Source organism: Dipteris shenzhenensis, chromosome 26 (genome assembly GCF_047967505.1).
Source record: "Dipteris shenzhenensis isolate YYH24624 ecotype China chromosome 26, Dip_SZ_1.0, whole genome shotgun sequence".
NCBI lineage: Eukaryota > Viridiplantae > Streptophyta > Polypodiopsida > Gleicheniales > Dipteridaceae > Dipteris > Dipteris shenzhenensis.
The window spans coordinates 49,082,225-49,226,403 of NC_141621.1; the positions used below are offsets into that span (position 1 = coordinate 49,082,225).

The window sequence follows — 144,179 nt, forward strand, 5'->3', positions numbered from 1 at the left end:
CGAAACATGTGTTGTATTCTTGCAATGATGGGAAAGTGTCTCAAGACCTTTACCGGTATCTGCTCACCTTGCAAGTCATCTCCATATCGTTGTTCCCCACACTTTGGACAACTAGCCAAATCTCCATGCTCATGACGAAAGAGAATACAGTCATTACGGCAAGCATGAACGGTATCATAATCCATACCCACCATTGTTAGCATCTTCTTCGCTTCATCTCTTGATGCGGGCATGGTATTTGGTGCAGGTAACATCTTTTAGAGCAACCTATCACAATTCAAACATACATAGGCTTCAAATAATGATGATTCGGTGCACTAATCCTATAGCTTAGAATACCTATAAGACATTGAGCAAGCTTAGAATCCTACAACCTGACATTGAGCAAACATTTACAGACTCTTGCATTCTTTGAATTAGAGTGACAAAAGTGTGTATTTGTTTGCTCAATAGTAGGCTATTGAAGCTTCACGTGGGAGGAAAGAGAGGAAAAGATAGGAGGAAAGCGAGGAGAAAAGAGAGGAAAAGAGAAGAGGAAAGAGAGGAGAAAAGAGAGGAGAAAAAGAAGAAAACAGAGGAGATAAGAGAGAAAAAGAGAGGAGATAAGAGAGAAAAAGAGAGAAAGTGAAAAGAGAAAAAGTGGGATAAAAGAGAGAAAAGTGGGGATACAAAGGCTTCAAATAATGATGATTCTCAAACATACATGATGATTCTCAAAACAAACAATATCCAAATAATGAGTCAAATTAATACAGGAGCTAACCTCATTAAGGCCGAGACACTTGTATCCAACCACCCATACTTTGCTTGTAGATTCAAGATTGAGAGACAAGCCTATAGTTTAGACATCTTAGCACCCTCGTACAACTGTGTTGATACTCTTGCATTTTGACCTTAGACTCTGACATCACATGTTCATGTGATGTGGTGCCCCTAAAAATAGAATCCATCATGTCCACCATACCCTCGTCATCATCTTCTAGACTATAGTCTTGCTCAAAGTGTGAAGGTATATGCACACCGTCGTCACTCTCCTCATCCTGTTTCAAGGTTTCGTGTAAATATAAGATCTTGTCTCAAGGTTTTGTCATAATGGTATCCAATATTAACCACGAACTCAAATAGCATTGACTTATCGATGATTCATCACCACGTCAAACACCAACGGTGGGTACTGGTTCGGGCTCCTCCCCATACTTCCATAAGTGGCACATGATAATACGACATTGATGTCGTACTTCTCGCTTGCAATGAGTACAATGACAATACAACCTCTCTGTAAGACACTCTGTGCTCTCGGGCATTGGCGCATCATCTGATGAGCTTCCACTCATCCCTTCCATCTGCACACTTCTAAAATCACATCATGAGCTGCAAGGAAATCTATTAAGATCCAAAAAATAGCCACCCATGAGCTCCTTTTCTCTCTTCTCACAATAAGTTCCTTGAACCGTTGCTATATAGCGACACTTTGCTCTATTTCATCACTATATAGTGATGCTTTTGGATATAAGCATCGTTATATAGTGACTGACCAGCATCGCTATATAGCGACGCTGGGGGCTTAAACCTAAAATCCCACGCGATGTTTTCTTTAGCATCTCTATTGCAAGAAAAGCAAAAATCTGTCCTTCCACCTTATATTCACGACCTCCCTTTCCTTCTCTCTATTCTCCACTCCTCACCCCTACCCAGCCCCTCTCCTAACACTTATGCTCCCTCTCCACCCTTCTCCCTCTTTGCTTGTGTGAAAAGAAGTTTTTCAAGAAGGTGAGTCTCTTTAAGCAATGTAGGCTCGTTTTTTGTGAGATTTCAGTTTGTAAGTGTTGAAGCATGTTTCTCCTTGTATTGCTAAGGTTGTGTGCTAGTTTTCATGCTTGATTTTTAGAGGTTAAGGACAAAAAACGAAATTTTGTGAAAGAAAGAAGACTCACCTCTTCTCTTTTTTGTATTTCTCTTCCTCCTCTTTCTCCTTGTTTGTAGGCTTATGCTTTCTCCTTGTTTGTAGGCTTGTGCTTGTCTCCTCAATCCAATCCCTTTGAGAAGTTGCTTCTCTAAACTCCTCCTTCCTCTAACTAGTTATTTGAAAAATGGTATGTTTCCTCTCTTTTGTAGGGCCAGTCCACAAAACACCGAGCGGGACTATTCTAGGCAAGAAAGTGCTTCCTCTTTTTTCCTTTTGTTATTTTTGTTATTTGCATTGGCCTGCAGCTAGCGCTTAAGGAGCTAGCTGCAGTGATGGGCGTAGGAACCTTCTCTTCCCCTCTCTTCCCCTATTCCCTCTTCTTTCCCTCTCTTCCCCTCTTCCTTCTCTTCTTTTTCCCCTCTTTCAATCCCTTTTCCCCTCTTCTTTTTCCCCCTCTTTCAATCATTTTTTCCCTCCTTTACTCCTCTTCTTTTTCCCCTCTTCTTTTTTCCCCTCTTTCAATCTCTTTTTCTCTCCTTTCCTTCTCTTCTTTTCCCCCTCTTTCAATCTCTTTTCCCCTCTTCCTTCTCTTATGTTTATGCTCTTTTTCCCTCTTCTTTTTCACCTCTTTCATCCCCTCTTTCAATCTCTTTTCCCCTCTTCCGATCTCTTTTCCCCTCTTTGCCTATGCTTATTCTCCTTTCCTTCTCTTCTTTTTCCCCTCTTTCAATCTCTTCTTTTTCCCCTCTTTCAATCCCTTTTCCCCTCTTCTTTTTCCCCCTCTTTCAATCATTTTTTCCCTCCTTTACTCCTCTTCTTTTTCCCCTCTTCTTTTTTCCCCTCTTTCAATCTCTTTTTCTCTCCTTTCCTTCTCTTCTTTTCCCCCTCTTTCAATCTCTTTTCCCCTCTTCCTTCTCTTATGTTTATGCTCTTTTTCCCTCTTCTTTTTCACCTCTTTCATCCCCTCTTTCAATCTCTTTTCCCCTCTTCCGATCTCTTTTCCCCTCTTCCGATCTCTTTTCCCCTCTTTGCCTATGCTTATTCTCCTTTCCTTCTCTTCTTTTTCCCCTCTTTCAATCTCTTTTCCTCTCTTCCTTCTCTTATGTTTATGCTCTTTTCCCCTCTTCTTTTTCCCCTCTTTCATCCTCTCTTTCAATCTCTTTTCCCCTCTTCCAATCGCTTTTCCCCTCTTTGTCTATGCTTATGCTTATGCATGAGCATATGCTCATATGCTCATGCGTAAGCACAAGCTTATGCTTTCTCTCTTCTTCTTTTATGCTCATATGCTCATGCATAAGCATAAGCATATGCTTTCTTTCCTTTTCTCTTATGCTTATGCTCTTTTTCCCTTTTCCTTCTCTTATGCTTATGCTTATGCATGAGCATATGTCTCCTTCTCCTTCTCCTTCTCCTCTTTTCCTCTTTTCCTCTCTCTTTCCCCCCTCTTTCCCCTCTTTCAATCTCTTTTCATAAGCATATGTATTTGCCTATGCTTAAGCTTTCTCTCTTTTTCTATTATGCTCATATGCTCATGCATAAGCATAAGCATATGCTTTCTTATCTGTTATGCTTATGCTCTTTTTCCCTCTTCCTTCTCGTATGCTTATGCTTATGCATGAGCATATGTCTCCTTCTCCTTCTCCTTCTCCTTCTCCTATGCTTATGCATGTCCTTCTCCTTCTCCTTCTCCTTTCCCTCTCTTCTTTTTCCCTCTCTTTTTCTCTTCTTTTCATAAGCATATGCCTATGCCTATGCCTATACTTATGCTTATGCTCATATGCTTATGCATAAGCATAAGCATTATGCTTTCTCAATGTATTCTCTTATGCTCTGTCAATGTATTCTCATATGCTCTCTCAATGTATTCTCTCGTTTTTTATTTTTTGTTTTCGTGTTTTTGTCTATGTTAGACATGGGATCACGTCGTACGTCTGATGAATACAAAAACTCTCATAGGAGGAGACATCATGATCTCTATTCTCTAGAGGACTTTGATTCCCCTCAGGTGACAACTCAGGGACCTACCCCTATGACTACCCCTAGCCTGACTCCTCTCGGATGTAGCACTGCGACTACCCCTTGGGTAACTCCTTTGCTAGCAACCCATGGCTTTGTCGGGAGTCCCGACGAGTTTGTGGCACAAATGACCGATGAGGAGGTAGCGAGATTCTTCTCTCTACTATCCCAGAGGACCTCATCAATTCCCTCTCCTATACCGACGGCTGGACCTACTGCCCAGCCATCCCCTCTAGCCCCTTCGACTGAGAGGTCATCACCTGGGCATGCCCATAATAAGGAAAGGAAGAGTATGAGGGGTCGCTTATGTTGTGCTGACTCGGGAGATGTAGACAAGTCAGCACACTCACATCCCTATAGGTCTCCACTTGGTCCGGAGACCCAATACCAATCAGGTCCCTTGCCCTCTCCTACTTTCACTGCTACTTCTCGCTCCGGAAGCGCTCACATAAACACCACTCACTCTGACTCTGCCACTACCATGAGTCCTCCTTACTCGGTCGAGGACCTATCCTATCAAATCACGGCTAATGGAGAGATAATAGAAGATAAAAAGGGTGCAGCAGTGATGGCCACCATGAGGTGGTTGCTGAGCCACCACTTCAGGAGTAGCATAGCTACTGATTGGCGGTATCAAGATGACCAAAAGAAGAAGGTGGTCATCGATGAATTGAAAGCAAAATACCCTAACCCCCCAAATTGGGAGTTCAATGAGAATTACATGCGAGAGTGCATGTGTTTGATCTTGAAGAATCATAGATCAACCTTACGTAATTTCATCGCAAAGGGGAGGGCTAAACCCAGCTAGGCAGATAAAGCTGATTGGAAGTTTTTCAAGAAGCAAAATAGGGACCATCCCGAAATGTTCGAGGGTCAGAGGAGGGTTGCGGGGAGACGGCTGGACGCCGTAGGTACTTTGCACTTTGGTGCAGGTAGACGATTGGCATTCGAGGCAACTGTGGTAAGTCTACTTCTTCTCATTTAATGTATTGTTCTATTTGTTTTACTACCTATTGCATGCACTTTATCTAACTCTCGTAAATTGGATCCACAGCAAGCTGTGATGGGTCGCCTTCCTATAGACACAGAGACGAGACGCACATTTTGCATAGGAACAAAGCCATGGTTTATTGAGCAGGAGGTAATGGGAGCAATGGTTGATTGGGCCGAGGTGGCTCCTCGCACGGTATAAGTCTACTCCTACTTGTAATGTCACTTTTTAAATTGTTTTATTCTTTAAGTTCCAATCTAATTTCCAATTAATATGGTTCCACTCTTAGAATCAAAGCTCGAGTGTCCCATCAGCGGAGGTGAGCGATGACGAGGGCCAAGGATCAGGCACAGCTCATGAGGGCCAAGGATCAGGCGTAGCTCACGAGGGCCAAGGATCAGGCCAGCAGGACGAGGATGAGGATGATGATGACGATTTGAACGAGTAGCAGCAGTAGTAGTAGTAGTAGCATGCATATGCTTCACCACGTATATCCTTTTGTATATCGGCTCATTTGAGCGATTTTGTATCACCCTTTTTGAAAGGGTAATTTTGTAACAACAATGTTGTATATCTTTGACATATAAATGCTTTTGTCGCTCGATCGGTTCATTTGAGCGATTCTGTATCACCCTTTCCACAAGGGAAATTTTGTAATAATTTTTTTTTTTGTAATTACTTTAAAAAAAACATTAGTGGGGCAAAACAGGGCTTGCTATGGCCCTATTTAGCCCCACTAATATATTTTTTAAAGTTCTGTTAATCGATGCTATATAGCGACATTTACTAGTGTCACTATATAGCGACGTTTGATAGCGTCGCTATATAGCGACGCTTATATAGCGATCGTTCTTTTCCGACACTTATAGTGACATAAATAACGACCTTTGCACTCGTTTAAAAAAAAAATTAATGTAAAAAACATCGGTATTTTCATCGAAAAAGGGCCTATGCCTTGTAGTGATTACAAGTTTCAATAAGGTTTACAATAATTGGAAAGGAATTCCTCCAACAGAGGTGTTTCCCAAATATAAACTACAACTTCTGAAACTAATTTACAACTGTTTTCATCTACAATGAATGTTGGAATGTTGGGGAATCCTATTCACTCACATAAGCAATGAAATGAATGTAGCATAGCAAACTACAATCATGTCAAACTCAGTCAAAATAGAAAGAAACAAAGCGACCAACTTCAGAAAAGTAAAACTGGCTTCAAAAGGTGTACATTATTAACTCATCATAGTCATTGTACATGGAGAAGTACAAAACTAAAAAAGACAAAGTATAAAGCGAGTACATAAATACATCAATGTTTTTCACACTTTATTGAAGACAGAAGGAATGAATCAAAGAGAAACGGCATTGCTAAGCTACAATAAGCAATGGAGATATGAGAACATGCACATGTGAAGGAAAAGCTCTCTTTGCTACACTCAGACGTAGGACGAAAGATGAAAGATGATAGAAAGCACTCATGCAACAGTGAAAAGAATAAGTAGACCTTCACAATCGGCCATCTCGACGTCGGAAGCAAAGGGAACAGAGGCAGCAAAACTCATAAGCAGAGAGCAAATCTGATCAACAGCTCACATGAAAGCATGCTTAAATAGACACTTACATTTAATACAACGAGACTCGCATGCAAATGGCATGAAGCATGCACTAACATATCGTTTCGGTATAGCTATAGGCGCGTTGCCCGAAACGATAAGCCCCCATTAATTTAGAATAAAATCCCCATAATCACCTAACACAGCATAAAAATGCTAGTCAGATGTGGGAAATGAAATCCTACACTAAAACATATATGATAGCGGCCATCTGTGGATACATTCTATTTCACAATGTGGTTTCAGAGCTCGCAGACCTGCAAACAAAAACTGAAAGAGCCCAATGATTATGTACACTTCAAAAGCGTTTAAAAACGCTGTACAATAAAACACTCAGAAAAATGTTCGCTTGACAACATTATTTGAAACGTATATTTTCTACACTAATGAAGAAATGAGGAGTCAGCCGTCCCCCACCGCTAGCAACCACTTAGAGGTCTGCTCCCATAACGAATGTAAAGACCAGAGAGTGAAAGGGTCCACCAAACAGTCCAACTTGCATGTAGGCACAGAGAGGCCCACTGGCATGCACACAGTGCCGAGATCTTAACGGAACAGAGAGGGCAGACCAGAGAGGGAAAGCGTGAACAAAACAAACGGACGGTGCCTGCAGTCGAACGACGCATGCAGACATAGAGAGACCCGCTGCCATTTACTCAATGAAACAGAGGGCAGCGTAGCTAGGCCACCAACAGTCGATAAAAATGCCACTAGATAGTAGGTGCAATGCATGGAAGCATCGAAAATGCATTGGAACATGAAGCCCCTCGTTGACGAGAAGCTGCAAGAAATGCTGACGAGAAGCTATAGGAAATGCACGAAAGCTATAGGAAACGAAGGTCTCTCTCTCTCCAAACACCACCGGTGACCAAAAAACAAAGCACCACCGACGGACAGAAACGAGAAGAGCGAAGGCAACAAGCAGAAGCACCACCAGTGGCTAGGAGAGAAGAAGAAAATGACGAGCACCAAGAAGGAGATGCAAAAATAGGACAAATGGGAAACTAACATATTAACAAATCCTAAAATGTCCTAACCCGAATATTTTCACTTAAACTAGACCTAAACCAAACTAAAACCACAATTAGGGGTGGTTAACTTGACCAAAACAACTATACCTCAAAAGTGTGGCTCTGATTACCAAAATAAAACACCACCACCCCATAGGACCCTTGCAGGGCCAAAAAAGCACACCCAAATTTGAAAGACCTGCTCTAAAGTCAACACACCAACCAATCAAAGAATTTGCAAAAAAAACACGTGTAGAAAATGCTAGAAATTATTTTTGGTTTCTGAAAGTTCAAACTTCACTAAAGCTACCTAAAGGCAGGGCAAAAAAGAGGTAGTTTACAAAAGTTTTTAACAAATTCCTTATCTATTAAGGCCTTCAACTTTCCATTTATTACGTTCAAGCAGCTTTGCTCTCCCCACTCGACTAGAAGATAAGGAAATTTTGCAACCTGCCTAGTCCATAAGAGCCCGTGCCTCATGGCTAGATGAGTTCACGAAAATGCCAACGCCTGAGCTTGACCACCTGTGCACCCCACCGAAATCAAGCGCTCAAGCATTGGAGACGGAATTTTGCTCTCTCTAGCCGGGCATTTTGAGGCTGGCTGATGTTTCTTTTGCATTTTTCAAAGTTTGTAGGTTTACGACTTGTTTAGTAGGTCCCCTCAGTCCGACGTTTGGGAATTGCAACCGAGAAGAACACAGGTGGGAATGGAATGAGACGGATGCCCTAACTTGCCTTTGCTCGCTCAATTTTGTTACGTGGGTTCTGACTGCGAACGCCCTGTAAGCATAAAGTTAAGACATTGCTTTTTGGAGAACCAAAGGCTGTAGCAAAATAATGGATCACAAAAATGGGCATTCTGCAAAAACGGTAAGCCAAAAAGCAAGGCAGCTGTGACAGGCTGCTCACAGAGAAGGATCATGGATGCATGCAATTGCAAGTTGCGAGGCTCGAGCATGCAGATGCAATCCCGTCAGCATTCAGCAGGCGCAGGGCGCAAATCTAAACAATTGCAGAGCCAAAGCTGTAGTCATGGCCCATGGGCCCATTGCGCCGATGATTCACTGCCCAGCGCATTTATATAGGTGATGGATCGTGGGTTGAGCTTGCAACGTCTACCATAAGGGACCCCAGATTGACTTTGAGCTTGGAGTGCTTCACCTTTTAGATTTGATCTCAGATTACAGTGTACACCGTCAGACTGGGGTCTACGTCAGGGTGGGGGCTTCCATGTGATAGACTGCGGGTGATGATATAATGTAAATTAATGTACATCTTTTGACGTAAGTCTTTTGACACGGTCCCGCTGAGATCAACTTTCAAGGGCGACAAGGCTTTGGACTACCAAAGTTCTGCTCCAAAGCGTCCTTGGCCTTAGTCCTTCAAATTTAACATCAAGTGTTATGGAAAACTAAAAGGTTGTAACCGGCAATATAATTAAAATATCAAAAATTAATTCAAACCCACTTGGCCTAGAATGAAATTAGCTTGGTTTTAGCTACCATAGGCTGGACTATGGCTGCATTCCATTGTGCCAATTCATGTTAGCACCTCCTATCACAATAATTTTGAGAGTTACATCCTTTAGCTTGCAGGCTCTCTCCCTTTCTCTACTTTCCTTCCCTTTCATTTCTTCATCTTCTTCCTTGCTTGCTATGCGCCCCTTTTCATCTACCTCCACCCAATCGCTACCCTCTAATCATATGTAACACACCTCACATTTAGCGCTTGATCTTATCAATAAAGAGTACGCTTACCCTCTTGGGTGGAGATGCTCGAGACATTCCTTTAGCTCACACCAACCTTTGGTTTTCTTTATTACTCTAGAATGGTTCCAAAATTTTGGCCTTTCTTGAGTACTAAAATATAGGAACCAACCCCTATAATCTTGAAGTGGTTACAACTCACCAACTTGACTTTAATATGGATAATCTCAATGGTGATATTATAGTGCATATAATATAGAGCATTTTAAATGAATTCTAGATTAATTCAAATGATAGCTCTAATGTTTGCTAAAATTAATTGACTAGTCGCCATATGTGGACCTATCATAAGTTGGGCTATGGAGATAATGATATAGTTTACATATTAATGAGATAATAATCAACCACAACCAAGTGTCTAATAGGTGAGTACAATTATGTTCCATCCATGTCATGACAATACATCTTCATCCATAATGGCTCCATGTTATCTTTGTCAATTGTAAGCACAACTCGAATGCTTTCAGTGAAGATGAAATATTGAATGATCCAATGAAAGCCCTAGGGATCGTGTATAGTCCTAAAATTCTAGCTCTATCCTTTTGGGTATCCACTTGTCTTCTATATGGATCATTATGCATTGCTCTACCTTATAAATAAAGTGATCATGAAGCCACGATTGATCTAGTGGTGGATAGTATTGTTCCAATAATTTATCTTCAAGATCATCCACAAATCAGGTTCATCCCATTATGGAGCTAGTTGCTTATCTCGCACCAAAGATAAGAAATGCAAAGAAGGGATTCATGCTAGTCTCTGTGGCACTATCCTTTTTGCAAAGTCAATGTAAGAAGACAAATACAAAGACATCTAATTCATCCAATACCTCTCACAATAGCAACCTTTTTCGATGCTAGTAACGATAAATTGTGAAGGATTGCCCTCAAATCTTGAAATAATTTATTGATTGGTAGAGCTACATGGTCCTTTAGTGATAAATGTATTAAGTGGTTAAGACTAAAATTCACTAAATTGTTCTCGACTTCATAAGTTTTCATCCATTGTGTTTATTCTAGTATTTCATTTAGGGTTCATCTACAAAATAGAGAATTAGCTCTAGAGGACATCTCTACTACAAGACAACTTTCTCCCACAAAATAGCTTCTCTTACATCAAGTTGGTATTGGGCTAGAATATCTACAAACTTAAGAAGGGGAAATGGAGGTTTAGTTGTACTCTATATATACTTTTTTCCTACACTCTATGCACTAATATGAATCTTCTTTGTTATCAACTTTGTTGCCCTAATGCACCATATTTATTATTTATCATTACTGTTGCCATAATGCAAAATTTTTGTTTGATAAAATCCAAACATATTTTTATAAAGCATCTTTTAGTGCAAATTAAGAGGCGTACTAAAAGTAAAGTAAACTATACCTATCCATAGAGGATAAGATAAGGTTCAAGGGAAAAACCCTAGCCCTAACCCTAAAGGTAAAGTTGTGTATATCCCTCATTTTCTTCATTATAATGAATTACAAAATTAGTCATCTTTTGCCCCCCCCCCCAATCCCCCATCTCTCTCTCTCTCTCTCTCTCTCTCTCTCTCTCTCTCTCTCTCTCTCATCTCCACAGCCACCTAGCTTCCTCGCCCCTAGCTATTTAGCTCCTTACCCTTACCTTAGCCATGTGGCTATTGCCACCCCACACACTTTTCCAAAGTAGTAGTTCGTTCATTGCATCACAACAACATGCCATTTGATAGGTCATGTCATCAAAGTAGCTTGTCAAAGTAGTTCATCAAAGTAGCAATTTGTTTGCACCATATTGATGTTGCAAAGCTCCAATGGTTAAGTTACAACAAGTGGGAAGCCACAAATAGCCAAGGCTACTACAGAGAACCAATATGTCATCTCAACTCCCTTGACTCCTATAGAAAAGAAACCCTCTTACTCTGCCATTTCTTTAGCCCCAATACCCCCCATGCTCCCCCCCCCCCCCCCTTTGCCTTGACTTTCCTCAAATATTAGTGCAAGCTTTTGTTGAACTGAAAGTTGAAAAGATGCTAGAGATAAAAAAGGCATGTGAGGAGTAAAGAGTTGAAAAAGTTATGCAAAGAGCAAGAGAAAGGGAAATGGCAAGCATGCACATGAGTGCGGATGCCATATCCACAAAAGAGAGTCCAAGGTGGAGACAAGGGCAAGGGTTTAGAAGGAACAGCTTGTAGCAATTGAGTCATGAGGCCAAATTTCGAGAGCAATTGCAACAATAACATGCTGCCCATTCCAGCCCTCATGTTCCATGCATTGAGTAGCATCAGGAGGAATCTCAAAAAATAAAAGGGCCTTTATTCAGTTTCAAGATATATGGTAGAAAATTGGGGCAACTAAACCAAGAGGACACCAACCTTGTAGCACTCCCTAACACAATGTAGTCATGGGATTCTTTAGAAGTGTGGCATCATTGGTTCGGCCATAAATCCCTTGTAATGTGACTTTTTTGTTACATGAGATACCTTGCTTAGACATGTAATGTTATACACAAGAATCTTATTGGATCCAAAAAAGAAAAGTGGGTCTTCAAGTGCAAGCAAGATCATGCTTTAACAAATTGGGTTGCATCAAAGTTGCAAGTATTTGTGATGCAAGGTAGATATAGTTTCCAATCAAACATTTATGCACTTGGTTGTATTATCAATGAAATGGTGCAAGTTTTTATTTCATAGCTACAAATATTTGAAGAGTAATGTATGTGCGCCTAACCATTCACTTTTGAAGTCCCTTGTGATGAAATATCAGTTGAGAAGATAATAGCAACCAACCTTGTGGAGAAGAAAACAACTCAATTGTAATGGAGAGGAAAACAACTAAATTTTAAATGGAAGATTTTAGGAAGTTTGGTTATGATGGGGAGCTACCACGTGGCCCATAAAAAGGATGGACATTTTGCTAGATCTTGTTGACCAGTGTAATTGCTTGTAAATTGAAGGAACTTAATGTACCAAACGTTCTTTAGAATATAATACAAATTTGTACATACATTTATAATGACATTGTAGTATAATCCATGTTTTTTCTACATAAGTACCACAATTGAAGAAAATATTGAGTGTTGAGGATTGCATAAAATTTCATGTACAAAAGTCATCATATCTATTGCATCCTACCACACATTATAGCATGTTGTATCATATCATGTCTCAATGTATCATGAATAATAACATGTGACATGTTGCATTATATTACACATCACATCATGTTCCTTTTCCCCTTCATGATGCTTTGATGTTCCTTGATCCTTGCTAGAACCATGGATTTAATCTAAGAATATACCTCCACTTTAGTCATGGAAGATCATGTACTATGTAAAGCTATCCATTGACCTGTTTTTCCTTTCTTCTACTTTGAATAATTTTTTTTCAGAGTTTTGTTTTTCTTCTTGTACTTTGAATGTAACATATACTTTGATTTTGGAGTTTTAACTATGCATCTTCTCTTGTGTTGCATAGCATAATAACATGAATTTTCCAGGATGAAGTACTTGCTTAGATATTTATTGTATGTTGTGGGGAATTCCATGCTATGAGTGGCTAAAAATCATACTTTCTCTATCACAATAAGCAAAATCGTGCCATTTTATAAATCTATGCCATAACCCTCTTGTATCTCAATCTTAATGATTTATCCTTATGGGGAAAATGACTTGAACTCTGTTAAGTCTAGTGGTTTGAAAATTTAGGATGGAAACTAGCAACATAATAAACCCATTGTCGATGCAATCTTGGGCATTATAGACTCTTGTTCTAATGTAGCATATTAATATTTTAGGATCATACATAGCTGGCACTTAGATCTAGATTGATGTTGATTGAGTTGTAGAATCTAGTATTCTTACTTTTTCGTGGTTTTAATTTTTATATAAGGATATTTTTAATAAGACTAATTTTTTATGCATGATTAAAAATTTTGAAAAATACCTAAGACAATACATTTGGATGAAAGCCATGTTTTTTCACCCAATGCTTGCCCATCATCCTAGTAGCAAAACTTAAGATATAATGTAAACTAACTAATGTAAATTAATGTTTTCAAAAAGTCAACCTTTTTGCTATTTCCAAATTAATTCTATTTCTTATCATTTTCATTTTATTTGTAAATTAATCTATTGAGGTAATTTCTGGATAAGTTAGGCTTTTTTAACTCAAGGAGGCCTCCATACATTTTTTTCTCTTGATTGGTTGAGTGCCTTGTAGGTAACTGTTACTTTTTGTTGATTGATTAAACCCCCTTTGTAACCATCACTTTTAATTTGTTAGACTCTAGAAATATATTTAGTCTTTTTTGCTTTAAAATATAATTCCTTGTTTTTTTGCTTAAATTCCTTTAAAGTTCCTTTTTCTCTTACAAATCCCAAACGGTTGTTCAAGCTTTTTGGTAAAGCGATAACAAGCCCGAGGATACAGGCATTACCTGTCTACCCAAATTCAACTTCATTGTTCTAACAACTGGTTGGTTTGGATGGTGGCAGGTAAGTAGACCTTGACCTCAGAGCTTGGACTACCTGATGGGTTCGACACCTTTGTACTATTTCTTTGTTTAAATTTGCAACCTCAATATAATAAAAAATTCTATTGTGGATCCTGTTACTCAGGTCAAAGTTATGTCAATTTTATTTTCTTAAAAATTTCAATCCATTTATTGTTTTCAACTTTTAATTATTATCCAAATGATTGAATTAATTGTATGGTTCATTTATTGATGGGATTATTAAATCTAAACACACACACACAGACATAATCGAGCGATTCACAAACATTGGAGGGCTTTTTAGAATTGTGTGCTCAATTGGGATGGTGTACCCTCAGATAGCATTTGTATTGGACCATTAGAGCATTTCAGTTTTGAAAGAGAAGTGATGAAGAATTTCTTTGGGACCTTGGACCACCGCATTCCATGAGGAGTTAAATGCAAGCGAGTGGTTTGATGAGTGCAAAGGGGAGTACATATCCTCATGAAACATGAAGAGATTAATGAGAAAGGGCCAGTAAAGTCGTGAGGGCTTATAAAGGGTAGTTTGGTTGTCCCTCTGGGAACATTTTGAGATAAATCCCTATCATAGACTTCAAGAGGGTATGGAGCTCAACTCTCAAAAGTTCAAGTCATGAGCTTGCTCACTATCTGCTAAAGTACAATTCTTGCTTTCAACTCTTGCATTCTGCTAAGGAGTATTTGCACAAGTGAATTGTCTTTCTATGCCATTACTTCTACAAAAGTTCATGAATACTGAAGACATGTATTCACCTCCTCTGTCTGATCTCATGACTTTGATCTTTCTACCTTTTTGGTTGTCAACCATGGCTTTGAATTCTTGAAATCTGGAAAAGACTTCATATTTCTCTTTCAAAAAGTAGACCCAACAATATCTATTGTAGTAATTGATGAAAGCCAAGCAGTAAAGTGAATCATTGATGTTGCAAGTTTGGGCATAACCCCATACATCTGTATGAATCAAATCAAGAATACCTCATGCTCAAGAGTGCTTCTGCCAAATTTGTTTCTCTTTTGTTTACCAAAGCAACATGCTTCGCAAACTTTTCCAAGAAATTATAGCTTAGGAATTCTAATTGCCATATTTTGATTTCTGAGCTCTATCAAGCTTTTGAAATTGACATGTCCATATCTCTTGTGCCATATTGCGGAAAGTGACATCTATTGCGATTGAGCTAATATGGCATGCAAATCTCGTACTGAAGCTACCTTGGAGAAGAGTAGAATTCTTATGATGGATATCTCTAAAGCACTTAGCCTAAAAACAAATTGTACAAGAACCAAGTTGTACCAAGTCTCAGTGGGCTCACTCCGCTCCTTCACGAGCATGGACTTCAATGGTCTTTTGTCCTTATCGTTGGCAAAGTAGCGCATGAGCATGTCCCCATTTACCATGCCAAATGTTTGCATCATCAAGATGTCATGTGCTATTGTGTGTGGGACACATGTAGACGGGCAAGATTGCACGCAAAGATGCAATGGGTGAGATAGATACAAAAATACAAAGCACAACACTCACAAGCAAGTGAAATGATACTTGTTTATCTTGGCAAGTGCAAGCAGCACCTCTCACTCTTGTGAGGGATTGAGCTACCAAAACTTGTAGCCACTGGCTGTGTCATGTCGATGTGGCGAGTTTGTATATATTGATGTGTGTGTGTGTGTGTGTGTGTGTCTCTCTCTCTCTCTCTCTCTCTCTCTCTCTCTCTCTCCCCTCCCTCCCTCCCTCTCTCTCTCTCTCTCTCTCTCTCTCTCTCTCTCTCTCTCTCTCTCCCTCTCCCTCTCTCTCTTGCTCTCTGTCTCTCTCTCTCCCTCTCTCTCTCTCTCTCTCTCTCTCTCTCTCCCTCTCCCTCTCCCTCTCTCTCTCTCTCTTTCTCTCTCTAATTATAAATATATTTATATTTATATTTATGTATATTTATATCAAAACTAAAGCTGATGAGACAGGGCCACACTCTCTCGTATTATAAATAACTGGAGAGGAAGTGTGGCGATTCTCCCCATACATCATGTAAGAATTTGTATTCTTGTTTTTACACATTCTTATTTTATAAAATCTTTATTTTTTTTGCTCTTTTAATTTTTAAATTTTCATTAGCTTGCGTTTTTAGAAAGGGGAAGAGCTTCCTATTCACCAATTGAACATGCAGAGTTCCATTTTTATAGCACATTCATACTTAAGTCCTATAAACTTATGATTATACTTAATTAGTCCTCTCCTTTTTAGCATTGCCTCCTTACAGGTACTACTATAATGGAGGATTGTAACTCCTTTTGAGAATTTCCATGTGTAATTACAAAAAAGGAGTTAAAGAGAGTTGTGTTTTTCAAATTGCCATTTTATGAAGATCATCCTACAAAAATAGCCTTTTAGTAGCCCAATGTCCTTTAAAAATTTGTTTGCTTTCTCTTCTACATCCAAAAGTGCTTGCTTTACCATTATACTAAGAGGCAGTGCCCATGTTAATGCATGTTCTTGGTGGTGAGTGAGAGCTAGGGAATTGAAAGAAATGACCATGGAGCCTTCAACACCACCCATTGGTGCTAAGAAACTCTCCAATGGTACCAAGAAGCTGCCAAGAAACCACCAAGAATGCAAGATAACACCCATATGCATGTGATCATAGTCGAGCTCATGATATCTTAAAGGTGAAAGTGAGGACTCAGAAGCTAATGCGAGCAATCCCTTATTCACGGATTTATCCATGACGAATAATACAAGCACTACGCTTGATGGAGTATTACCTTGTGTCTCATCTCCCAAATTTTCCTACTTTTTCCTTAAGAAATACAAAAGTTATTAAAGTGAGATTATATTTCAAATTTAAGTAATAATAAGCTTAAATCTTGTTGAATTCATGTATTGATAGAATTAGGTTTCTATTGTTTTATTTTGTCATGGACGATATAATCATTGATGTGTTTCTCATTTACATGCTCCACAAGATTCCACGCCAGGAGCCGGCACGGCTGGTCATGCGCTACTAGTGCTCGAGTGGTAAGAAATTCTTCCATTTCTCTTCAATGGCTTAAATCGTGCCAATTTTTGCAACTGGAATCCGTCAGTAATGAGATTCCGATTTTGCGTGAGGGTTTTTCAGATTTTGAGAATGCTTGAACTGGAAAGCTTGATTGATGCAATATGATTTGGACGCTAGGTCAAGGTTTGGGATTTGGGAGGTTAATCGCGCAGGTGCTTGAGTCGAGCGGTGCGATCTGCAATTCTTTCAATTGCTCTTTTGTTTCACTGAGGTTTACGGGTTTGCTTCATCAACTAGCTTTGTTTCCAGAGTCCGCTGGAAGCTTTATAACTTATTGGTCTTTTGCAGCAATCTCTGCAAATAAACTTCGAACACGAAAATTTTGAGCTCGGTAGCCATGGCTGCATCGCTTGTGACCCCCTCTTTGAGGAGGTTGGCTACCTCTGCATCTAGGCGCTCCCCTTCATGCCTCTACAAGAGAGCCTACCAAACTTATGCTTTACTCGACCTGCCCTACGACTACGGTGCGTTGGAGCCCTACATCAGTGCTGAGATAATGCAGCTGCACCACAGCAAGCATCACAAGACCTACATTACGAATTTCAATGCCGCCTTGGAGAAGTTGCAAGTCGCGAAAGATCCAGAAACGATCGTGGCGCTGGAGAGTGCACTCAAGTTCAACGGAGGAGGTCTGGTCGAGATGCTTCTATTTTCCATTCTGGTTTCTGTTTTCAACTTTTTCTCGGCCTTCTTTTCAAAGCCTTGATCCTTGACACTGCTTCACATAATGATTCTCTTCTCTTCTGCAGGTCACATCAACCACACTATTTTCTGGAAAAATTTAGCACCTCCAAAGGTGAGTGGATCTGTCGTACGTGCTGCATTTGAGATGGGCAATTTTGTTATCATTGTCTGCTCTGGACCGTGTTTCGCTTGGTTTTAAAATTATGCTTTAGCTTGAATGATTGCCTTGTTTTTCGATAGGAAGGAGGGGGTGAGGAACCTAAAGGTCCTCTAGCAGCACAGATAGTAACTCAGTTTGGCTCTGTAGACAATTTAATATCAAGGATGAGCACAGTAGGTGCCGCCCTTCAGGGATCTGGCTGGGTGGTAAGTTAGTCATTCTTATTAACAGCAAACTCTGTTGGAGCCTGGATGTTTTATTTCCGAGCTTGTTCTGTTCTGAATGTGACGTACCTGGTAATTGTTTTTGGCAGTGGCTGGGACTGAATAAAGAATTGAAGCGCCTTGTAGTGGAGACTACAGCCAATCAAGTATTATCTCATTCTTTGTCCTATTGATCTACGTAGCCTTGACAAGGACAAATATTATGACTAAAAGGCTGATGTTGCTGTAGGATCCATTGCTCACCAAAGGATTGACACCATTGTTGGGAGTGGACGTATGGGAGCATGCATATTATTTGCAGGTACTTTGAATTCTTCTTTATTAATTCAGATTCTGGAGCTGTACGAACGTTCCCTTGAATAAGAAATTAAAATCCCTTGAGTAATCTCCAGCTCATGAATAAGTTTTTGTTCACAGTACAAGAATGTGCGCCCAGATTACCTGAAAAATATCTGGAAGGTAGTGAACTGGAAGGATGTGGCTTCACGTTATGAGGGAGCCATATAGTGCATTGCGGCCGTTGACACAGTGGCAGAAAATGAGTTTTGGATCTGTAATTGGAGGAGTAACTGTCATCTAGAAATGTCATTCTTAAACTTGGAAATTTGTGTGCATGTGGGGCTTGCTTTTTCAGAAAGCATTAAATTTAGATTTATATGCATTTGAAAAAGGTTTGAAGTTTTTGTGAAAGCTCTCTCAGGATATTCAAAATTTGAACTTCTTCAAGGCTCACTGCATTTTATGATCGTTGCATTGGGAAAGAATTGTAATGGCAGAAGAACTACAAGTACTCAAGTCTACAATTATGCTACAAATGCATGCCATTTAAAATATAATTGGACCTGGCAGTGGCATGGTGAACTTTGATTACATAATTGTGTCCGACTGAGAAGCAAAATTATGCAGCCACATTTTAACACGCCACAGTTTCAAGGCATAACAATAATTGGGCCTGGCAGTGGCATGGCTTCTATCCTGATGCCTGTGACTGGCAATAAGATATTTTGGAGATTTACTTGGTACTGCGTTTGAAACCTTATTATTTTGGCCATTGATCTTTACCAAATTTAATCTTTAGGTCAAGAAATGAGTCATTGCTTGCTCCTTTGACTAGCGTTTCTTTTTTTAACCTATAGCGCGATTCCCCATAGGTTGAGATCCCAGCAGTCAAAACGCAAGTGTTCAGAAAAGAGAACAGGAGCCTTAGGATTTGCAGCACTCTCCTGCATATGAATATTTTGGTCACCTATTTTTTATGACTGATACGTTGAAGAATTGGATTTGGCGAACCTTAATTCTATGTTCAAGGGAATGTACAGAACATCAATTTGAAACTAGGCTATTACTTCAAGTTTCATAGAATATGGAGCTAAAAGATAAATCTCGTGTTGCATGTGGGGTTGCCCTTTGGGTGACGTGGGAAAGGCCTTCTATTAGTACGTCAATTAATGCCATGCCGCTTGCCGCTTGTACAAGCCTTTTGGTTTACAGTGTCAGCCACAATTATACCATGTATTCTCAAAAGAAAACCTGTTTCCGAGGCAGGATTCTGTTGAATCTGCTGCAGCATTGTTTGGGCATTTGGATTTTGATCGCTATGATCAACCAAGGTAGTCCAAAAATACTTGAATACATGGTGATTGTTGAATATCCATATAATAAATTTGGCATTCTATATGCTTCCTAACCTTTGGTGCATGCACAACGTCCATCAATCCCTTTTTGGCGTAGATTACACTTAAGAAGCAATTAGATTGCTATTCTTCACAAACCATGGATCTATCGTATTGTATAGCTTTGGCATCATTTCCATTATAAATGGCTTATGTGAATCTACTAGGAATAAAATGGACACACTAGTCTAACTAGATAAGTTAGAGTTTGGATACTTCGCTTATCTCATCAATCCATGAGGTTGATCAACTTGTCTTTCCTTCTTGCTTGAGTTAACGGGTTAACAATTAGCATAATTATTGAGGAGTTTGCATTCTTCTTTATATGCACTCCACGATGTCCACTTCATGGATGAAATAAATCTTAATCTTGCTATAACATGCCTAAGGGTCTTGCTTAAGAACATAAGTGGGCTTTTCAATGGTATATTAAGCTCTTAAATCCTTTCTTTATAAACCCTAAAGGCTCCATTTGATGCAAATTGTAAAGCAAGAGAGGGTATTAGGTGAAAGGTTTTCATCCTCATTACCAATGCCAATGTTTATGCCATCATGTAGAGCTTTCCTTTTGCTCTTCTTTAAATAGAGCCCAAATTTGTTTGTAATTGATTTAAAAATTCTTTTAACGTTGAAAAAATTATAGAGCCCATACTTTAAGTTTAAACATTTGAATTGTAAATTGGTAAGACCACGTGCACACATCCATAATTTTCCATGCACATATGGCCAATAATTTTTTATTCGTTGATAATGGATTTCTTGGATTGAATGTTAACAAGTATTTTTCTTTGTTAACAAGAATACAATGGACACACCCGTATAACTGGATAATTTAGAGTTTGGGAACTTTTTTCTATCTCATCAATCCATGAGATTGATCAAGTTGGCTTTCCTTGTGGCTTGAGTTAATGGGACAACAAGTAGCATAATTACTGAGCATTTGCATTCTTCTTGATGTATAGTCCATGATGTAGTTCATTTCTTGTTGACCCTTGCTATATGAAATAAGTCTTAATCTTGCTATAACAGGCCTATGGTCCTTGCTTGAGATCATAAGTGGCTTTTTCAAATGGTATATTGAGTGCTTAGATCCTCTTGCAATACATCCTAAAGGCTACTTCATATTCACCTTTTCTATAACTCTTCAATAAGGAAAGAAGAGGTGATATCCATTTTGATGCAAGAGTAAATCCATATCAGAGGTGAGGTTTTCATCATCATGACCAGTGTGAATATATGCCCTCTTATTGAGTATACTTTTTGCTCTTCTTTAAATATGCCCAAAATCATCTGTAATTGATTTTAAAGAGCTTTAACATTGAAAACTTCATAGAGCCTTGTATTTGCTTAAACCATAGAGTACAAGAGAATACGACATGATCTCCTCAAATTATGGCACAATTCAACTACCACATTCATCTATTTCAACTTTAAACATTTGAGATGTATATTTGTGTCATTGGTGAGACCATGTGCACACATCCATGAAACAAACTACCAATTTGAAGATGTAACCTTTAATATCTAGTTGAGATGTTTGAAAAAGATGAAATTAAAATTATTTACAATGGTATTGCAATTCCTTAAGGATAAATGATGAACAATGAGAACATAAGGGTTCTAAAAACTCTTTAAATTATGAAAATCTTACGGGGGCGGGCATGCGTGTGTGTGTACACACACGCGCGCACACAAATCATTAAACACTTTTGCAAAAAAAGAGGGGGGTGTGCAAACTTTATGACCTTAGCAAAGCTTTTGAAGAAGTTGGATGTGCCAAGGTATGAAATTTGGGAAAGTTTAACTATGCTCAACAAAGAAGCCATGGAAATCATTGCCTAAGGGATTTGCATGTAATACGAAACCAAAAAATACATGGCAGAATTGACACCAAGTGGGGATGTCAATTCCCAATAATGGAACAAAATCTCGGAAGTGTAGTGGATAAAAATTCCCGCTAAATAAGGGTGGGAAGGTTGGACATATGGATGTCAAAAAATGAGACGGCATACAAAATTTCCTATATGCTTGCTCTCCCCTCACGATTTGCACTTGTCTTTGTGCTTTGTGGAACATGAGAAACGCTAACTACATCACTTATGGTAGGAGAACCCTAGGATGTGAATTAAACCTTGTTGAGTGTTTTGATCCCATAACCTTAACAACATTTAGAGAATATTAAAGCAAGCAACTAAGATACATGGGACTTGGTAAGAGCTTGTGGAAGGTAACCACACAAGCTTTCAGGTTTGGACTTTAGGCCGCGAAATGCTAGTAAGTTGCAAAAGTTTGTAAATCAAAGCATCCCTCATCATAGTTCTATGCATTAGAAAACTAAGAATCCTGAATTTGTAGTGGAATCATTTTTATAAACTCACATTTGCTATTTAGCCTAGGAATGACAAGGAATTTTTCTTCATTAATAGGGATTTCTTGGACTAAATGTGAAATCATCTTGCTAGTTGATTCGTTAACCTCATTCCTTATTGAGAATCGGCAAAGTTATAGAGAATAGGAGGTTGGGTATATAATCCGTTACTAAAGATAGTCTTATCCTGTTGCACATGACAAAGTAGATTTATGCATTTACCCATTGTTGAAGTTGGGCTTTATCATTTGGATTGGAAGGGTGGCACATAGGGAAAATCCGAGTTCCTATCCTAGGGAATCAAGTTCGTTTCTATCATTGATTCGTTTCAATCATTGATTTGGAAATTGCCAACACATTGCCCATGCATATGCTATCTCACGATTGTGCATGCTTCAAAGCAAATATAGACTACATTATTAGAAGGAAGGCCATGGCTATTTGTCCACATCATTTTGTTAGCAGACATTATTTTTGTAGCTAAATTTGATGGCGGATAATTTTGTAGCCCTTTACGAGGAGAAAAATTTGTACATTAAGATTAGGTTGTCTAAGACAAACATGTATGGTGACACTATTTTGGGACTTCAAGGCTGATGCATATGATTGCCATTTTGGTGTTTGTTGTTAAATAGTCTGTTTGACAATTCTCTAATATTCCTTTGTTGGCTCTGGTACCGAATTTCACCTGAAACAGGAGAAACACTAACTATATAACTATATAACTTGTTGCAGGAGAACCTTAGGGTGTGAATTACTATAGAGAAACCTTGCTGAGTGTTTTGTCATGCCCCCCTCAGCACTGCATAGAGAATACACAAGCAAATAGCTAAGGTATGTGGGTTTTTGTATGAGCTTAGAAGGCAACCATACAAGCTTTTAGATTTAATCTTTAGTCCTCATAAGTTTCCTAAGTTGCAAAGGTTTGTTTCATGTAAATAAAAGCATCTGTGATGATAATTCTCTACATTAGAGATCTAAGGATCCCAAATCAGTTGTGAGCAAATTTATGTATTTGCCCATTGTTGAAGTTATGGGTTATGGTTTCAAGGCTAGATAGAAAGCATAATGTAGGTGAGGGTGGTGCATCAAGTCAAGTTTGAGTGCTTATCTTGGTGGAATAAGGCTCATTTTTATCAATGGTTGGCAAACTATCAACACATATTGTACATGCATGTGCTATCTCATGCATGATTGTACATGTAGCGAAGCAAATATAGTTTACACCATCAGAAGGAAGCTCATGATTGGTCCACATCATTTTGTTAATAGAGCATATTTTTTTGTTGCTAAACTTGATGGATAATTTGTAGCTCTTTATCAAGACAAAAATTTGTAGCTAAGTCATATCTGCATTTCTTAGCCTCCCCACGTTTTATGGTAGGCTATCTAAGATAGACATGCACGCGACACTATTTTGGGACTTCAAGGCTAATGCAGATGGTGGTTGTTTTGATTAGTCTTTTTCTAATATTCATTTTTTGGGGACATGGTACCTAGTTTTACATGAATATTTCTCATGGATGATGTAGAAAACGGATACTACTGTTTGAAAATGATGGAGAAAATAGATACTAATGTTTGAAATTTTAGATCTGCATGAGAGAATGACCTTGAGATTGAGATTACAATCAAGCTTTGTACTTAGATTGTACATCTTGTTGTTAGCTATTGATTATAAACAGTTGTGAAGATCTACTGATGAAATTGATTAAACATATTATTCTTAGCTATTTATTACAAAGAGTAAGGTCAAGACTTGTGAAGGGTTACTAATCAATGAGCTATTGATCATAAAGTATAAGGTCAAAACATGATCGTAAAGAGGAAGGTCAAAAATTGTGAAGGTTACTAATCAAACTACTTTAAAACCAGCACCATTAATTCATGGTTGATGGATGGCAAAGTTGATGTTGATGGATGGCAAAGTTGATTTTGCTAGATTGGGGCATAAAAATGGTATGTTTGTGTTTGTATTGGTGTAAATACATATGCAATATTGTTATAGTTATTATTAGTGTCCTTTTGTTTCAAGATTGTTTTGTTATTGTCATCATTATTGCTATTATTGTCCTTTTGTTTGAAGTTATTGCTAAGTACACGTGCTATGATTTTTATCAATTTATTAAGGACTAAATGATCTCCATAAGGCCAAAGTCATGCTTAGAAAGTAGAACTGGCCTCTTGGGAAGATGGTTTGAAGCATCATGGAAGCATCTAGCCTTGTTTTCAATGTGACACTATACATGGACATGGCAACTGCCATGTCCACTATAGAGATTCTCAAACTTTTGATTGAGCCATGAATGGTGGTTTTACAATAATAAATCAAGCTATTGCTCTCTTTCTATGGCATATATCACATTCAAACAACAAGAATCATGAGTATCATGTTGCTTTGGAAACATATGATCCTATATTTATAATTTTATAGGATTAAAATTGTACTCACATGGGTAGCATTTCTTGCTACCACCTTTACTAGAGCACATGCACTCACCATCCTAGAATTCTACTAGTGGATGGGTTCTACTTTCTTCATCGATATGTCTCACCATTCTCATGAGAAAACGTAGTGATCGTGCTCTAAGAGGAATTTGGCTATAGACCCTGATCTTGCCAATGTGCCACCCCAAGCAACTGCTCCTTGTGTCGAACAACCTCATGGATGAATGCTACCAATGCTACCAAGCATCCTTGATCTAGGTAGGACAGGAGACTAGATAGGGATATGAAATCATCCTGTAAGAGGCAATGATAGCAATCTATGATCTCATAATACATGGGGCATTTGAAAGTGAAGTGCTCCTCTGGCTTAATATCCTAGTAATCATATAGGGTGCAAATACGACACTCTCTAGGTATGCCCTCCACCCGACCACTCTCAATACAGAGTCAGTGTGATGACACATAGAACTATCCAATCAAAATCCTCAAGGAGTGGGGGAGGTGGATCCATGAGTATCCTAGCGGATCAATGAAGCCCTTTGCTGAAATCCATAAGCATTGGTCTCAGCAAAAATTGAGCTTCACAAGAAGCTCCCAAGGTGCCATCAAAGTCCTAATGTGTGTAACTGTAAGAGATCCATGTGTATCCTAGCGGATCGATGAAGCCCTTTGCTGAAATCCATAAGCAGTGGTCTTTGTAAAAGTTGAGCTTCACACGGAGCTCCCAACGTGCCATCGAAGTCCTAAATGTGTGTAACTGTAAGAGATCCTCTCAAATAACCTCGTTCAGCTCGTAATATGTAAGCTAAATAGAGGGGGGCCCGATGCTATATTAGGAGGAGGAAACCTATCTATGTGGAGCCCCATGCTCTCAAACCATTTGCCTTTGCATGCATACCAAGACCTCTGGTCACCCTCTACTGCTAATTCCATGGAAGTGAACAAAGGTAACCTACATCGCCCTATGCTGTAAGAGCCATACTATTTAATATATAGAAATTCTTAATAGCTTGAAACCCTGCATCGTGGGTGCTCTGAACTCAGCCCAAGACTATCTAATGTGAGACTAAGGGCTCTAAAATTCATGTATGAAAGCATGAAAACTTGAAGCCTCTCAACTCGAGCGTAGTCTGTCTCTAGTAGGTCTAGGCCCCAACAAGGGCTACCATACATACGTGCTAGTCAAACCAAAGAGTCGAAGAGAAGGGTTTTGGTCCGAGGGTCCTAGAAGTAAGAATGAAAGCACTATCACTCGAGTCTGGCTAGTGTGGCATACCCTTGCTCAGTCAAGTTTGTAATGTTAGTCACATCATGAAGAATGAAAGCATGTAACAACCTTCGGCAACCCACCCAAGGTGAAATGCTCTCTATGCATGGCTACCAACGATGTATTGAAGATCATGACCTTGGTACCTTCAAGTCATGTGTCTCATAGAAGGTATGAAGTGCATGTTAGTGTCATTGGAGACCCTCTGTTGAGGAAGAGAGTAAGACCACGTCATCTCTGTACTGGTGAATGTGGATCAAGGATAGAGAACAACCAACCCCTCCTAGGATCCTAATAAAGGTCTCAAGATCATCTATGTAGAGGCCAAACAAGGTTGGTGATGATGGACAAACAAGGTTGGTGATAATGGACAACCTTGTTTGACCCCAATGGTCCTCAAGATATCCTCTATCCACCCTCAATCTATCTGAACCCTACTGAGACTCTCTCATAAAGTGCCATGATAGACTACCTAGGTGACCTCTTGATCGTATCCCAACTCCTGTAGGCATCTGATGAGTTGGGTTCTTGGTACTATGTCAAACACCTTGCAGAAATCCAAAAAGCAAAAATATACCCTCTATCTCCATGGTCTATAAGTATATGATCCATAGTCCCGTGATTTATTCAAAATCCTGCATGTCCCATAGCTCTAAATCCCTAAAGATCTATAGCTAGTCTAACCTTTATTGCAATTACTGCTGCATAGATCTTGGACAAGACATGTCCAATCATAATGGTCCTATAGTTTTTTGAGCTCATGGCATCTCTTGACTTGTGAATGGGGGTGATGGTATTAAGGGTCCAAGTGTGTGGGAAGCCTGTGCAAACCACTTCATTGAAGAACTTCGCAAAGATCGAGGCCATGATATTTATTCCAGATGCAATGAATTCAATATGTAGGCCCTCATGATCTTTTGTTGGACCGCTATAAAGCTTCAGGGCTACGTATTTGACACCAGCAGCAGCTGTGAAAAGTATGCATGAAGCAGGTCAGGATACATGTAAGAGATCAGGTGTTTGCTGATTAGGAACATCATATAGTGTGCGTGCATAGGAGTGCCATGTTTTGGTGTTTGTGAGAGGGGATGGGGCTCGCCGCTGAAGGAACCCCTACCAGAATTCTTTAGAGTTGTTACTAAAAAAAATCTTTGTTAACTCCTCCTCATTATAGAGAATGAAAGCCTTCTTCTTTTGGTGAATCAGAAGGCAATACTTGTGTATGGTCTCTGCCTCACTTGGAAGGTGATGCTTCATTTCAAGTCAGAGTTGTTAGCATAAAGCCTTACACTCATGATTGTACCAATTGCTATTACAAGGTACTAAGCTAAGAGGTGGGGGGTGTATGGAATGAGAGGTGTGTGACAAAGTGTGTAGGGCTACCTCATGGAGAGAGTGTGTGATCAGGGAGGCTGGATCCTCTAGAAGTGGTATGAGGTCAATGTCTTTGAGTAGATTGGACAGACGGGTGGAGTACTCAGGTTTTAACTTGTGATAAGAGTGTATCTCATGGTAAAAAGTATGTGTGGATAGTGTCATCATGTGTGATGTAGGCAATGGTATGGAAACAAATAGGTGTGGTATGCTCCTAGGGATTGTGTTGAGATTGAAAAGCTAGCAATATGTGAAGTGAAGGTAGGAGATCCCACAAGATAATCAACTACATTGAAGCCCCTCTCATGTGGGAAACACGTGAACCCATCTGAGGAGGGAAGCGTTCCAGGACATTGTAGATGATTCTTCCCTCCAGGCCATTGTAGATGATAAATGATGTATGTCTAGTAGTGTATGCCCATAGGATGTGACTGGAGCCAGTCTATCTACGGAGCCCATAGGATGTAACTGGAGCCAGTCTATCTATGGAGACTTGAGGCATCCGAGCCTTGTCTATATCAAGATTTGGTAATAAGATAGAAGCATCAAGAAAATCCAAAAGTGATACCTGACATCTAACTATGCTCGTGTTGGAGTCCCTAACAAGTACAAATTCCCTATGGCTCAAAAGCTCCATGATGTCTAGGTAGAGAGCTGCTTACGGTGAGGTCTCAACCTCAGCATGAAGGGCGCTGCTAAAATGTGAGGTCTTCAGAGGGAAATAGTAGACTATGATGAAGAATTTCTCTTAAAGGGCCATGGGATTTAAACTCATAAAAATCTGGCATGTGTATCTCATCTCTCAATGGAGATCATCCTAGTGAGGGATGATTGATATAGTACTTCCACTCCTCCCAATCCTCAAACTCTACTTGTCCTCGGGTCTCATCTTGGTATGCTTCCACCCATGTATATCCACTTACTATATCGACAAAGTGTGCTTTGGACTCCAAGAAATTCCAAACATTACACCTCAACGTCAGTGTGCCCCAACTGCCCACTTCTCCTCCTTGCAAGCAACATCCCACTGCTATATGAGGGTTTCCCTCTCCTCCACCTATAGGGGTGTATGGTCCACATCTATGTAGATCTCTGAGTCAGCACACAAGTTAGTCTACTATGGAGTGCCACAATGGAGTGCGCAAGAAAGACCTAGGCATCTCTGAAGCAAATGCTGAGAGGCTGCTCTCATTTGGGATCTTGTCCTATGTGCCAGGCCCGCTCAATCCCATGCTCTTGAACTCCCAGGGTGGATGTCACGAGGCCAAATGCATCATCTAGCTATGTGAGGAATGCCATGTACTTAGATATTGAGAGCCTTACTTCTCCCTAGATATTGCTCCAAAATGGTGGCTGGACCATGGCCTTTGTAGGCTCCTATTTCACGACATCCACTCATAGGAAGTCTCTGCAATGGTGGCTGACTGCATAGTGGCTATTTGTGCCTAGACTGTTGGCCAACTGCATGAGGCTGCCACCTCCTTATAGAGCTATGATATCTCCTAGCTCACGCTATGCATGAGACAATTCTACTCTGCCTCGCATGTGCAAAGGTGGTGGATCTCCAGACAATCATCATCCCAGAAGCACGATGGGATCATGCGACAATGAAGTGGGTATGGGTATGGTGTGAATGGGGCTAGATCGGGGATAGAGAATGATGGGGGGGCATTTGGAGTGCGAGCATGGTGACTGCCTAAGGGAAAGGTGATTAGCTAAGGGGTAATGATGAGAGGAAAGAGGCAAACTGTGGTGGGGGCATAGCGAGTTGGACTAAGAGGAGCTACCCCCCACACAGACTATTATGACGACGATGCTACAAAAACTAGTGATGCCCCTGGTACTGTCACACCCAAGGATACTGGTGTTGTCACCTCCATGGGGGTGTAAAGGATGTTAGTGATGAGAAGGTGATGTTGAGGATGATCATGACAATGTAGAGGCTGATGTGGAGTCTAAAACTTTTTGTATAGAGGTCTTTTTGACTGCATTCTGTGTGGAAGTGCTATCAACTATAAACCACTACGATTGCGGTGCTCACATCCTTGATTGTGAGTTGTTTTGTTGCTTCTCCTCCTTGAGTTTCTCTTTCTCCTTATCTCCTTTCTTCATTTTCCTTTCTTTCCCCTTTTTTTGCTTGGTAGAATATATTTCTTTGTTGAGATTTATGGAGGGGGAGAGGACGTAAAGCCCTTCGTACCTTGTATTGACTGAGTGGAATCACTCAAAGAGTGTCACAAAGCCCAAGAATGCAATTACTTATAATAACTTGGGAGGAGGTAGATTTGTGTTATCCAGATGTAGTAAGTCACTTTTTGGGTGTATGTACTTTGTCTCATAGACCTGTGAGGTCTTCTCTAGAGATCAATAGATCTCTCTCTCTCTCTCTCTCTCTCTCTCTCTCTCTCTCTCTCTCTCTCTAGGGCGAGATGGGGGAGGGGGCGACTCTTATTCTCTCTTTATCTCTCTCTCTCTCTCTCTTCCATCTTCTTGTTCACCTGCTACACCATCCTGCCTCCATCTTGCTGCTCCCCCCACCTCCATATTGCCTGCTCATCCCACCTTCACCCTACTACTCAACCTGCCCTCCACCCTTCTGCCCCATTGTGCCATTGTGTTGCTCCTTCTTGCCTCACCTTGCTGCCTCATTGTACCACTCCCTCTCTCTCTCTCTCTCTCCACGTGCCTCAACCCTCAACACGCCTAAGCATCATAGCCTCAGCATCAGTCGAGTACTTCAAGAGCTGCAGCTATAAATTGATATCCCTAGTGCCAAAAGCTATTCAAGAAAACATATCATGACTACTCCAAGTCCTCCCACTTCTCCAAAATTTGTTTGTGAGAGAGAGAGAGGGAGAGAGATGTGGAAGGCTGAGAGCAAGAGCAACAATGTCACTTAGCCTACAGCAAGAAGAGTGGAGCTCCTGTGCTCCCTAGCTTGCTGCTCCTTTAAAATCTTCTTTCCAATGAGTAGTTTTCATCTATTGCTTTCAACCAAGAGAGCGCCGTAATACTACAAATTATATTGTATTTTGAATGTATAAGTAAAGCTTCCCCTTGAGCTAGACATCTATGACAAATAGAACTGAATATATGCCATCAAAATAGATTGAACAATTCGTAGTCTGACATGCAATGGCCAAGTTGCTAACTTTCAATATTCAATCTTTTTCTTCAATTTTGCAAGTATCCAATAAGACTGTTGGCCGCTAGTAATCATCCAACCCAAGAGATAACCAAGATGGCAAACAGCTAAGTAGATTGGATAAATTTTTCCAACCATAAAAGAGTATGTCAGTCTTTGGAATGCAACGACAACGACAAAGTTTTCTCAAAATTCGCATGAAGACCAACAGCCAGACCACATAAAGATAAAGCATGCATTGAGAGATCCCGCTCCGTATTCTGAGTAGTAAAAAATGAATCATTAGTATAAGCTTGAGCAACCAAAGTATGAATCTCCAACCCATGTTGCATGTCTGTTGCCACCAGATGATCCATGTATTGAAGCATGGGATTGCATCGGGGTACTTCTATCCTATGTGCATGTCTCCTATGGGTAGATGCTTTTTAGAAGTGCACTAAGTGGACAGCTCTGACGAACCAAACAACGAAGAGTCCACGCTTCATAAATATTCCCACATAGTATGCAAGCAACATTACTGTCACTGTAGAGCCAATAAATAACATGCTGCAATTTCTGACCAAAACCCAATGCATGCATAGTCTGCGATATAAAATCCCATTAAATTGTGTCAAATGCCTTGGCAATGTCAACTTGCAATTTGCAATAATAAGACATCCTGCTCTGTGTATTTGGCATATTCTATTCCAACATAGGCATTTGCAATATTATCAATGATATACCTACGGGAAACAAAACCATATTGTGCGAGATGAAGGCCATCATGTAAATACCCTTCGATACGATCAACCACCATTTTAGTGATGATCTTATGAATAACAGGCATGAGAGTGATAGGCCTTCAATCAGCCAAGGATTCACATATTTCCTTCTTGGGAAGAAATTTTTACAAGCTACTACTACTACTACTACAACACACACACACACACACATATCCTTGTTAGAGTTTTTAAATAAAAGAAGTACTCTCCCGCAACCCGAAATTGAAATAAAACACCAGACATGAGTTGTGCTCATTTGAATAGAGATTCTTGGAGACAGAGTGTGAAAAAGAACTTGTAATGCTCTATACATCTTTTCCATGATATATGCCGCATGTTCCAACTCTATTTCCTTTCCATGCATACAGATGATGGAATTTCTTAGAATGTTCAAGTCCTTTTTGAGCATACACAAACACATTGACAGAAACACGTTATACTTTCTCCCAAAAGATGTTCCAATCCTCTTGTATGCTGTTTACAGTGCAAGACCTTTTCACAAAGGAAATAGGTTTGCTTAAGAGCTTGTGTACCAAAAAGCATGTGTTTGAAGAAAGAGAGAATCCTTATACTTTCTTCCTGCACCAACTCGCACTCCTCCTTCTGTCCAGTCCTCGCGCTGTACCCAAGTGTCTCGAGCGAAGTCCAAAATTCCCAATATCTTAACAAAGAAAGTCATGAGTCAGTCATGAGATAATTTGAAGTGGTCAAGCAAGAATATTGTATTCATCTAGTATTTGAAATAATAAAAACCCTGAAAAGTTGTGCTTCAAGTACCATTCTTTTTGTTGGAAGTCCAGAGGTTGTAATTTATAGCTAGGGGAAAAGAGGCTAACATATTCGAAACTTCAGGCCAGGACTCTAATCCATAGGACGGAGCACAAAACTTAAGTAATTAAGTTACTTTATACCAGGTTTACAAATAGCCTCCCATAAATAAGAGTGATATCATATTAGGAACACTTTCTACTTTGGAATTAACAGCTTTTCTATGTAAGACTTCTAGTCTGAAACTATTTTTTCCATGAATTTAGTCCGAAATATTGATATTCTATATTTCATTTGTAGTCCATTTTTCAAGACTAATAGTTAAGGTCAGATCAAGGGCATACAAAAACTTTAGTTTAAAAAAGGGCATATTCAAAGTAATCGTTTCAAGCTTACCGCTCCTCCCTTCCACGCAATAATGCTTGTTTCAATTCGAGGTGGCAATACCTTCAAAAGGAAAAATCAGTCACAAAGTGGTACAAAACAAACTGTCAGCAAGTTCCATACAAAGTTGCTGAAATTAACACCACAAACAAAAACTCATATGGCTTTCGGCATTCATCCACTCCCCAAAAGATGATATTGTACGAAAAGTTACCTATGAGAGCAAGGCAAAGGTCATGTGGAACTGCTCTAATGTAGATATGGATGCATTCCAATTGAGCAAGGGACAAAATGATGCCAAGTTGCAATTAATACTGTGAACACTTGGGGATCGGCACCAAAGCCTATAATATGCAGGATACGATATTTTGTCTTCTGCGGGCAGCCTCAAAGGGAGGTTTTCAAATTTTCTCACAAGGTGAAAGCGTTACAGAACACTTGTGGATGAGATACTCTGGGCACATCCAAAACTCAGAGATGGGAAGACCTGGGGCTCTTGAGATGGCAGCAAGTCTGCCCCCTCCCTTTCGAGGAGGCATGGGGTTGTTTGGACTGAGACTTGGACTAGCCCTGAGGCACGTGACCATGGTAGACACCCTAGTTGTAGACATGAAATTGCTTGGCCTTATTTCTATATCAGAAACACCCCACCAAAGCAGTTTCCCTCATTTCCCAAGGTCTTTTTTGGGATGGAAAAAGATGCCAAGGGAGAGTAGAATATGCCAACTATGTGATCAAGGTATGGTTGAAACAGAAGAACACATGGTAATGATATGCCCTCACTATGCACACATTAGGGAAGAGTTCAATCACCTCCTTGAGGGACATAACAAACTGGCTGATTTGCTGCATAAAGGGTCACCTTCAGCTTTAGGAACATTTGTGTATAAGCTCTTCAAGCATAGGAATCCACCTGAATCCTAGAAGGTGGTTTCTCTTTCCACCCTCCCATCTTCGGGAGGAGCTTTCATGTACTTGTGATATTGTAATGATCAGGTCCCATAGGCCGGTTTTGGTCTTCAGAGGACGATAATATATTCTTCTTCTTCTCTCTCTTTGTAAAAAGAAGCACTCCATTAAGAACAATGTACATTTGTAGCTGTCCCAAAGTTGGAACAGCCACTACTGAGAAACTAAAAGCAACAATAAAACACTTCCAGCTAGGCTAGAGGTGGTGGTCTCCAAGAGAGTACGCATCTTGGAGAGACCGAAGCAAGGAGGAACAGACTAAGTGATAACCATGAACGCGATAGAAGGACCAAAGAGCCCAATAGTGGCACCAGGTAAAGAACTGAGCATAGTCAGGCATAGAGGCATATCTGGCAAACAACCAAAGCTGCCTACCAAAAGAAATCCTGGGAAAGCGAACATGCAGAGCAGTCCTCATCCTGAGAAGAAAATCACGAGTGGTAGGAAAGGTCGCAATGTCTCCCTTGGATGTGAACAAGTAGGGCATGCCAAAGAAGCTATACGCCTAGCAGCCATCAAAGATCCCATTGGTAATGCCCCTACCAAACAACGCCACAACAAAACCCCCTGCCTGACAGGAAGCTTACTACCCCAGATGCGCCAAAGACAAACCAACCTTCCACCAAGTGAAAGACTTGTTGAGATGCCAAAAGTGATTCCCATGCGATCCATGGCTGTGGAAGTAAGAGATGATATATACCTTCTTGGTAGAAAGATCAGCACACAAAAAAGGAAGTAACCCCGAGTGCACGATCCAACTTCCAATCCAATAGAGGAAGACCAGTAAACAGATGAGGTTAAGGCTGAAAGGGTTGCAGCATAGTAGAGAGAATGCACTAAATAGACATGTGATGCAAACCCAAACAAAAATGTCTCCTAGCCTGTGGAAAAGAAAGGGTGCAGCCCCGACCATCTACCACATCATCCACTATAGAAAGACCCACGAGATGCAAAAAGTATGCCTTTCGAAGCTGAAGATGGGCTAAACGGGGAGAAAGAATGCCTTTCGAGGCTGAAGATAGCCTAAACACTCGACTCCAATGAAGGCTCTGCAGACGGAGAGTGTTGCCAGGGTCTGGAGGCCGACCTGACCAATGCAAATAAGCCAGAAGGTGTTGCCCATCATGAATCAGTTGAGTTGAAAAGGGACAGCCAGGAATACGACCATGGAATTACCCAAAAAAAACATCAGAGATAGCCGGAATCCAATGGCTGAAAGCATCCATACAGAGAGAGCCAACCATACAAGAAAGCATGAGAGCCCATGGCTGATGGTGTTTCAAAAAGGAGATCAAGAGCGTGGAATTGTAAGTGCGAATATTGAGAATGTTCAAACCCCCATGCATCCTGGGCAAACAAACACAGCGCCTTACGATCACGTCTGGTGCGCCAAAGGCATTCCATGACCTTGGTAATATATTTTTGAATGTCAAGAGAAGACCAGGAAATAAGCAGCAAATAAAACTGTACATACGCCATAAGAATGGACTGCACAATCTGGAGGCAAACATGCAATGTCACACAAAATCGATTCACATTGCCAATAGAATGTGCGGGACACCACTTTCCCCAATGCTTCAGCCAGGTAAGGCAATGCATGCCTACAATATAAAGGCAAGTCTACCGCCCATACCAGGCATCTGTGACGAATAAGACATTGATAATCCTTAGTAGGCATCCATGGATTTTCATGCACCAACAGATTGCCCAAAAAGAGAGGAGATTTTTGCAGCTGCTGCTTATATTGCTCATCCTGTGAAAATAACCTCATAGAATCCTCTATCTGCCTTATAACGCTCTCAACAAAACATCCCTTAAGCAGCAATTTTAACCATTGTGCCACATCCCCTGGATCAGGCATACGTCCCGTAAAGAATTAATACCGCTGCTCTCTGAGCCAAACTCATGACAGGTGTGTACAAAACCTGACCCGGAACAGAAACCCGAAAATCTGGGATAGTTCATCACCCCAAGCATGATTAATTTCTGAAAAAACTTGCTGCAAAGTATCAGCAAATGGTTGCAGCTCTAGATTGGTAAAAGGCTTTGAGGTCACTTCTCCAGTACAGAACAAATTCCATTTGGAGTGGATAAAAGACCCAAACTAGGAGGCAAAAACCAGGGTATGAGGATGCTGGGACAAACTGGGGTGTTTAGAACAAAAAAAAGAGAAGAACATGGTGTTCAAAACAAAAGGGGCCCATATACACACACACACCCCGTGGGCGGCAGCAGAAACCAGGCGGAGAAGAGGGCAGATAGGAGCAGCAAGGGAAGGGACAGCCTGACGAAGTTCGTGACAGCAAACAGGGCCCAAAAGGGGCTGCGCACAGAAATGTCGCTCTCCCAAAGGGTCACAAAGTGTGACGCAGCCAGAGCGGGATGCTCTACTAGCTGCGCAATTGAGACAGGAACCCAGCTGGAGGGTTAACAAGACCCCAAACAGGGCTGGATGGGGGGCTGCACGCAAGGAGGGCTGGCTGGGGGCTCCTCAGCTCTCTTGCACACACACACATACTACAATTACAGAATCCTGTTTGCAAATACCTTGTCTGTTCATGAGATTGTGTCACACTATTTTAGAGATGCAACTCTATAACTCAAGATAGTGTTGTGTATCTCTACAAACCAAAGCAGGAAGCCTTTCCAAGATGGCAACTGACTCAATCCAAAGTCAAACTAACAATTTATCCTTTATTTATCTCAGAATAGCGCATGCAAGCAGGTGGAAGTTCAGATTACCTCAACTGTATCTATGGACTCATGCACTGGGATAGCTTGCAATACTCTGCATTGGAAAAAAATAGTTTGAGAAACACAACCACCTTGATTCTAAACAGACTCCTCTATGGACATGAAACAAATTTACGCCACAAATCCAAGAACAAACATTTGGCAAACATTTACTAGCCCTTCATTAACACAAGACAAAACTTTGACCTTCACGGTTATAATACATATGTCCATATAGTATAGGCCAGCAGCCCTCCTAGACTTCCATGTTCAGTAATTCTTTGTCTTGGTGTCCTTATCAATCTTGGCTTGCAAAACGGCAAGCTTGCTGTCAGGTTCTACCTAATGGCCTTGTGATGTCACCTCTATACCCAACTTGAAGACCTTTGTCAAAATTGTACCTATTATATTATACATAGATGCTTGCTGGACAACTAAAATTGACAATAAATAATCTGAACCAACTAACATCAAATGAGTACTCCACGCATGTGATCATCCTGGCGATGATCAAGCAAATCTATTCTTATGAATCTGCTGATTCGGTTTGTTGCCCTACCTGAAGAGGATAGTCCCTATCTCAAATACATTCAATGGACACTAGTGGTTCTTTACATGCACTCTTACCTTTCTTCCACTGCATCAATGAGACCTGGTATAGAGGCTGCTCCTCCTGCCTGGAAAGAAAACAAGGCAAGAGGAAAATGAAAGAGTGTGTTCAGTTAAAAATCATAATGCAGCATGCAGTCATTTTCAGAATTCTCTCAGAATAACTAGCTTTAAAAAATATGCGTATTATAAAGGGTCTGTTTGCAGGTCTACAATTTGAAGCACATTGCAGTGTAGACTCTAAGAATTTGACTTCTTTAGCATACCAGCTGTATACTGGAGAAGAGCTTCTTCTGAAGATCCATCCGACCTGAAATTTCAAAAGAAATATTAATTGAAAAGGCTTTAAATAATAAAAACATATGCAAAGCTAGCTAGCAAGAGCTTGCCCCTTGCTTGAATGCTATATACAGTAACATGGTTACAAACTTTGCTGCAACATGTAAAAAACAATATGCTTAGCAAGGCTTGGCAAAAGAGCTTTGAAAGGAATACAGAGCAGCTAGCATGAGCATGAGCATGCTGCTTCCCTCTTATTTCAAAAGATGTTGCAATTGGAAGTAGATAAAAAAAGCCAAAATCTAGCATTTGGGTCTAAATGAGAAAGACAAATAAATATGAAATTTCAAGGGCCCTCATTTCCTACGACATATGAAATAAATGTGTATATTCACAACAACAATAAAGTTTCTGGAAAACACACGATGGACTCAAATTTGTAAATCTAGTAAGGTCCCCTAGGTGATGATGAAGCTTAGACTGCCCTAGTGTCCAAACAAAGACTGATCAACAACAAAAAGAGCACGACAATAGATCAATAATATGTTTGTTTGCTTTTAGGGGGAAAGGATATCTGCCAGACCATTAGGGTCGAATCCCCTAACCAATCCCCTTTGCTTGTAGGAGTTTTCTTACAACCGCAACTAGCCTAGGAGATAACATTCTTCCCCACTTCACAAACATTTATGTCACCATGAATGAAAGGTAGGATCCTCTTTCATCTTTCATTTGGAGCAGATCCTCATTAGAGACTAAGATGTCGTGCTCACTTGAGACGAATTATGTGGAATACAGGATAAACCCTAGTTTATAAGTTGCATCACTTAAAACGAATTATGTGGTATACAGGATAAACCCTAGTTTATAAAGCTCACCACGTCCTGATGACAGCTTATAATATTTGCCGATGCTCATAGTCTTCGAGGCCTTTTGGTCTCTCAAGAAAAACCCATATGCCTTTTTATAATAAACAAGTTTATAAAGCTCATCCATCCTAATGGCAGCTTATAATATTTGCTAGTGCTCATAGTCTTCGCGGCCTTTCGTTCTATCGACAAAAACCCATATGCCTTCTTGTCGAATCTGAGGTGATTTACAAAGAATACGATAGTATCATGCTCAGACTTGAGCACCCTTGATACACGCTTTAGCTTCTTGACAGTTGGTAGTGATTTGTTAACTTGCTATCCAAGTTCTTGCAAATGACCTTTGGCATACTTTGTTTGTGGCATGCAAACATCACTTAGTGCTTGCCAAAACTTAAAGCACCAACAATAGTGCAATAAGCACAAAATTTTAGGATTAAATCCTATAAGAGCCTCATACAAAAACATGAAAAAAGAAATGAGGCTGTCGTGACAAATCTAGGAAGTGAAAATTCCACGAAGACGTGTGGTTATATATGTGAGAATAGACCATGGTCTCATTCTCTCATGAATGAAGCTATCCTAGCCACTATGGTGCGTGAGGATCCCTGAATCCTGCCCCAACCATGAGAGTGTAAACCATGTCATGCGAGGTAACTAAGAGTGGTTGTGAGGTATGCATACGTCTAAGTCCCTCTATGCAAATATGCCCCAACCATGAGAGTGTAAACCATGTCCTGCGAGGTAACTAAGAGTGGTTGTGAGGCCATACATCTAATTCCCTCTATGCAAATATGCCACATGGATAAGACTAGCAATGATCTCCCAAGACTAGTCTACAGAAGGAGGATGAGTTCTATGCAAAGATATTGGTACTACATCTACAGTGATAAGATCAGGGACTCCTCTTTGGATCAACCTGGGCCTATCCAAATCTACTTCTTCCTAAGATATCTTAGGACTAGATTGTGTAATCCATGCCATACAACCCATTAATTGATGTAGCAAGTACCTCTCCTCATTCCACGAAGCTAGTGTGCAATCCCTGGCCAAATCCTCTAGGCCTCTCTGCAACCCCAAATGCAATGTTGCACGGATTCTCAACTAGCATTTGCACTAAAGGCCTGTATCTATGTGTTGATCAGAAGTTCATCAAGATGAAAGGCCTAAAAAACATGGAAATCCATCTCTTCAAGTGTGATTTCTTCAAAAGTGAGTCTACAAGCATACCTTGCAACAAGAAATCTGTAACTACCTTTATCTTGACATTTTGCAAGCTAATGGCAATATAGGTGATCTTGGTTGATACCTATACATAAGCATGAAGGGGTTGAACCCAATGATTGAATGCTTATTGCTGTTATATAGTTGAAACATTGATTGCCAAAATTATGAGGCTTGGCCATTCTACACCTGAATTTGGAGCGTATGAGAACAGCAGCAGCAGTCTCATCAGTGAACCTTCTTGGAGGCCCCCCTCACAAGGAAGGGATAACCATTGATGAGGAGCTTACATAGGGTTTGGCAGCGCTTGTATGCGGTACTCGTCCAAGCCAACTCGCGGTGTCATGAGGAGTTTGATTTTCAGTCCCTTCTCTAGCATCCGGAGGTCCAAGATCAGGAGGATTACCTGTTGGGGCAACCGACACATATTGGTTGGGCACAGTGGGACAGTAGCCTTGCTGGTTCCTTTGGAGCATTGGCTCGGCTGCCCTGCAAGAGCCCTTGCTCACCTAATAGGGGCGGGTATGAGGATGCTGGAGATAAATGCCGCCACCCTTGAGTCCTGGAGGGCTGGTCTACACAGAGCCTCATCTTCCCCAAGTTGGTATAGGAAGTACTAGGACTTGGGTGCCCCTCAGGATACTTTATATCCTCCTAGCGCTTAGTGCCTTCTGCCCCATGCATTACAGAGTGAGTCCAAGGGGATTTCTCCAACCAGAGTTAAAAGGGGACCCGGAGCTGGATGGGGCCGTGAAAATGCTTGAGTGGCAACGGATCACAGTTGTGGGTCATATTGGCACCAGTCACTTTGGGGCCGGTCGTGATGGAAGCTTTGGTTATGAAAGGGCCTCCCCCTCCAAGAGGCACAGTGGGATCGGGCCGAATGGTTTTGGCCTTCTAGGGTAGGGCACTCGGGTTTTGGTTGCAGCTGTGGCTAGCTGCTTCCCCCAAAGATTACATCGTTTTTTTGGGCTCCCTTAAGGTAATATATGTATTTCAAGATGGCCTGACAGAAGCGATGGATCATTATAAGATGGATTCGCTTCCATTTGACTCTTCTCCACCTTGATTGGAGACTTAAAGAAGCTTTTGTAACTGTATTGATGAAAGCTCACCTATAGGATCACAACCCTTCAAGCTACTGCTCTTCTCATTAAAAGAGATGCCTTAGTTTCAGCACACTGACTCTATCAGCATCACTAGACCAATTGTAAGAGCCTCAAAGTAAATGGAAGTAGTGCCTTGCTTAGACGGCCCCATATTTATATATGATAATCTTACAGACCCGAAAACAATACCATAAACCTGATTCAGGATGACATGCTCATCCTTTATATTCAGATTTTCCTGAAACTCTCTGAAAAGGAATACAAATACGTTTAAGGACAACACATAACCATTTCAAGCACTAACAAATTCAATCTTATTTTGAGGTAGATTGTGACAGTAACCACCTCAAAATAAAAATTGCAGTGTCTTTCTTTTAAACCATCTTGAGCTTTAAACCTTTTATGATGGATCCCTTAGTTTAAGCAATTATCCAGTTCAGGTTTCACATGCTGATGTAGACACAATTTCAATCAGTCCACGAAATTTCTACCTGCCTTGATACTATTACAAGATGGTCCTTCATAACAGTACTCCCTCATGGGAGTTGCTCCTGTATTTCCTTCTGAGCCTGCCCCCTTCTTGTCCATTGTGTGATCGCTTCTCTTGTGTGATCATTTTAGGTTTCCCTCTTGTTTCCTGATTTTTACTTGTAAACACTTACTGAGGTACTTCTTATTCAGTTTTAATATTGTCAGTTCTTTATGTTCTGTCTGCTTTTGCTTGAGTGAAATTTTTGCTGCTGAGTTAGAAAGTGTATTTGTTTGAGCCCTTTTCTATTTTTTGCTATGTGTTTGTTCCTTCTGTGTGAACACAATTGCGAACTACATTGCTCAGATAACCCTAATATTGATTTTATCCACATTAGCTATCACTACTGTCCAGAGGCATTGCCATTGATTTAAAATCATGGTTATTTTCTTTGTCGATGCGTTCATACTTTTTGTCTATATATGAACATAATAAAAAATACATCTCAACTTTTGCTATGGATTGTCACATACTACTGATGCATTATGTTGTAAACCCATGCATGCACATATCAAGTGGACACGCCTTCGCATTCCCTTAACTACCAAACACATGCATCATGGAGATGAGTACATGCATGTAGGGGGGAACCACCTTCAAGTTATTTGAATACATGAGCACATTAACATACATAATGCTGCACCTTTGCACACCCTCTTATTCAGATCACAAAAAAATATTATATTCTGCTAGCAAAATTTGCAAGCTTTGCCAGAATTCGAGAGCTACACGCTTGAAGGAATTAGAATGTACATCTAAATGAATCCAGGAACATGCCCAAACTCATCCTCTGAAAACACAACACATACTGCAGTTTCAATCTCATGATAGTCACTCATAAGGTTGAAAATCATAAGGTTGAAGGAATTAGAATGTACCCACTGAAAGAATGCTGTTCACAATAGCTTGAGAGATTCCCACAATACGTTCTTCGTTTCTGCCCCTTAATTCACCAGGTGCACTATATGTAGAATTATCCATACTGTCAGTAAGAAGAGTGGATCCCGGGTGTCCAACCAGCAAACCTGTTTCCAATGCTTCTGATCTCCTTCCAGTATCTAGATGAACAGCATCATCTAACATGATTTCTTCACTGTCTGTATGGTACCTGAGCACACCAGACATGACCGATTATTACATCCAGATATAGCTAATCCTAATGAAATGGCATTCTAGTAGCTGCCATCAGCAGTCATCACTTACCATGGCCTGCATAATGGTACATATTCCTCAGGAGTGAGCAGTGCTGGATAAAATAGCCCCATAGGTGGAACCTGCAGCAAGCCACTTACAATTAGGTACAAAGCATTGAGAAACGGCTTTCAGAAGTGATTGAAGACAGAACGCTGCAAAGGTACTGTGAAAGTGTGCAGCCAACACAGATAGAATTTGCCAATTGAACATAGCAAATCAATTGGATCTTTCAATAAATCAAAACCTTATAAAAGTCCAATTAGCAGAAAAGCTTGTACCCCAAACAGCGTGGAGGATTTTGATATCTAGACTGAAGTCCTCTACTCTGATCTGACTCAGTCAATGCTGTATGACCTTCTATGCCTTTTAAAAGTCACTTCTTTTCAAAAGTTAACATCAGAGGTGGTCCATCCCAAACCTCCACAAAAAAAACACCCAGAATACAGGTCCGCCCTCCTCAAAATAAAACCACTTCAACAGAGGTGGGAGATGCAAATCTCAATCCCTAGCCTCTAAAAGCCTGCTGTTGACGTGGGAGATGAAGGTCTATCCCAATCCTCAGTAAAGACCATCAACTGACAAAAAATCTATCATAACATGCCCAACTACTGAAAGTTTTTGCAGAACCTCTAGATAAGGAGTAAGGCAGTTGTTGCCCTGCCAGGCCACCCAAGGAACCCAATATCGTCTATATTGTGGTCCAACATGAAATACAAGTGCCAAAAACTGTATCGAATGAGAAAGCAGTGGTGCCGTGCTCAAGAGAAGGAGAGGCCTCTCACTTTCTCCCTTGATGTAAAGACATCTTTCAACTAGAGAAGAGGAAGCCTGAAATCCATCCTCACCCTGGCCTACGGTGCAATGTTGTAGAACAAGGTGTTGCCAACCTCACAGGAAGAAATAAAGTTCGACGTGGAAGTTGGGGCCGAAGAAGCTCAGGCAAAAAACCTGCAACATACGATGTTGCTGATTGTAGATAGTGTAACCGGCCTTCAGTTTCCTAAAGGGCAGTAGACCATAACTATCATTGCATATTCATTATTCACAGCCACATTGCATTGTTTCCAACCACTTAACTTTAAACAATACCACTTAGAAACAATTTGAGAAATAACTGGATGGAGGCTAGAGTGCCCCTGCTCAATGAAACCAAGTACAAGACACCACACTGGCCCCAAACACTTGGCGCCCCTTCCGGTATTTATTTATTTCTTTAGGAATGAAATTGGTACATACAACAAGGGGTCACCCTTGTGCTCTACCCCACTGGCAGTTCCACTATCCAAGCCAAACTTTGGCTACGACCTGCATTCCATCCTAGTGCACACACTAGTACCCAAGAGCCAAGGCAAGGCTAAGGCATTCACCATTGTCCATGACCACTATAAAGTGTCCAAGCATTCCACAAAGCATCCAACTTGCTCAACCAAGACTGGCAGTCCCACAACCTACTGACCAGCCTCTCAGGCATCAACACAAATCTCAGACTGAACAATTGACCACAATACAGGAAGAAAATCCACACAGTGCCCCCACTGACTCCAATCTAGTTACACCTCTGTGACTGGATGCCTATTCACTGCCTGAATGGCCAAGAGGGGCTTCCAACAACAAATGGAGCAACAACAAGCTTCCAAAATGACTAAGTGCAATCAACATGAAATAAATAGCGACAAGAGAACTCAAACCAGCTTCAACTAACTTCAATCCAGCTCCAAATGGTTCCAAATCAGCTCCAAGGTGCTCCAATCCAATCCAAAACACCTCCAGGGGCAGCGGATCCAGCAAGCAAGAGGTAGCAGGAGGAGTTGGCAGCTAGGAAAGAGAAAGGAATAGAGAGAAGGGCTGGAATCAGAGAGAGAGTGCAGGAGGGTCACGGGCAAGAGAGGGAAAGCGTACAGCCATCCATGGAAAGGCCTCGTAGTGCATGCATTCACTGAAACTAGCAAGGAAAACACCTTGAAATGAATGTAGATCAGCCGTACAGCAGCAAGAATGCCTCGAAATCAGTGCCCATTGGTCCATACAATAGCAACTTCACCTCGAGACGTGTGCAGGAGAAAAACAGCCGTACATCAATGTGGAAGAACTGTACACCAGCGTTGGGAAAGCGTGCAATCAATGGGGATGCACCTCGAAATGCATGAGAGAGAGAGAGCATTTTCCACGTCCAAAAATCACGTACCTTTTTCCTTGGAAGGAGAAGAAGAGGGTAAGTGTGCATGAGAGGTTGCCACGTGGCCCCCTCATTAATGCTCTAACTCCACAACACCAATGGAACATTGGTTTGCCCCTCACACTTAAATTCTAACCCTTCTAACCAATGAAACATTGGTTTCCTTAGGCCTAACTTTATGACCCCTCTAAACCTTTCCGTGCCCCTAGCAAGTAGGCCTAGTGTGTGCACCTAGGGACTTCTGGGAAGAGTCACTTCCCCTAGGCTAGTTAGTCACAGTTCATAAATTCCCGTAAGAGATAGACTAAATGCAATGTGCATTATTGTGGATAGATTGACTTCATATGGTATGGACTCATCCCTAGGAGATCACACTTGTTTCTTCATCATTTTGGACCATCTTGCCTTTCTTCTTCCTTAAATTTCAATGTCTTCTTCAACAAGTACAAAGTTCGCACATCTTTCAATGGCTTTCGTAGTAGAAGACATACCTCGATGTTCTGTATAAGGAGGGGCATGACATTTTCCAATACTTTCCCTCTCATATCTTGAGTTACACAAAGGTGATCATCCTTCATGAGGAAACCATCTTTCAATGAGTAATGACTAGATGATTGCCCCTACTAAATATTCCTCATAATTTTTCCGAAATTCTTTCATGGCCTCGAGGTCCTTGTGATGAGCTATGGTAACATTGTTCACACGAGGCCTTCTGGATAATGCATCTACTACCATGTTCTTGGCTCCTAGAGTATAAACAATATGGAAATAGAACATGGACAAGAACTTTGCCCACTTCATCTGCTTTTCATAGATCTTTGTCTAGGTCAAGAAATACCTGAGGCTTTGATGGTCGGTCTTGACTGGAAAGTCAGCTCCAAGACGGTAATGCTTCCACATGGCTAAAGTATGAATGACCGCTAGCATCTCTTTTTCGTACACACCCTAAATCTTTCTGCATCACACAACCTTCTCCTCTCAAAAGCTATCACTCGACCATCCTAGTAAAGGGCAGCTCCTACACACTCTCCACATGCATCACAATCCACATCAAACTGCTTGTGTAGATCTGGAATAACTAGAATCGGCTCAGTTGTTAACTTCTCTTTAAGAGTATTAAAAGTAGTTATTTGCCATTCTCCCATCTGAAAACTACCGATTTCTTGGTCAAATCATGTGATGGGGCTTCTATATCAGCAAAGTGTTTGATGAAGCATCTGTAATAGGAGCAAAGACTGAGGAAACTACGTACTTCATGTACCGAGGTAAGCTCTGGCCATTCTTGCATAGCTTTTATCTTTGCGGGATCCATCCGAATCCCTTCCTTGAAGATAATGTGCCCGAGGTAGTGAATCTCATCTTATGCCCTTCTTCTATCTTTGAAAAGACCAGGATGTCATCGAAGAAAGTACCTGTCAAATGTCTGTATGATCTGAAAATCATGTCCATCATGCAATTAAAAGTGGCTGGTGCGTTGGTTAAGCCGAAGGGCATCACCAAGAACTTGTACAATCCGAAAGTGGACCGAAAAGCTGTCTTATGGACATCTTGAGGATGGATCCTTATCCACTTTTCAAATCAATGAGACTAAAGATCATGGCCCCTTTTAATCTCTCCAAGGTGTCATCTATGCGAGGGATCGGAAACCTGCTCTTGATCGTCATTTTGTTGAGAGCTCTATAATCCACACACATACGATGGGAGCCATCTTTCTTTTGAACTAGGAGCACGGGTGAATAGAAGGGTGAGGAACTGGGGGGTTTGATTAGTCCCTTAGAAAGTAGATCCTATACATATGTCATAATTTCTTCAGATTGTGTTGCACTCACGCGATAAGGTGGTCGATTCGGAGGCTCACTTCCGGTCGCTTAGGAGGAAGCTCCCCAAGAAGAGAATCCAGAAAACTATCTTTGAAAGAATCAAGAAACTGAAATTTTCTCGACAGGATTCAATTCCACTTGCGGTTCACCCTCTCTCTCTCGTACAAAAACAAAGTACGTAGAAATAGCTGATTTTATTGTCTTAGCAATAGAAACATTAGATACAACCGGGATTGTCTCATCTCTTCCTTTGGCCAAAAGTTTATGCTCTTTGTTCTTGTGCATAAAACTGAGTGTTCTTGCCTTGTTGACCAAATTTACTTCCTTTCTGTGGAACCATGGCATACCCAAAATGACATCATGATGTTTGAGGCGTGAAACATAAACTCCTCATGGTCCACATAGTCCTGAATATGAAGTCTGAATTTTCCAATCAGTGGAGTAACTTTAACTGGTTTTCCTTCAAAAACATGTTTTGCATCTAGAGCTGGTTCCAACTCTTCAATCTTAATTCCTAGCCTCAACGCTAGGTCTTCTGAGATGAAATTATCTGTAGCTCCTGGATCGAATAAGATCAAAGCATTCTGGTCTCTTACTTTACCCTATGAGAGACAAAGTTCTTGAGCTTATGGATCACTAGCTCTTAGGCACCCCCTTGTCCATGCTTTAGAGCCTTGTGGGACCTGCTTTTTGTGCTTTTCTACCCAATCTGGGGTCCTTTTTACACTCTCTTGGGTCTTACACATTGCACAAACAAATTCCAACACTTTAACCCATTAGAGGTTAGCGAAATGCATGCATTCCTAGTTCTTGGACTAATCCTAGTCCCTTGTGGGCATCCCCACAATTCTCTTTTACCAATGCAAAGCAAAAGTAGACAATAAAACTTATTCTTAGTTAACCAAAGTCAACATTCTTTGACCTAAGTCAATTTCTAATAAAGATTATACTTTATTTCTTGAGAGAAGTACCAAATGGTGACATATGTGGACATTATCGAAGAAATCGTTAGGCAAGAACTATTCATAGAACTGTTTCTTAAAATCTTTCCCTGTATTTGCTTCAATGATTAATACTCGTGGATTTTGGCCTTAACCAATTCTTCATCTAGTTCATCATCTGGTACACATCTAATTGGGCCGTCTAGTGGCTGAGCTGCCATGTTTTGAAATCATGATGTGCGAGATGAAAAAAATCAAACCCAAACTCATTCAAAGTTTGGCTAAGCAGCCAATTGCAAAGCCCCACTCCTCTCAAGGAGGTAAACACTTACGGGTGAAGAGTAGAGCCAGTGGCTTTTTGGTTGTATGATGCAACCATTAGTCCGGGATTCGACACCAATAATGATAAATATAGTAGATGGCAGCTCCCAAAGCTTGAATATTCAAACAGTAGATCAACAAAATGACTTGTTGGGCAAAGCTGAACCCAATCACTGAATTCTAGGCTGATCAGACTTGGAAACAGAGTCGAACCTTCCATAGAGGATTTTGCCAGCATACTGGGGCAGTCCGTAGATCAAATCACAAATTGCTTTCTTCGCCAATTTATGGCAAACTGGTTGGCTGGAGAAGGCTGATCTTATTTACGATCGATTTGGAAGCTTCTGGGCTGCTCTCTCTTATCCAAAATCGTTGCTATCCTCAACAATCTTTTTGGTCTTGGGACTATTGTTACCAAGGAAAGTGACAATCCTAAGCTCTTATACCACAGAACCTTACCTGAACCTCAAACACAGCTTCCAATAAGAAAACCATAGCCCCTCTAGATAATTCGCACTTCAAATCCTAAATCGCAGCAACCAAGAACAATTCGCAGCACTAAGGGCAAATCGCACTTCGATATCCGCCTCATCTAGGGGTTGGAGAACTTCGGGACAGCTTAGGAAACTTGAAGGAAGTGCTCGAACTGAAATTGCAATAGAGTAAGGGGTGGAAGAGTAGGGCAGGAGAGACAAAAACACAGCACTAGGGGCTAGAAACAAGCCCCCCCCCCCCCCCCCGCGAGTCTTTATTGCAATAGAATAACTTTGTACAACTAGCTCCTAGCACATGAAGCTGAGTACGTTTCTCAATACATCATAGAGCTCAGGGGCTCTTCTTCTATATACTAGCACTAGCTTGTGCTTTTCCAAAAGCTAGACCTACTTTCTAAACTAGAATAGGCTGCTATTTACAAAAGCTATCTTTAACTGCTTTTCGCCATAAACAAAGCGTTTTTCTCCAAGTAGGGTGCCTTCTATGGCCTTTTGAAAAGTGGCCCTCAATAGACTCGGGCGCCACTTGTTCTTGTACTTTGGCTCTTATGGGACTGCTTTGTGGCACTTGCCCTTTAAATTTTGGGCCTTTTTGCACTCTTCTTGGTCCTACATATTCAATGACCATTTTCCAACACTTTAACCCATTAGAGGGTAGTCAAATGCATGCATTCTAGTTCTTGGACTAATTCTAGTCACGTGTGCATCTTGCTACAGCACCAAGGGCTCACCAGTAGGTTTTGCTATATTGGAAGCAAAGTGCACCTTTCATGCACGGGAATACTACTGGAATCAGATGGGAGGGAGAGTCGGGCACCCAGAGAGCATATATAAGGATTATATAGTTGGATTATTTTGAAAATCCTCATAAAAACCTACACATACTAAGAATAGTAGCAGACCTTTTCAGCATCTGCCTCAGTCAAACAACAATGAACCGAGTTGAAATACTTCTAAAATATGCTTCTGTCACAGATATAGTCTTAACATCCTGCTATGTAGAAATAGACTTAGTGTGTAGACAGTTCTTACATTTAGCTCAGATAATATCACTCTGTATCGTTGGCTTCGTATACCCACTGCATGGAAATGTAGCTCCACAGAAGCTCGATGCTCCCCTTCCTGCAGACACCCATAAACATAACTTTGAATTAGAAAGAAATAGCATAAAATGAGAAACTCCTAACACGAACAAAAAGGCATAAGTACCCAAGCATAAGCTCCCATCTAGGTTCGAAAGATTCTAGAATCTCTTAGGTAAACCCAACACTTACTAAGCTAACAAAAAGTTTGATAATAAAATTGAAGAAACAAAACAGAAAATAAGAATAAGAAATGCAGTATTATTGTCTTCGGGAGGCCTCGGAGGCCTATGAGACAAAGTACAATAAAAAAGGTAACTCACACAAGCCACTGTGTCTGAGGCAAAGGGCTCGCTAAGGCCCTTGCTGAATGCTATGCTAATAATATCAAAAAACTCAAGCGCTCAAAGCTAGTGCTGGAAATACATATCCACGTGCCATGGTGGCTCTCCGATGGGATGCGCAGATGTCTCGTACCTGTGTTGTCTCTCGAGACATCTCTCGTTGTGGCAAGGGAGGACGTGGTCTCCGTGATCTCTATATCCGGTGGGCCATATCAAGAGTAACGCCTAGGCTCGGACGATCCCTTCACCTCCATCATGCGTGCTCTAGTCAACTTCTGCATCGTGCATGATCTATGTGTCTTTGGCTCCACTGCTCCGTGCCGTCTCTTTTCTCTAATCCATGCTGCCCTCATATCGGCTATTTTCTCTCCACTATGTCCCGTGGCAGACCCAAATGCATAGGAGTATGTGACATATCGTTGTGCTCGTCGATCTGTGTCCATCTCCTGAGGCACAGTCACTCTTGTTGTTTGATCTGTTGGAATAAGGTATCTTTGTGTCACCGTATCTCCATCAAATAAAGGCCAACGCAAACCTAATCATGAAAGTGGATCAGCTAGAACGTGGCCCAAAACCGTGCCTCTCCTAAAAAAGACATGCTACCGTGCTCAGATCTCATAATAGACAGGGCAAATAAAATGGAAGTGCTCCTCTGTCTCCATCTCTGCCAGTGTGCATAACTTGCAGCTAGGCTGCTCTCTAGGTGTGCATGTGGCCCTCCCTGCCTTGATCCTCAGCTAATGCGACGAGACCCGCATCTGTCCAATGGCAATCCTCAATGCGTTTGAGACCCATCTATCCTCTATATACTGGGATCTATTTGATAATCACGCCATCCTTTGATACTCTCAAGAAGTAGTTATGGTAGAACAAGACCCTTGATCCCCCCCCCCAAAGTCCATGATATATAGAGCTAGAGTGGATCCAACCGTATGATAGGGTTGATCTCGTCCCGCAGAATCTAGAGGGATGGGGCATCCAAGCTGTACTGGAAGGGGGGAAGGCGGTCCATCTGATATCATCCCATGGGATCTAGAGGGATGGGGTATTGGAAGGAGGGAAGGCGGTCCATCTAATATATATATATATATATATATATATATAGAGAGAGAGAGAGAGAGGAAAGTTGTATTAATGTCTTCGGAAGGTCTGGCGGGCCCATGACACAAAGTACAATTCAAGAAGTAACTCATACAAGCCATTGTGGGCTGAAGCGAAGGACTTAATAAGGCCCTTGTTGGTGTGAGTGCTAAGCTAAGCTAATAATCTCAAAGCTCAAAGCTCAGACATGCGCTTCGAATACATATCCGAGTGACATGGTGACTCTTTGATGAGATGCGACGATATCTCGTATCTACGTCTGTCGGGCCGTCGCTCGTTGTGGCAGGGAGCGTGATCTCCATATCCGATGCGCCATATCAAGAGTGACACCTCGGCTAGGACAATCTCCTCTGAGTAGAGCAATGATGGGCTGGACCTCTATCGTGCGTGCTCGAGTCAGCCTCTGCATCATGCGTGGTGGCTCCACCACTCCACACCGTCTCTTCCCGCTAATCCTAGCTGCCCTATCTCCTCCTCCTCTACCCCACTATGTCCAAATCTTGACTCAAAGACATAGAAGTCGATGACGTGTCGCTATGCTTGATCTCTCTCTTGAGGCACTGTTACCTCTTGCTATCTAATCTACTGTAATAAGGTCTCTCTATGTCGCCGCATCTCTATCAAATAGAGGCCTCGTCATGGAATTGGATCAGGTAGGAGAGTGGCCCAAACCCGTGTCCTTCCTAAAAGAGACAGCAGTATTGTCCTCGGATCTCATAGTACATATATTTTCAGCAACCGATGTTAGACGACGGCATCACCTCCTTCTAGGGAGACAAATGTAGCAACTTTAAGCTTTCCATTTGATCTTTAGACTTTTAAAGACACAAAATCCTTAGAAACCTGAAACATACATCAATGCAAATTGCAATAAGGATTGTGCAATGTGCAATGTGCATAAACTTTAAAGTTTAAAGCTTAAAGTCATAGAATTGCATATCATAGAAGCGCGAGCATATAATATGCAAAATACAACAAAATGAGGCCATGCCTCAAGCCTGAACAGAAGGCCTCAATACCAAATAGTAAATACAAAAAAGGACTCGAGACTCTCGAATCAAGTACATGGTGATGGAAATGGGGAGAAGGTGAGAGACACATGACTGGAGACGAGCTGAGGCACGAACTGATGTGGATTGATTGATTATCACAGCAAGTACATAGCCTCTTTTATAGGCTGGGCAAGCCTTACAGACACCTCATAGATGAGGTCACACACAAGAGAATCTAGATCCTATAATCTAGGTGAGGAATCACATCTACCACATGAGGTGGCACAAGTGGCCTCAAGACTCTTCACACTCACACAACTGTAGGACACTCCTAAGACTCTAGGACCACACTCACTAGGACCACACACACTAGAACTCCGATTCCAACAAACCCCCCCTCGGAGCTAGGGTGAGAGACTATGACATCATCCAGACTGTGCATCCCAGGCAATCTCAGAGGCTAACAGCTGAGCATAATTCAGAGGTTGAACCAAGCACTCTCATGGCTTAGGTGTCAACGTGATCAGAGACTCAAATCTGAGCATGGATGCATGACCAACTCATAGGTCGAGGGAGTACACCAACATCCTGGAACTCGGCCAGGCCTCATAAAGAAAAGACATAACAACCCCCCCTTGTCTCCTAACTGGGTACATGGAAGTAAGTGGAGCCTTTCATAGGACAAGGCACACAAAATGACAAATTATTACATCATTTTAGGGGGACTACCCAAGGCAGAGTACCTAACACACATGACTCTAGAAAGCCCACTCTTCATCTATCACCTCATGGAGGGATAGACCAGAAACAGCAGCAGTGCAAGCTTGTTCCTCAGGTCTAGAAGGTGTAGCTTCATCGTCTTCGTCCTCGCTCTGCTCCGCAACCAGATTGGCATGTTCTTTGGCTTGTACCTTTGCCATTTTCTTGAAGCAACGATCCTCTGGATGGCCAAGTTTCTGACAGTAATTACATTTAAGAGGTTTTCCGTGCTTCTTGGGCTTATTCTTGAGAAAGAATGCTTTGCCAGATTCGAAGGAAGATTCTACTTTCTCTGTAAGCCTACGGTCCTCATCAATGAGATGAGCTACCATATCCTTAAAGCTCATATTGCGGCTGACTCTTAGGACCGCAAGGATCTCATTGTACTTGGAAATGTCTTCAACACTGGAGAGAAGTACAGCAACTTGATCATCATCTTCAACAATGGCTCGGATGGCAGATAATTGTTGGAGAATTGACCCAAGATTGCTCAAGTGTTCATTGAGGGTTTCAGTTTCCTTCATCTTGAGCTTGAAGAGTTTTTGTTTGAGAAATACTTTGGAATTATTGATCTTATTTCCAAACAAATTCTCTAACTTTTCCCAAACGTCGTTTGCTGTCTTATCAAAATCCACATGGTGGATAAGGTTGTCAGCTAAAGCTAGGCCAATGATAGCCATTGCTTTATCATTTTGGTTTTGCCACCAAATGATTCTAGCATCATCACTTTGGGGTTTTGGCTCCTTGCCATTGGTGATATTCCATATCCCTTCTCGCATAAGAAGAAGCCGGAGTTTTGTCTGCCAAGTTGGGAAATTGCTCCCTGAGAATTTCTCGATGAGCAAGGAGTTTTTTATGCTATCCATTGGTGGGAAGGTCTTAGCTGTTATTACAGCCAGTGTCTAAATCCCTTACAATGTTTACTCAGATTTCAAAAAAGGCCCAAATTTTACATGGTAGAAGCTTCAATTATGCCAAAGGAAGACACAGAATAGAAAAGCCCTAAATTTTAGGGTTAGGGTTACTGCAAAAATTAGGGTTTGCAGAAAATTGGGGCTTTTCTAAATTTCTGACAGAAGAGTTCTCGTTCAACGGTTGGGAACCCTCACATCATGAAATCACCCAAGAATTCGAGAAATTGAGCATAAATTGTAAAAGGGCAAAAATTAGGGTTTCGGGCAGGAAATTGGTCATTGAATTGCTGCGAGCTTCGACACAGATAGAGTAGGGTTGCTACTGCATCAAGGCATGCTCAAGAGACAGGGAGGCAACAAGGAATCAATGAGCCGAATCATGGACGATTGTGAGGTGAGCCGATGGCCACGGCCCTCAGGTCGTCAGTCGCCGAGTCAAGTCATCGCCAAGTAATACCCTGCTGTCGACGCCAAGTCATCGCCTTGTTCATGGGAGAAGTTGCATGGGCAACAGGCACTCAGCAGGCGGGAGCAACAGGTTTGAATCCGGCAGATCGGACTAGCAGGTGTTCGGGCAGCAGCAGCAGAGGCTATATGGCGCGCAGGAGCAACAGCGTGGGCAGAGAGGTGCCGCAGATGACGAGCAGAGAAGCGGGTAGAAGATCCGCAGGATGGCGCAGCAGAAGAGTGGCGCAGCAGAAGGAGCTCAGTTTGGCATAGATTTCAAACAGCAGCTCCACGAGTATGATGAGCAGGTCTCCATAGGAGAGGTTCGGGAAGGAGTTAGCGGGCAGAATGGCGCAGCGTAGAGCAGAAACAGGAGCAACAGCGTGGAGATTTCGAGGCTGTTTGGTAGCCTGCTGTACGGCAAATCATACGTCAGTACGTACAGCAGTACGACAGATCGTACAGCAGTTGCAGAGATCAAGTTGTACGGAAGATTGTATGCTGCAGGTACGGTCGTACGGCAGGCAAGACGTACAGGCTGTACGGCTGATTTGCAGTGGGCTGTGCGATCTTCTTGCAGGTCGATGAAGGGGCTTCTGGGTTGACTAAAGGATTGGCCATTGGTGAGGCGGGAAGGAGGTAAGGCTCAGTCAGGGAAGACCCGCTCTGATACCATTTGATGGAAATGGGGAGAAGGTGAGAGACACATGACTGGAGACGAGCTGAGGCACGAACTGATGTGGATTGATTGATTATCACAGCAAGTACATAGCCTCTTTTATAGGCTGGGCAAGCCTTACAGACACCTCGTAGATGAGGTCACACACAAGAGAATCTAGATCCTATAATCTAGGTGAGGAATCACATCTACCACATGAGGTGGCACAAGTGGCCTCAAGACTCTTCACACTCACACAACTGTAGGACACTCCTAAGACTCTAGGACCACACTCACTAGGACCACACACACTAGGACTCCGATTCCAACACATGGTATATAGGAAAATAGAGAGTCGGGCTTGCCGCCTAACGGTCTACACGAATAGAGGACTCTCCCTCATCCTACTGAGCCAGATCATCAGCCTCGACCTGGGGATCATCATCCTCATGCTCAGCCTCAGGAGCACCCTCTACATTCCTCATGTGGTTGAAATCCAAGATATGGTTCAAGAGTGCAATCTGCCCTGCACTTGTTAAGCAAACACAAGTTTGCATTAACAAATACAAGATCATTTGCCTTCTGAACCCCAAGCCTCTTCCTCTTTTTTGTTGCAATGTTCCCAAAATGACTCCACAACCACTCAACGGGCGAAGAGCTAGGCCCCTGGCTGAGTATACGAATGGCCATACCCTGCAACAATGGAGTATCTGCCCTATAGTCCTCCCACCAACGAACGGTGGAAATCTTGAACCTGTCTGACTATGCATCCTCCAATCCAAATAACCCTTTTCCTTGCCTATAAAATGACAGCTCCTCCTGCACCTTCCTCCTATTATCTGCACTTGCGACACATCGCCTCAATATCTGCTCCCATCCTTGTACCACCTCCTTATCTGTTTCTTGCCCCTTCCCTTGAAATTATGGATCCAAAACAAAGGCTGCAGCCTCTAAAGGTGAATGGTATTCCCTCCACCAAGAGGTTGCAAGTGCCCTAATCTCCTCCTTCCTCCATGTTGGAATACTGAAAAGAAAGAGTAGAGTGGACACAAACTCAGAATACTTGCTTATAGAATGAAGAAGAAAGAGGTCCTTAAGTAGGCACCTCATACAAGGTCACTGACATCACTGATGACCTCAAAGCTCCTCAATCATCTCCTCAATCTGCTCCTAGATTCACTCAATCATCCTATGTGGCTTTTCCACCACCTAACTGTGCTTGTGGGCACCTAACTGTGCCTCTAGCACTCACACATAGAAACATAAGGTGTGCCTGAGGCATACACCTTGAGATATCCCAACAAACCCCCCCTCAAGGAGATGCCTCAGGCTATGTCAAGGATACATCTAGTCTCATAGTTTCTCATGCCATCTCATGGTGGTCAAGGATAAATCTATGGCTAGGTTCTCATGCTAGCAAGGGTTTCCTTGGATGTAAGGTAAACAGAAAGGGATACAAACAGACCTTCCAATGGTTATCTCTCCTACATGTACATGCACACAATGTCTGTAGGAGGTACCATGGAACAAAACATACACATGGCCTACATCATAAGGTGACCAGAGGTGTTTACAAACACACACAACACAATAGTTTATTTTCATTCATTTTGGAGAACTATCCAGGCTGAGTACCTTGACATAAAAGAGAGATCTGGAGCATACATAGAGATGATTTAAAATGCATAATCTTCATGGGATGTCTCATCTTGTGGAGGCAAATTCACTGTAAGTAGATTTGCATTTTCTGTCTTTGCTTTGTCTCTGCAAAACTTCTCACTATGGTTGTTTTTGCCACAGTGCTTGCATGGATTAACTTTGAAGCAGTCCTTTGAAAGGTGATTTGTCTTTCCACATTGATTGCAAGGAGAGTACTTGCCCTTCTGGAATTTCATAACATAAGCAGTGTCATTGCCTTTCCTTAACTCCATGTGTCTTTCTTCTTCTTGGAGAGCTGAGATAATGCCTTCAAGGTTTGGATTGGGAAGATTCTTCAAAGTGCTTACAATGTGATCAAAGCTTTCAGGCATACTCTTAAGTAGTACTGCCATAGCATCATCAGGGGTGATAGGAGAGTTGATAGAAGCTAACTGAGTCATAAGACTCCGCATATAGTTGACATGGGCAGCTAAAGTAGTATCACTTGCCATCTTTAATTCAAAGAAAGAGATTTTAAGTGATAGTTTAGAAATATGAGAGCTTGCACCAAAAATCAAATCTAGCTTCTGCCATGCTTCCGATGGAGACTCCAAGTCAGATATATGATGTATGTAATCATCACCCAAAGCTAAAGCAATTATACCATATGCTTTTTCTTCTCTTGCTGGATCCCTTGCCAGTCGTGTCGGAGCTGAAGATTCCCCAGCATTTGAGGCCGTAGAAGAAGCGGTAGGAGTAGATTTGACAAGTCCCCATAAGTTCTCCCGCATTAATGCAAATTTTACCTTCATTTGCCATGTATGGAACCCCTTTCCATTGAACTTCTCAAGATTATATATGGTAGCCATGAGAGGGTCTAACCCAGATATTGGGCAGTGTCTATCTCTCTTACAAGGCAAAAATAACTGAAAGACTTCCAAAATATGAGCACTTAATGTAGCAAATAGTAGTGACTAGATTTCAAACAATGATGCTTCTTCTTACATGCTTCATAGAAGTGGATGAAATAAACATTTTCCAATCAAAACCAGGTCTAGCAAGTCAAAACAAAACTGAATCCACACTTGTACTGAAGTTATTGAAAGCTTCAAAAAACCAGAAATGCTAGAGTAGCATTCTATGTAGCATCATCTTCAAAAACTTGTCCAAAACTGTCAAAACTGAAAAGCTGAACTTGGAGGGCTTGTAGCTCACTCTTCAAAGCAAGGAAAAGAGGGCTTTCTGAAGCAAAAGAAAGCTCATATACCAGAGAAGGTCCAGCACAGAGGTTGGACAAAATGGTGCGCACTTTTGCCCGGGAGAGTTGCTACAGGCTGAAACTGAGTTTTGACGATTTCTCCCTCGTTACTGAACCAAATGACTTGAAAAATGGCTCAAAATCTTCGTCTTGAGGTCGCCCATCTACTCCTAAGAGGGCTCAAGCAATGGCGGAGTATGCAGGGAGTATTGAGCAACAGAAGAAATTCGCTGTTTGGAGAATGGCAGCCACCACAGACGTTTTTTCTTCAATTGCTTGCAGGTGGAAGTTCGCCCATACTAGAGGAGTTTCCAGCTCAGAGGGTTTGGGCAATGGCTGTTTGTAGATGGAGAACCAAGCTCTCAAAGATTTTGGGAAGAAAGAGGAAAATGGAGAAGAAGAAGATGAAGAAGAAGATGATGATGTGGCAGAAATGGGCTCAAGGGGGATCAAAGGGCTCTGATACCATGTTGGAATACTGAAAAGAAAGAGTAGTGTGGACACAAACTCAGAATACTTGCTTATAGAATGAAGAAGAAAGAGGTCCTTAAGTAAGCACCTCATACAAGGTCACTGACATCACTGATGACCTCAAAGCTCCTCAATCATCTCCTCAATCTGCTCCTAGATTCACTCAATCATCCTATGTGGCTTTTCCACCACCTAACTGTGCTTGTGGGCACCTAACTGTGCCTCTAGCACTCACACATAGAAACATAAGGTGTGCCTGAGGCATACACCTTGAGATATCCCAACACTCCAAGCATAGAAGTCATCAATGCCCTGAATAGTCTCAATCATACTATCCAGTCCTTCATACACCTTCCCAATGCAAGGACTATCCCCATCAATAAGCCTCGACATCAAAATAATAGGCTTGAAACCCGAAGCAAGAGGCGAACATCATCCCAAAATATGTCATCCAAGACAATGGTCTTGTATCTCTGGGCCCCTGCAGTGCTACGCTCACGCCATGCATCCCACTCACTCGAAACAACAAGCTGTTTGAATTGATTTTTCAGCTTAAAAAGACGCCTCAACATGATGAATTTCTATGCAAAGCGCGTCTCAGAATACATTAGGAGATTCTTGTTTGGGGATATCTTCCGAAAAATAGCCAAGATGTAGTGGTGGCGAGTGATGAAAGAGACAACATGATTACCCATATCAAAGATAGGATCCACCCAACCCAACTTACCAATATCCTTCAGGAGATTATTCAACCCATGTGCCATGCAAGGAGTGAAGGTAAGATGAGGGTACTTCGCTTCAAGAATCCTCCCTGCTGCCTTGTTGGCGTTCTCACCATTTGAAACAAACTGGATGACATGTTGTGCCCCCACATACTCAACGGCCTCCATCCAAATGCTGAAGCCATATGTCTTTGATGGGAGCCAAAGCATGCTCTATGGCCACCTTCTCTATCGCCAAGATCGTGGTGCGCAGCGCCTCACATGAGGGGAGAGTGTAAGATGGGCCAAATGCTGCAATCTCCTTCACCATATCAATGAAGTAAGGATTGCGGGCCTTCACTGTGGGCACATCTGCTCCAAAAAAAAATCGGCCCACTGCTGCATCTACCTTTGCCATCTACCTTTGCCCTCCTCCCAAGATGCCATGAGGCCGAAAGGCTAGCCTGCACGACTCTCGGAACCCCTGAATTGGCAGCCCCTAAAGGTGTGGATGAAGCTCTACTCCCGAAGGAGGCAGAAATGGAAGCGGCAGGAGTTGCTGCACCTGGGGCTGGTGGTGGCACTGGTGGTCGACCTCGAGGATCAAGAATGGCAAGCTGCTTGTTTGCCTCCATGTCCAACTTCTTTGCAAGTGCCACAAAACGTGCATGCTCATGATTGGGAACAGTAGGGCAACAATTAATGCCTTTATTTGGAGCTTTGCATGGATGAGCTCACACTCGGTCTGCCCCTCCACTTTTTCCTTTTTTACAAAAGCGGCAAAGCCACTTGCATGCTCCTCCTCCTTTCGAATTGGCGTACTTGGCCATGGGATCCACCTCCTTGCACCACTCGGATTTCTGGTCCGTGTCAATGCCTCTTGAAGGAGTCACTGAGTGGGCTCAAGAGAAGAGGGAGGGGGAGTAGAGGGGGGGGGCGGGGGGGGCCGCCGGGGGGCCTGTTGGTGGAGACTTGGAGAGGGCTGAGCACCGAGTAGTGAGCAATGAGAGAAGGGGGCTGAAGGGAGTGGAAGGAGTAGAAGGGAGTGGAAGGAGGAGGGGCTGAGTGGCTGAGTGGAAGGGGGTGGAGAAGGGAGTGGAAGGGGAGGGGGCTGAGTGGCTGAGTGGAAAGGGGTGGAGAAGGGAGTGGAAGGGGAGGGGGCTGATGTGGAGAAGGTTCAAGGGAGTAGAAGGAGAGGGGCTGAGTTGAAGGGAGTGGAAGGAGAGGGGGCTGAGTGGAAGGGAGTGGAAGGAGAGAGAGTAGAAGGGAGTGGGAGGGGAGGGGGCTGAGTCCACCTCCCCAACTGCGCCCCAAAATGAAAAAAGCTCAAAATGAATGGTTCATAGTCTGTGGGCCCCTAAGAATGGACATGAAATGAATAAACTGTTTTGAGGCTTTGTCTATGGCAAAAACGGGTCCTCCAATGCCCAAAAAAATTATTCAGCATATGCTGGCTAAGTTTGTCTTTATCTGTTATCTAGAAGATATCCAAAAGACAAAAGCTTTCTGAAACTGCTATCAGTAGAGTAGGGTTACAAAGGCAATAACAATATTAAATAGTGTAAGTCTAAATTTGGCAAAATGATAACCTTCTACATTGAATCTAACTTAAAGGAAAACGTTAGAAAATATATCCTGGGACCTAATGAGATCTCTCTCAAGCATGCTTTCCTGACTGTGTACTACATACATGCAAATGTCTGCCTCTGCATCAAAGATACTCTATGTGAAGTGGAACTGACACCAAAAGAAAAATAGTACCAACAGCAAAAGAAGATCAAAACAAAATCAATCTGGATTTTCCATTATATTAGCAAGATGAAGAAGATAGGCTCACACCAGAGGGTGACCAACCAGAAATAAGTCCACAAGGTATGCATTTTTGCAACAGGATTTGGGGCTATGCCTTTCAAAATGCAACATCACAGACCACAAGCCTACTGCTTGTTCACAGCATGCATAATCGGAGGTTGTCACTAAAGTAGTGTGTTTTCTTTCCTGCTTCCTTTGTTAGTCCTCTGTGTCAAGCTTTACATGATAATGTACGTATGGGGATGGCCTGCTAATCACATTAAAATTGGCAAGCTATGAATTTGTTCTTCCAAATGCTTCACATATTCCTCCAAAGCAAAGAGGGCACTGAGAAGAATGATTCAATTGAGAAAAACCAATCGTAAAAGGCATGCATTCATAGATCATGAAGGCTTACTCTGATACAGCAATGTGTTTCCTTCACCTTGTTCAGCAACGAAAGATCTAGTGGATTAGCTAATGGGTCACATTCAACCGGAGGCCATGTCTTTAGTCGCTGCTGCAGCCATAGCAAGCATCTGGATATATCCTACACAAAGACATTACATTAAAAACATTAGTAAAATGATATGTGCAGAGAAATCCAAAACAATCAATGGACAATTGATGACTTTTTCCAAATTATCGTATATTTCAAGAGAAAATATTTTTACCAAGTTACCCGTGTAAGCATTTTTCATATGAATAGAACATCCATCCTACTTAAGGTATGCAAATACCGTCTGTTTAAAAAGAAAGATGATCCAGCAAAAAATGAAAGGAGTCCCATGATTCCCCTGCCCAATAGCACAAGAGCTCTTACAATTCCAAAGGTTATGTATCGGACTCTCGCTGTCTTGATCACAAATGAGGTGGTCTCAAGAGATACCTATGACCACAATGAGGTGGTCTCTTGAGATCCCTATGACCACAAGCCATGTCCACACATCCAAAACAACCTCAAAAGTAAAAATAAGAAGCCTTTAATCCTCCGCATCCGTCTGCTCTCTCAAAGTATGATTCAAAGCAATGATGGAACTCCTCCAAAATCTAAAAGACCCCGTCATGTGCTGACCAAATTTGGGCTCCATGTTCTATTGATCGATGGTGGTGTCAAAGAAGCACAGTTACGCTGAAACGCGTTTCAGAGCCCACCAGCCAAGCCTGAAACGCCGTTTCAGAGAAGCCCGTTTCCTGAAACGCGTTTCAGGATCTGAAATGTTTCAGGACCCTGAAACGGCTGGCTGAAACGTCTCAGCCAGTCTGAAACGCGTTTCAGAGCCCTAAAACGGGCCGTTTCAGACAACACAGGCTGCTAGGTCTCCAAAATGACGCGAAATCCACCGCCAATCCCGTTTTTGGTCTTTTTGCTTTCGATTTTGGCCTCCTTCCACTCCTTCAGCCTCATACTCTCTCTATCCTCAAGGTTTTCCAGCCCTCCTTGAGCCCCATTCACTCCTTTCCTCTCCTTTCTCTCCTGCAAGCTGCTTTAGCTCTCCATCATCATCTACTCCCCTCCAGCCCCCTCCTTCAGCCCCCTCTTTCAGCCCTCTCTTTCAGCCTTCTGTTCCCTCCTGTTTCAGGCCCCACTTTCAAGTTTCAGCCCTCTCTTTCAACACTTGGCTCTCTTTCAAGCTGTAGTCTGTAGCATTTTAAATGTGTGTGTTCTCATCTCAAAACCCCCTTTTCTAAACCCCCCTTCCTGACATGGCGTTTCCCCGTTTCAGACCTCCCAGAAATCCCGAAACGTTTCCGTTTCCATTTCCGTTCCCCGTTTCCCCGTTTCTGTTTCCCCTAACTGTGCAAAGAAGACCAACATAGCATTACACCTGAGGTGGGCACACACCACTTAGGATCTCATCATCTAAGTATAAATCCCAGGTGGGGGTATGTAAATAGGGGGATGTCCTCTGGATATCCAACAAGATCTAGGACAAAACTAGAGGCTAGGCACACCAATCTCTTATGTCAGCTCTACGTAGCTGGAGCACTTATTACAGATTATGACATCACTGAATACTCACACTCCATTTGTAGTTGTTTGCCACTCAGCCCAAATATCTATAAGAAGCAATATATCTATTCGCCTTCCATAAAAGTTATCTTTCTGATTCCCAAAATCAATATGTTGGTCTTGTCTAGGTTCACCTCCATCTTTGAAGATTACACTTATCCTCTAGAAGTAGCACCACATTATCAGCAAACAATAGCAAAACAAGGACATATACAACTATTTGGATGCCTCCTCCCCAACTTCTTTTCAAGCTGATCGATGACTATCCAATAGCAAAACAAGGACATATGCAACTATTTGGATGCCTCCTCCTCACCTTCTTATCCAATTTTCGAATTGATGATGACTATCCAAAACAAGTTGGGGACACTCACAGCTTTATTTCACCATGACGTTAATAGATGTTTAGTGAAGCTTAGCTTCTACAGAGATTACTTCTTACATATCACAGCGGATGGTTTCATTGACCCACCAGGATACACATAGATTTACCTACCCCCCTCACTGAGGATCTCTCTTGGGCAGTTCTGGATCTCTTCACACAGACTTCATATCGAGAGCGGCAGAGTAGAGCAACTACCCAAGAAGAGGCGCATATGCACATTGTGTGACATGCATGAGGTTGAGACAGAGGAGCACTTCATCTTCAGGTGTCCTGTTTACTATGAGATCCGAGGGCATTTCTATTGTCTCTTCAGAGATAGCTATGGGATTTCGGCCCGATTCCTCTCCTACCCAAACTAGCGATGCTTGGCAAGTTTCATTCATGAGAGGTACTCAGACACCGCGAGAGGATACTCCGAGCACGGAGACAGGAGCAAACTTTTTCCTTGGCTGATTCCTCTCAGAGCTCTATCACAGAGTTTTTTCAGGCAGATCACATGGACCCCCACGAGACGAGGCCTTGACATGACCGTGACTCGAAGCCTGTGACCCGACAACTCAGACAGAGGGTTGATACACAGATCACGCTTGGGGACATCCCCTCCCTGTTTAGAGTCGGAGCTCGACCAACGAGGGTCACAGTAGCCCTGGTTAGACACGGAGCTACGACCAGGAGACGTGCCAGGACTACACCTTTGAGTGACCGATAGCACTCTATTGCTGATTTCATGCCCCCATTGCCTCATCCACCCCAATGTCATGCTAATGATGCTGATGATGATGATGATGAGATTGATATATAGTCGACCATCAACATGACTATGTTGTACTTAGGACTTCTACCATTCTGCATTTTTTGCATTTTGCATTTGGTGTGGATGCTCGTTTAGTAGCTCCACTACCATAGCTCGTTTGTACCAAGTTTTTCAGAGTCTCAGACCCATCGGTCTTCCAAAGACTTTAATAAACTTTTGTTCTTTCTTTCTCCCACCACCTCTATGCTAAAGGAGCATCCAATGTATGCAAGAAACTAACAGCTTGTTTCTTTCTTCCATATAGTTCTCTTATAAGCTTTCATGGCCCCCACTTAATGCAGCGGAAACTGAACAGAAAAGAGAGAGCAAAACACAACACACAAACTGAACTGAAAAGATGGAGAGAGACTGCAAGGAATCTCAGGGAAAAGCCCTCTGATCTGTTGGGCAAAACCTCCAATAAATGAGATGAAAACAACAAGGGGAGGGCGCTTATATATAGGCTCTGCACTCCCTAGTCGGCTGGTACAAACAGGCGACCACCTGCTCCCAAAGGGCGGACCCACCCACTCCATGGGGCTGACCTCCCTACCATGAAAAGGAGCTGACAAGCAGCCTAGGCAGCCGACCAGCAGGTCGGTCCACCTCTGCCAGCGACCGCACTGCTAGGGCCTGGTAACAGGACCAACAAGTCGGGTCTGTTGCCCCAAAGGGTGGCTACACAAGGCCCCTATGCCCCACCTAACCGAGGCACCTCCAAAGGGGTTGCAACGCGGCAGCAAGCAGGCACATATGAGCCTAGAGCAGCCCCGCACCCCTCCTAGGAACACCCACACGCAACGCAATACCATGGGCTGCCATCGCAGCATGCAAACAGGACCTGAGCAGCCCTGATCTGACACGCATCCAGCTTGGCACATGCACAAGGTCCTAGCTCAGCCTCCAGACAGCCATACCAGCTCTAGGGATGGCTGAATCCACCACAAGAACCTCGCTATCCATCACAAGGGCCTGGCTATCCACATGCCCATGTATGTACCTAACCCTATCCTACACCATCCTCACAAGGGGCGGGCACACCCACAACAAAGGCCCTCACTCTCTATCCTAACCATGGTAAGTCAAGAGATGCTCAACTCTAACTCAACTCCTCAATGTAGCATCATCTCCAGGGATCTGGATGAGGGCATATTAAGCCTTGTCATATTTTAGCCATGTTGAGCAATCCCTTTAATTGTGGACAAGGGATGCTTTTGGATGTTCTATTATTGGCTCTTTGCTTTTTGGAATTACAATTATAAATACTCTAGATGGGAAGCAAGAGCCACCATCTAAGGGGCGCACATTTTGCAGTGCCGTTTTGTTCTTAGTTTCTATCGTTTTGGTAAGTCATGAATTTTCGTGACAGGGATGGTGCTTTCCTAAGCAAAAGACCACGGCTATTTAATTTGGAAGAAAGTAATAGGACTAAATTAATAATCAAGAGCTGTGGATAAAACAAGGACAAATAGATGCACTATATGCATGTTATTACTTCAACAACAATCTACAATTTCTCTTTTCAGCCTAGTAGACACAATCAAGAATACAAGCATTGTGACGAGACGACCAAGACATCTCTAGATATATCTTTCATCCTTCTTCTTTCTTTTTACTTAATTGCTTTTCTTAAGTTGCATATGATGAGGTCACTATGAAAGAGAGGCTCTACGAGGAATCTCTTTGGAATCACAAAGTTATCAGACCGACAATTGAACGGGAAGAAAACGAAAGTTGATTAGGGCTAAACCAAGCAACCAAGGATTTGGATGGACAAAGGAGATACGTATCTATTTTGATATTTTTATTTTTTCATATTTTTGTTTTTCTTACTCTCATAGAAGTACTCATATAGAGACAAGAAACAATGGTATGGCGGCGGAAGGGAATAATTGAATCTGAAGAAGACTGATAGATCATATTAAAATATCATGAAAAGGACAATAAAATATGATAGGTTAGGTGAGCTAAGAGTATTTTATAATTAAATAAGCATGATTATGTGAATTAATAAGAATGAGAAGACTTATATCATGTGGTATGTATGAAATACAAAATACACTTCATAGCTTACTTGAGTAGATGACCTTAATTGCACATAACAAAATTATTATGTGTGATACATATGGTATGCTTCAATAAAGTATTCTGCCAAAAAGAGCTTAATTGGAGAAAATTAAAGAGAAGAAAAAGCATATGACATTTTCGCTAAGCAAGAGGGAAGGCATGATTGTTCGCTTACAAGCTTTTTCCTTTGGTAATTTCTTTACGAAATTGCTTTTATAGATAATGAAAAATAGTTGGTATGTCACATAATATCTTCTATGTATTCTCTAGCAACTGAAGAAAATACATATTGGATCATTACTAGCCACAAAGTTAAATAAAAAATTGTGACGTGTGAGTAGACAATGACGTATAATACATATATCCTACTGCTGATCACAGAATAGTATATGTCACTTATTGCTACTCGCATCATAAGAAAAAAGAATTATGCTTTGTATTTTGTTATTATTTCTCAATATCATACTGGTATGGAACGGTATAGATATTGAGGAATATGACAAATATAATGCTTGGACCTGTACCAAAATAACATAAGCAATGAATGGATGCGGTATAGTACTTTCTCTTGGTACAAGATAAGAATAAAGATAATCTTTCATAAGTTTTGAATTGGCTACATTAATTATCTCTTAGTTAATGAGAGCTTAAGATCTCTTGAAGAAACTTTTTGACCATGATGATACTTGATGAATATCCAAGAGAGTACTCTTCACATCTCTACTCGTTGACTTGGAAAGTCAAATCCACAACTGAGGTCAGTTGCAATCCAAGCAAGAAGGATGTTGCAGAATTGTATTTCCGATATTTCTTGCTATGGAAATTATTTTATTTTAGTCAAATGTGACCATGGCGACGTATTCCATAGGAGAGCAGCAGACACAACGGGGCTCCTAGTGGATGCTTTGCGGGGTTTAGTTGGGAACGCCTAACTACATGTGTTTTACCATGCTAGATGGTTAGTATTGTGGGTGATTCCATGTTAATACTAATGTCGCTAGTGTTGGTGGTGTTATTGCAATTGGTCGCAAGCTGTGTCTTTATCTCTATATCAAGAGTACAACTATGTTGGGATTAGTTGGTGTGATGATTCATCAATTGATTGTTATAACTAACACAATCGGTAGCTTGAGTTTCTCTCCTCTCCTCCTTGATCTCCTCAGCCGTTGTCCTCTTCTCCTTGCTCTCCTCAATCCTTTCCCTCTCCTCTCCTCCTTGTTGTCCTCTCAGGCCTTGTTGTATGACATATGTATTATTAATAATTACATATATAATATATATTTTATTAACCTTTAAAACCGAAACTCCATTTCCACCGTTTCTTCTGGTGCCCGAAACTCCGCAACGCCGTTTCCCGCCCGTTTCCATTTTCCCATTTCCGCCTCCTGGGAACTATGTCTGCTCCAAATCTCAAGAAAAGATGATGAAAATTCACCCACCAAATCTCAAGAAAAGGGCTCAAATACCAATGCAACAAGACTGCTTGTAACTGAAGATAGTCACCACTAACTAGGCAATCTAAGATAAAAATATAGCACAAAAGTTACCCTAGGGTAGTACCTTATGAGTTAGGGAAAGAGTAGGAGTGGTAAGTCATGGGCTGGACTTACACAAGATCCTATACTGGGCTGTACAAGGACAAGACAGGAACATTACTTGTTTGGTTATGCACATCAAGAAGCTCAGCTATCTTGAACAACAAAGCAATTGTTTATTCCAAAGATAATGAATGGTCAAGTACAACAGAGCCCCCTTTTATAGGTGTGGGCTGCATCAATTACACGTCTACTTATGCGTAAAAGAACTATTTATTTACAAGCCATTAAAGAGGCTAATTAGACCAGTAGCTAGCTCAAGAGACTGCCTTTGTTACAAAGTGTTTGTTGCATCTTCCACCAATCTAAGCCCAGAATGCCTCTTGAGCATGGTAGCAATACTCTACTCTCTAATCGAACTATTATCGTTGTTCCTATGCACCAAAGGAAGTCTCTCATAAATCAAGGGGTCATAACGTTGTTTCTCCTGCTCTCTTTGAGGAGATGAAAGTCTATCTTCTAGAATGTCTCATTTAATAGATGAGAATTGTCTTTTAAGGGTTGGTGTAAACAGTCCATTTAATACCATGAAGGTCTTTTGCTATAAGTGAATTTCTTAAATTGAAAACAACAACAGCAAGTCACAAAGATCTGGACACACAGTTGAGCATTGTTGGAAGCACACATGTAGTCAAAACCTGAATATGAAAAACGAAATCAGGCCTCACATCAGCAAGACTTGCATGCCACTGACGACCAAGAGGACACGACTGCAGCTCAAGCCTCTAGCTTTATCAACAGCTCAACAAGCCTCTAGCTTTGTGGAGGAGATCAATAAATTTTCTAATCTCCTGCGTGTAGATGGTGGGAATTCACTTGTTGATAGTGACTGTTAGTAATGTCTTGGTTTTGAACACTTACCTCTTGATGGCAGTGTTTTCCTTTAAGCTTGTTCATAGATAGCATCTTATGTTGATGAAGAAAAACTGAGCACTTTTTCGTGTTGTAACCCCTACTTGTTTGGACAATGGGATTGAAGGCATCATTCATTATCCAAACTTGTAAGACTGAGCCACACTGAACACTTTTATTTTGTGTAACCCCTACACATTTGGACAAGGGCATTGAAGCCATCATTGATTATCCAAACTTGTGAAAGTAAACCACAGTGAGGTTATGATGTAAGCCAAGTTTAAGTGAATAATGAGTGAATTAAGCAATGAGAAATGAATTAAGCAATGATGTGAGTGGAAAAAGTATATTGAGTTGGTAGACAAAAGGGCAACTATCTTGACCTACTTAGATCTATGTCAAACAATAAGTTTGAAGAACCCATGTCCTTTTCTCTTGCATTGAATTCATGGCTATGTCTGCAGCTTCACATGAGAGTCAACTTAATGTATTTTGATTATTCGCCTTTCCTCTATTTTCCAATGGATCATCCCACTCTCAACATGTCTCGTGGCTCTCATCTTGCAATCTACAAGCTAGATCCCTAATAGCATAACTCTTTCAAAGGCCTCCCATCTTTTCTTTCGCATATACTATGCATCCTTGAAAGAACTCCATACATTAGCACCTCGCATACTGCAGCAAGCAGAGGGCCATGAATAGCCTATCACATGTATTCAGCAACACTGCATGCCAGTTCCTTCCCAGGATCCCCACTGGAATGTTAAATCAGCCCTCAATTTCCAAATATAGCATTATTTAATTCAAGTTGATATGCAGGAAAAGACTACTCACATACAACGCAAAGAATATACTTTGCTAAGAGCTAGCTTCATGCTTATTAAACCAGAAAGGCAAGGTTGAATCTTTTTCCATATCTTACAAGTTAAGTTTATCTTCACCATTGAAGTATGCTCATTCATTTGAAATTTATTTTGCTAAAGCTGGTCATTAGACCTCCTAGCGATCTCTTAAGATTTTCTAATTCTACAAGAAGATGAAAATCCAGCTTTGGTAGAGGAGGTGCTTTGCATACCTCTCCACCAAAGGGGAGCACCACTCTTGTAGATGGCAGAGCAACACCATCCTGCAATACAAGGAAGCACGACAGACTTTCAGATTGAAGAACCAATAAGTAGCCTTCTATGATTTTACAGACATGTAATGAAGGTTTCAGCTCAAACATTCAATCACTTCCTTATGTATACCAACAGCCATTCAGTCATTGTCTTCCTCCTGATACAACATCATAGGGCATATATGCTAGAGTAAAAGATTATATTAGCCCAAGCCTTCTTACCTCAACACAAATGACCAAAGTGACTTGAGCTCCAATATTCACAACACATCCTGATGACACTCCATTTCCAAAAGTGACCGCAATGCTTTCCTACATATAAGCATCCTTATGAGTTTCATAGCACAGCTTCCCCCAGAAACACAATGTCGCAAACATAGCTTCCATTAGCTCTCTTTCTTTCCAAATACACTCACCAGAAGTAGAAAACACACCAATATTATTTCTAAATGTTAGGAGGTGAAATTCATTATTGACCTGTCACAACACGGCTTTTTTTAGCAAAAAGAAAAGGTTATTGCATTTATCGAGGAGATATTACATTGTAGAATCAGATCTCTACATGAGGAGTCTTTTCAACAACAAAACTGTCAAAGCCTTAAAGTTAATCATCCCCTGGCTGTAAACTGAGGTTCCATATCTCTGAAAGCACTCTGTCAATAGCATTTCCAAGCAAAAAAACAGCAGCATTCCTAAACATTTTATCCTTGTGAATCACTGAAATCCATATGGAGTCAAGAGCCATGAAAGCCCCCTTACCTGAAAAATGATCTGGCATTTTATTTCCTCAAAAGCCTTCCACAAAGAAGGCCAAAGGTGGCGTCCCTTAACTCTTCAGGGCCCTAGCAGAAAGAAAGAAAGAAAGAAAGTTTATTAAAGTCTTTGGAAGACCGATGGGTCTATGAGACTGTGAAAAACCTGATACAATGAGCTGTGGTAGTGGAGCTACTAAACGAGCATCCACACCAATGCAAAATGGTAGTACTAAATCTTAAGTACAACATAGTCATATCTCGACTGTATATATCAATCAATCTCAGCATCATCGTCGAAGTCATCATCAGCAGCAGCAGCAGTAGGACATCAGGATGGATGAGGCTGTGGAGGTGGAGGCATGAGGTCGGCAATAGAGCGTTGTCGCCCCCCCAAGGGTGCAATCCTGGTACGTCTCCTGGTCATAGCTCTGCGTCTAACCAGGGCCACTGTGACCCCCATCAGTCGGGCTCCAACCCTAAACAAGGAGGGGATGTCCCCAAGCATGATATGTGAGTCAACCCTTTGTCTAAGCTGTTGGGTCACAGGCTCCGCGTCACGGTCACGTCGAGGTCTCGCCTCGTGGGAGTCTATGTGATCTGGCTGAAAGAACTCTGTGATAGAGCTATGAGAGGTATCAGTCGGGGGAGAAGTCTGCTCATGTCTCCGTGCTCGGAGTATCCTATCTGAGCACCTCATGAATGAAACCGGCCAAGCATCGCTGGTCTGGGTAGGAGAGAAAACGGGCCAAAACCCCATAACTATCTCTGAAGAGGCAATAGAAATGCCCATGGATCTCATAGTAAACATGGCATCTAAATATGAAATGCTCCTCTGTCTCAACATCCTGCATGTCACACAATGTGCATATGCGCCTCTCCCTGGGTAACCGCTCTGCTCTGCCGCTCTCGATACGAAGTCTGTGAGAAGAGATCCAGAACTGCCCAAGAGAGGAGAGGAAAATTCCTCCATTTGGGACCTCTTATTGGTCTCACTTGATTAGCATTCCTAAGTAGTAGTTGTTCCCAGTCACTATCAATGTTTAGAATGGCTTTGATGATCCAAGAGGCAGAGAGTTTCTTGGCAGCTTTATCAATGTCCACTACACCAAGCCCCCCTCCTCCTTAGGTGTTGTGCAAAAGGCCACCTTACTCTTGAAATCTTGGAGTCACCTCTCCATAAAAAAGATCTGCATAGCGTGATGAATTTTTCCAGCCCAGCTTTGGAAGGGGACCAGCAAGAGAGAGAAGAAATGCCTATGGGGTATATGCAATGGTTAAGTACCATTTTCCTTCTAGTTAAATTGGCATGGAAGCCCCTCCATCTATCCAACTTCTTTTTAAATCTGTCCCAAAAACAATTCCCATCTCTGTTTCATTGTGATGTCAAAACCCAGAGGTATACCAAGTAGTCTTTAAAAAATGACTTTGTTAATCTTGTGACACCCCAAAGAGTCAAGAAGATCCTGATCCTTTCCAGAGAGAGTAGTTTTAGAATGATTGATGACAAAACCAAAAGCCTTGCAAAATACCTCTAAACAGTAAATCAGCCCTTGTATGTCCTATGTGGTGTTCCAGGGAGTAAGATTTGTGTCATGTGCAAATTGTTGATTAAGGAGTTGTTTCCCTGAAAGCAGTTCTATTCCCTTAATGCAGTCATCCTCTACTTGCTTGTGCAGCAACCATCCAAGGGAGTCAACAGCTATGGCATGGAGAAGAGGATCCAATGGGCATCCTTGTCTATAGACCTTTAAGTTGAAAGGATTGGGTCATCTCACCATCAACACAAACTTTAGCTGTAGCAGTAGTGAGGACAAGCTTAACATGGGACACAAAAATTGGTCCTAATCCCATGTCATGTAAAGATTAAATGATGAAGTCCCACTCTAGCCTATCATAGGTTTTGTCCAAATAAATTTGATTATTGCTCCAAGCAAAAGTATGGCCTTAATGAAGCCTTTCTAGTCTTGCACGATCCATGTGTGCATCCTCTCTGCACTCTAAGAGCTAAGGCCCTGGCAACGATCTTGTAGCTACAATAACGCATTGTTAATAATCTCCAGTTCTTGATTTCCATCTTGCTCCCCTCTTTGGGAATGAGTTTCATATACCCCCATTAAAATGGTAGGGGAGAGAGAGCATGTCAAAGAAGAAGAAGATAAGGGCCTGCAAGATCTCAAAAGACCTTGCAGAATTCAATAGGAAGCCCGTCTTCACCTGGTGTCTTCCCATTTGCCATTACATCCACAGCACCTTTGATATCATCCAATCAAAGGAGTTTCAAGGAAACAATTAACAAAGTTCTAGGATGTTTTTTCTAGCTTCTTGACATAAGGCTCTAGCTCTCTTTACTGCCTCATTTGGGATGACTAATATTGAAAGTAAATCTTCATAACGCTCATGTACAATCTAAAGATTCTCTTCAGTGTTGCAAGCTAGTGTGGCATCCTTTTTTCTAAGGAGGGGGACCTCTTCATTAGCCCTTTTTCTCCTGATGACTTGAAAGTGTCCTTATTTAGCCTGCCTATCTTCCCTACCCACTAGTCTCTAAAATAGATCTTGGTCTCATTTAACTTTATCTACTCTCGGATTTTGATCTCTCTTCTGGCTTTGAGTAATTCTACTTGAGCATCAATGTCTCCCTGCCTAGCCACCTACTCCAAGTTACTGATTACCCTTTGTAATCAATCCATTCTCTGAGCTCTAATTTTAACTCTGGCTTTTCTTGCTTCCTTGAGGACTTTCTGGGTGCTCTCTACAACAATAAGCCAAGAGTCTGAATAGACCTCTGTTCAGAGAAGATCTCTCTCAAAGAGAAGTTAATCTAGTTCTGTGTAGATTTTAGTTGAAAAAGAGATGGATCTTATTCAAACCAGGCAGAGGCCTTTTTCCCATGGCCAAAGTCACATACTAAATAGACAGGTTTGTGATCAGACAGGGAGAGACAAGAATAAGCCAAGCTAACCAGTTGGCTCAGAAGGACCTGAGAAAGGTAGATTCTATCTAATCTAGCTTCCCTTCTATTATTTGCCAATTTGGTTATTATTCTAGGTAAACCCTCCATACGAGGAGTCAAAGAGGAGTAAATTATCCTTGAGGTCATCCCATGCATGCATTTCTCAACCTCTAAGTATTGATCCTCTACCTAACCACCTCTCCTGCTTATCCTTGACCATATTGAAGTCGCCTTGAAAAATAAAATTACCTCTCAACCCTTGAAGTGACTAACCCAAGTCTGTATTCTGCTCAGAACCCAAGTAGGGGCATATACAGCAACCAATGAAAACTCAGCACTCTTAATTTTACATTGAAGTGAGATCCATCTACTTTCTGCATCTAATTCTTTACTTATGACAACCTCCTTGTAGAAAGAAAGTAGCCCTAGTGCTACCCTCCCCTTCATTCTTCATGATTGGTGAAGAACCAAATCCTTCTTCAGTCCACCTGTTTAAGTCTGTTCTCTAAATATCTCCAGTTACCTTGATTATTGGAGAGCGAGAAAAGGAGGAGATAAAGAATTAGCTCTCCGCGAGTGAGCTACCTCTTCTCCCCTAGAACGGTCAGTCAATCCCTTGACATTAAGAGCATAGTTGCCAACCGAAACGAAAACGGCAAAAACGCCAAAAACGGAGTTTCCAACCCGAGCCGAAACGGGAAAACAAGAAACGGCAATATAGTACAATTTGTGTAAAAATTAAACTTTTATATATAATACAATTAAGAATATAGTGCTTAAAGAGGAGAGAGAGAGAGAGAGAGGGGGGGGGGGGGGGGGGTAGAGGACTCCTCAAGGAGGTCAGAGGGACTATGAGAAGTAGTAGTAGGAGAGTGAGGTAGAGAGAGCTCAGAGGACTCCTCAAGGAGGTCGGAGGGAGGAGGAGGAGGAGAGTGAAGAGGGTAAAGGAGAGTACAGGGTAGCAGAGAGAATAGAAGAGTGTGGATGGTGGAGGAGAGGTAAGAGAGTGGAGGGTAAAGGAGAGTAGGAGAGTGGAGAGTATGATCTAGGTGGATGAGAGTAGAGGGTAGAGCAGGCTCCAACAGGCAGGTAGGCGGGTAGAGGGTAGAGGCAGCACACGGGAGCAGCGAAAAGAGGCAACAGGTGCAAAAACGGCGCAAAAACTCACAGTTAGGGTTTTCCCAAAAAACAGGGAAACACAAACACCATTTCGTCCGTTTCCATTTCTGTTTTTGATGGCGAGACGCCATTTCTTACAACTATGATTAATAGTTAAGAAATATATGTCTTTACTTACCATTGTTCTTATGAGCTTTTTTAGACCTAGCATTAGGACTACTTACATGTGCTTGAGTTGAGATTGTCTCCTTTTATTCTGGGCTATTGCAACAGTCTTTGCTTGGAAAGAGAAGCCTTTTTCTCTTGGGGGGGACTAAATTCTGTTTTACTTGGATTCAGAGAGGGGTGTTTTTGTCAGGTACTTGCATTGCCAGGTCAATGTGGGCATCTCCCATTTGCAACAAATTACCCCTGTGTTGGAGAGTATCAAGATAAAACTCCTTTTTTGGAGCTTAGCCAAACTTGACCTTGCTTCCAGGGTGGTAACGAGGTACTGTTGGCCACATCATGGTTTTTTTGCTTTTGTTGCTACCATTCTAGGGATTGTATCACTCAGCTCAAAAGACCAATAAGGAAGTTTCTTTGGAGTGGACTAGATGGTTCGACAGACACTAAAGCCAGGGTGGCTTGGGAGACTGTAATCCTCCCCAACAGGAAAATGAGAACCAGCAATAGGTATATGTGCAGCAGATACAAGGACATCATGAAGTAGGAGCACTTGAAGCAGGCACATTGGTGAAAATAATTGATTGAGCAGCACGAGTATGGGAGGCATCAGCAGTATGAGAAACCACAGTATGGGGTCCACTTTGACACTTGCAAGCATGGGCATCAAGTTCTTTATTTAGCTGGTCAAGAGCATCATTGTACTTTTTCATGGCCCTGTCAAGTCTCTCTTTTGTGCTTGTCCCACCATGACGAAAGGAAAATTTCAGCATTTAAGTCCAGATGATTAAACTAAAAGCTATTCCTAGCAATCCGTATGTAACAAAGAGCATGTGCTCTGATCGTGGCCAAGGTATCCTACTTAGTTTTTAAGGCATCTCCTAGGAGAATAGTTTTCCAGTTTAGTGGTTCTCCTGCAACCATCTAAACGACTTTCCAAACTATTCTGGCTTGGGAGCATGCAACAAAAAGGAGATAAGAATCTTATTTAACCCTTGAGCCGTTCCTGCAATTGCCATCTCCTTTTCCAATGCCCATCCTCTTGCATTGGTCCAAAGAGCAGTGTGCAGATTAGCCAAGCCATCTTTCGGGGGATGGCTTTAGTCCAAATCTTGCAGAATTTTTTAGGGGTAAAGTTTCTAAACAAGATTTGTGTCCCTCATGGTCCTTGTGGGCTGTGGAGCCTACCAAAAAAATAAATAAAGCTTTCAAGAAGCAAATTAGGTTCTATCATCTCGAGGGCCAACGTTTTGCCTTGGCTTCCTTCAATCGGGTCCTCACAGTTCAGGACTAGCAGGTACTAGACCTAGTGCATATGAGGGTCTAGCCTTGTCAATGGTATGCACTCGAGACGATGATGAGCCTAGAGATGAAGGGTCGAAGGGTTTGAACATGTGCTATTGTTCAAGAGGAGGCCATGGGTAAATGGTCATACATGTGTGGATCAATTTTGTGCTTCTAGGATCCATCATTAGTGATAGAGATTCTAGAATTTCGTTAACCTTTTGGACAACTTTATGGCAAGCCATGGATACTTGTCTCAAGCATTCTATTGCATGTTATCCTCAAATGGATGTTCAAAATAAAGTTGTAAATCGTACCTTGGTTCAAATGATAAAAATCCATTACCAACATAAGCTCAAGGAAAGAGTCCTTTTGAGAGCTACTAATGCTATCAAACCAGCTCTTTTTCTAGATTCGGCCATGCAAGTCCCCAGCTTTAAGGCTACCTCTTTCAAGGTTGACTAAGAAATCCCAAGCATTTGTCTGATATTCATCAATTGGTGCATAAGACACAATCCAAGTGTATCACATCAAGCCAACGAGCATAAACTTCACTATGAGGTGGGGGGATATGGTCTATCTCCAACTTCCTAAAGAAGGATTAAAGGATTCCTTTCATGACAAGGTTCAACCCCCAAGATATGGACCTTTCACGATCATGAAGGATGTCTGTGAGAAAGCTTATCTTTTGGATGTACCACCATCCATCCTCTTCCTCCATCCTATTTTTCAATGTAAAGTTCATCCATCCTTGCTATCTTCGTCTTCTCTCAGATGATGTTATCCCCATTCAGCCTCCCTTTCCCCTTAACATTATCACAAAATTTCCAAGAATACCTTGCTGGACTATAAGGGTACGACCACCTGAACAAGACCACAAGACTTCTACTTTGAGGGCAAGAAGGGCAAGTTGTCTTCACAAGAAATTTGGCTGGACATGACTCAATTTTCCAAGAAGTTCCCTCATCTTCTTAATGGTGTGGGAAACATCAATCTTGGGAAGGAGGAAGATGTAGGTCACTCCCCAATTGACGATTTGAGCACCTAAGTACTTCATTTGATTCAATTTGCATAGGATTATATGCATTGGATTTTAACATGCATACTTAAATTGTGCAAACAAGAAATATATTCTAACATAATGAACTATATAGCAATGAAGTACATGCATTGGGACTGAATTAGGCTTACTCAGGTAATGTTTAAGAATCGGGATATTAAATAATAATAATCGCTAATATCTAGGGTTGCAAACCTGGGTAGCATTGGATGCCCCACTTGGAGGCCTTGCCACATGGACATTATAATGAAATAGGTCACGCCCGCTTAGACTTAGGTAGTGGGAAGTCATGGAGGGTATATCTACCAAAGGTTACCTCAAATAAAAGAGATTTCCTAACATTACGAGCTTTTCCCTTTTCAAGTCTAATGTTTAGAAATGAAGGATAACAAACATTCCTAACTTGGACGTAATCTAACTCTTCTGTTGGATCCCTCTAAAGAACCCATGGTGAAGTACACTTGACCAAAGGATTGTCTAGATTGTGTATATTCATGACGCACCAAACTCTACATCAGATCTTTAATCTAGGATTTAGACAACCACTGGTAGAAAGTGTGAGGCCATCCTCAACCTACCAAGGGTCATTTTGGCCCTTCCCGCGTATCATTCGAGTTCATGGCATTGTAATGCAATTGCTCATTCACTAGGGTCGATATTCTACTCATTTGTACGGAGGTTTTCCTCTTGACAAGGTCCCTATTACGTTTTTAAGTTTCTTTGTCTTTTTGACATCCTAGTCATTTGCATTGAGGCTCTCCTCTTGATATGATCCTTAGTGCACCTTCAAGACTCTTTGCCTTGTACTTGCTATCCATCCATGCCTACCCATCCCTCTATGATGGGCACTCCATGCAACCCAACCCAACCACGCTTGTTGGGCAACATCACTTGCTTCTCACACGGTATCCCTACTTCCTACCCACTCTTGCACAAATCCACCGATGAGACACATCTCCCATGCCACGTTCTAGCTAAGCATTGCAGATGTCTTTAAGTGGGCTTCATCAACTAGAAGAATAAAATTCGCCTTTGGTTAGACGCTGAGTTTGGCTAACCAGTCTAAACATTTACCTGGGTGTCAACTCTTAGTTAACAAAAGACTCAAGGGTAGTGGACTCCTCAAGCAGAGCTTAGCTCAGTGGGATGATGTGGTAGACAGCATGGATTAGCTTCCTAGCTTTCCTCCTTGCACCTTCTTGGTTTGACTAGACAGCCCGCCCGCTTTGAAGAATTTTCTCATGACCCTTCACCTATTGCTCCAAATCATGATCCGTCACCACTAGCATGTGCTGAGGTCTCTCCTCTACACTCACAACACGCGTCTTCCGCCTGAACAACAAATGTCAGCATCTTCTCCATGTGCACCTGGCTAGAATTCGTAATTGTGTCTGAACACTCTCCCTGCCCCAAACCATTGTGAAATCACGTTAACACCTTTATCGCACAACCTTCCTCACCTCGCCGTAAAACGTCAGCCCACTTGCGTCCTAAACACTTCGCAGAGCATAGCAATGACATACACTTTGGATATGCAAATGGAATTTTGTTACATTAACATTAACCAGAAGCTCAGTTCTCACAACTGGGTTGGGTTGTGCAGGAAATGCCTGTTGAGGTAATCTCAATGGCTGATCTTCAAAAGTTGATGATATTCATCCTCCGCTTTCGAAAATCAATTGGGATTCAGTTGGTGCTAGTTGAGCTCTAGTTCTTGGTTTTACACTACATTTCTGGATGTTGTACATGTGTTGTATCAATTCCTGCATAAGGGGTCCCTTTTGGAGCAATATTTGGACACTAGGTCTATCTAGAGTCCAAAACCCTTCGTATCTGCCCATTTTGTAATAAAGGATAGAAATACCCTAAGGATAAGCCTTGCAGGCATCCGGTGTACTATCCTTCTTTAAACCCTAGCACTATACTTTTCTAAATGCTGTATTCGTGTGACCTGTTATTTTCTTTCAGTGAGAGTTTGAAAATTGTCAATTTTAATTCTGGAACAAAAGTTGAAATCGCTGTGATAACAAGCACTACATTGTTAATCTCTGGCTATGTTTCTCGATCATGCCATGTCTACAATCAATAACAGTGCAGCAACCTGGAATGGATTCCAATACCTATTATGACTGTCTACGTCGTTTATATAAGGGAATTTTTTTGACATAAACAAGATGAATGTTTGGATATGGGCCCTGCTAGCAGATGCTCATTGCCTGTTTCAAATGATTCCCTACCCATATTAACCAGAAAAGCCAAGACATCCTTCACATCATCTTATGAACCAACAACTGAAGCCCCTAAGCTACGTACAAAACTATCAGAAACCTCAAACCACAAACCCAAGTCAGCAGACTCAATTCAAGAAGACATTGCAACAAAATCCATAGCCATACCAAAAAAGTGCACCTGATGAATCATCACAGAGTTGAAATTAAGAAAGTTGGCCAAGAATAAGTTCAAGAAAATCCCTAGCCCTACCAAAAAAGCACACCTGATGAATCACCACAGAGTTGAAATGCAGATCCCTTAAAAGGACTGTAAGCATCTCCTTGATTTCTGTCATGTCAAGGCAATTCAGTAAAGTAAAGAAAGAATGATAGGAAAAACAAGAGAAGAAACAAAATATATGCCTGATTCAGTATACATACAACAACAATATTACAGATAATTATGCAGCAAAAAGTATGATGCAGTTCTATTTTTCTCATAACGTTTCAACTCGTCAACCTTACCAGCTTTGCTTGCGTAACAGTCAAGTACAGAAGGAATTTTTTTTAGACAGCTCAGAATGCTACACTAGCAAAGTATCAGGATAAAACAACAAAGTGTCATGCTGCCTAGCTGGACTTTCTATGGGACAGCGACTCTTGAGTATCAAGCTTACCTCTGCTATCGAGTGTATCAGGAACCACTAAAACAGCTGAAAATTGTTCCCTTCGCTTTGAAGTCAAACCTAACTTGGTTGCCAATGCCCAGTCCCATATGATGCACATATCATGACAAATCTGTTCTGGAATAGGTTAAGGAATTATCAAACTGAATCAACCGACAAAAGATTTACCACTCATATCTTCTCACTTGGATACTTTGGTGATAGATTCCCACATATCATTAGCCTTTTGTTTATTGCACGGAAGTTCAGCAATAGACATCATGAAGCACACATGGACCAAATCTTAAATATTGTATTGTTTAGAGCCATGTAAGATTGCATCTCAAGCACACCTGTTGTAAAGAATAATGATCCGACACATTGAGACGACCTCGGCAGATGGGCCTCCGTAAGAAATATGCCTGTGTTGAAGGGATCCTCAAGGCTTCATCACCACAAATGAACTTCCGCAACGTATGTGAGTCTCTTGATGTTGCACAATTCGCTGAAAGAAAAATCAGATTCTTATTTTTAGGTACATTTGTGGCATGTGGCAAAAAGCCAAGGCTCATAATTTGACATCTGTTCTATCAGTTTAATCACCATCTTTAGTAATTCAGACTAATTTAGAAGGCTCATAATTTGAGTTGTAGCTCAAATTCTGTGCGGTGCAGTCAAGCTAACCGTCATCAGACTGTAGGAAGTTTTGGCATAGTGTTTCCATTTGCTTGTCGTGCTTTCAATGTTTTTGGGAGCTCATACTAACGCTTTCTAACCTTTCTTAGAAATTAAAAAAGTGCCTACTGCTTCCTTGTCTCTGTTATTCATCCTTTTCTCTAGTTCATACCTAAAGATTTCCTTCCATGCCCCTATTGTTCTTATATAGGAGGTAATTATGCAGCATGCTATATTTGATGAGTTGAAATTTTCATAGATACATCAAAAATTGGCTTGAAAATACGAAGGAGAAGCATCTTAGAAGGAAGTTTTGTTCTTTATTTTCTTTTTGTCTCCTGACTATTAAAGGATCAATTTGTGCTGTCCAATAGGGAATCAGCGTTACTTTTTGAGGTTCTGAACAATATCCTGGAGGGGTGGCCGACCAATTGCATGGGCATTGGGCTCTGCAGGTCTGAGGAAAATAACAACAAGATCAATCTATAGGAGTCTTACTGTTGAATTGTCGTTAATTCCAACACTTAACAGTAATCCGGGAGGCTCACTTAATATATATAAGATAGCACATGCGTTCAACAAAAGGGGTTTTATTTTCTTGTGGAGTTACAGAATTATACATACATAAGGGGTATAAGGGTTACTTAAAATTGATTACAATGAAATATCCCAAAGTAACTTAAAGACAAGATGCCATGTTTAGAAAGGGTTTCCTATGATCACTATTAAAATAATATACCGATGTTCTGCAAGTGGCTAAGGATCTGTATACTGAGAAAAGTCTGACATACAGGCTTTTTGAACCTAGGATGCTTTTCAAAATCTAAAGCCTTAACACCATTATCTGAAAATCACTCCATCGGCCCTAAATTGTACACAAATCCATATTTGCTAACAGTCCAGAAAACTCCAAAGCAGGCATCACTGCTCACGCTATTTACTTAGACACTAGAACAATGAAAAATGTTTCGCTAAACTACGAACTAAAAGAACAAAAATATCAATGCTGCATACTTCTTGGTGAAGAATCGCCCTTGTTCTCCTTCTCACCATCACTTGATTCAAAAGAGGATGACTTCTGAACCCTGTCCACCTCCACTTGGGTCCATGAAAAAGACAAATCCTCCGGATCTATGCTAAAGTTTTCCAAAGCATCTACCTGTTCCATCAAAATAGATAAAGAATCAGATGCTTGACTACAATGTAAGCGGTCTTAGTCAATGAGCATCTTTCAATTTTCATACCCCAATTTTTTCATAAATACAAAAATAAGATGAGGCATTAACACTGCCACAATATCAGCACTTTTATATCAATTGCTCTTAGTTTCCCTCTTGAAAATGATCTGTTTCACAGATGTGACATAATCCTGTAATGGTTTTCCAAACAAATCACACCTTACTTGAAGTCTACTATCAAAGGACATAAGTTTTGCTTTATATAATAGGAACAGCTGACTTCTTTGATCCAACCAACAAAGTAAATGGATGAAGGGCCATCTTCTTTGTTCTTGAAATAAGCACAAGTGTGATTCGTGCAACAAGGACTTCTGAATGATTGTACCTCTCTTTCAACTAACACAAAACCAAAGGGAGAGATAAGACCTTCTAATCAGAGAAGCTTGCTAGGATGGTGCAAAATGAGATCCAATGGCTTGCAATGCATAAACAGACTGCAACCATTCATCGTAGCCAATCTGAACAAGAGGCTCCTTCCACATGTCACTACCATGTCTCTCAACATATAAGCTTTTCTACTCCCTATTTCCATGGTTTTGCACACTCCAAAAAAAGCATAAATAAATCTTAGAAATTAGATGTACATTACTTGCCAACATTCATGCATTCCGGTCATCTTCAAGAATCAACTTGACATTCAGCGAGAACCCTGGAAACAACAAGCCAACCTACTCATAGAAGTTAATCTCATGAGTGTTGTTCTCCTAGCCTACCCATGAAAAGTACGGGCATCCTTCACCTTTGATAGTTTGTGACCTAACTACATAGATATTATTAATGCTTTTAGGCAATTATTTATCAACAGCACCAGCTAGCTTTCTCAAGAAGATGTTGCTATGGTGGTCCAATAGATCTATGAGTTGTTGGACCGCCTCCTCTTGGCATCCCTTTTGCCTCACCATTGCAGCTCCTTGGTCTCCATTGGGCTCGCTCTATTGGTCGTCTATTGGTCATCTCCATTGTGCCCGCTCTATTGGTCGTCGCCGTTGCACTCGCTTTGTTGGTCATGCTACTGGGCATTTTCATCCCTCTAGTGGTTGTGCTACCGGTCATTCGGTGTGCTCGTTTGGTAATGTTTTGCATGTCTATATCATCATTTCGTCCTTCACCTGTCTTCTCTCAGTTTGCATGCGACTTCCTATAGGCTCTTCTGTCTTCCCCATTGTTGCGACGGCTTCTTGGTGTGGATAGTGAGAAGGATCGAAGGGCTTTGCATGTCTATATCATCGTTTCATCCTTCGACTTTCTCTACGAGGTTTTGGGTTGCATGCGAGTTTCCATAGTCTCTTTTGCTTCCCTCATTGCGACAGCTTCTTAGTTTGGACGGTCAGAAGGATCGAAGGGCTGTTTGGGAGCAAGTAAAAGATCATTGAGATTACAAATAAGGGCTCATTGGGTTCCATGATCTTCTTGCTTGCTCATTAGGTGATTATGAATAAGGACTAGATAGGCACTATTAGAAAGCTCGTTAGGTGCCACGGTGTTCTAGCTGAGTTGGGCATTCTTGTGGTGTGTTCTTCATGATACGAATGTCTCTGCACACTAAGTCACGCACTTGGTTTGGGTGTTACAGAGGATGCATCTTTCGGCTTCTCCTGGCTGCACAGTTTGATCAACCTCCTTGCTTGCTTTCGTTGTTTGTCTGCTGTTTCGGTGGAACACGTGTGATTCTGTAGAGGTCATAATCACAACTCACAACAAAGTTAGAACTAGAACTAGTAATGGTGAGGCTAGGAGGCTAGACAAATCTACATACACTTGAGCCGCTTCGACCAGGTTTGACTCCTATTGACTTGTGTTAAAACAACAATTTCTTACTGTTTTCATCTTGTCAAACAACTAGAGTCAATTTGATCAGGGTTGACCAGGTTCACTTTGGTCAACATAACCTTACCAAGATCACACATGTCTAGATTGAATCTCAAGGTCATGATAAAGACTAAGCAGGGTTGGTTTAGCTTAATTGGGTTAATTTGATTTCTTTGACCGTCGAAATATTAAAGAAACATGCTTTGGTTATGGACATTTTTTTAAAATAGAGAGAGAAGGCTTTGAAGCATCCTTGCTCCTCCCCCCCCAAGCTTTAGCCATCTTATTTATAGGGGCTAACAAAGAATAGAGCAAAGGGTGCACTAGCAACAAATTGTTCTCACTAATGAGATGCAAGTATGAGCGGGGAGGAAACTTACTATATTGAATCATCAACAGTGCATGATTGGAAGTTTGATAAGGTCTTAGCAAGTACCACCACCATGTCCGTCTTCCACATCAAGGACTTGGTACGCATAGAGCTTCTATTCGAATCAAGATGCGTACTTGGATGAGAAGCTTTTAGAGTAGATTATGGATATCTGAAGCAGCGAAGACTCCATTGTGCCGAAAATGGTTTCTTAGGTCTCGACTCTCACTAGAGCGCTTCAGCTTATCATCAAGTAGCAACAAAGAGGAGAGAGCCAATCCTTTAGAAGAAGGCTCAGAGCAAGGGATGAGAAGCAAAATGGTTGCTCTTTCAGAGGGACGAGAAGAAGCATCCTTCAGATCCTTGGATTCGGGAGAGGCTTATTGTTGGGTGCTAAAAGCAACATCATCTTCTTGACCATAGATCAAAAGACCTACACGATGCTCGAGAAGACTTTTGGACCTAGGTTGGGGAAAGATGTAACATAGTTATTCTCAATCATGCAATAGAGACAGAGGAGGGAGGGTCTCAAACAACTAAAGCATTCTCAAGGAGTTTTTTAGATAGACCCCTAGAAGTCAAACAAAATGCTACAAACTTATACTTTCCTCCTATTCCACCAAAGCCTCCAACCCAACCAAATGCACAACTTAATGGAGAGTTTGGGGGAACATGTCTAGAGACAATTATAGCAGAGATGAGGACTTATTTAGGTGCCCCCTTCACAACAGAAGCGCTTAGAATGGCACCTTGCAAACAAGCAAGTGTCAAGGTGATGATGGCATCACTTGTTCTGTCCTCATACGCACTGAGATTCCATTAGGGCTTCCATCACTTATTCCTTCTTCATACACACTAAGATTCCATTGGGGCATCCATCACTTCAGCCTTCTAGGAGATTTGGGATAGCGGTATCATGCCTCCCTACATTTCAAAGAGACTCATTCACCTCATCCCTAAAGCCATCCACTAGTGGAGGCCTCTAAAATCTTGGCCAAGCCAATAAGCCTTTAACTCCAGTCCCTCCTACCGGACCTCATACATGACACTTGGACATGCATTGTACAGGCCTAAGCATCAGCTATTAAATCTTCTCATTCCTACAAGTAGTTAAATGGGCCAAGAGAGTCATCAATCCTTGGCCAGCTTTTCGCTTCACTTTGAGAAGGCCTATGACAAGATCGCATGAAGCTTCGACGGGAATCCTAAATTGTATGCGATTCTCTAATGAGTGGATCCTAGAAGTTTCCTTTCTTTATCACTCGACTAGGAGCCATGTTTTGGCAAAGGAGATTTTTAGATCCATCCACAAGGGCTGCCTGAGCTTGGTCATAGATGTACAGAGAGGGCCACTACTGCCAAATATCCGGGATGCCAGAGAGGCATGGATATCACCCCGAGACAGCAATTTGCTCCAGTTTGAAGAACAACAAGAGCAAATTACTCTATTGGAGCTTCACCACTTTAGACTATGCATCAGTTTTTGGGCTTGCATGTGGAATAGACCTTGTGAAATTAGGTGAGAGAGACCATGGATTGTAGGTGCGCAAGGGCCTCCTAGGAATTAATGCCTTGGGGGGGCAAAGGGCCCTTAGAATTAAATGTTGAGCCATGGGTATCCAAAGAGAGCCCATAGAGGGGGCATGGGGGCAAAATGAAACGTGGGCACCATGTGACACCTTCTAAATCCCAAAGGCTACATGCATGCAATCGGAGCTGTAAGCACCTAGAATATGTCACGTGGGCGTCAACGAGAAGGAGAACGAATTCATACACCGGGTTTGATCCAAGAGCTACGAGTAGCAAATGGATACGAGGGTATTGAAGAGCTGCAATGGAGGATTCCGTCTGTACGGGGCTGTGAAAACAACTAGTGGGCACTTGGCGAATGCACTTTGTGGGCTCGTTAGAATCAAAACTTTATAACACGGGCTAGTGGAAGCGAAGTCGTACGTACGAACTTTGGGATTAGTCAAGGTCAGCGTACGTGAGTACGGTGTCAAAATATGAAGAGGGGAGAGGAAAAGAGTGGAGATGAGGAGAGAGGGCACAGCTACAGAGCACACCACAAATGACTAATTGTACACTAAATTTAGTTGAAAATATAGAATATATACAAACCCTTTCAAAGTTAAGATTAGGGCATCTAACCCTTTCCTTTATAGCTCTCTACTATATCAAATACATGACGTTGAGCATGGTTTTTCAAAATCTTTCCTCAAGATCAACATCATGAAGTAGGCCTTCCCTCAAGATAATGATTATATGGAATCGAAGAAGGACTAAGCACTACATTCCATCACACCTCTTTAATGGGAATGTCCTTTCTCTACATCAAACCAAGAGCTTGTTGATGCTTCTCGAAAAGTTCTTTGCCAAGTGGTCTACGTACAAAAGTTTTGATGAAGCTATCATTGTTTCCGGTCACAATCAGATCATCTACGTACAAAAGTGCAATAGTAATGTCTTCCCCTTGAACTTTGTAACACTCTTTGATCAAAACAATAACCGGTCACAATCAAATCATCTACGTATAAAAGTGCAATAGTAATGTCTTCCCCTTGAACTTTGTAGTAAAGAGTATGATCTGCATTGGATTTCATGTATCCCAGATTAGCAAAATACTTGTCGATTATGTTGTACCAACTTCTGGGTGCTTGCTTTAAACTGTAGAGACTTTTCTTGAGATGGAAAACCTGATTCTCTTTCCTTGGTTCAACATAACCTGCTGGTTGTTGCATGTAGACTTCCTCGTCTAGGTAACCATTGAGAAAAGCATTCTTGACATCAAGCTGGTACACATTCCATCTGCTAAGTGTTGCTTGTGATATCAAGAAGCTTATGGAATCCATCTTTACTATTGGAGTATAAGTCTCAGCATAGTATTGACCATATTGCTGTGAAAATCCTTTTGCAACTAGTCTGGCTTTGTATCTTTCAATGCTTCTATCTGGATTGTACTTCACTTTGTATACCCGCTTCTATCTTTCAATGCCTTCTTTCCTGGTAGAAAGTCGCATAATTCCCAAGTATTATTCTTGTAAAAAGCTTTCATTTTTTCATTTATAGTAGTTTGCCATTCTAGCTTGTTAACTGCGTCTTCAAAGTACACTAACTCTTCTGTAACCATGATGGTAGTCATAAGAGCATAGTTGGCGGTTTCAACCTTAATTGATTTGCCTTTTTGAGCATATATCAATCTCGCTGGAGGTATGCTTTCCCTAGTATACCATCTAAGTTACAGTGGCTCTTCTAGAGGTGTCTCTGGCATTTCTTGCTCTTCTTCATCAACCTTTTCTATAGATGATTGAGTAATCGGTGTGTCCATCTCCTCTGTATGTCAGGTTTTCCATTCTCATTCCTCATCAAAGATTACACCTTTGGAGATAATGAACTTTCGGTTTATGGGATCATACAACTTGTATGCTTTGCTCTCTTCACTGTAGCCAACCATACTCCATTTGCGTGACTTCGCATCCAATTTTTTGCGATGGTCGTCATGTATGTGGACATATGCTATGCAACCAAATATGCGGAGATGCCAAATGCATGGCTTGTGTCCAATGAATGCTTCATAAGATATCATACCTTGAATCAGTTCGGTTCGAAGCCAATTAAGCAAGTAGTTTGCAGTGGCTATTGCTATTGCTTTTGCCCAATAATAATTCGGAAGATGCTTCTCACTCAGCATTGCTCTAGCATTGTCTGCTAAAGTACCATTCTTCGTTTCAGCTCTTGCATTCTGTTAAGGAGTATCTGCACAAGTGGATTGTCTTTGAATGCCGTTAGTTCTGCAAAAGTTCATGAATGTTCAATACATGCATTCACCTCCTCTGTCTGATCTCACAACTTTAATCTTTCTACATGTCTGGTTCTCAACCATGGCTTTGAATTCTTGAAATCTGAAAAAGACTTCAGATTTCTCTTTCAGAAAGTAGACCCAACAATACTGTTGTAGTCGTCTATGAAAGTCAAGTAGTAAAGTGAACCATTGATGCTGCGGGTCTGGACAAAATCCCATACAGCTTTTTTTTTTCCCAAGAAAGGAACTTTCTATTAATGCTTGAGAGATTTCATACAAGACAACAGTCCCGAAGGTGTTGAGTATGAAAAAAGCCGAAAAAGGCTGAAAGAAAAACCGGCATGTTCCAGAGAAGCCCAGCTCACTGCCTAGGGGATCTCTGGAACTGGGGCTAACAGCCAAGTGGGGAGACTATACAGCCAACGAATCCCTCGCGGAGTGAAGATATAGAAAATACCTGTAGGCCAAGTCTTGCAAAAACAAGCACACCTCTCAATAGTCGCCCTGGAGCCTGGAGTCCCACGCTCCCAGGTGGACCGTAGAGTGTAAACGATATCCTGCCAGATGGCAACCAAGGTAGCCGAGGGTGAAACCGGGTGCTCTCCCATCACAAAACTGCACCGAGCCACCCAGATGTTCCAAGCCGTGATGCTAGCTACCACCTCCCAAACAATGTCCTCCCTAGGAGGAGGAGGAGCTAGGGTGTCAGGGGGGACGGCCTCGTGGAGTGCAATCCTTTGAATCCTCTGACCCTGTATTCGGTAGGCTGGGGAGATCTCATCAATTTGAAACGCGTGTCCTCTTTGCCTTTGGATGCCATGGAAATTGATCATTAAGCACGCAGAGTTGGAGTATCTCTTACTCTTGAGCATCCAGTTCTACTTTGGTGTGCACAAGTATCTCTCTTGATGCCATGCATTCCTTCTCTAGTGCTTGAATTTGACTTTTATCTTCTTTGAGGCTATTCTGCAACTCATTGTTTGTGTCTAATGTGGCATGGAGCTGATCCTCTTTAAGTAGTAATCTTTCATTTAAGTGCACCATTTCCTTCTTGATATCATCACAAGTGGCTTGCATATGGAAGAGGGATGACTCAAACTTTTCATTTTGGTTCGAGGCATCCGATAGCTATAGGTGTTTTCCTTGGAGAGAAACTGTGGCTTGTAGGGCATCCTTTCTACTTTCTGCAAGAGCATTTTGTGCAAGGAGATGTTGCTCCATTTGTTCTGCCATGCTTTCCTTGAGCTTAACACACCCCCCACCTCCTTGCCCACTTGCCTCTCATAAAGGAATGGACATACCTATCACTTGAAATCCCAAGGATGCGGAATTACTACCCATTTATATAAGATCGACTACAAATATGAGCACCTACACACACGTGCCCCTCAAGAAGGAAGGGAATAGATTCCAATCTTGATAATTAACCACTAAGGGAGCCTCTTAACCATTAGTAGGGATGAATTCGAACTAGAAACAATGGAGAGGGAAAAGGCGGGACCTTCAAATTACACCATTAATCAGAGGGCGATAGTAGGCACATTCCCCCACCCCTGTACTGCACCGTGTGCCACATACAATCAAGGCATGCCTTGGTGCGTATTGAGGGCACGGGACCTCGAGCCCCGTGATGAACGAAAACGCATCTCGGACTCATGCAGAAGAAGACAAAGCACTGCGCTACAACTTCATAGGCAGTGCGGGATGGTCTCCAAAAACCATCTGGGCAGCAGTGGCACTGCTCCTCCACTCGCGTCTACTCCAACCACGGGTCGATGGGCAAGCCTTCGCGGGCTACCAGCCAGAAGAAGTATGAGATCTTCCTCGGCCGCAAGCTGGACCACAACTGCGTCCAAAACCTATAGCGAACATCCCGGGGCACTCTTTGGGTCACCCAGTGCCTTTCCCTCAAGGGAGTCTACCTCGACAAGTCCATCTGAAGTCTCTTGTCAATCCATGTGGTGTAGGAAAAGAAAGATACCTCATCTATCGTCTCAGCTAGGCCACCCCTGGAGGGCTTGAACCACTCCCCCGGGTCCCACTGGACCTATCCCATACAGCTTTTGAAATTGACATGTCCATATCTTTTGTGCCATTTTGCGAAAAGTAACATTTGTTGGATTGAGCTGACATGGAATGTAAATCCGGTACTAAAGCTAGCATTATGAACAAGCGTCCTTTCTTGACTGCTTTTCCTATTAGCTGATATTTGTCTCTGATCGTGCATTCATCTCCATCAAAGATGACTCGATAGTTGTGTTCCGTCATTTGACCAACTGATAAGAAATTCTTGTTGAGTTTCGGAACATAGAGCACATGATACATCTTTCACCAATCCTTTCATACCAGTGAAATTGTTCATAGGGACAATGCCTTTCCCTTCAACTGGATTCAGTGTATTATCTGTTGTGTAGATGACATTCTTGTGTCCTTCTAATGGTTTCATCTCTCTGAACCATTCCTAATGCTTTGTCATATGAGATGATGCGCTACTGTCGATATACCAAGAATCCTGATCTGATTGATCGACTTGATAGCTGAATTCCCATTTTGAATTGTAATCGATGTCAAGATATACTGTTTCAGTCTCCTGCATATCCTCACTTGCATAATGACTATGACTTGAATGTCCACCACGATGATGTCCTCTTCCGCAAAAAATCCCTCGATTGTTGTTGGATTGACTGCCTTGGTCGTATTGCTTCTTGCGGCAATCTTTTTCATAGTATCCAAACTTATGGCAATAATTGCACTGAATGTTTGACACGTTGATGGATGCATTCCCTCGTCCTTGGAATCTTCCTCTATTGGAATGATTTCCTCTTGGATTCTGATGCTGATGTTGCTAAGGATGATGTTAATGCTAACTTTGCTGATGAATTTCTTGTTGATGATGACCACTTCGCTAAAATGATCTCCCTCTATCTTTGCCTCTGACTCTGCTTCTATCTGAAGCTAGGAATGCTTGATCATTAAAATGACCTTAACGTGCGTGAATGACTTGAGTCCTGAATTCTTCACCCAGTAAAATTGACTGGAGCTCTTCCAGTGTTGGAATTTGCCGTTGAATGACAATACTCTTGACTAAATTCTCGTATCCTCTCCTAGTCCATTCAGGATGACTTGAACCATTTCTGTTGGATTCATGGTCTCTCTTGCTCTTGCCAGTTGATTGTTGTAATTCTTGATCCTGAGTATGTAAGCATGATCGATGTTAAATGGCAATACTCTGAACTAGATTCTTGTATCCTCTCCTAGTCCATTCAGAATGACTTGAATCATTTCTGTTGGATTCATGGTCTCTCCTGTTGCTGTGAGTTGACTGTTGTAATTCTTGATCCTAAGTACGTAAGCATAACCAATTTCATTGCTGTTGCGGAAACTTTGGTAAAATTGGTTTCTCAATGTGAGAATCCTAGATGTGTTCTTGGACTCATTAAGAGCTGCGAACATATCCCATGCGTCTTTTGATGTCTTAACTGTGTTGAGCTGTCCTAGAATGACATCTTGCATATTCTGCTTAATCAAATAATATGCATAGTTATCTTTCTTGTCTCATTCTGCCTCTGCTCGGACAATGGCAGGATCTGCTACAAGTGCGGTCACTGCTGTTGTTGTAGCTGTAGATCATCTGTTGGTGCTGCGACAACAAGTGGAGTAGAGCTACTACTGGCAGGATCGTCAAATAGTCTAGGTGTAGACCCATCAACATACTCCCATTTGTCTTGAAGTAGAAGAATGGTCTTCGTTCGGTATTTCCATGTGCCGTAATTGAAACTGTCTAGCCTAGCAGATGCCTCCAAATTGAGGTTACTAGTCGTAGACATGGTGCAAGAAATGTACTCAAAAGTGTCTCAGAAATCACTGTCTGAATCAACTTCAATACAATGACTGTATCAAGTGAAATCCAAACTGTCGGTGAAGATAAAAGTGCAATATATAATCCAATTTGTTACAAGGCTTATGGCAAATGATGCCGAGAATAGCCAAGAGGCTTTACAAGGCTTGGAATAATGTGCACAATGCCGAAAAATAGCCACATAGGCTTAACAATGATGGCATGTGTGTGTAAAATCAAATCATGTGCAATCTGCCCACTGATCAATCGGCCAATGTCTCTGAACACTCTGAAGTCTGCTCACTGAACTGTGGAACCCTAGGTTTCAGGTAATGTGATGATGTGAAACTGCATGTGAGCGAAGGGACTGACTCCGAGTAGAAACTATTTAGGAATTTTCGGCATGGCTTCGATTGGTTGCTTTGGAGTTCTTTCTGCTATAGATGATGTAATCTACTCTGAACTTGATCTAGACCCACCATCGAGCGATGAAAAAGCAGCAAATAATTCCTTTTCTTTGTTCGTTTTAGGTGTTGGGTCAGATGCGTCGATGTAGAGACAAATGTACGTGCAAGAAGTGGATTTGTCGCCGAGGCTCAAAAGTGTGTAATACTTGCGCCGAAATGTACGTGTGATGTGACGAGCTCGTAGAACACGAAAATTCGAACGTTTTTTCTTTCTGAAGCACCCTCGAATTCTTCCTAGATCAAGAGATACGGCTTGATCTAGGTGGAGGGACAAAAAGGATGCTAGTGATAATGAGTAACATGCAGAGCCTGTGCTTAGTAAGGGGTGTGCCTGTGAAGCAGTGCTGAGGTGTCAAGAGGGTGCACATGCAGTGTCCACAGTGTGCTTGGCAAAAGGTCAATGTGCTTAACAAGGGGTCAGTGCCACGTATCAGATGACATGAAGGTGATGATGTGGCATGCTAACTAGGCTGCTCACGTGGCAGGCGAGACCTATGTGGCAGTCCACGTGGCTGATAGTAGATGGTGACACGTGGCAATCTAGGAACCAAGCTAACCTTGAGAGAACCCTAGGACCTAGTGTCCTAGTGGTACCATTAGTACTAGGTGTCACAAGACACTTACTCTCCAACTTTCTCTCTTACCAAAAGGAGGGGTAAGGGCGCTAGACTCTTCCAGAACATGATCGCAGAGTTTTTTCAGCCAAATCAAACGGACGAGCACATCAAGGGTAGCCGAGATCCAGAGCCAATGACACGACAAACTTGAGAGTGGGTTGATGCACAGATCATGCTTGGGTATCTTCCCTCTATGTTCACTAGATTGGGAACGCCACGACAGACAGGTGTTACAATGGCTCTGCCGCTCTTGTTAGACGTAGGGCCGCTGCTAGGAGACCACATCGGACCACACGCATAGACCACTGCCATCACTCCATCATAGGTTTCATGTCATCACAACCTCATGTACCATCGGGGCCCCCACCTTGGCCACAGTTCCAGATCATTAGATGTGATATGATTTTGAATATGTTGTATTCATTGTGGGTGATGATGCCCAATCAAAGGCTCCACCCTATCAGGTCATTGTATCAAGTCTCATTCAGTCTCATAGACCCTTGGGTCTTTCGAAGACTTTTAATAAACTTTCTTTCTTTCACCATCTCACTCACTCTACGGCAGCCAACCAGATGCAGGTATTGCATTTAGTGCATGTGTTTGGTGCATTCTAATTGGGTATATCGTGCCTGTGTGCCACATAGGATGAGGTCAAATCTCTGGCTTTTGTGAGAAGCCATTGGGAAACTTCAAAGGAAGCTTCTCCCTCTCACCTCCTCACCTTTAAAACTCCTCAGTTGGTGTGCTTTATTTGGGGTTCATTGTGCATTTGCAGCAGAGATTGCATTTTGAGTTAAACACTTCCATTCTAGCCTGTGTTGGCATTTCAGTTTGCAGCAATTCATGTGTGCATCTATTGCTACCTATGTGTAGAGGTTCAACCTAAAGGGCTAACACTGAAGAGTCCAAGCACCACAATAATGAGTCAAGCCACTTAAAACCTCAACCCCTACGGCTACATTTAGCCGAGCTTTAGTAACTACCCCTTAGGCACCAATTAACCTGTATTTAGCCCCGAAAGTTATTCACCCTGTCTAGTACCCATTATGCCTAAGTTAATACGTAACCCAAATTAGGTATAGTCTAGCTAGGGTTAGCTCGAGAGGTAATATAAATGCTTCTTACCACTGTTAGCAGCCCATTCCTACTCTATGCCTCAATTAAAGGCCATCAATGGTGAAACAAAAGTGAGACTTGTGATACGTGTCCTTTCAACAAACTTATTATTTCACATCTACGTTGATCATACTGCCATGTAGCTTGTGAGTCTTTTATAGGCCTCTTCACAATTAGCAAAATGGAGGACATATGAAAAAGAGCTATCTTTAATCTCTTTCTTGCACAACAAACATCATTGTAAATAGGCTTAGCCAAGTTCACATGTACTCCCATCAATCTCCTTTACGTGTCCTTAAAAGCAAACCATCCTGATTCCCATCTACTTTGATCATTTTACCATGTAATTTAGAGTCGTTCAGCAAGAAGCCATGATCTGTTCCTAGCAACAAAACACTAACTTGATTACCTTTCTTTGCCCACTTCTTCCTTCATCTTTTAAAAATGGCTGAACTCTTAATTGCATTTCAACCTAAAAACAACACCAGACCAAGTTACACCAATAGATGCCAGTAATCATAAAGAATGTATAAACAAGGATTCCTACAAAAATAATCAAGCATTTAAACAGTAATAGAAATTATCGTGAGCATCATTACACTGACAAACTTATAATGGTGTGTAATGCTAAATGCTGCACGTTATCCTTTAGTCAAAAACCAAATACAACCAGAGGCCAAACAATCATCAATAGTTACTTGTGAAGTAAGAGTCAAGTGAATTTGACAGAAAATCTAACCAGTTGAAGAACGTCTTCCCTCTCGTTCTTTCGTGCTGCAGTAAGAGAACATCTGCCAAACTGGAAACAAACATGTGAGCAATCAACCCTCACAAAGAGGCCTTATACATACATACATGTGTGTATGTGCACGCATATGCATGTGGAGCAAGCAAGCGGGCACATGCGCACGGGGGGGGAGAGAGAGAGAGAGAGAGAAAGAAAGAAAGTCTATTAATGTCCACGGGAGACCAACAGGTCTATGGGACAGCAAAAAGCCATCTAGTACATCTGCTTTAGGGAGGGCACACGGCAGCATCTATGGGACTGCCAATCACTATTAACTAATAGTGACACTTACATCCACTGTGTTGAGATAGTTGTGCATTAGCCCTAATACTTTGCTGCGATGTTCCAAAAATTCTTTTAAGTAGCTCCCTAGTTTTCAGGCTTGCTGATCCAGCAGATTTTTCAGGCTATTTCTATTGTCCCCATAATCTTCTCGGATGTGTGCATAAGCTCTACATTTTAAGAGTACATGCTGCTCATTTTTCAAGTCCCCTGTGGGGTAGATTTTGGAGGTCCTTTCTTCTCTAGGGACTCTTGAATCTTGCCCACTTGCCCCTCTCCACCTCTAGATCATGTGAACTTGCAGATTAGATGCCTTTTAAATATTGATGTCTTCCCTTGGGTATTTCTGCATCCTATAGCTATCCATTCAGTTAATTTCTTGTTTGTAGAACTGCATTTTTGTCCCCGGGTTTCGCCATAGTTTTTATAGCATTTTCTGCATCACTATCTCCCTAATTTCACATGCATCTTATGGTATATCAGCAATTGTTGTGCCCCCATGTTTATATCCACTTTGTACCCTCCCCAGAGAGTATCCCGCAGCTAAAGACTGTTAGAGCGTCCCCAAGAATTGCATTGGGAATTGTTTCACTACGGAATCAAAACTTCTTTACTTGTGTGTACTTCACAACCATAAGCTTGTGTGCAAGCCAGTAATAGACAGTGCTCCAAGAAAAATTTCGAATCCACAATGGTATATTTCCATCCAAAACCAAACACAATACAAAAGAGATGCAGAGTCCCACCAAACCGTGGTCCTCTGATCTTACCAAAAGCTCTCCTACTATTTGCTTGGCACCTCTAGATCTCTGAGCCCGCATGCTCCTCCTGAGCTTATGTAGACTCTCCATCCAGTGATCTCTCCACCTTACGAACTAGGTAGTTAGCCTAGGTGGGCAGCACCTTCTGAGCTAAGTCTGCAGCTTCTCTATGCCTCCTTCAGCTCCTGGATGTAGGCCCAAGGAAGGTCCTCTGCTGCGCCCCCTGAAAGGCTGCTCCAGCTGATGCCAATGGAGGCCCCGAAAGGCCCCCTTTTATAGGGATCCAAGCCCCTCCAAGAAGACCGACCAGCCAGCCCTAAATGGGCCAACTGATTTTCCCCTACAGCCGAGTGGGTGCAGGCTACCAACCAGACCCCACAACAGCCGACCTTTCAACCCTCTTCTTCTGGTCTTTACTGCCTGTTTCTAGGCTGTCCTTGCAGGCCCAAACCTGCCCAGTATAGCTGCAATTCCTATGCCATCTTCCTGTTGTAGATCCACCTCTGTCTGGACCTCTTCCAACCCCAGAATACCTCCAAACTGTACAGCCACTGACGTCATCTGCCACCTCATCGCAGCCCATAATTGCTGGAACCCCAGCGCAATCTAGCTTGCTCCAGTTGTGGACAGCCACGTGACACTTTCGCCTCTGCTCTGCCCTCCAAGAGGTGCCCTCTTTACCAGGTATTCCTCTTTTGTTTTCCTTTGTCTAACTATCGCCCACATGGCAGCCACTATGCTGCCCATGTGGCAATCCCTCAAACCCTAGGTACACCCCCCCGGGGGCTCACAAATGGGGAGCTGACCTCTACTTTTCCAACACCTTGTGCTCCCGTGCTTTGCGTAGCTTCCATCGCCTTGTGTGGTATCCTACAACTGTCCTCAATTTGTTGAGGTAAGCCATGAAATGACATAATGCTCCCCTTCTAGAGCTATCATAACTTTTTCAGCCAGTAGAATAGGGTGGGGGTGGGGTATCTGTGTCTTAACCCCTAGCTCCCCAATTAGGAAACGTTTATGTAAAGTTCTATTCTTTCCTAGTACATCCGGGTGCCCAAGCTAGACATCCGTAAAGGATTACTGTCTGCACAAGTATAGCATATAGGAATTTTCTCATATTCCAATTCCACATATGTGACTTCTTGCATTTATTTCAGGAAGCTATATAACGCCTTCAGTCCTCCCAGGATTCTCCTCTCCACACACGCATTCCATTTACAATTGTTTGTGAGATCCAGTCCTAGATATTACATGTGTTCATTGTTTACAGGAGTTCTCCTCCGAAGATGACATCCACCTATTTATTGCGTGTCCCAATCACCATTAATTTTTGTCTTATCTATATTGACCTGCATTCCCAAGTGTCTGCAGAATTCTCTCAATTCATTCAAACCTGCTTGCAAGTTCTCCTTGCTCTTTGCGAACAATACCACATCATAAGTATTAGCAAAGCGTATCCTCCAATCTGCACCCCCTCTTTGCTGTGTATTTACATCCAGTCTTCCAAATCAGCAATAAAGAGGCCAAAAGTGTTGGTGCTTCACTCGTGTATCACTGCTTATGACAGCCTTCCCTTTGGAAAATGACCCATCTACTAGCTGCTATGCTAACTCTGCTAAAACTCTCTCGTAAAGTTGATATATTGCTTCTCTGAGTTCTTCTCGCCTTTCCCACAACTTCTTGCATGAAACTGTGTCAAATGCTTTCTAGAAATCAACAAAGCAACAGTATACAATCTCTCCACACAAGCATGTATCGCTATGAAAGGCAAAGCTGGAACATCATCCAGAGGGCGGCATGACTCAACTAAGTGTCGCCAAATCAAGAAAGCCCATGAAGAGTCACGCCTCTCGTAAAATACCTGAGGACCTAGAAGGGAAAGCCAAGCAACCGAACTCCACATCATGAAGAAAGGGTGGTGGGCAAAGGTGCTGAAGATCCTAGCAAACCCTTCCAAGATAATCCTCTCCTATTTGCAATCCCATAAGCAATGCTGAGCTGATTCCACCACTAAGTGGCAATGCTGACATGTAAAGTATGCCCCAAACCTGGATCTTCACAGGTTACTAGATCCCTAATTTCACATGCATCTTCTGGAATATCAGTAGTTGATATACTTCATGAGTCCATCCACTTTATCCCTTCTCTGTGTTAGAAATCGACCAACAGATGGTACGCACAACGGAATACTGATAGAATGGCCCAGGAGCTCACACAGTGTGTGTGGGGTGTGGAATCACAAACTTCTTAAACTTATGTGCATCACATAGATGTGCAGACTCATCAATAGACAATGAACCAGCCAGATATAGAAGTTACCAAAAGAATATATATTTCCGTCCAAAGCTATGGACACAATACATAAGAGAGAGGGATCCAAAGTCCCACTAGAGCATGGTCCTTTGATCTTACCACCACGTACTTCTACTATTAGCCGGATTTCTCTAGACTTGAGCCCGCGTGCTCCACCTCAAGCGTATGTAGACTCTCCGTCCAGATCACAACACCTTGCTGCCCTAGAAGATAGCCAAGGTCCAGCCCCTACGGAGCTCAGTCTGCGACAACAAACCTTCAACTCTCCTTCACCCCCGGTGTGAGGCCCAAGTGAGTGGCTTCTGGCTGCTCCTGCTTGTTGCTCCTGCTTTTGCTGAATTGTTGGATGCAAAATGAAGCCCGGGGCCTCTCCTTTTATAGGGCACAAGCAACTGACTTGGTTGGCTCAGCCCAACCAGTCTTAGCCCTTCTCTAGCGCCATACAGATCCTTACAGTCCACGTGTCAGCCTGTACTGCAGCCGTACTATTCTGGGTCCCTTGTGCTGTTGACTACTGCTCCACCTTTTGCTGCTGCAGATCCATCCCAGCTCCAAATACCTTCCATGTTATTTGATGTGAGGCGCTGCCCAGGTGGCAGTCCCCCTCTCTTCCTTTCCTCTTGGGCACATCCTGCCCTAGGTCTCCCTCCCCCACGCTCTCCTCATATGGGGGCTTACAGATGGGGAGGTGACCTTTCCAACACTCTGTGCCAACCCATGATTTGCGTAGCTCCCATCTCCTTGTATGGTACCCCTTCAAAAGACTACAAGAGTCCAACCTTGTAAGGAGGTTTTTCTAGAAACTAAGGGAAGAAACAAGAGAACAATGAGAGAGAGAGAGAGAGAAGAAGAAGAAGAAGAATATATTATCGTCCTCTGAAGACCAAAACCGGCCTATGGGACCTGGGCAATGAGAGAACAATGAGAGAGAGAGAGAGTTGAAACTTAAAGAACTAAAGCCTCTAAGCAAGCATCCACACCCAAGACAAATACAACATACTCATAGAAACACTAATAATAAAAATGTCGGAGCCCATGGATAGGATGGACATTGTCGTATGGCATCAATGCGATGATCCTCAGGAGGCTAGCGGAGGGTTCGAGCACAAGGGGGAGCCCAATAGTGTATGAGACTACAATGGTATAAAACCTATGATAGAGCACTGTCAATGATCGGTGTGTGTGGTCCCCTGTGGTCTCCTAGTTGTGGCCCTACATCGACAAGTGCCTTGTCACCCCCGTCGACCGCCTCCGGTCTAGTGGACATGGAGGGAAGCATGATCTGTGCATCAACTCGTTGGTGAGTTTGTCATACTCTTGCTTTGGAGCTCGACCCCGCCATCTCCCTGGGGCTTGCTAGTATGTGTTGTCTAGCTGAAAAGACTCAGTTACCATGCTTTGAGTGGAGTCTAGCTGTACACACCATGATCTCACCTATGAGAGAGAGAGAGAGAGATGCATCAATCTTAGAGAGAGACAAAGGGAGAAGCATCAATTTTAGATGAAGTATGAGTAAGACAAGTTTAGTATTACAGTCTTTGTAATCTTTGATGATTACTCTCCCTTCATGGTAGACGGCCCATTTTCTCACTTTCCTCACTTCTTTAACTTTATTTTAACTCCATTGTTTTTGGCTTGTGTTTCGCTTGAGTGAGGTCATTTGACATTCGTAATTTTGTACCTTCCATCTTCTTGGCTTGTTTACGAAACTCAATCTTCCCATTGACTCGAATTTGACAACAACATGCTTTCTAACTTCATCAACTTTAAGTGATATTTGGTACAACTTTCTTTAGAATTATGAGACAAGTGTAGAAGAAACCTTTTCTATAAACATCATCCATTAGGAGACCCCATTCTGACATTAGGTGCCTTTCTCTTCCTCTCAATTTGTTCTTGAACTTGAAAGAATGGAAGCGGAAGGGAGATTTAATAATGACCTTGTCCTTTTTCCTCCACTACCAGAAGGGGATAGAGAGAGAGAACACCATCATCTCCTCCAGAAGAGGATAGTTTAGATCAGAGTTACACACATATAGAGTATGATAATCCACACACAGAATTACCTTCATATGTCCTTCAAGAACCTCTTGATAGGGAGTTTTCCTTTAGAAATGAAGGGAGAAACGAGTCCATCCAAGAGCAAGGCGCTGAGTTTACACCTTAACTCAAAATCCCATGCACATGGATTATAATCCAAATGCAAGAGGGAAAGAGGAGTCTCCCGTTGATCAGCTAATTTCTCAACTTAGCCATATGATTGAACAATCCATTTTAACAAAATTAGGGACTAATAGAGTGCTGAATTTTGGGGATGAAGATTTAAGTACCCCCTTGAAGAGAGCTAAATTCCAACCCCAAGAGAGAATACAATTCCCAAAATATGATAGAGCCAGAGAGGTGTATAAAATCCTTAAGTGGATTCGCCATTTTGAGCTATATTTTGCCCATCAAGATAAGACCGATCACGAGAAGCTTGCTCTTGCCACACTGCATCTACAGAAGGATGCTTTGATGTAATGGTCCTTATTACAAACGGAAAAAGAGCCTATTCTTCAATGGTCCAAGTTTGTAGAGCAGTTGAAGGTCGCTTTCATGACTCTAAGGCATGAAGAAGAATTGACCTTCCGTTGGGAAAGATTTAGGCAATTCGATAATGAGAGTAACATTGAATTCACAGCCAGGTTTTGCAAACTCTCTTTAGAGTTACATGAGAAGAGTGAGGATGATAGAAGGAAGAAGTATTTAGCAGCCCTAAGCCCGAAAGTGAGGGATGAGGTTGAAATATTCAACCCAACCACCCTAAAAGACCTCACTAAATTGGTTGAGATTGTTGAGAGGAAATTGAATCCTTGTAAACCCTTCAACAAAGGAAAGGAGAAAGCTATTGTACAAAATGTTAATAGCCAATCACGTCCTGGATGGATACCATTCCTTCCATGACTGACGATGAAAAGAAAAGGCTGATTAAGGAGGGTAAATGTTTCGGATGTAAGAAACATAAGCCAAGGCATCCAGGGCATAAATGTCCTACTCTATTAGCCAAAATTGGCAAGACTAATTATGTAAAAGGGAGAGGCAAAGCATCCAAGCAAGAGGGGTGAGGCTTCTACTTTCTCATCCCAGGAATGACAGTGAACATAGAACCAAGAGTAAATGCTATCCATTCAACCAACACTGGTGTATGGATTTGTGAATTAGAAAGAGAGTATATATAGAATGAATAGGGCTGAAACAGAAGAGTTGAAAAAAGAGAGTGATGATCTATACTTTCTATAGGCTAAGCAGTTCTCCATCGCAAAATCATCTATAACCAAGGTCTACGGTCTACCCAGTTTAAAGCATTTGGGTAAGAGAATTCGTTAATACTAACCAATTTGTTAAGAATAAGTTTCAGCTATTGAGCAAGTTATTGTGAAGAGATTTCAACAGCTTGGTATTTAGAAGAAGATTCTGAGCATGAGAGATATTAAAGAGGCACTGCAGTGGTACTTCAGCATTTTGAATATTCAGCATCAGGAAGAACCAGAACTTGAAGATGAGATCTAAGTTTTGATATATAAGAGATCGTGTACTATCAAGAGAAGACTATTTGCAGATTATGAAGAGGAGATGCAAATGCAGAAGTAAAAGAGAAAAGCATACGCAAGAGAAAGAGACAAGAGAGAATCCAAAAGAGAACATCTGCCCATTCAAGCAAGAGGGAGTGTCATGACCAAAGAAATCATTAATTCTTGATTAGTAGACATTTGAACATTATTATATATTATATGCCAATGGTGTACTATGTATTTATATTTATGATGGCACCGACCGAATTGTTATGGCAGTGGATCATCTCAGTAGATAGAACTAGTCGAGCTGGAGCCACTGCTTCAAACGGCATTCAAATTCTGCATTCATTGCACACATTTGCATTCTTGGGAATTCTGGTCCTTCAGCATTGTAGTACATGAGCCATAGTCTCGCACGAGGTATAGGTAAGTAAGAGTCTAGGATGCCGCATCTAACTGCAATATAGATGCCCCTAACTGGGGAACCGATGGCTTACTGTGGATCATCCGTGATAGAGAGAGAGAGAGAGAGCTTTATCAATGCCCGGGATCAAAAAGATCTATGAGACTAATAAATGGTGATGCATGAAGCACCTCCATCATTATTACAGAAGCATATATATTTCTTGTGTTAACATAGTATGGCCACAATTACATCAGTGTAAGAGTGAGTCTTTGGGCTTTGATTGAATTCCCTAATAAGAGCTTCCCCTCCCTATTAACAAGCCATTTGCCTAAGTGAATTTTGTTGCTTTTTGTTTAGGCTTATTCAAAGAGAGTTCTTCTCATATCCACACCTTGGTGCCCTTTAGTTTGAGAATCTACCTTTGGATCTATATCTTTGCTGTCATGTTTCTACAATAGATTCCAACATGTGACCCCTTTGATAAAACACACATGCCACATATATCATCATCATCCCATTCAATGCTGGGTATCCTTCTACTATGAGGTTCTTTAATTTCTCTTCTCTATCTCATTCTTCATCATACCATCCCACAATTTATAAAAAATATAGAAGGGCTGGATCTTGCTCTATGTGTTGTCCACTTCCACTATCATCTCTTCTTTCATTGACTCCATCTCTGTGTTGTTGATCATCTCCTGAATAGTACCAAGCAAGATGTGGTCGGGGAGGGGATTTTGTATTCCTCTTCTACGACTTCTTGCTTACCAGTACTCCACATTTCTTGAATTCTGCTGTGAGTCAAAGCTTGAGTTCCTTGTCATATTGTGTCCAATATATCTTTTCAAACGGGACTGGTGTAGGGGCTGAAGCAACAAATGAGTATCACTATTTCCATGTCAAAGTCAAAGCCTTCAGCTTAGAACACACCATTATCTCTGCATGTACCCTTCTATGACTTCTTGCTTACCACTCCACAATTCTTGAATTCTGCTGTGAGTCGAAGCTTGAGTTCTTTGTCATATTGTGTCCAGTATATCTTTTCAAATGGGACTAGTGTAGGGTCTGAAGCAACAAATGAGTATCACTATTTGCATGTGGGAGTTGAAGCCTTCAGCTTAGAACACACCATTATCTCTGCATGTACCCTTCTAATGTTGCCCCTTGCCTGGAAACCAAACCCCATATTGGGCAAGGGAGGCTGACACAGCTCAGGGTTCAGGAAGGGGATCCCCCCCCCCGAGCTGGAATGGAGAGCTGAGCAAAGCGGTACAGAGGCTGAGCGGGAGTTGTATGGAGGCTAAGTGAGGGCAGGGTATAGGGAGATACAAAGAGCTACGGAAATTTATAGAGAGAAAGAGAGAGAAAGAGAGAGAAAGAAAGAAAGAAAACAAAGTTTATTAACGTCTGCTAAAGACCGGTGGGTCTCTGAGACTGATAGAAAACCTGGTACAATGAGCAAAAGGGTGGAGCTACTAAGTGAGCAGCCTAACACAAAACAAGCGAGCATCCTACTATGAGAGAGAGAGAGAGAGAGAGAGACCCAAAACAAAACCAAACCAGACCAGACCAGACCCATCCCAAAAAAAGCACATGAAACAAAGGTAGAAGGAAAAAAGAAAACAAAGCATTTAACATCACCTTTTCCTCACCAACAGCACCCTTTAAACTTTGCCCAGAAGTATCTCCATTAATGTGTCCCTTACTTTTATCCCAAGCGATAACATGATGCACAACAGCAGGAGCTTGGCTTGATGCCAGCCCAATTCGAAGATTTGTTGAACCTGACAACAAAATCAACAGCAACAATTATATACGCACTTCAGCTTACCTAGTAGAAAAAGCATACTATTTTACAGTAAATATGGAGATCCAAAGAAAATCAACAGCAACAATTATATACGCACTTCAGCATACCCAGTAGAAAAAGAATACTATTTTACAGTAAATACGGAGACTCAAGTCACTTGCTGTTGTCACATGCATTCCCAGAATCTACATTCATGTCTATATATGGAATCCTAGGCGAAAACACTCTCCGTGTTTGCTTGCATATAAATGAACATGCAGACTATCCGAGCCCCTATCACTACAGTTCCTCCAACCCTCAAATGCCAAGCCATCCACAAGAAAAAACAGTGCCACGTCTCAAAGGTAAGTTTAACTTTATAAGCATTACATTGTCACCTCAGGCCTTATTTTTACCACTACCCCAGGGGTTTACTCTTGTTCATCATACCATACACATGTTAGAAATGACCCAACAGAGGGTACGCACAGCGGAAGACTGATAGAATTGCCCAAGAGCTCACACAGTGTGTGTGTGGGGTGTGGAATCATAAACTTCTTAAACTTATGTGCATAGAATAGATGTGTAGACTCATCAATAGACAATGAACCAGCCAGATAGACACCACCAAAATCATATATTTCTGTGCAAAGCTATGGACACAATACAAAAGAGATAGATCCAGAGTCCCACCAATGGTGTGGTCCTCTGATCTTACCACAAGGTACTCCTCCTATCTGCTAGATATCTCTAGAGTCGAGCCCGCGCGTGCTCCACCTCAAGCATAAGTAGACTTTCTGCGTCCGAAGATCTTCTCCACCTTGCTGTCTGGAAACCAGCCTAGGTGGGCTGCCACTCAAGCTCAGTCTGCAGCTCCTAGGGTCACCTTCACCTCCTGTGGGTAGGCCCAAGGTTAGCCTTCTTGCTGCTCCTGTCTGCTGTCAAAGGGCTGCTCCAGATGATGATTTATGAGGCCAAGGGGCCTCTCCTTTTATAGGGAACAAGGCCCTTTCAAATGGACCGACCAGCCAGCCCTAACTGGGCCAACTGGCCCGACCTGGTTGGCTCAGCCCAACCAGCCCCATTAGGGCCCTTTGCTGGCCCCTTCCAGTGGTCCAGCCCATAGGTCCCGCCCTCTTCCAGGTCGCAATCCTGCCCACAAGGCCCTCCTCTGCTCCTGCTATGCTGTGCCATGTGCCAGCTCTGCTTGCAGGTCATGTCCCTGCCTGTAGACACCCACTATGCTGCCATATAGAGGCTGTACTTGTCCGTACAGGTCCTTGCCTGTTCCGCCAGCCTCTGCCAGCTCTTGTGCTGCCCCGTCACCTGCTGTACTGCAGCCGTACCTGAGGTACAACTGTCCCACCATGTAGGCGCCTATTCTTGTGCCATTTGTTGCTTCTACCAGGCCCTTCCTTGGCACCTAGGTTCCATGGCTTTGTGCTGCCCACATGGCAGCCCATGTGCTGCCCATGTGGCAGGCCTTAGTTTACCTCCCCCATGCTCTCCTCATTTGGGGGCTTACAGATGGGGAGGTGACCTTTCCAACACCCTCTCTCACCGACACATCTCGGCCCAATGCCAACACGTCGATGACGATGCTCCAGTAACTCCCTGGTCATAGTCCTCTGGAACATTTTGTTGTCGAAATCTTTTCCTAGCTTTTCATCCAGTGGCACCTCCTCCACCAAGTCTGGTTCCGCTTCCGCACACCATCTTGGTACACAGGTCCATCTCTGGTAGCATCACCGCCTTTAGTCACGTTCCCGCCTTCGAACTCGAGCAATCCAACCGTCATGATCTTCCAGTTGTCCCCCTCATAATGAGTGAGAAACCTGGAGCCTTCCAAGCACCATGCTCTGAGGGCCTGTTTCAACCCATCCTTCCTTGGCAAGGTCTGCAACAAATGAATATCTCCAGATAGCCTGGACCATGAACTCTCACTGAGCTCTCAAGCAGGTACTCTTCTAGCTTCAGTACACTTTGTCCATCACCTTCCAACACTTTGTGGCTGAGATTTGAAGAAGCACCTACACTTCCCCTTCTGCCTTCGAAGAAGAATTCCTTCTAATCTCGCATTACCTGAGACAAATGAAGAGTAGAGTCTCTCCACGGCATGCTATAAAGGCTCACACGAAGAACATCAAGTACATACCAGATCGTCGTACTGCCTGTGTGCTTGATCTGAAAGCAAACCATGCACCTGATCGAGGCACCCACCAATAGTCTGTGTAATCCTGTACTGTCCCCTTCTGAAGTACAGCATCCATCTAAACATGAGACCCCAAGGCACTCCATGGAATCCACCCTCATGTCAGTGTCAACAGCCACGCACCTAGAAGATACCAAGCGCTCCATGTTGTCCGTCACCTTCACAAAGGTCTCTGACTCCTCGTCGACCCACATCTCAATGTCAGACATCCTCACCGTGGTTTCTATGTCAACACATCTGATCTCAGTAACACACGGAGATGTTACCAAGAACAACTCTTCAATTACCACATTTACTTTGGCCTTTGTATCACCCTCTGAATCTGAGTCGGACTCCTTCCTCTTGTTTTTCTAATCCGCCTTCTTCTTTCTGCAGTCCTTCGCAAAATGTCCTGTGTGTCACAATCGAAGCACTTTTCTTCTGCTTCCTCTTGGAAGTGTCCTCGTCATCAGAGTCGTTGCCACCATTAGGCTTGCCCTTTCCTTTACCAACGTAATCTTTCGCTAGCAACGCCTTGTCGTCTTTGCCGTTGTTGTAGGGCTTCTCCCTAGCTTCTTCCTGTAGCAATAATGGACCCAACTCCTTAAAAGTCAGAGGTTTGGTCCTCTGTCCTGTTGTCACAGTCGTTACAAAGCTTTTGAAACTCTAAGGTAGCCTCCTTAGTACCATCAAGGCCAAATGGCACGATTCCACCTTCTGACCAACTAATGCCAGTTGATCCCTCACCACCTTGACCTTCGTCAAGTGGTTATGTACCGAATCTCCCTCATCCATATCAAGATTGTAGAGCTGATGCTGAAGAAGCAAGATCCGGGATGTGTTGTCTGTCTCATACAGATCCTTCAAAGTGACCCACGCCTCTACTGACATCTCAACCCTCTGGATGTGAGGAAGCACAGAATCTGCCATAGTCCCTATGATCAATGCCAAGGCATGGGCATCTTTGTCTTCCCGAGCTTCGAGCTCCTCTCTGTCTACTGCCATGAGTATATTCCCCTGTCTATCCACCATGTCCTCCAGCTTCGCCTCCACTCCCGTTGTCAATTTCCACAGCTTCCAAGCCACTAAATGACTCCAAATCTTCACTTTCCAGATCGGGTAGTTTGTCCCGTGCAGTTTCCCAAACTCTCCAAAGTTAGGGATGGTGAAAGAAAGAAATTTGGGGGAGGAGGAAGGGAGAGAAGGAGCTGAAGAGGTGGACATCTCTGCTGCTAAACCACACAGCAAAGTCGATTAAACTCAATCTTCAGTAGACCAGAACTCTGAACACACCTGACTGAACCTAAGTCACCCTCCTCCTTGCAAGGGCACTGTCCTCCAGTCGTGAAATTCGATTCCCAAGAGCTTTTGAATCAAGGTCATCCTTCAGCAAGGTCCCTGCCTTCAGGCTCCAACACCTGTGAGCCTCCTACTTGGGCTCTAATACCATGTTAGAAATGACCCAACAGAGGGTATGCATAGCGGAAGACTAACAGAATTGCCCAAGAGCTCACACAGTGAGTGTGTGGGGTGTGGAATCACAAACTTCTTAAACTTATGTCCATAGAATAGATGTGTAGACTCATCAATAGACAATGAACCAGCCAGACAGAGAAACCACCAAAGCTATGGACACAATACAAAAGAGATAGATCCAGAGTCCCACCAATGGTGTGGTCTTGTGATCTTACCACAAGGTACTCCTCCTATCTGCTAGCTATCTCTAGACTCGAGCCCGCGTGCTCCACCTCGAGCGTAAGTAGACTTTCCGCATCCAAAGTCCACCTTGCTGTCTGGAAACCCCCAGCCTAGGTGAGCTCCCACTCAAGCTCAGTCTGCAGCTCCTTTAGGGTCACCTTCACCTCCTGTGGATAGGCCCAAGGTTAGCCTTCTTGCTGCTCCTGTCTACTGTCAGAGGGCTGCTCCAAATGATGATTTTTGAGGCCAAGGGGCCTCTCCTTTTATAGGGCACAAGGCCCTTTCAAATGGACCGACCAGCCAGCCCTAACTGGGCCGACTAGTCCGACCTGGTTGGCTGGCCCAACTGACCTCGTTGGCTCAGCCCAACCAGCCCCATTAGGGCCCTTTGCTGGCCCCTTCCAATGCGGGGGGTCCAACCCATAAGTCCCGCCCTCTTCCAGGTCGCAATCCTGCCCAAAAGGCTCGCCTCTGCTCCTGCTATGCTGCGCCATGTGCCAGCTCTACTTGCAAGTCGTGACCCTGCCCTATTTGCTGCCGTATAGAAGCCGTACCTCCCGCCATCTTTTGTGCCTCTGCCAGCTCTTGTCCTGCCCCGTCACTTGCTGTACTGCAGCCGTACCTGAAGTTCAACTATCCCGCCATGTAGGCACCTATTCTTGTGCCATTTGTTGCTTCTGCCAGGCCCTTCCTAGGCAGCTGGATTCCATGGCTTTGTGCTGCCCATGTGGCAGCCCCTTCAGGCCTTGGTCTACCTCCCCCATGCTCTCCTCATTTGGGGGCTTACAGATGGGGGAGGTGACCTTTCCAACAACACATGGATATGGTGCTTGGATAATGTGATATGGTCTAGAGGTATTCAATGCTATGATGAAGTCATTTACTCTTCGCCACCAATAAATTAAATGCAACAATAACAGATCAAAAGAAAAAACCCACCCCTGAATTTACTTAAGGCAACTTCTATATAGAACCTTCTCTTCTTGAATTGTAAAAGTTTTCTCTAATGTGAATGAGATTGTCTACTCACAACTGACTACTCTCTCTAGTTGCCTTCAGATGAAACTTGAAGAGTGTAAGAGCACTTCAATCTTAAAGGATTGCTAAGTCATACTAAGCTGCAGGCAATTAGGGTTCAGTTAAACTAGCTAGAAGCTCTCAAAACAACAATCCATAGGCTGGGTAACCCAGGTCCGAGAGCTTTGAGTTTAAGTGCATCTATCAAAGAAGCGGGGAGCTCGCCAAATGCACCCACTTGGCTAAGATACATTGACAATTTATCCTTCTTAAAATCCTCTCTGCTCATCCTTTCCAACTCTATCCAAAGTTTCTCATCACTTCAACATCTTGTTGCGGATTCTAGCACAACCATTTGGGCTTCAAAAGAAAGGTTGTTGCATGGAGAGGAGAATGAAGCATTCCCATCTCAATTCTGCAATCTCTCTTATTTATTCATACATTGTGGCTCCATTGATTCCCCTTGTTATCATTTCTTTTCAATTCTCAAGTGTTCGATTGATACCTTCATAGATCACACCAAGGCATGCACTTATCCTTGTCCACCAATCATAACATGAGCATGATAGGCCAACACACTTTCACATACTTTTCCTTCGCGTCCCAAAGTGATCCTTATTGTTTTTGTATATAGGAATCATGGAGCATGCCAAGATTGTCATGGATGTTGATGTTTTAGTATTTGTCAATGATATGACCTTGACGCACGAGGGAAAAGATTATGCCCCAAAGGACTTCCCGTAACGGAGTGCACTTAAGACCACTAAGAGAGCTTGGTTCTTGGTCGAAAAAAAAAGAGAAGCTGTTCTTAGTGATGACAAAGAGGTATTTCAAGGAACATGAGGAGCCATGGGGTGCAACTTTTGAAAACCGCAATATGCTTCAAGGGGTCACTATGCTCGGAATCACAATAAAGAAGGACAACACTTTAGTCACAATTTACGCCACGTCTAGAACTGGCAATAGACAGTTTGTTCTATCCAAGAAAGATGCAAAGCACTTTGTGATGCCTCGAATAAAATGTGTCAATAGGGCCAGCAAAGATAAGATTTTCAGACCAACTCCGAATATTTAATTGTCAAAGGAGCTCACCCTCCAAAGTATAAAAAGCCAGGAAAAAGAGGAAATGGGCTGCTTGCAAAGAAGGGCAAACTACTCTTATCAGAGAATTCAACTCTAAGCCCCAAAGACTCTCGGTCTTAAAACTGATGTAACAATGGCCATACTATGTCAGTACAAAGAAATAGATAAATGCCTTATGCACTCCCATTTTAGGGATTTTATGTAAGATGGCTTTTTAATTTCTCATTGTTAAAAGAGAAGGGGAAGAAAAGATAAATCACAGATTTACTATCAAAGCAACAAATGGAATCGTACATAGGAAAAGGCCTGAAAAGCTTGCTAATGGGAAGGCCGAGACACAAAAGGGCTAGTTACTAGTAGCATAAATGTTGACATGGGAGGCAAAAGACAAAGAAAATGCTTACCAAGCTTATGAATAGGACTAGAAGAAGGATTCCCATCAGATTGGCAAATAAATAGGATTGCCGATCCATAAGGGGGGAGATAGCAAGATAGCAAAGAATTTTGGAACAAGCATGGTGAGCAGCCTAACGACAAAGCTTTATGGCACTATTCTTGAGCAAAAAATCAGCAGTTGCGCGAGGAAGACTCTGAAAGAGATTCGGAGTCATAAGAGAAGATATCTTTTGCATCATTTTCAACAAAAGGTGTATCTTTACACCACCTCTACGTTGATTGCAACAACTCTTGAATTATCATGTAAAAGTTATTTAATTTAATTAATAAATAATAAATTTAAATTAATCAGTAACAATCATGAAATTATTTAATAAATAATTATTAAGAAAGTACTAAGTAATAAAAATGATATAATAATCTTTTGAAAAAAACAAAGATTAAGAAGTAGGATCACCAAAGACTCTATGATTTCTGTCCATCCATAGAGTCCAAAGTGCCCAGTAGCGCACCCAAACAAAAAATAAATCAAAACCCTGTCTAGTGGGATGAAAACCATATAACCAAAAGAACCTGCCAAAAGTAACAGTAGGAAATCTCGCTCAAAGCCCTTGAAGAATGAGAGCGAGGAATGTTAGAATTATAGATATAATTCAGCAATGACCAATGTAATTTAATAAGCTAGTTAGGGGCACTTTTCCCTCTTTAAGAGGTTTTTCCCCTTAACCGCAGTTAGTTCACTAACTATGGTTAGTGACTACTAAGGTTTGTCACTAGGACAAAACCTTATCTTTCACTCTTTGAGTTGTACTCTTTACACTCTTCTATTGCAACTCAACTCTCAACCTTTCAGCTCTCAAGCTCTCACTCTCTTGCTCTCTCTCTCTCTCTCTCCAATCTCTCACATTTGGTATCAGAGCAATTGATTCTGCTTCCTACTTCTTTCTCGTTCAGCTCCAGCCTACAGCCCACGCTCTTGCTGCTACCTTCCGTACCTTCAGTACCTTGCAGTACCTGCTACCTGCCGTACCGTACCCTGCCGTATTGCTCCTACTGCATCCGTACCTTCAGTACATGCGTGGTCGTCGTACAGCTCGTCGTCCGTACAAGTGAAGCAACGTAAATTCTGCATCTCCATTCCGTACAGCAAATCTTCAGCCGTACAGTCTGTCGCCAGACTGTACGGTTCGCCGTACAGTTCTGTACCTACGCGTACGGTTCGCTGTCACCATCCATACATGCGCGTACAAGCCGTACAGCAGGTCATTGTCCCTGCTTCCGTACTGCTTCCGTACAGGCTCTGCTTCCGTACAGATTCTGATTTCGTACAGCCTGCGTCATCACCGTACGATTCTGTGTAACTGTTCGTACAATCTATACTCAGTCGTACATTCGTACTTGGTCGACTGTACTCACTGTACCAGCAGATACTTGCAGTTCTTTGCTGTCATTTGGGTATTTTCAGGTTCACAGTTACTTGCGAAGCAAACATTGCAGACAAATCTACAGATTTGGTCTGAAATTTGGGGCTTTTGATCAGAAATTGCAAATTTGGGGCTTTTAGTGAATTTGCCCCTTCCTGATTGCAATTTCAAGCTCGAAATTTGGGGCTTTCAGTTTTGCATTACAATTTCTTGAAGAAATTTGGGGATTTTGTGATTACACTGCAATTTTGCAGTAAAATTTGGGGCTTTTACAGACAGAGGGCAATTCTTGCAACATTTGGGGCTTTTGATCAATTTGCCCCTTTCTGGTTGCAATTTCGGGCCTATTTTGGGGCTTTTGTGTTGGGAGAGCAATTTCTGGAGATTTCAGTTCATACTGCCTTTCTTGAAGTGTTTTGCAGCACTTTTGGCAGATTCTCGAGAGTTTTTGATGCTTGGACAGATTTCTGATAGTGCAAGTACAAGAATCTGAGTTGCATTTACAGCCAATGCTTGGCTGTGTTTTTTGGGAGTTGTGCGTTTCATTCCCAGTAAGGGAATTCAGTTTTGTATCTGCTTAAATCTCTTTCTCAGATATGGCCCAGCAAAATCAGAATGACTTCCAGTTCGGTGGTCTTTCACAGGAAGACAAGTTGGATGGTACCAACTACTCCCTTTGGAGTTTTATGGTATGCAATATTCTGATTTCTCGCAATTTATGGGATTATGTGAATGGGGGTGAGATCCGACCAGCAAGTATGGCACCTAATACCCCTCCTCAGCAAGGAGGTGGAAGAGGTCGTGCACAGGGTGCAGCTGCAGAACAAGTTGTTGGTGCAGCTATAGCCACTACTCCAGAGCAGAAGAGATGGGATTCACGGGATGCCTTAGCTTTGTCATGCATCTCTCTTTCAGTGAAAAGATTTATCATTCCGCATATCCGGTCGTGTAAGACCTCGAAGGCAGCGTGGGATATTTTAGAAAGCATGTATGCAGCCCGGAATGATGCAAGGGTATCTTTCTTGAAAAGAGAGTTAAGTAATACACATATGGAAGAGGGTAACTCCATGTCAGTCCACCTCACAAAGCTACAGGATCTCAGAGAGCAATTATTAAACATAGATGAGATTATTCCTGATTAAGAGATGATTAAAATGCAGGCCTAGATGTTGAGATTCCACTCACACAGGAAATGGCAAAATGAAGACGTCGGAGTAGACAGAGATTTACCACAGCTTCAAAAGTTCACGGAACTGGAAGCAGCTTCTCAAGTCTGGATCCACTGGGAGTGTCAAAACTGCAAATGGTGCAAATACAAACAAAGAGTTCATAATCCCTTGACACTCCAATTGGTCTGAGCAAGGAGACTTCTTGATAGTGGAGGAATTGAGTCTTATCTCAGCTTTCATACCTCGCTGAACTTATCATTGAGGGGGAGTGCAAATCCTCTCACTTTTCATGAGTTGATAGGACTTCTGCTTCAGGAAGAGCAGACCAGGAAAAACTTGGCTTCACGTGCAGGTGAACAAGCTATGCTCTCAAAGTTTAAATCAAAAACAAAGAGACAGGCAAAGACATCAGTAAATCAGCCTTCCAGTGGGTCAGGACAGCCTTCACAAAAGGCTAAAAATGATGCAAGTAAGCCCAAGAAGAAGGGTTTTTGTCACTACTGCAAAAAGCCAGGTCATCACATTGCAGAATGCAGGAAAAGGCTTGCAAAAGAGAAGAAAAACAGCTCCGGAATGGCTGTTTCAGATTCAGCTCCTCATGCATCTGACAGTGGGGATGCTGCAGCCAACTTTGTTGGACAGGATTATGCCTTTTTATCTTGCATTTCAAATTCTAGGCTGGCTGCTCCAGATGCTCGGGATAGTACAGCCACTTGTAATGATGATACATATGCATTTTTTACTTGCAGTTATGACTCTTCTACGGATGAGGATGACAAATGTGCTGTCCGAGACAGGGAAGATGATTATGCATTAAGATTATCTAGTACTCTGCTGCGTGGGCTTTTTCAGCTTGATCTTTTTGAGAAAAGAGCAGCCCATGCTCTTGCAATTTCTACCCCTACTGCTGCCATGCAGAATGCAGAATTATGGCATGCCCGATATGGCCACATGCATTACAACAGCTTGATGACACTTCAAAAGCATTCTATGGTTGCTGCGTGGGCTTTTTCAGCTTGATCTTTTTGAGAAAAGAGCAGCCCATGCTCTTGCAGTTTCTACCCCTACTGCTGCCATGCAGAATGCAGAATTATGGCATGCCCGATATGGCCACATGCATTACAACAGCTTGATGACACTTCAAAAGCATTCTATGGTTGCTGCGTGGGCTTTTTCAGCTTGATCTTTTTGAGAAAAGAGCAGCCCATGCTCTTGCAGTTTCTACCCCTACTGCTGCCATGCAGAATGCAGAATTATGGCATGCCCAATATGGCCACATGCATTACAACAGCTTGATGACACTTCAAAAGCATTCTATGGTTGATGCATTGCCACCTCTTGAGATACCTCCTCCACATGCCTGTGAAGGGTGCATTTTAGGCAAGATGCATAGATTCCCCTTCAAAAATTTTGGTTCAGTTAAAGCTGTCCGCAAATTACAGCTTATACACAGTGATGTCTGTGGTCCCATGAGGACTCCATCATTGGGTGGTCATCTCTACTTTGTTACCTTTATTGATGATTACTCCAATTTCACTTGGGTCTTTGGGCTGAAGCGCAAATCAGAAGTGTTCATGGTGTTTAAACACTTTTCAGCCATGGTTGAAAATGAAACCGGACTCAAGATACAGACATTGCGCACAGATAGAGGTGGGGAATACTTGTCTGCAGATTTTGATGCTTTTCTGAAAGGCAAGGGTATTGTGCATCAGCTCACAGTGAGGCTGACCCCTCAGCAAAATGGCAAAGCTGAGAGGAAAAATAGAACTCTCATGGAGATGGACAGATGTATGCTGAAAAGCAAACACATGCCTCACAAATTCTGGCTTGAGGGTCTGATGTGTGCCAATTACATTTTGAATAGGGCTCCCACTAAGGCTTTAAAAACAAAAACTCCCTATGAGGTCTGGAATGGGAGAAAGCCTTCAGTGGATCATTTCCGAGTCTTAGGGCTCCCACTAAGGCTTTAAAAACAAAAACTCCCTATGAGGTCTGGAATGGGAGAAAGCCTTCAGTGGATCATTTCCGAGTCTTTGGATGCCTTGCTTATGCTCATGTGCCAGTTGAATTTAGGCACAAGTTGTCAGATAAAGCCATTAAGTGCATATTTGTTGGGTACAGTGCAGAAAGCAAGGGGTACCGTCTCTACAATCCTGCTACACGCAAGATCATTGTCAGTAGAGATGTGATCTTTGCAGAAAATTCAGCTCACACTCAGGCTGAATTTCAAATGCCTTCTTCTTCAGAGGATGTCTTTGAGGGGTTGCTACCCATTGCCTTGGGTTCCCCTGCTGATATTTTTGATGCAAATCAGAATTTACAGCCACCTCCCGATGCTTTAGTTCCGCCGCAGGATGTCTTGCCACCTCCACAGGCAGTGGAACAGGTGGTGCAGCAAGAAATTGCAGACATACATGCAGCAAAAACAGTCCCAAACTGGCTGTTACAGACTCTCAGGGAGAGTAAAATTGATGCTCCGTTACCTAGCAGGACTCGCAGTGCAGCAAGGCACATGGAAGGTGCTAATTCAGTGGAATCAGCATATGCAGATACTCTTCTTGATGAGGAGGAGCCTGCCACATTCGAAGAGGCAAAGGACAATGTGCATTGGATGAATGCCATGCACGATGAGTTGCAGTCCATTGAAAAAAATCACACTTGGGATGTTGTCGACTTGCCACCAGGTAAACATGCCATTGGGACACGATGGGTTTTCAAGGTCAAACGGAAGCCAGATGGCTCCATTGACAGATACAAGGCAAGGCTGGTTGCTAAAGGCTATGCTCAGAAAAAGGGCATAGATTATGAGGAGACATTCGCTCCTACATCCCGGATGACCACCATCCGATCAGTTATTGCAATGGCTGCACATTTTGAGTGGAATGTTCATCAGTTGGACAGAAAAACAGCCTTCTTAAATGGAGACTTGCTGGAAGAGGTGTATGTCAAACAACATCCAGGCTTTGAAATTACAGCAAATGCACTTCAAGTATGCAAGCTAAATAAAGCTTTGTATGGGCTGAAACAGGCCCCTCGTGCATGGTATGCCAAGATTCATGCCTTTTTGACCAGCAAGGGGCTGCACAATAGTCCTACTGAGAGCACCCTCTACATCAAGATGGATGGGAGGGAAATTTTAGTCATCCTTCTTTATGTTGATGACTTACTGCTCACAGGGTCCAAAGAAGACAAAATTGCAGATTTCAAAGCTGATTTGCAGACCAACTTTGACATGTCAGATTTGGGGCTGCTTCACTTTTATTTGGGGATCCAGACGTGGCACTGTTATGTCTCAGTCCAAGTATGTGCAGAAACTCTTGGACAGATTTGACATGCATGATTGTAAGCCCATAGCCACTCCCATGGAGCCGGGGCTGAAACTCACAATGCATGATGCAGGAGAATTAGTTGATGCCACACTTTACAGTCAGGCTGTTGGATGCCTCATATATCTCTGCAACACTAGACCTGATATTCAGTTTGCAGTATCTCAGGTGAGCAGGTACATGCACAGCCTAAAAACTATGCATTGGCAGGCAGTTAAGCGCATCTTCCGTTATTTGCAGGGCACGAAGTCTTTTGGCTTGCTATGTCCCAGGGGGGGTGACTTGCAGATGCATGCCTACAGTGATTCAGATTGGGCTGGTGATTATGACACTAGGCAGTACTAGTGGCAATTGTTTCTTTTTGGGTAAATCTTGCATTTCCTGGCTAAGCAAGAAACAATCTACAGTGGCTACCTCATCATGTGAAGCTAAGTACAGGGCAGCTTTCACAGCAACAATTGAATGTGTCTGGCTGCGACGTCTATTTGCTGATCTTCATCTGTCTTTGGAGGGTCCTTCTCCAACTCTCACTGATAGTCAGAGTGCCATTGCAGTGGCAAAGAATCCAGTGTTTCATGCTCGCACGAAGCACATTGAGGTTCACTATCACTACGTCAAAGAGAAGTTGCATGCAGGAGAGATCAGTATGATCTTTGTGTCCACACATGACAACGTTGCAGATATTTTCACCAAAGCACGACCACGTGAAAAGTTTGAGGCATTTCGCAGTGCCCTGAATTGATCAGCCTTGTACATGACATTGGCACTACAGGGGGGTGTTAGAATTATAGATATAATTCAGCAGTGACCAATGTAATTTAATAAGCTAGTTAGGGACACTTTTCCCTCTTTAAAAGGTTTTTTCCCCTAACCGCAGTTAGTTCACTAACTATGGTTAGTGACTACTAAGGTTCTGTCACTAGGACAAAACCTTATCTCTCACTCTTTGAGTTGTACTCTTTACACTCTTCTATTGCAACTCAGCTCTCAAGCTTTCAGCTCTCAAGCTCTCACTCTCTTGCTCTCTCTCTCTCTCTCTCCAATCTCTCACAAGGAAATCACAAGTATGTGGACAATGCCAGAAAATGTAAGGCACACATTCAGCAAAATATAAACATCTATGGCAAACAGCCGGGGCAATATGTCTATGCGCGAGTAACTGCCCAGATGGGAAAATTCCAAGTAGGACTCACCAAAGGAAAAGTTGTTGCTGAAGAGGGACTTTATAATGCCAAAGGAGACTCCGCCGCTTTCTCCACCACTTTGATGGGCGATCCATATGCCAAACAGAATTAGCTCTGTCAGAAACCAAGGACGGAGGTAACAACACTTTATACAGAGAAGGTATTGTGATATGTGATAGCTTCAAAGGACGGGCTGAAGAAGAGGAAGAATGGAGAGTCCAATCCTCAAGCCTATCCTGAATTTCCAAACGAGGTACCGGCAAGAAAGATTGAAGCATTTCTGGAATTTTGTGCCATAAAGAACGATAATGAGCTCCCAAACCATACTTACTAGCAGCCGCAGAAAAAGATAAAAGAGTGCCATCATACTGAAGTACATCTGCTACAGAAGCAATACCTTTAAAAGATATAAAATAAGAACGCCTGGGTTCTTGTATAGCCAAAGGAGGGTGGAATACTTTGGACCAATAAATATTCTCAGCCCTCAAGGAATTTCCCAACAAAGAATCCTTGCCATTCCATTCCAAGTGGGATAAAATATGCTTCCAATCAAGAAGCAAACGAGAGACAAAAGGGCAGCCTATGATCTTGCCTTGAATGGAGCCAACTAGAAAATCCCATTGTGTAGGCTGCCAATGCCCAAAAGTTGCTTCTAAATGCAAGTTCTGAGGGTTCCCTACTTCTCCTTTCTCTCCTTTCTAGTTCCTGGGTCATGTGTACTCTTTCCATCGCCAGAACCTCTCTTTTCTCTCAGATTTCTAGTTCATCTTGGATCTTTTTCTGGTTTTTTCTCTTTTCCTTCTCCAGAACCTATATTTTCCTCTCTCTAAAACCCTAAATATCTCTTTCCTCTTCTTCTCGTTGCAAATACACTATTTTCTTCTTCTTTGTGGGACTATTTTTTCTCTTTTATCACTTTACAAGTACCCCCCTTTTTGGTTTCCATCTTCTTTAGAAGACATGGCTGAATATTCTTATGGAAAAACTTTTCAAAAGGATCGATCGGCTCAATGCAAAAAGCAAAAGCAGGCTGAGGGTCAGCATGACCCCATGCATGATTCTGTTGAAGCACAATTGGTTTATGATGTCATGCACGAAGGATTTGCAGACACAAGGAAATAGTGGAAGGACTCTGTTCCATCGGTTGGTCTCATGGTTGAAGTGAATGAAATTGTGGATCCGGTTAGAGAATATGCCAAAAATGCAGTCATTTTATTTTTCCCAGGTCGGATGCCACCTGCTGCAAAGGTAGGCAACTGGTTGACCTGAACACTAGCTGGCTCGTTTGTTCGTAAGGTACACTATGCAGCCAGAGGCTTTTTTGAGGTCATTATGGTAGATGAGATTCACAAGCAAATGCTTTTGGAACATTCGCCACTCTTTTTTGGGCAGCAAATGGTGCACGTTTTGCCACGGTCCCCCACAAGGGATTATTAGGCTTTGATTCGACATCGATGTCCAGTCTGGGTTGAAGTTGTAGACTTCCCGCAATGCATGGCTTCACTCCTGCCTAAAATTGCAGCAACTTTAGGCAAAGTGGTTTGCCCACCGTGGCCTAACGGCAACTCTAATCGATTTTGCATTCTCTGGGATACTGATAATCCCACACCGGAGACTTATTCAGTCACGGTGAACAATGTTAACATGGGAAGTGCATTTTATAAATTGAAATGGGGATTATTTGCAAGGGCTTGTTTTGAATGTAAAAAATTTAGGCACATGGCTTCGCAGTGTCCAATGATTCAGCATAAAATGCCTCCTGCTACTTTGCCTGCTCAGATGCCCAATAAGGATGCTCCTACCTCTATTGGAAATAAAAATAAAGGTAATAGACAGTCTTTTGTGAATCAGGATAAAGGCAAAGCTCCACTTGTTTCAAATGGGAGTGCTTCTTCCCCTTCGCTTCCTGCTATTCAACTCTCAGCAAAAGGACCAAAACTCCAATTGATGGATGGCAAAGTCCAAGAAAAGTTATTTCTGTTCAACGACCTCCACCCCCTCGCACTTGGAATGGTGCTTCTTCTAGTGGAAATTCCCTAGAGGTCAACTCAGAAATTGGAATCACATGGGCTGCAGTGATAGCTAGCAGAATCCTCTTCCCTGAAAAAGAGGTTGCTGCATTGTTGTCCAAGGCGGATGTTCCTTCTCAGGGAAGAGGCCCTGTGACCCGGAGGTAGAAATGCAGGGTTAACATCCTGAAGGTTGCTGCTGTACATAACTATTTTTTTTCCTATAAATTTCTGTAAATATGCTTGCTCATATCAAATGCCTTACCTTAAATGTTCAGGGGATGTGCAACAGTAGGAAATGAAAATCTGTGTGGCTGTATACTACACCTGGATTGATCACTACAATATCTGATCCTCTTTCAGCAATCAATTGTGATGGAACCATGGATTTGTAGTTATCCTGTTTCAAACAGTCAAGAGGGTGTTAATGGGTGTCAATGTCAGATCTTATCTTTATATCAAATACAAAGAGACAGATAAATGCATAAATTAAGGTGCTTGTGCTTGCTGTGTCAAGTCCATGACATCATATTTTCATGATCGTATGACTAGTTTTACCCTTTATGAACCCTTAAAAACATTGTGAGACTTTTGATCCTTATTGCAACTGCTACCTCTCCACAATTGACCTATATATTTTACATTGCTGATTTCCTCCATATTCCCCACTACCTTAGAGTTTCTAATTCATAGGTACTTGCATACAGAATGTTGTCCATCAAGATAACATCTCATGTTTAGGCACTTGCGAAGGGAAAGGATCCACGAGATCGAGTTCACATCAACTGAAACTTTGTGCATTCTCTATTTAATCCTGATCGAAAGGAAGTGTGGGAAAAATGGTAGTCCCCTACAGATTCTCAAAGATTTTCTGCTTCAATTTAGTGAAGATACATACCACACTCAACAGATAAGGCTAAATGAAATTTTAGAAAGCCCTACTTACCATCTTGGTTTGATAAAGTTCAAGGATAGATGCTGCTGCAACCTATACAACAAATACAAAGGCCAGGCACCATCATTAGAGCAGCTGTGCTTACGAGGATTGGCATTCCTAGCAAAAGACTATTTCTTTCAACACAAAATTCATCACCTCTTCATCCAATTTCTCCTATACTATAGACATTTCATGAATAAATTTAAAGCAGACATGATTGCTTATGTATAAACGAGAAGGAGGGCAAAGGCCGTCCACCTACCTGGCAGCCCCCTCCCACTCCCTGCCTTGATCCCTTGCTCCCTACACCTCAAATCTGCCTCCAAACAGCAGCAGCAGTTCAGCATACTTCTCTCCGAGAGGTTGAGCCAGAGGTTAAACATAGCTCTATGCAAGGCGAAGAGTCAGGGGAACAAGATACAGATAGAGCTGATTCAGTTTCCAGGGGAAGCAAAAGGCCATAGATGACTGACACACAAGTAGAGAGCAACAGGGACAACTAATTGGACGTTTAGCACATGCTGTAATGGAGGCAAAAAGGGGAATCTGGCATTGTTGACTTGAAATGAAGACCCAGCAATGAAAATAGGACATATCAGATCTGATCATTTTGATTTGGTGAGGAATGGTTTTCCTTCCATTAAGGTAAATCCTATTCTATATCGCTGGATACAGAAATTGGGAATATCTTTTCATTTGGTCGTCAGGCTGTTCAACAAAGATTGTTTGGCAGGTGAACAATGCAATTGGAAACAAGAAACATGATACCTTGCAGCATATGCATGTTTCAAAATTGCCAAGAATTCTATTGAGAATCTTAACCTTCTTAGAGACTGATGATAGTCAAAGCATAGAATCAGTAGCAGCATATTACAATTTTGGTAGTGTTTCCTCTGAGAGAGGTTGCATACAATGTGTGCCATATAAAGACTTGTTCAATAATTTTTGTAGAAACATCGTATTAGAAGCGTTAAGAGTAAGAAAGAGAAGAGCCGAATGTGTACCTACGGAGAGGAATTTCTTTCCAAATCAATCTCTCTCTATAGTGCATAGCTGAAGGCAAACGAAATACCTGATAAGGACTCAAGACGTAGACTTCAAAGCAAGACGTCCATTAATGGCTTCATCTAGGAAATGGGATCCACCGCCAAATGGCAAAGGTGTGGGTTTAGATTTGATCAGAATCGGAGATGGAACGGGAACAAGGAGGCTATGATGAACGGAATCGTGTTACAGAAGACGAAATAGAAAAAAGGCTGCCATGGCTGCTAGAAAGAAGATTGGCGTACAGTCATGGCCGGAAAAGATATTTCTCCGTCTCTTGCAAGGAGGCCAGTGATCAAACTGGCGAGTTGGACATGGCCAAATTCCCTTGATACAACACCATTGCCTCCAAAAATTTCAAAACAAGCGGCGCAGTGCTAACAAATAAAAAATTCGTAATTGTTTCTCACTCACTTAAGCCTTGTAAATAAATTGTTGTGAGCTAGCATACATGTTACACTAAGTGACCCCCCTTCCTTTTAAACAAGGTGAATGACATTCATCATGCCTCCTTGGGAGGAGAGATTCACTTGTACATAAATTGTTGTGAGCTAGCATACATGTTACACTAAGTGACCCCCCTCCTTTTCAACAAGGTGAATGACATTCATCATGCCTCCTTGGAATGAGAGATTGAATGTTTTTTTTCGAGAGAGAGAGAGATTGAATGTTAACTATATAATGCCACTTATGTAGAAGAAGAAGAAGAAGAAGAAGCACAAGGCAAAGGAGCGAACCATGGGGGAGGAAGGGGAGCAGGAGAGGCTAGCATACTTGCAAGTGGGATTCTTGGGCAGCCAAAAAAAGCTCCATCATACACCACAAAAAATACCCGAAACCAATTTCAAAAAATGAAAATGCAAATTTCGCTTCTCTAAACCCAAAATCTCCAATATACCTTGCCAAGGGCAGGCCCAAAAAGTGATACATACATGTACACTAAGCTTTTTCTATAAATTTTAAATTAGAACATTATGTTGAATATATTAACAGGTGGTCAAAAAAAAGGAAGAGTACAAAACTTGACCACAACCTATTGGTGCAAGCATGGAAGCATGATGAAGGTAAACAAGAGGTAGAGACAATGGTACAAGTATGAAGGCAATGAGCAATTGATTCATTCATAGAATGGAATACATATAAGCAACTACCCATGAGTAGGTGGAATCTAGATCCACAATCATCTCAATCAGGAAGACCACCAATGTCTCCTAGAATCTCTCAATCACACACCACACTCCTATATTCACTCAATCACACCGATTGACTGACACATCATCAGTCACACCTAACTCAGGCACACCTACATACACACATGTTCACACACTCACTCACATGATCACTCACAACCATAGACCTTGGTATGATCCATTACATCAATTTGCCCATCATACCCCCCCACAAATTGATGACCTCAACCCTAGCAGTAGTCCATGGGAAACTTCATGGCTTGCCCACCTCTAGTGGCAACACACATGATCCACAACCTGGTACTCACTCTAGTTACATCAGTAGTAGACTCATTTGGGCATCCTCACCCCAACATGATCTCACTCTGACTTTGGTCTCTTGGTTTACAATTTGGAAGAGTGGACAATGACTATGCATGGGAAGTCCCCATAGGTCTAACAAGGTAAAACTCACATAAGACTAACAGTCATTTGAGGGGGACATCCCAAGGCAGAGAACCTTATTGACATCACACATACAAAAAATCTACTTTGAAGATGTGGGGAAATTCCCCCCCTTGATGGGCTTGCCCACCTCTAGTGGCAACACACATGATCCACAACCTGGTACTCACTCTAGTTACATCAGTAGTAGACTCATTTGGGCATCCTCACCCCAACATGATCTCACTCTGACTTTGGTCTCTTGGTTTACAATTTGGAAGAGTGGACAATGACTATGCATGGGAAGTCCCCATAGGTCTAACAAGGTAAAACTCACATAAGACTAACAGTCATTTGAGGGGGACATCCCAAGGCAGAGAACCTTATTGACATCACACATACAAAAAATCTACTTTGAAGATGTGGGGGAATTCCCCCCCTTGATGGCAATCTTTTTCTGGCGTCGTTTCCAAGCCACCATTGTATCAGACTCATAAACTTGCTTGTCCATTGCATTGTGCTTGGTGTTGATGAAGCAAAGCTTTCCTTCTTTGTGTATCTTCTTGGGATGTTCAATCTTCATCATGGATAAGAGGGTCTTACCACTTGTCATTGCAACAAGGGTAGTGTCTACTCTTGTACAAGGGTAGTAAATACCATGAGGAATATACCATTTCAAAATATCATATTTGCAATTCAAGAACTTCATAGTGATAGTCAAACAAGAGTTAACAAATAGATTCAAGCAATACATATTCTCCAAAAGCATAAGCATAATCATCATATCATCCCCATAGAAATGCAAAGGGGCTGCATACATCACTGAACTAGTCGGGAACATCATGAATGATGCATTCTTGTGACCAATTTAACCTTTCATCCAAGCATATGTCTTGAAAAACATGATTTGCATAGTGATCAACCAACTTTGGAGCATTAAATACTTCAGCCATCTACTTGTATGACCAACACCCATCAATGCCAAGCAAAAACAGTACAATACTGAAACTTTTGAGCATCTAACCTCTTGCAATGCTTCAAACAACCATGAAGGAGATTTGAGAGAAACCCCCAAATCAAATAGTCAAGAACTAGAGGATCAAATTTGCACTGATGCAGTTGGCTTTTAGCATGGAAAGGAAGCTTTATTACCAAAGAACTTCCACAAGAGAGCAGAGGTGAAATATCGCGCCAGGTCGCCATAGCCAGAAGCTTAAAAGTTGACTGGTTTAATCTTCATTGCGCCTCAAATACTGGAGCATTTGCCTTAAAATTTGAACTATAGATAGCTCTTGGTGTCGCCTGGCCTCCCCTAAGAGGAATTAGAGAAATTCGGCTCCAGCAAGTCGCATTGCATGAAATAGCGCGAATTGGATTTTGTGTTGGCACAGGCAACAGGCGCAACTATCCTCTAATTGCTTGAAGCTCTAGATTTTCCCCATCATCTAGATTTTCGCCATCACAAGGTATCTCTAGCTCAAAGCATTTTGGAAATGGTGACCTATAGAGGAAGAACAAGCGCTTGGAAATTCTGCTGAAAAGAGGAAAAAATGGAGAAGAAGAGAGTGCAAAGAAGAAGATGATGACATGGCTAGAGTGTAAGGCTCAAGGAGGACGTGGTGGCTCTGATACCACATGTTGGTGCAAGCATGATGATGTGGCTAGAATATAAGGCTCAAGGAGGACGTGGTGGCTCTGATACCACATGTTGGTGCAAGCATGGAAGCATGATGGAGGTAGACAAGAGGTAGAGATAATGGTACAAGTATGAAAGCAATGAGCAATTGATTCATTCATAGAATGGAGTACATATAAGCAACTACCCATGAGTAGGTGGAATCTAGATCCACAATTATCTCAATCAAGAAGACCACCAATGTCTCCTAGAATCTCTCAATCAGACACCACACTCCTAGATTCACTCAATCACACCTAAATCATCAGTCACACCTAACTTAGGCACACCTACACACACACATGTTTTCACACACTCACTCACATGATCGCTCACAACCATAGACCTTGGTATGATCCATTACATCAATTTGTCCATAACCCTGGGCATTCTGCCCTTGGCCTATGTTGCGTGTAGTTAGGGACCGTACACCTACCTCCAATTCTGTGTGCATTTAGGGACCATAGCCCTACCTCACATTGACCTGGCTCACCAAGGAGTCCCTGGAACCAACCACCGCACTCAGGTCCATGCCACAGCCTAGTATATAACCTCTTGCTGGTGCTTCCACGAAAGATGCATGGGGCAACTAAGATGGTTGGTGTGCAACTTCCTATGGGCAAGATAGCATGGCAGCAGAATACCAAACCCTGAGTGGCATGGTAGACAGTGATCATGCCACGGGCACAGGGAGGTTTGGGCATCATTGATCCAGAGATGCAAAGCAGAGCCCTTTTGGGCAAGCTAGTGGTAAGTAGTCTCACCTCAGGAGTAGAGCCCTGGAAGCTCCTCCTTAAATGGGGACTTCTAAGTAATACTCTTCGCATAAAAAGATAGTGGTAGCAGTCCCACTGGTGGATTTTTTCAGTGCACCCCCTCATAGAGAAGGGCTCCCCCCTTATGAGGAGTCTCTTTAGGGTCTAGCAGAGGTTGGATAGGGGGAGAAGTTCGAGAGGTAGCTGATTATATGGCATCTAGAGGTCAGAGACTCTGAGGGACGCATGCTAGGCTAGCAAATGCACATTGCTTAGGCACAGTGGAATAGTGGTCCGACCAGACTCTTCGGTGTTTGGAGGCAGCTCCCTAGGGATACGAAGAGTAGGATCTCTCCTGCTATTGAATAGCACGCCTGGACCTATAGCTCATGGATACTCTAATGGATCATATCGGCTACCCATGCTACCCTCAAGCTCCCTCCAAATATCGACTACTACCTCCTATACTGAATCTTCGCCTTCCATAACAGATCATCTAGGAAGCGACCCCTTTTTGGGGTAGTTCAGAGTGGGGTTGCTTCTAGATGCAATATGATTGAGGCGTGATCCGACATCGTGGTACTTGCAGAAGAAAATCCATCGCACCTATCCTATCACCACTCTCTACAGCTCCTGTCGAAGTAAGGTTACTATGGATGGCTATGTGCACAATTGTGGAGCCCATGCACATTCCAACTAACCATGGTCCAACTCATGGGTAGGGAGTGGTAGGGAATAAGGCTCTGGGAGCTTGCTCCCTTGAATCATACCTATGTGACTTCGAAGGGGGTTTGGAGGGAGAGTAGTTTGTGTATGTGCACATACAGCTCTATACTGACCTTTCATGCCCACTACAACATGAAGGAGACGTACGCCACAAACATCTCGATGCATTGTTGTAACAGCTAGTAATGCAATCCTATGAGTGCTACTTAAGACGACAAGCAAATCACTGCCAAACTAGAGCTCGGCCTCTTTGGAGCAAAGCTTGAGTTATAAATGAGTAGAAGCCCCATACTTGAGCCACAAATCCACCTCATATAGGCCCATCCAATCATCCAGCATCTGATATAGTTGATCATCCATCATAGCATCGAACAACATTAGGGTCCACCTCTCCAAGCCTGTGAAGGCAAACTGATGAGCTAAGAAGGGATGCATCCGAGAGCCAATCACACTAATTGGGCCCCCTTTTTTCGGCTGCAAAATCAATATGTCAACTCTAGAGGCGTAGGATACATGTCTGAAATCTCAAGGTAGTTCCATGGCCTAAAGCCTCCACAAGTCCCTTGGCAAAGGGAACCCAGACCCCCGTAATCTCAAAGAGAAAAAGTCAGAGGATGAACCCCACTTCCCTAGCACCCAAGAAGAGATCGAGTCCTACAGCAATGGGGAAGAGTGTTGCTAAAAAGAGAATGTTGAGGAAGAACGCTGGGAATCAGGGCTAGGTACTGAGGAAGTGAGGGGGGAGGGGGAGCGGGTGAGCTTGCTATGGTGAGAAATGAATGGGGGAGGGGGGGACGGGTAACAAGGGTGATAACAGCAAGGGGTGGGGGGAGGGACTAGAGGGCTAGAAGGAAGGGGGGGCGGGGGGCGGGGGGGGAGGGGTCCAAAGGAGAAGAGGTGTAGGGCAAGGGGAATGCTCATCAGTCATCACTGGCAAAGAGGAGGCTCACTATGGCATGGGTGCTTGGGATCTCTAGGCCTCCTCCTCTCCAACGGTGGTAGGGTGGGTAGGGAGAGTGGTCACCTTCGAGCCCTCATTGTGACAACTACACTTGCATTTTGCTTATGCTACTATGCGGGATCTGGATGAACAGAGCCCCTATTCTAGAGGGAGCTATTGGTGGAGCATGGCCATGCCCCTCGAGGGAGATGGGTAGCCTACGAGGGGGACACCCGATTGATCCTCCTAGGAGTGAGAGATTGTTGCGGATCTCTTTGTGATTGGCCTGATGACGATGGTTTTTTGTCTCCCACCTACTTGACTTCTTTTTCTTTTGTTCCACTTGGCTCATATGCCCTCAAAGGGCTCCACCCAAGGGTTTTGGAACTCCTACTGTTGTTGCCAGTGGTCTTTGGAACCTATCTGCTTGGGGCGATCTTTGCTGTCGCTATCCGACCTATTGAGGGGAAGGAGTGGTCCTGACTCTAGCCTCTAGTGCAATCCCTAGCTAGGGGACACACTAGGCTAGTAATCCAAATCCCTCTAGTCTCTATCAAAGTGCTCCCCTGTCAAGTATCTCGATAAGAATCACCTTCGGAAGAGACTTTGGATCCTCTACGACCATCATGAGCCTCAAAACCCCATCCTCTACAACCACTGAAGCTATAGTCTCCATGGGGGACTTCAATATGGTACCAAAAACCCGACCGATGGAGGGAGGGATGGATCTATAGTCTCGTAGGAGTGAGAACCGAAGCATCACCAAAAGCGAGGGACATGGTGGGTCGAGTCAATGTCCTCCATCATAAAACCGTGGTACCATGGAAGGAGATAGAACAAGTGGGATCCAAGGAGCTCCACAAGGTTGCCAGCTAGAGTATGCCATGGTCTAGTTGTTGCCCCTCCAAAGAATGTGCCAAATATCTCCAAGGGGCTTGCCTCAATTGTTGTGCATAGGCTAGAGTCCCTCAGGGAGACTAAAAGATGTCGCATAGATCATGAGCACCACCAATGAAGGGAGGGGAGGCGCCACCAATGTGATCCCTCCTTGTACATGTGCCGACTATGGCAAGGTCCTTGACCATCCATACAGGGGGGCCCAAGATAGAAGACAGCTAGGAGTACTAGAAGGAGCTTGGAGAAATCGGGGGGGCATAGCAAAGCAGGGAGAGGCAACTCTGGTCTAGTAATTTGGATGGGTATGATACTTTGCATGCACATTAATTTTACCTACTTTAAGGCCCATGCAAATTATCATACCCATTGCATATCATTTGTATTGTTGGGAATGTAGTTTTTCTTGTTTCTTACCACGCATCATGCATGAGTGTCAAAAAATATGAATTGGATGCTTCTATCTTATATCTATGTGTCTTAAATGGGTATGATACTTTAGGTAGGGACTAGAACTCTCATGATCTACCATGATAATGCCTTGTGCAAGATTATGCCTTATGTATGTTCAATGAAGGAAATGGCATTTCTCAACTGACACAAAATATCCCTTAACCTCGAGAAGGCTTTGGTGCCTCAGGATGCCAAGAGGATTAGCACATAGCTGTTGTGTCATTTACTCCATAGTGGGGTAAATAATGGACTTGATGGAGGACCTTGGACCACCACGTTTGATGCTGATTTGAATGAGAGAGTCGCCACATGCCCATAGCTTGTTCCCCCCCCCCTTCTTCTATCTTAGAACACATACGTATTACCCATAACTCCTCTTCCTCTTGGCACCCGAACTCTTGGCCTCCCCTTCCCTATACTGTGAGCTTGGAGACCTTGGAGAACTCTTGGCCATTGGAGACCTCAAGCTATTGTGTCATTTACTCTATAGTGGGGTAAATAATGGACTTGATGGAGGACCTTGGACCACCACATTTGATGTTGATTTGAATGAGAGAGTCACCACATGCCCATAGCCTGTTTCCCCCCCCCCCTTTCTTCTATCTTAGAATGCATATGTATTACCCAGAACTCCTCTTCCTCCTAGCACTCGAACTCTTGGCCTCCCCTTCCCTATACTATGAGCTTGGAGACCTTGGAGAACTCTTGGCCATTGGAGACCTGGAGCACCCCGTCGCGGATGAACCTTGGAGGAATCGCAAGCACAAGGAGACCTAGGTAAGCATGGGTTTACCTTGCTATCCCTATTCATGACATAGAGTCACCAACACCACCGAATGCCCTCCTTGTGTTGGAAGGTGGATAGTCCTCGTAACCAAGATCACTGCCACTAGCATGGACTTTTTTGAGTGCACAGACTTTTCTGAGTGAACGGAGCTCTTTGTAATGCATTTTGTAATACATTTCTATTAGTGGTTGTTCCGCCAAGCCAATCCTCTGGCACAACTTTTGCATGATGCCATATAATAGCTTAGCAGTTTAGATTGTGTATGGTAGCAACTCTCCCCTCTTCACTTGGAAATGGCAAGTGGAGGATGTACTTTTGATCGCCTTCATTCAAATCTCTGCTACGTCCTTTTGCATGCTTCACTCAAATCTATGATACTTTAATATGAGGTTGGATACTGTTATCTCTTTCACTGGTGCATGCTTTGATGACGATTGGTTTAGATTGCCAAAACCGTTCATGGGAGGCTTGCCAACTGTGGTGAAAGACTATAGTTTTTGATAGCATTAGTCATGTTGAGAATCCTATGATGGTGTACTGGCGTGGGCAATACTGGACACAGTAGCTCATAGAAAAGAGTATTCATTGCCTTTTGGAGCACAAAAGAGTGATTGCGAGATGCCCGCATGGCATAAGAGGAAACCGCTCATACGCTCTCTCTTGGACTATTCACTCCTTTGGAATGACCGCATAGGAAATACTTCTTAGCTAGTGGTGATATTCATTTGCTAGCTAGGTTATACATTTAGTCTTATGGAGATCGAGGAGAATTTCTGATTTGGACTTTTTATGTTATTATATAATGAATAGACTTTATCACTTCCACCCCATCTATGGCACCTAGAGCACCATGAAAACTTTGTGGAGAACAGAGTCTATATGCTCTTGTGGGCTTGCATGACTATGTGAATTATTGCCCATGAACCTTTTTATATCTCTTGTTGCCAATCAATCTTCTACATTAAAAGAGGTAAGAGGTGGGGAGCATTTTATTTTGGAATATTATTGATTGGATTTAATGATATTGCTCTTGAAATTCATGCCTTAACTGAGCTCTCTATAATTTCTATTATATTACATGGGTCTTATCATGTTTAAGATATGATGGCATTATTGCCCCACACATACGGAGATCTGAGGCTTTATCTTTGGGCCAATTCTCTATATGATTTCCCTAGGAAGATGGGAAAGACTAATACATTTACTTGTTATGATTATCACTGACTGGTCAAACTTGTCTATTGGTGAAGGGAACTATACCTTTTCAGGATTACCTAAGCAAGCAAATGGAGGAAGATCCCCCTTGATAACTTTTACACTTGGAATTTATTATAGTTAATACACTAGGAATGTTCTTAAGAAATTTCCTTTATGGTTTGAGGTTGCTTTATTTGGGAGCAAAGGGAATGCTCTTGGAAACTCGATTTCAAATCCCATGCTTGGGGGTTTCATTTACCATTTTATATATGCACTTCATTAATGTTATACATGCCAACTGCTTTAAGAATGCCAAGATTTTATTACTGCTAATCCTGATTGAGTGACATGGATAACAATTGTGTGCCGGCATTGAAGCCTGGCTTCCACATCAAAAATGTGTTGTCCTAACTTTCATTTTTGTTGTGATGGTGCCAGGTGAGCTGGCACACCTCTCATCGGATTTGCAAGTAGAGTCTTGGGCATGATATTATGGAAGAAGGCATTAACAACCTGGAGGCATACACTTGAGAGAGAGATATAGTGCTCTTGACCCTGTTATGCACGCTTACATAATTATATGCATTTGCAATTTAAGAACTTGAAAGTGAACCACCTTGCAACTTGCTTAATTTGAAAATTGTCTTCTGGCTTTCACCATGGGAATAATTGACAAAACATTATTTTCTTAGATTCACGATTTGAAATGCAACTAGAGTAGTTAAATAGATTTCTCTTTTCTTGAGGATTATCTCTAGACTCTACTGCACCCTTTAGCACTGAGGTATATGTGAACATAGTCTTGATAAAGCAATGGCTGCCAGGGGCCTTCCAAAGCATTGACTAAGAGTAGGGATTAGTGGAGATTTAGATTCATCGAAATAGGTAACACACACAAGCTTCCCCAAATCCCAACATCCATGCCTGCATCACTCATAATCCTTGTTCCTTCCTCTATTATTGTTTTTTGCAATTGCTCTTGCTTTTGGTTCCGCCAACCTTTTGGGTAGGCCTTATGAATGACAAAAGTCACTTATTTCTTTCACTTGTTCTTTTTGGCTTACCATGGGAAGGCCTTAGTCTACGTTGAGGTTCTAGAAAATGAAAAAATAAGTTTTTTTTGAAATCTATAAAACCTAGTTTTTGGTCCTCCAATTAGAGGTCCACGCGTACATTCTCACATGGCTAGGGGTGGCATGCATTCATCACGAAAACAGGTGCATGCTTTTATTAGGCCAATATGGTGACTCATAATCCTTGATTTTAGACTATATTGTGGGAACTTCTTGTAACCTATTTTAGTCACCAATCAAGTGTAGCCACCCTAGGCTTTAGTGTTCAGTGTACAAAAAGATTAGTTAGGCAAGCATCTGATGCATAGATTCAATGATAAGGTATAATTCACACAAAAGTAAGTAAATATGATAGAAGTGTTATGTGATTCAAAATGCATCATAGATCCATCTAGTGTACAAAGGAGGTCTAAAATGAAATCAAAATTTCAAAGGCTAGGCCCCATTCCATGTTTCTTTGCTTCCTTAATGTACATAACACCTACAAAAGGACTTGCAATACCAAATGATGTCAAGTGTATGATAGGAGAATAGGCATGAAAGCCAATCAAATATGTTATCATGCCTCCTCATAGAGGATCACTGTGGGATTACCAAAGAGTGAGAAACACTTAGGAATACCTCCTTTAGGGAAAGTTTTAAGGCCAAAAAACATAGCTATAGAAGCAACGAGGTCAATTCAACAACTTTAAGTATGGGAGACTCCCTATTCATGATCGAGGGTGGGGAAACTTCCAAAGGTTCCCCAATTTTCATTTGGGAAAATGGTTGGAAGTTGAGTCTATCGAGCACCTTTGAGGACTATGCATTACACTGATACTTCAAAGTGAGTTGAAAGTACTCCAACATTGTACTTGAGAAATAATTGGATCTATCAATAGAACAAGTAGCTTTGCAAGTTTATACAAATAATATAAACTTTCCAAAGATAAGTAATGAAGATCAAGACATCTCTATCCTATCTTTTTTAAAACATAGCATTCAAGTTCAAGTTGGAAAGTGAAGTGTTGTAGCATCAAAAAAGCAAAAGCCAAATGAAGTCTCACTTCATTTTGCTTAATCCAATTTTCCTCCAACCAAAGATCTAATTCTTTCTTACTGACTTCATCAAAACAAAAGATGAATCTAATTTTTCATTAACGTAGCTATCTTGATCCAAAGGCAATTTTATCCTGTTAACTCAAGGACTAAATATGTTAGTGACTGCTTGATAAACCAATAAGTTAAAATTTGAGATACAATGGGCTTGACTATATGCATAGAATAGATTGAGTACTAGAAATAAAAGGTAAAGACAACCACTAGTCTTCCCTTTAGCAAATTGTTTTCAATCATTTGACAAGTGATCATGGTCATTTGCTTGTAGTCTATTTCTCTAGATGAGAGGTTTCATATATTTTTGACATTAAAAAAAAGTAAGTGTCATCTTGAATATATGAAACAACTTTAACTAGTTGAGAGAATTAAAAAAACTATGTAATAGCTCTAAAGCCCCTTTAAAGGTGTTATTGAGACAATAAAAAAGCTATGCAACTAGCTTTGAGGATGTAATTATATCAAAAAATTGATATGATTTTGTCATACAAATTATTTGCAATAATATTTATGCCAAGCAAAACTTTTACCCCTACCTCCATGGCTTTTCCACAATAGTAAGTGCACCAATGTCACCATACTTGCATCTTCTACAACATACCATATCATTAAAGTTTAGTGAGAGCCATTGCCTATTTTGTTTAGAGCTAGAGGCATCAAGTCTACTAAAAGATGATAAAGATTTCATGGTGATTATAGGTAAGGGTATGGTTATAATTTACAGCTTGTGTTGGTGCGAACATTTGTGGATGGCCCCATTTTCAACCTACCCTAATATTTAATCAACCACCCTATTTTTGTACATTTTCGTAACCACTTTGTTGGTTCTTGATGCAAAAACATGTGGCACTATGCAAGCCTTAGGGTTTACTTGAAGCCATGAAGGTGGTCTTGGTGGGAGGACATATGGTATTGTGCAGGTTCAAATTAACCACATCAAGCACTTTGCAAGCCTCAATGCTCCCCTTGAATCTGTGGAGAAGGGTCTTGGTGGATTCTGACACATTATACTATGAAAGCTCAAGTCAACCACACCAACCATCATAATGGATGGACTAAAATCAGCCCAATGATTCACATCGACCACTTTATGTGGTAACTACTACTACAATGGCGTGTGTTAAATTTATGAGACCATATGTATGTGAAATGTATCATAACTATTATCATATTGTAAAAAAAGAAGTCCTTTATAATGTACATGAAATATTTTATAACTGATCTCTTATAGCTACTTATATTCATATTCTAAAAAATGGCAATGTTAAATTAATGAGACAAATCTTTTGTAACATATATATTCATATCATTGGACTAGAATCAAGTTAGAATATGAAAGATTTTGTAGCTATTTATAATTATATTTTCATTTAATTCATGAGAATGTGTCCATGAAATCTTTCATATCCATTTTGTAAATATGTATATTCATATTACAAAAAGATATAACACATATATACATTTTCCATGGTGCAACACATGAAATTCATGAGATCATATGTTTGTGAAATCTTTTCTAGATATTAATTACATATTATCAAAATGTATATTATTTGTTTTTCCCATTTTGACAATATATTCATATTGTCAAAATGGGAAAAGCATATAATATACATTTTCCATAGTGACACATTAAATTCATGAGAATATATGTATAGTGACACATTAAATTCATGAGAATATATGTATACCCAAAGCTTTTATAACTCATATTATGAAGAAGGGGAAAGCTTAATGAAGACAAGTTTGAAATTTTGGGCCTTTGTTGTTGCAAGCCTCACTTGTTTTTGGGATCTATTCTTAATGGTTCTATGGTAGTTGGGCCAATAATCTATGCTATTGTTAGGTATTATCATGTGCTTTATGCAGCATAGTTCCATTTCTTGGACTTTGTGACTATTATTCAAGGAATTCTTGAGCTAGTCTGTGGCCCATTAAAGATTTTATTACATGTATGGAACCCCCATTATCCGGTATATGGATGAATTACATATTATCAAAATGTATATTATTTGGTTTTCCCCTTTTGACAATACATTCATATTGTCAAAATGGGAAAAGCCTATAATATACATTTTCCATAGTGACACATTAAATTCATGAGAATATATGTACACCCAAAGCTTTTATAACTCATATGAAGAAGGGGAAAGCCTAATGAAGACAAGTTTGAAATTTTGGGCCTTTGTTATTGCAAGCCTCACTTGTTTTTGGGATCTATTCTTAATGGTTCTATGGTAATTGGGCCAATAATCTATGCTATTGTTAGGTATTATCATGTGCTTCATTCGGCATAGTTCCATCTCTTGGACTTTGTGACTATTATTCAAGGAATTCTTGAGCTAGTTTGTGGCCCATTAAAGATTTTGTTACATGTATGGAACCCCCATTATCTAGTATATGAATGAATTACATATTGTCAAAATGTATATTATTTGGTTTTTCCCTTTTGACAATACATTCATATTGTCAAAATGGGAAAAGCAAATAATATACATTTTCCATAGTGACACATTAAATTCATGAGAATATATGTATAGTGACACATTAAATTCATGAGAATATATGTACACCCAAAGCTTTTATAACTCATATTATGAAGAAGGGGAAAGCCTAATGAAGACAAGTTTGAAATTTTGGGCCTTTGTTGTTGCAAGCCTCACTTGTTTTTGGGATCTGTTCTTAATGGTTTTATGGTAGTTGGGCCAATAATCTATGCTATTGTTAGGTACTATCGTGTGCTTCATGTGGCATAGTTCCATTTCTTGGACTTTGTGACTATTATTCAAGGAATTCTTGAGCTAGTCTATGGCCCATTAAAGATTTTTTTACATGTATGGAACCCCCATTATCCGGTATATGGGTGAATTACATATTGTCAAAATGTATATTATTTGGTTTTCCCTTTTTGACAATATACATTTTCCATAGTGACACATTAAATTCATGAGAATATATGTATAGCGACACATAAAATCGTGAGAATATATGTATACCCAAAGCTTTTATAATTCATATTGTTAAAAAGGGAAAGCCTAATGAAGACAAGTTTGAAATTTTGGGCCTTTGTCGTTGCAAGCCTCACTTGTTTTTGGGATCTATTTTTTATGGTTTTATGGTAGTTGGACCAATAATCTATGCTACTTGTTAGGTATTATCATGTGCTTCATGCAACATAGTAGGAATATAGTTCAATTTCTTAGACTTTGTGACTATTATTCAAGGCATTCTTGAGCTAGTCTGTGGCCCGTGGCCCTGGCCTATGGCCCATTAAAGATTTTGTTACATGTATGGAACCCCCATTATTTGGTATATAAATGAATTACATATTGTCAAAATGTATATTATTTGGTTTTCCTATTTTGACAATATATTCATATTGTCAAAATGGGAAAAGCATATATTATAAAATTTCCATAGTGACACATTAAATTCATGAGAATATATGTATACCCAAAGCTTTTATAACTCATATTATTAAAAAGGGGAAAGCCTAATGAAGACAAGTTTGAAATTTTGAGCCTTTGTTGTTGTTGCAAGCCTCACTTGCTTTTGGGATCTCTTCTTAATGGGTTTATGGTAGTTGGACCAATAATATGCTACTTGTTAGGTATTATCATGTGATTCATGTGACATAGTTCCATTTCTTGGACTTTGTGACTATTATTCAAGGCATTCTTGAGCCTATTTTGTGGCCCATCAAAGATTTTATTACATGTATGGAGCCCCCATTATCTGGCATATGGATGAAATTCTTGCCAAATCACTCTTTTTACATTTTATAATTTTAGAAAATTTCATGATCCTTTTTTTGCAATGCTTGGGTAATGCTCTATCACCTTTATTTTTCTACTATTCAGTCTATCAAATTTTCCTTATTCAAAAGAATGTCATGGTATAATAAGCAAGTTTAGCTCTCTTGCCTACTTCTCATTCAATCCCTCAAGATACCTAAACATATTCGCAATGAGGATCATACAGTGCGGGGCTTGTAGCATGTGGAGTTTATAGTGATTTGGCATAGTCTTTGTGCTCTAAGTTTTTTTGTCATTTTTCTTTTTCAATCACCCTCTCTTACTACACGGTCCATTTGTCCCAACATTTGGGTGTTTTCCTTTGACATACATGTCCCCAATCAAAATCCTTCTAAACAAGGTGTTTGAATGAGATGTTACTATATGGATACCATGTTTGGAGTTCTCATTAGATGATTGTTCTTTTGTCTTTTTATCATTCTCTATATACTACAAAGGTGTAGCTCTTTAACAACTGGGGTCCTTCAATACCTTGAATTGTAGTGTTGTCTACAAGGCACTAGGCATTTGGTACACAATGTTGATAGGTAGGTTTGAGTTGCTCCCCACTTTGCTAGTCCCTTGCCCACTCATTGCTTTGTGAAGAGATCAGTTCATTTGATTCACCATTAAGTTGGAGCACTTGCCTTTGGCCTTAGTTCAATCCATAAATCATCAATTCTAGGGTTCAAAATTAGTCCCAACTATTTCAACCTATGTCTCATGTCTTGGATTTCCCTTTTCTACTCATGGAACTAGCATCATTTTCTACCTTGCCATCAATGCATTGGAGGGGTTGCTAAATTTAGAGAGTAAAATTTAAAAGTCCCTTATCTATGAAATGTTCATGAATTAAAACAAATCCCTTTTCTATTCAATCTGTGAATAACCCCTTTAAATGTATCCTTTTTTGTGTAAAAAATGTGTTAAAAAAAAGATGTTAAAACCCCCTTCTATTGAGCCCACATGCTATGCTTACATATTTTTAAGTGACCCCCTACACGTGTATCGAGATGTAATGCATTCAATGGTAGGTGCCTTTTTCTATGTTTATCTCATGATCAAATCATGCATGCCCTTGGAGTCTCAGAGCAATGAAATTGTGGCCAAAATATCTAGCAATGAGGGTTCTATGGTTTGCCACCACCTTCTAAGTCTTGGTTACCTTGTCAGCCTTAGCTTGATTGCTCACTTCCATGATTGCTCCCTGATTGCTCTCTGTTAAGTGGAATGGACAAGGAGATAGGAGAAATCAATTGATAGATTTGTGCTCCATCCCTTCTAGCCTAATCCAAATGAGCATTGTCTACTATTGTGGTGGTGTAATTGGTGGTGGTCCACTTTTGGATCCCAATTGGATGGGATCTTTCTTCAAAGGTTTCCAGGACATTTCTTGCTCTTTTAGTTCCATGATTTGTTTTTGAGTAGGTCCATGATTTGTTTTTGAGTAGGCTCATGTATTACTACTAGGCTAGGTCACTTACTTCTACTCCTTGGCTAACCATTCTTTCAACTCCTTGCTGTTTGTTCATTGGCTCGCTTCCTCACTTCTTTTACCGCCTGGTTTTTTTGCTTCATTGGCAACTTGCTTCTTTGCTTCCTTGACTGCCTAGTTTTTAATTTAGTTGGTAGCTTGCTTCATAGAAACTTTGGCCACTAAATTGGCTTCAACCATCTATTGCTCTTTCTTTTTTGATACTTGGTCTCCTATGACTTTTGCCTTTTATTTGTCTTGACCCCCCCCTTCATTCAATTTCTCACTTGATATTATCACTTGGTGTTATCACTTGGTGTCATCACTTGGTGTTATCACAAAGGGCATCACAAGTGGTTATGGTAAGAGTCAGTAATTCTATTATTAGTCTTTGGTAGCTTGAGCACTTGTGCCATTGATTCTTCACTAATTGTGAATGTCTTTGTTTTGTAATTGCAGCCATACGACGTGATCACCTTAATGGTGAGGTTTTGATCAAATGCATCAATCCATTGCAAGTCATGGAATCCTTCGAGCCCAATCAAGTTTGGCTAGTTAAGTGAGGCTATGGAATGTTGGCAAATTGTGGGAGGGTTAAGGTTGGGGCCCTTTAGAACTTTTGGCTTTGTCTTGTTTTGTGCAAGAGACCTTTGGGCTTCATGCCCTTCCGACTTCAATGGTTAGCTTGCCACTGTTTGGCTTATGGGATGAAAGCTAGAGATTGTTAATGGGGCTTTGGAGGTTAGATTCTAGGCTTCTTGGATTGCAAATGAGAAAAATGAGTTCTCTTTCCTTAGAGGCTCTATATATGTGAGATTCTAGAGATTGGTTTGCATCACCACTCCTTTTTTTGATTAGATCCTCCCCCACAAATTTGTGGCCATTCAAGATTGTAATTTGTGACCAATTTTGGTCCTCCCCCTAATTATGATTTATGTGATATCCTTGTCAGTTTGATTTGATATGTAATGGCTCTTTGGGGTTGTTGCTTACCAAGTAGCGATTTGGGATTTACTCCTATCTAAGCAAATTGCTCTCGTGACCAAAACACTTTGATCTTCATTTTGTTGATTCACCTTGGTAGTTTGTTACCTTCTAGGTCCTCCGGCATTATTGTCCCATAGTTAAAACACTTTTGATTCATTATCACTCAACCCATGCCTAATGGTCTAGAATTTGCTTCATCTCTCTTCCTTCATTGGATTATTACTTCAATTCTAAGTTGCCCATCATTGAATTATGCCTTTAAGTCTAAGTTGCCCTTAGCTTGAGTTTGGTGATTCTAGACAACTCACCCAATCTCTTCATGATTTCTTATTCCTAGCCGTTCATGTGTTGTACCACAACCCTTAGGCTTGGCACAAGGAATTGTGGAATAATTGCTGCGAGTCCAAATGTCAGTTGGAATGAGGTATGCATAATTGTGGCCTTGAATGCCATTTGACATGCCTAGAGTGCTATTTGAAACTTGTGATCCTAATTGATTCGATGCTCATGCATGTTGTCTTTGTGCCAACATGGACTTAGATAGAACAAAATGTGTGTGTAGAGTAGCGGTAAAGCTCCACTTGTACTTGCATAAAGCTAGAAATAGTCCCTCTTAGAAATCCAACTTGCAAGTTCTACATACATGCAAGTTCTACATGCAAGTTCTATATGCGAGTTCTACATGCAACTCCTACATATAAGTTCTACATGTGAGTTCTACCTGTAACTCCTACACACGAGTTCTACATGCAACTCCTACATGCAACTCCTACACGTGAGTTCTACATGCAATTTCTACATGTAACTCTTACATGCGAGTTCTACATGCAACTCCTACATGCAGCTTTTATATGCAAGTTCTACATATAGAGAGAGAATGTCTTATAATTCCTACATGCAGAGAGAGAAGCTCTCCAACTTGTATAAATACCCCATAATGAAATGAAGCCCACACTCTTTGGGGCATTGTGTTGAGTTCTACTTTGGTATTCCAAGCAATTGTCTCAAGTGTCCATGCTTCCTTGCACTCCACGTCCAAAAGCATGTCCTAACCTTGCAACTCCTCCTTCTCCTCCTCCTCCTCCCTCCTCCTCCCTCCTCCTTCCTTTTCCTTCTTTCTCCTCCTCCTCCTCCCTCCTCCTCCTCCCTCCTCCTCCTCCTCCTCCTCCTCCTCCTCCTCCCTCCTCCTCCCTCCTCTCTCTTCTCTCCCCCACGCTCTTACACCTTCTTTCTCTCCCACTCCTATGCTCCCCCTAAACCCTTAGTTCCTCAAACCTTAACCTCCATGATCTACAAGGAGAGGAGTTCTCCACCATGTACTCTACCCTGAACCTTGGAACCTCCTCTAAACTCTTGAACCTCTCTCTAAACCTTGGAACCTCCTTCTAAACCTTGGAACTCCTTCTAAACCTTGGAACCTCCTTCTAACCTTGGAACCTCTTCGAAACCCTAGAACCTCCTTCTAAACTCAGGAACCTCCTTCTAACCCTTAAACTCCTCCTAAACCCTACAACCCCCAATGAAGACAAAAGCCTTCATTACCTCAACCATGATGATACACGTTCCTTTTACACATGCATGCACTATGCTTGCTTACCCCACTTAAGCCTATGTCTCTCATCGAAATATGACTCGAGGTCCTAAGCTATAGGTATACTACAAACGACAACCCCAATATATCTGTAGGTGACAAAAAGCCTCAGAACCCTGCATATTGAGAAAACCCTACTCTTCTTGCAAAAGCCATGGAAAAGAGCTAATATTTGGCACCGCTACCGAGGAGACTACCGTCTCAAGTAACGAGTAAACATATGCAGGTATGTGTAAAAAACAAACTACTTCAAACTTTCACGAACATAACACTCAAGGGCAAGGAGAGTAAATTTTTTTCCATTTCTAGCCAAACAACGGCTCGAGAAGAAGTTTTCCATCTGCCAAGTTTTTTTCTTTTTTCCCCCTCCCCCTCTACCTCCACCATTCCCCCCTCCACCATCATCCCCTCCACTCCCCCCCCCCCCTTTTTCCCCCCCCCTCCCTCCACCCCCCCCCCCCCTCGCCCCCTCCTGTTCACCACCTCCCTCTCCAACCACCCTCCCCTACATCTCTGCCACCCCCTTCCATCACCACCACCCCTTTTCCCCCCCCTCCATCAATTCTCCCCCCCCCCCTTCCCTCTACCCCTCCCATCTCCACCACCCCTCCCCCCCCCTCTCCCTCCACCACCACCCTTTCTTCCCCCCCCCACTCCCCTCCTCCATCTCCACCCTCCCCTTCCCCCCCTCCATTCCCCCCCCCCCCCCCTCTCTCTCTCTCTCTCTCTCTCTCTCTCTCTCTCTCTCTCTCTCTCTCTCTCTCTCTCTCTCTCTCTCTCTCTCTCTCTCTCTCTCTCTCTCTCTCTCCCTCTCTCCCTCTACCCTCCGCTCGCACTTCTCTCCCTAGTCTAAGGGCCTAAGGCCCTTTCTAACTCCCAAGGGCTTAAGGCCCTTGGCTTGGGCCTTACTGCACTGGTAGCCCGTGTAGTGCTCGCCCACGGCGGTGCTCACAAAATCGCCCAAGGTGGCATAGTGTCTGCCCCACTAGTGATGGCGCCCGCCCGCCCTCCCTCTAGCGCCACACCTCCCCTCCACTCCTCGTCGCTGCCGCGCTTCTCCGTCCTCCTCCGCCTCCTTCCCCCTCCCCTCCCATGCCTTCTCCCCTCTGCTTTGCTAGCCTCCCCTCCACCCTCCCCTCACCAGCCCACCCGCCCTCCCTCTAGCACCACACCTCCCCTCCACTCCTCGTCACTACGCTTCTCCGCCCTCCTCCGCCTCCTTCCCCCTCCCCTCCCGTGCCTTCTCCCATCCACTTCACCAGCCTCCCCTCCAGCCTCCCCTCACCAACCCCCCTCCCCTCCTCTCCACTCCACCCTCCCCTCCTCTATTCGAACTCACCACCCCCCCTCTTCTCTCAGACGCCACCGCGTGATGCCCCCCCCCCCCCCCAAAAAAAATATTTCAAACTTTTTTTTGGGTGATTTTATAAATAAAATAAAATAAATCCTAACCTGACCTAACCAACGCACTAACTATAGTTAGGTTAGTATTAACCTAGGTTAGTTTTGACCTAAGATAGGTTAGCTTTAACTTTAGGTTAGTTACTTGCAGTTAGGTTAGTTTAACTGTTAGTTAGTTACACTAACTGGACCGTTAGGTTAGTTTGATTGTACTAGGCTAGATCAACTAATTGTGGTTAGTTAGTTGCAATTAGTTTAACCATAACTAGGTTAGGTTAAACTAACTGTTAGAAATCTAATTAAATAGTTAGGTTAGTTAGACTAACTGGGCCAATTAGGTCAACTAAATTGGGTCACTTACTACCCCTTAGTATTGACATCGAGGATGGCATGACTAGTGATGATGATAGATCTAGTGCACAAGATAAGCACTCCAAAAAGGGCAAATCAAAGTCCACTGCCAAAACATGAAATGAAGATCACCTAGAGACCATGACCATGAAGCTGAAAGAAGACATGATGCAGGCCATTGAATTAAAACTTGACTTGTCTCAGCCATTGCCAACTCAGGCATATCCATGGCGAGAAAATGTTTGGTGTCCACACTGCATGGCCAATTATACATCAAATGAGTGCCCGGCGGTCCTAAGAGCTAGGATCACTGCACAAGCAAATCCACTGCCAAGGTTGTGGTGCCATATTTGTGTTGTCAGCAGCCATGATGAAAACGGTTGCATCTTCAATATGCACAACAACCTGCCTCGACCTCAACAATACCAAGCAGCACCCATGCCAATGTATAGGCAATCGACACTTGCACAAGCGCCCCCAGCTCTGAGGCTAAATCCTCTTCCCGTTCGGACACAAGTCCCACAACTACTCAAGAATTTGAACCCACGATCATATCCAAGAGCACAAATCCAGCTCCTTAGGCAGTTCCAATACATCAATTACAAGCCGAGAAAGTAGACTCATTATTTGAGTATGAAATAGAGTACCCAATGTACTATGTAGAAGGTGTAGAGGGTCTAATAGCAGTTTATGCAAATCAAGTACATCCCAACACATATCGAGCACCAATCAAGTGCTATGATTGTGGAGAAAACCACCGGATCGTAGAGTGCCCTCATCGTGGTAGCCTCACTACTTTCCAACCACTCTGCAGAGATTGTGGCATAGGACATGCCTGTATGGATTGTCCCATAAAAAATAAAGTACCATAACAATCAGAGGATAAGCCTGACGTCCCAATCGGCATCATTGGGGTGGACCATCAAAGTCTGGGTTTGCAAGTGTAATATCACAACCTGTAAATGTAATTACACGCTAATAGGAAGATGCCACCAAGGACCTTAACATTCCAATCCAACCAAAGTGACTTCTTAAAAAGAAAGCACAAGTGCCTCCACCTCCGCCAAGCAATTAGCAGCTGAGCTCGTCCACATCAACTCTCAGCCTCAAATAAAAGAAGCTCCATACCCAAATGCAGAGGTGGAGAAGGCTCGTTTTCAGGCACTTCAACAATGGGTACAAAAGGAACAAGCTCAATTTGAGGTTGAGAAGTAAGCTCAATTTGAGGCTAAGAAACAATCTCAAGACCCAATCCATGAGTTGGCCCCACAAAGTATTGATATTGTACTCGAGCCTCTGTTCCAACAACAGACTCCACAACATAATGTATCACCACGTCAACTTGAAGGAGCCGCACTCTCTAGCATCTTGAGTTGCCTTATGTCAATTCCCATTGGAATCCTCCTACGGAATTGTTCCAATCTCTGGAAGAGTTTCAAAGGAGGATTGAACTTTCAAATCCCCATCCACCTATAAACAACATCAAAGATATCCCTGTGCGGATGGGTGAGAGAGATGACATACATAACATTACTGTGCCTTTGATCCACAAGGCATATAATGAAGTCCAAGCCATAGTGGATGGTGGAGTAGGTGTAAATGTCCTATCAAAGGAGCTCTACGAAGAATGGGGTCTCCCACCAATGAAAAAGGCTAATTTCAACATACACCTTGCCAATGATTCACGGGCCCTTGGGAATAGTAAATGGCATATCCACAAAGGTTGTAAGAGTATGCTTTTCCCTTTAATTCAAAATCTTGGATCTCCCCAAAAAATCCTATCAAATCTTACTGGGACGTCCTTGGTTACAGGAAGCATCAATCCTCCATGACTGGGGAATTGATAGACTGACAATCCAAAATCGCGACACCGTAGTCAGGGTGAATGTGGGAATAGGAGCTATAAAACCAATTGTGCCTAGAGCATTGGATGACACATCTTCAACAACAATCTCAAGCAAATCAACTCCCTTGCAACAGCATGCCATAGCGGGCAATTCACAAAGCAATGTAAATAACTAGACACAAACATTGGCAACCATCGAGACAACTGCCACTCATTCGACCCCATCTTCTCATAGATTGATGCTAAGGTGCTATAGGTAGATCCTCCACTCACACATGAAGAACCAATTGATCTAGAGGTGCCATTCTTTGTGGCTGACCTCGAGTGGAATAACGAACCTAAAGAAGGTACCCATACCAATGATGACTCAAATTTTCCTTGGGACCTCGAAACAGAGGCTGAGAATGCTGAAATTGAAGATCAAATCTTTGATAATGACTTAGCCATTCTGCATGCCCTAATGGCAATCGAGCTCCCAAAAGTTGAACCTCCCAAGTTGAATAATAGCAGAAGATCCCACAAGAAAGCTGAAGGAGGAAATCGTAGAAAAGCCAATGCCGAACACTTCAATGAATTCGAACAAGTCCAAACAAGGATTGTTGAATTGTACCTTGCAAAGCTAGCTCCCTCAAAATCAAAACCACTGCCTCTTAAATGGTCCCCTGAGGGACTTGAAGGAGTATGCAGAGCAAATGAACCCTTACTTGGAAACACCTTACCATTGGAAAAGTTACCCCACAATTTCCAATATAAAAGTTTTGAAAATATAAGCCACATGTGCGGATGAAGCTCGATCAAGAGACTTCAAAAAAAGAAAGTCAAAAAGAGCCTAAAAAATTGGTAAATGAAACTATGCCACCCAGTACACATGGCACATGTCAGGCTAGTTCAACATCATTAGAGGACGATCTTCGAGAAGTACTAGAATACTTCAAGAATTACACATGGCAATGCACCAATAGCAATGCCAAGACCACTAAGAGAATCCGAAGTTCAAGAAACCGATAGCATTGGAGAAACTCCAATCTATGAGGGACCGGCAAAAACATGCACAATAAACCTCACCCTTGAAGGGGAGGAAGAAAAATTGGTTTTCATTGGGAAACAACTTCAAGAAGAAGATGGAACCAAACTCAAAGCACTCCTAATGGAATACCGTGACTGCCTAGCATGGTCATACAAAGAGATGAAAGGAATTTCACTAGAAGTGGTAGTACACATGATACCTATAGGGAAGGTGCTCACCCTAAGGTATGTGGACCTTATCACACAAATCCTAAGTATGGCACCATGGTTTATGACGATCTGGAAAAACTCCTAGATGTTGGATTCATCTATGAGATAGAGCACACTAATTGGGTTTCACCCATCATCATTGTGCCTAAACATAACAAGAAGCTCAGAATATGCGTAAACTTAAAAAATGTAAATGCCGTCACAATTAGGGATCACTATCCCCTACCCTTAACAGAAATACTGTTGGAAAATGTGGCAGGTTCAGAAATATATAGCTTCTTGGATGTCTTCAGTGGCTATAACCAAGTGCGAATTGCTCCTAAAGACCAATCAAAAACATCATTTGCTACAGAATGGGGTATTTTTGCATATAGAGTCATGCCATTCGGCCTTTGTAATGCCCCGACCACATTCTAGTGAGTCATGTTCACAGCTTTCAAGTCA

The 144,179-nt window shown here is 42.2% G+C and overlaps 2 protein-coding genes across 6 annotated transcripts; one reads left to right on the top strand and one right to left on the bottom strand.

Annotated features, from left to right (window-relative positions):
• Positions 1–16,699: 16,699 nt before the first annotated feature.
• On the top strand, positions 16,700–18,940 carry MSD1 (manganese superoxide dismutase 1). 2 transcript variants are annotated; one of them, XM_087397536.1, is made up of 8 exons: positions 16,744–16,792; positions 16,953–17,003; positions 17,124–17,464; positions 17,585–17,631; positions 17,760–17,885; positions 17,993–18,049; positions 18,133–18,204; positions 18,321–18,940. In XM_087397536.1, exons 3-8 carry the CDS (start codon positions 17,173–17,175, stop codon positions 18,408–18,410), a joined length of 684 nt encoding a protein of 227 aa, XP_087253662.1. In that variant the 5' UTR covers positions 16,744–16,792; positions 16,953–17,003; positions 17,124–17,172; the 3' UTR covers positions 18,411–18,940. The 2 variants fall into 2 exon arrangements, with proteins under 2 accessions (XP_087253661.1, XP_087253662.1); XM_087397535.1 differs by lacking the exon at positions 16,953–17,003 and having other exon boundaries at positions 16,700–16,792.
• Positions 18,941–31,223: 12,283 nt separating this feature from the next.
• On the bottom strand, positions 31,224–120,300 carry ARP9 (actin-related protein 9). 4 transcript variants are annotated; one of them, XM_087397768.1, is made up of 22 exons: positions 119,876–120,300; positions 119,066–119,119; positions 118,813–118,854; positions 118,194–118,266; positions 102,222–102,364; positions 93,217–93,276; positions 92,887–92,949; positions 80,235–80,379; positions 78,899–79,050; positions 78,558–78,678; positions 78,165–78,229; positions 68,557–68,646; positions 68,293–68,343; positions 59,957–60,061; positions 48,388–48,477; positions 41,613–41,683; positions 41,288–41,517; positions 36,669–36,712; positions 36,421–36,470; positions 35,803–35,848; positions 32,104–32,154; positions 31,224–31,600 (listed from the first exon to the last, which is right to left on the bottom strand). In XM_087397768.1, exons 3-22 carry the CDS (start codon positions 118,813–118,815, stop codon positions 31,457–31,459), a joined length of 1,797 nt encoding a protein of 598 aa, XP_087253894.1. In that variant the 5' UTR covers positions 118,816–118,854; positions 119,066–119,119; positions 119,876–120,300; the 3' UTR covers positions 31,224–31,456. The 4 variants fall into 4 exon arrangements, with proteins under 4 accessions (XP_087253894.1, XP_087253893.1, XP_087253891.1 ...); XM_087397767.1 differs by having other exon boundaries at positions 35,809–35,848; positions 59,930–60,061; XM_087397765.1 differs by having other exon boundaries at positions 59,930–60,061; positions 119,876–120,299.
• Between the last annotated feature and the right edge of the window lie 23,879 nt (positions 120,301–144,179).

Bases quoted from the DNA above. Each gene is read 5' to 3' on its own strand.
- ARP9 (XM_087397766.1), bottom strand. The intron at 102,365-118,193 runs GTGTAGTATACA...TTTTGTTGTCAG, and splicing joins TATTGTAGTGATCAATCCAG to GTTCAACAAATCTTCGAATT. The intron at 68,344-68,556 runs GTAAGAAGGCTT...CTTGTATTGCAG, and splicing joins CTTTGGTCATTTGTGTTGAG to GATGGTGTTGCTCTGCCATC.
- MSD1 (XM_087397535.1), top strand. From the start codon at position 17,173: ATGGCTGCATCGCTTGTGACCCCCTCTTTGAGGAGGTTGGCTACCTCT. The intron at 17,465-17,584 runs GTCTGGTCGAGA...TCTCTTCTGCAG, and splicing joins ACTCAAGTTCAACGGAGGAG to GTCACATCAACCACACTATT. The intron at 17,632-17,759 runs GTGAGTGGATCT...GTTTTTCGATAG, and splicing joins AAAATTTAGCACCTCCAAAG to GAAGGAGGGGGTGAGGAACC.